This window comes from Orcinus orca, chromosome X (genome assembly GCF_937001465.1).
Source record: "Orcinus orca chromosome X, mOrcOrc1.1, whole genome shotgun sequence".
NCBI classification, from domain to species: domain Eukaryota; kingdom Metazoa; phylum Chordata; class Mammalia; order Artiodactyla; family Delphinidae; genus Orcinus; species Orcinus orca.
In genome coordinates, this window is record NC_064580.1 from 81,334,965 (window position 1) to 81,479,143 (window position 144,179).

The 144,179-nt window shown below is 36.7% G+C and overlaps 4 protein-coding genes and 1 long non-coding RNA gene across 6 annotated transcripts; 1 reads left to right on the forward strand and 4 right to left on the reverse strand.

Moving 5' to 3' along the window:
• Positions 1 to 3,134: 3,134 nt before the first annotated feature.
• Positions 3,135 to 5,120, reverse strand: LOC101282010 (heterogeneous nuclear ribonucleoprotein K). Its single transcript, XM_012536682.3, has one exon. It carries the CDS (start codon positions 5,029 to 5,031, stop codon positions 3,640 to 3,642), a length of 1,392 nt encoding a protein of 463 aa, XP_012392136.2. The 5' UTR covers positions 5,032 to 5,120; the 3' UTR covers positions 3,135 to 3,639.
• A 22,495-nt stretch (positions 5,121 to 27,615) lies between these two features.
• Positions 27,616 to 41,094, reverse strand: LOC117196548 (uncharacterized). Its single transcript, XR_004476780.2, has 3 exons — positions 40,793 to 41,094; positions 38,513 to 38,600; positions 27,616 to 30,348 (listed from the first exon to the last, which is right to left on the reverse strand). It is a non-coding gene; the product is annotated as an uncharacterized LOC117196548 (long non-coding RNA).
• Positions 41,095 to 43,622: 2,528 nt separating this feature from the next.
• NAP1L3 (nucleosome assembly protein 1 like 3) lies at positions 43,623 to 45,858 on the reverse strand. The gene has a single exon (XM_004279723.4). The coding sequence runs from the start codon at positions 45,488 to 45,490 to the stop codon at positions 44,048 to 44,050; it is 1,443 nt and encodes a 480-aa protein (XP_004279771.1). The 5' UTR covers positions 45,491 to 45,858; the 3' UTR covers positions 43,623 to 44,047.
• FAM133A (family with sequence similarity 133 member A) lies at positions 45,154 to 100,406 on the forward strand. Of its 2 annotated transcripts, none has more exons than XM_033405541.2 (5): positions 45,154 to 45,282; positions 46,857 to 46,926; positions 62,932 to 63,045; positions 70,200 to 70,280; positions 97,421 to 100,406. In XM_033405541.2, the coding sequence occupies exon 5, from the start codon at positions 97,524 to 97,526 to the stop codon at positions 98,271 to 98,273; it is 750 nt and encodes a 249-aa protein (XP_033261432.1). In that variant the 5' UTR covers positions 45,154 to 45,282; positions 46,857 to 46,926; positions 62,932 to 63,045; positions 70,200 to 70,280; positions 97,421 to 97,523; the 3' UTR covers positions 98,274 to 100,406. The 2 variants fall into 2 exon arrangements, with proteins under 2 accessions (XP_033261432.1, XP_049561110.1); XM_049705153.1 differs by lacking the exon at positions 45,154 to 45,282 and adding an exon at positions 45,955 to 46,065.
• On the reverse strand, positions 62,238 to 62,579 carry LOC101282506 (transmembrane protein 256-like). Its single transcript, XM_033405542.2, has one exon. It carries the CDS (start codon positions 62,577 to 62,579, stop codon positions 62,238 to 62,240), a length of 342 nt encoding a protein of 113 aa, XP_033261433.1.
• Positions 100,407 to 144,179: the final 43,773 nt, after the last annotated feature.

Here is a 144,179-nt window from a genome sequence, read left to right on the forward strand (position 1 = left end):
ATAAATAGGATGATTTGGGCCCCACAAAAAGATAATGGACTCCAAAATCTAGGGTCAAGATAAGTGGGCCTTTCTCTGTGACACACAATATAAATGTGATAAATGTACTATGGTGACTGTCGCAAATGAAAATTATCTTTTGTCTGATTGCATATGTTACTAGATATTAAGGTTAATCTGTAGATGTGTTATGAGTTTAAAGAAACTGAAATCTAATTAAGCCACCAGAGAGAAAGTTATCTTTGAACTCCATTGATGGGGAGGAATGTTTGAGTTAAGTTAAATTTTTGGAGCCAGTGAAACTTACCTGAGATTCAGAGCATGTTCTCAGATCACTGAGAAGGTATATTCCATATTAGAAATATTTAAATGGACATTTTGGATGTGTCAGATTCATGTGAGTTTGGTTAGCAATAATTCACTAGAACCTAATCACCTCTGAATAAAAAATGATACACTCAAGTCTCTATAATTACAAAACTCTGGATAACTGTTGGAAGCACTCAACAATGAGGTTTTTAAACTGTTCTGTATAGTATCAATACATTAACAGAATTGGAGGTGGGATGGGGAGAGCAGAGGAGTGAGAAAAAGTGAAGGAGCTAGAAAAAGACAGAGAGGGCCAGACAATAATGATGAAAGGTCGAGACCTGAACTGAGACAAATGGCCAAGGGGCTTCTCAAAAACTATGGAAATATGATATTCAATTTCAAATTATATATTTAGTATAGTATAACTCCTCTCAATAATAGCCCTGAATCTTTAATAAAAGTCCACAACACAGAATCATTTCATGTGAGTGTCATTTGGGGAGCCAATACCATATAAAATTAAAGTAAGATATAAAATAGAGAGTAAGAATTCAGCAGAAGTTGGAAATCAGAGTCAGAGTTGGCTGGGAGAAATATAAGCCACCAGGAATTTACAGAAATCTTTGCAAGAGCATTAGACTTTCCACAAGACGAGCAAAGGAGATTTGAGATTATCTTACCTAGGTTTAATGGGCAGAGTGATCCCAGCTGGTATCTGGGTTACAAAAATCCAAAAGAGTAGATTTAAGTGCAACTAATACTTATTGCATGCAAGTCCCTGTGCAGGAGCCTTCAAGTCACAAAGATGACCCTGTGCTGAGGGAACATAAAATGTTGTAGTAGTATATACTATTTTTTTTAATTATTGCACTATGGTGTGATGGGACTTGGCACAGGTAGCATTGAGAGGCTGCTAGAGGCCATAAGAAGAAAACATGTCTTGTTTGAAATCTGAGAGCCAGAATCAAAGGCAGCCAGTATTAGTCTAAAAACCAACCTTTCTTTCAATATAAACTATCCAAGTATAAACATCTCAGTCATTTACCACCTTAATCCTACTAGTTATCCCTCACTTTCAAACACAAGTTACAATAAGCCTTCCCTTCTATTTGCCTAATATTTGAGCTTCTCTACATAGAACAAAGTATAATTGTATATTATTTTTTAAAGGAACTATAGTAAACTCAGTTATCTGGGATACTTAAGAAATCCAGTCTTGTGGTTTATCAAATAATCCAAAGAAAATGAAGCTAGATTTAGGGACATTTAGCAGATGGGGTTGGATATTTGCATGTAAGATTCAAAATGCAAGTTCATCTCTTTTATTGCTCCAAGTTTTTTAAAGTGCCAGAAAAAGATTTTTTAAAAAGAATAAATCCCTGAGACCACTGGAAACAAGAGAGGGGACTACAAGGTGCTAGAAACAGAACTTTCTAAAAGTTAAGAGCTTATGGCATGGCATTTTTACTGAGAAACAGGAGAAGAACAATATCAACAGCTTAAAACATGATGAGGAAAGAGCATTTTGAAGGCAAGAGAAACTCCAAATGTAGTGAGAACACACAAAGTCAAGAAGGCAGTACCCTAGGAGAATTAGAGACAATTAATAATGGCAGATATGGAGAAGTTTAAGGAGTATATATATATATATATATATATATATATATATATATATATATATATTTCTATACCAATTAATTTAAAATTTTAGATTAAATCAATTGTTTTCCAGGGAAATTTAAATTAGGTCATTCACGAAGAAGTAGGCAATCTGAATATTGTAATAACTATAACAGAAGTGATCAAAGTATGAACTATCTACCTGTCAAAGCAACAGCAGACTCACATGAAACACAGGAAAAGATGGGAAGCTACCTAACTCATTTTATGAGGCTTGTGCACCCTAATGGCAAATTGGTCAGCAGAACACAAAAAGAACAGAAGGGAGGAGGGTGGAAGTAAAGAAAATAATAGTTGAACCTCATTTAGAAACACAGATGACAAAACTGAAAATATATAATGAGTAACACATTATGATTAAATCAGTTTATCATAGAATGTCAAGTGTGGTACAACATTAAGAAAATGAATTTTTTTTTCTAGCATTTTGGGAGTTTTATTTTGGAAGTGAACTTTTAACTATCAATACAAATGCCAAGATACTACACAAAACATCCACAGGAACTTTTTTCATCTTTTTTTGAATTGTTCACAAACATTTCCTACATAATCCAACATACAACAGAGAAATGGTACATCTTTTTCTTTCAATTTGCATACAATGGAAAAACAAGAATATATATATATATTTTACAAAGTTTAACTAATAGACGCTACCAAGCTGACAATTTAAGTCTATAGGTGAGAAATTATCTAATAAAAAATAATCAGAATTTATTTAGCATCAGTCACTTCCATAACCAAGTATTATTCTGATTAATAAAACTTTCTGCCATTAGGCTTTTGGTATATACTTATACCAACTACTCCATCTGTTGTATTGCTCCCCACCTTGGTTCTTCACAATTACAAACAGAAAATCGTTGCAAAGTAGGGGCAAGCATTTGCAAAAACAAACAAAAATCCCCAGCTTATTATAAGCATGAATGTGTGGTGGAATTTCCTCCCAAGCAATGGACTTTCAAATCACTTAAGAAATCACCAGAACTGAATGTGTCAAGATACTTTGCCTAAGTCCGAGATGCATTTATTTATATCCAACAGAGGACTGAAAATTAAACTTAGTGTTTAGTTTGGGAGCAGGTTGGGGGGAATTCAGTCATTTGAAAAATGACCGTCTTAAAAAAAATGACCACCAAAAATAGGTTCACTAAATTTATTTTAAAAATCATAAAACGTTTCTTACAAAAGAGCATTACATTCTGCACACTGCTCTGAATAGATGCCAGGGACATATGGACTATTGTTACTTTCCCTCCCTGTCCCACCCCCCCCCAAATGTTACAGTGATCACAAAGTAAAGTGTTCACAATAATTACATGGGGGGATTTTTTTTTAAACCACCAACAATGAACAAAAATTAAAATTTACTCACTCTGCTGCTGTTTCAAAATTTCAATGTTAGTTTTTGCACACCCTCCCCCACCCCCCACCCCTGTTTGTAAGGAACTAAAACATTACATCTGGTGAACAGCAAAGATTTCACTACACCTCAAATGCAGAACACCTATGAAGCAGAGGAATGTTGGCTTTTTAAACAGAAGCAAATAAAAAAAAATGATGCAGGACTCCTTCAGTTCTTCACTAGTCTTAGAAAAACTTTCCAGAATACTGCTTCACACTATAAAAAAGAAAAAATATCTTGCATTAGAATCCTTCAACATCTGCATACTGCTTCACACTGTTCTGCAGCAAGTACTGTGCATTTTGTATCTGGTCCTGTGTTCCTATAATGGTAATGATCTGGTCTTCGGACCCTTCTAAAGGCTCATCAATTTTGATCGACGCTCCTGACTCATGACGGATTTGTTTAATCTGCTGACCACCTTTGCCAATAATAGATCCAGCCAGATCTTTGGGAATAGTTACTTGTGTAGTAATAATAGGTCCACCAAGATCACCATATGAGCCACGACCCCCTGAATAGGAATAATCATATCCAGAGCCACCCTGTGGTTCATAAGCCATCTGCCACCCTGATGGGCTCCATGTATCTATTGCAGAGTCCCAGGTTTCATCAGCACTGAAACCAACCATGCCATCATAACGGTCTCCAGGTCTTCCTCTTCTGTCATAGGCCATTAGATCTCCCCCTCTAGGTGGTGGTGGAGGAAGAGGAAGATTCCGAGCTCTGCTACCACCCCGGCCACCTCGTCCGGGAGGAGGTGGAGGAGGTCCTCGACGAGGGCTCATATCATCATAATCTCTTCTGGATGGAGGCATGGGACGCCCACCCCGACCAGGAGGCATTCTGTCAAAACCACCTCTTCCCCGCATGGGAAATCCCACAGGACGTCCACGGCGGTCATCAAACATCATTGTAAAACCACCATAATCATAGGTTTCATCGTAAAAGTTGGGATCATAAGGCTGAGCACGTCCTTTAATGGGAGACTCTGATATAAGATCAAGGATGATCTTTATGCACTCTACAACCCTATCAGGTTTTCCTCCAATAAGAACGACTCTGTCAGTGGATTGAGGACGACGTTCCTGGAAAAGCTTGATTGTTGTCTGAGTGTTCTCTCCAAGTTCTCTGATTTTAGCACCTTTGACCCCAATAATTCCTCCTGCCAGACTCTGATGAATCAACAGTCTCAACTCGCAGTCAAAGTCGCTTCCTTTATAGTGTTGGTAATTTAAGCATTCCACAGCATCAGATTCGAGCGGGAGCTGGCTGGTTGCAGTGGGTGATGGCAACTGCAGGCCCTCTTCCAAGGTAGGGATGATTTTCTTCAGAATTTCTCCAATTGTCTCAATATCAGCACTGATACTCAATATGCGCTCGGGGCCACTGCTGTCTGGGACTGAAACACTGGCATTGTAGTCTGTACGGAGAGCCTTAATATTCTTGCCGCCTTTTCCAATCACTGACCCAGCATTCTTGCTCTGAAGCAGAATGTGTAATTCAACCATCTCATCTGTGTTTCTAGATCTTTTAAAAGCTTGTTCCTCTTCCATACCTTCAGCAGGGCGTTTACCAAATTTGCCATTGGTTTCGGTGTTGGGAAAGGTTTCCTCTGGCTGTTCAGTTTCCATTTTCTTGTATTAAAGGGACACACCAATCGGGCAAGGCTACCGTCCCTATGCCGCTGCGCCGCCTCAGCCAGTCACAGCTAGACAGAGAACTAAGAAAATGAATTTGAAGGTTAAAGCAAAACACTCGCATGAACATATCAATTGGTGCCACAATATTTAATAAAATACAACATTAATTCCTGATTTTAAAGAACCACATGAAAGAGAACAAGCAAACAACCAACAAAATATGAGTGAAAAATAAATGAACTTCCTAAATGTGATTAAAGGAATCGAAAACAATACTACAGCAATGATCATATATTAAAAGCATTCCCAGTAATATCACAAACAATACAATGATGTTTCTTGTGCTCAGTATATTCAGCATTGTAAAGGAGGTCATGGCTAATTCAATCAAAAAGAAAAAGGAAGTAATACTGTATAAACATTGGAAAGTAAGACACAAAACTATGATTATTTGCAGACATTATGATAATCTTCCAGGAAAATCCATGAAAATCAGTTGAAAAACTGAGCAGGAATTAAAACTATATAAAATTTTAAAAATATAATAAGTCAATAGCTTTCCTATATGCCAACAATAACCAAGTTGATAATATCAGGAAAACAGACTCTATTCTCAAAACCAACAAATCTAAATATAACTAGTAAAATAATCTTAAGAATAAGTATTCAATTAAAAAAATAAATGTGTAAGATGTATAAGAAAAAAACAATAGAACTTTTCTAACAAGTAAAAATAACTCCAGAGAAATGGAGGGATATTGCACATTCCTGAATGGGAAAATTTAGTACTATAAAGAAGTCAAGAGATATAGGGACATATGTATATGTATAACTGATTCACTTTGTTATAAAGCAGAAACTAACACACCATTGTAAAGCAATTATACTCCAATAAAGACATTAAAAAAAAAGATACTAATTGGGGGTCACAGTGGGGAAAAAATTCTAAGAGGAGCAATATAAGAGAGGGGAGAAAGAAATGAATTAGGAGAATCACTGTATTCATCACTAAAATCCTGAATTCTGAAAAAAAAAAGAAAAAGAAGTCAAATCTCCAAAATTATTCTATAAATTAAACCCCATTACAACCAAATGTCAATGTGAATCTTTTAACTTCACAGATTTATTCTAAAATTTATCTAGGAGAAAAAAATTAACAAAAAATACACAAGGAATTTTTTTAAAAATAAGAGGGCACTTTTGTCCTTTGTAGTGGGTTGAATGGTAGCCTCCCAAAAGATATGTCCACAGGCTAATCCCCAGAACCAGTGAAAGTTACCTTATTTGAAAAAAAAAGGGGGGGGGCTTTGCAGATATAATTAAGTTAAGGACTGTGAGACAAGATTATTCTGGATTAACTGGGTAGGCCCAAAGACAAGTGTACTTATAAGAGTGAAGCAGAGAGGGATTACGGAGATAGAAGAGGAGAAGGTCATTTGAAGATGGAAGTAGAGATTGGAGTGATGCAGATGGAAGATTCAGGCAACAAAATGTTCCATGTGGCTCTGCCAACACCTTGATTTTGGACTTCTGGTCTCCAGAACTGAGAGAATAAATTTCTGTTTTGAAGCCACCCATTTTGTTGGAATATGTTACAATAGCCACATGAAACTAATAAACCCTTCCAAAGATCAAAACATAATAAAGGTATTAGTAATTAAGGTACTATGATTCTGGCACAAAATAGACAAAAATAGTTCAATAGAAAATAGATCCATTTTTATATAGGAATTTAGTGGTTGATAAAAGTGGTTTATTCATATAAGCAGGGAAATTAGGGTATATTTGATAAACTGTTTTGGGACAGTTGGACAACTATTTTTTTAAAAATCAACCCTGAACTTAAACCAAACACAAAATAATTTCCTGATGGGGTTAAAGGCTTAAACATAAAAAACAAAAAGTATTAGAAGAAAATGAAGATATGTTTATAAACTTGATATAGGAAAGGACTTCTTATGAAGAAGCTGTAAAGGAAAAGAATGAGAGATTTTGTGGCACTTGACATGCTAAATCCAGAAAATATGTGGAAAAGCAAAGAATCAGGAAGAGTCAAGACAGTTCAGAAGAAGAATAAGTTGGAATGATGTACCCTACCAGATATCAACACTTATTTGAAAAAGTACAATTAGGCATTACATAGTAAGTTGGTTCTATGCATACCTTATAACTCAGCATTTTCCCTTGGAGGTATACCTTAAAAACTCTTTTACATATACATCAAGAGGCATGTAAAAAATGTCTATAGCTTTGCTCAAATAATAAATACATAAGACAACCTAAATGTTCATCAACAGTGAAATTTATAAATTGTGACATATTCAAAAAATTGAATTCAATAGGAAAATAAACTACCTCTACATGTGTTAATGTGGATGCATTGCAAATACATAATAGTAGACAAAAAAGCAAGCCACATAGGAATAAATAGATGTGACAGTTAATTTTATGTGTCAATTTGGCTGGGCCAAAGGGTGCCAAAATATGTGGCAGTAGTAAAAAAAATGTGAGGTAGATCTGTTTATTTGTATTAACACAGAAAAAATTGTTAAGCTGAAAAACTAAGTTGCAGAACACTTATGCACACAATGTTCCCATTTGTGGAAGAGACACACATACAGATATTTGTATGTGTTCATATGTGTGCATGTGAAAGAGAGAGAGAGAGAAAGGGATAAAGGGTAGGTAGGTGGGTGAGTGGGTGGGAAAACAGACAGATAGATGTTTGATTTGCACATATATGTTTGTGTATGTATATAGGGAACGATTTGGAAGGATACACACCAAACTTAACAATGGCTACCTCTTAGAAGAAAGAGGTATTTGGGAAAGAGGGTCAGGTAGAGAAAGCAATAAGGAAAGACCTTCCTACATTACTCTATAGACTTCGGAATATTTCACACTGAGGATAAGTTACATGAATAACTTGGTAATTTAGAAAAAATTGCTCTAAAAATTATGTTTATGAAGATGTATTAAACTATGACATAATAGTAAAAGAAAGAAGCAAGACAGTAGTGTAACAAGTTGGAGGCTTTTTTTTCACAATACACAATTTATTATATTATTTGTTTACACTGTCATGAATATTCTTCACGTTTGACATATTTTACGTTATATTATCATTTTTTAAACATTTCTTTACTACAAACTTTTGCTATGCTAATATGTGTTGTGAATGATCATAAGATACATTTAGCACACAGCGTTTCCCATACTTAGTACTTGTCTAACAAATTTTTAAATGAAAATAATAAAGAGGACATGGCTTTTTTAGAATTTGACATGGAATCAAAGTGCAACAAATGCCATGGGGCTTTAATAGTGTGAAATGGCTGTCAATGAAAGCACTTTAGATGTGATTTAAAATTAAATCCGAATGATCAATCATGCCTTCTCCTATAAGCAATGAAAGCAACAAGATTACATTTTTAAAAGTGAGTTCTACTTTCCTGTCATGATTCTCTAATTTGACAGTCATCTCCTTTTCAGCCAACACCATCATTAATGGCCAGACCAATACTCTTATCAATGAAACCAATTCATCTTACCTCACACAGCATGACTGCCTTTAAAATATTCATCCTGCATTTGGAACAAAGATTCACTGCTTTCTTTGTCTCTTCAACATGAAATCATCCTCTTATTAATTTCTTGTCTCAGCGTCCAATTCAGTTTAATAACAGACAAATGAAGTCACATAACATTAATTTTATTACCCCCAATTTTTATGTGAATCATAAATTCATAGCAAACCTTACTTAAGCAAATCTCAAAAGTAAATAATTAAAAAAAAGAAAAGTAAATAAGTTTCTCCTCCTTTTTGATTTTCTGTTCCTACTCTCTGCCAGGACCTGAGTTGCTGCTAGAGATACAAAGAGGAGTAAGATATGGTCCTTAAATATTCTGCTGGGTGAGGGATATAAGGCTTTTTAAAATATATTTTCCCTATTAAAAAAGTAAAACATGATGATTGTCTAAATTTTGGAAATGGGTAAAAGATTATAAAGAAAAATAAAATTACTCAATATCAAAATTACTCAAAATTACTGAACTATCCAGACATAATCTCCTGTAACATTCTAATGTATTTTGTCTGGTCTTCTTTATACAGTTAGTATATTATTGATACAATTCTGTATACAGCTTTTGTTGTTATTTAGCATTATAGTATAAGCAATTCTCATGTTATTATAATACTTAACAATCATAACTTTAAATAATTGCATAGTGTTCCACTATAAATATGGCAAGCAACCTGCAATAGGGGAAGGCTTTCTGGGGATGCTAGTATTTCTCCTGAATCCTAATGGAATATGTTCATGGGGTGGGATGGGTGATAGGATTCAAGAAAAGGGAAAGGCATCTGAAAAGTATTCCAGAACTATTGGAGGCAAGACAAACATAGCAGTTTCTCAGAAATCCAAAGTAGTTCAGAATTACTGGAAAACAGAGTTCAGGTGGGAGTGACAGAAAATAATACCAGAGTAATGGACAGGGGCCAGGTCATGAAGGGGAAAGGTAGCCTGTACTATGCAACTATGTGCTAAGCACTACGCACAATTTTGTATTATGTTGTGAAGGGCTTTATACTCTGTGCTGAAAGTTTGAAATTTACCATTGAGGCTATGAGTGGTGGGGATGGAGTGGAAATGAGAGATTTTAAGGTGAGAAGTTACATGAATAACTTAGTAATTTAGAAAAATTACTCCAAAAATTATGTTTATAAAGATGTATTAAACTATGATAAAATAGTAAAAGAAAGAAGGATGACAGTGTTGTAACAAGTTGGAGGCTTTTTTATTTCACAGTATACAATTTATTGTATTATTTGTGTTTACATTATCATAAATATTCTCCATGTTTGACATATTTTACATGTTACATTATTACCATTATTTCAAACATTTCTTTACTACAAACATTTACTATGCTAATATGTGTTGAAAATGATCATAAGATACATTTAACATATAGCGTTTCCCATACTTAGTTTTCCCCAGGGCTCTTCCTTTGGGAAGCATCTCCTGGAAGTACGGTTGTTCACAACACACTTTTGGAAAAGCAAAATTAATCTCGCTGTCAGGGCAGGTGTTTCAATTGATTGTTTTTACACAATGAAGGCTGTAGATTTTCCCCTGATGAGGCTATTTTGTTAGCCTTTACCAGCCTGCCATAATGATTTTTTTTTCTAAGTATATATGCCAATCCCAATCTCCCCATTCATCCCACCACCACCACCTGCCCCCACTTTCCCCCTTGGTGTCCATACGTTTGTTCTCTATATCTGTGTCTCTATTTCTGCCCTGCAAACTGGCTCATCTGTACCATTTTTCTAGATTCCACCTATATGCATTAATATATTTGTTTTTCTCCTTCTGACTTACTTCACTCTGTATGACAGTCTCTAGGTCCATCGAAATCTCTACAAACGACCCAATCTCGTTCCTTGTTATGGCCAAGTAACATTCCATTGTATATATGTACCACATCTTCTTTATCCATTTGTCTATCGATGGGCATTTAGGTTGCTTCCATAACCTGGCTATTGTAAATAGTGCTGCAATAAACATTGGGGTGCATGTGTCTTTTTGAATTATGGTTCTCTCTGGGTATAGGCCCAGGAGTGGGATTGCTGGGTCATAGGGTAATTCTATTTTTAGTTTTTTAACAAACCTCTATACTGTTCTCTATAGTGGCTGTTATCAATTTACAATCCCCTCAACAGTGTAAGAGGGTTCCCTTTTCTCCACACCCTCGCCAGCATTTATTGTTTGTAGATTTTCTCTTGATGCCCATTCTAGCTGGTGTGAGGTGATACCTCATTGTAGTTTTGATTTGCATTTCTCAAATAATTAGTGATGTTGAGCAGCTTTTCAGGTGCCTCTTGGCCATCTGAATGTCTTCTTGGGAGAGATGTCTATTTAGACCTTCTGCCCATTTTCTCATTGGGTTGTTTTTTTAATATTGAGCTGCATGAGCTGTTTATATATCTTGGAGATTAATCCTTTGTCCGATGACTTATTTGCAAATATTTTCTCCCATTCAGGGTGTTGTCTTTTCATCTTGTTTATGGTTCCCTTTGCTGTGCAAAAGTTTTTAAGTTTCATTAGGTCCCATTTGTTTATGCTTGTTTTTATTTCCATTTCTCTAGGAGGTGGGTCAAAAAGGATCTTGCTGTGATTTATATCATAGAGTGTTCTGCCTATGTTTTCCTCTAAGAGTATTATACTGCCTGGCCTTACATTTAGGTCTTTAATCCATTTTGAGTTTATTTTTGTGTATGGTGTCAGGGAGTGTTCTAATTTCATTCTTTAATATGTAGCTGTCCAGTTTTTCCAGCAGCATTTATTGAAGAGGCTGTCTTTTCTCCATTGTATATCCTTGCCTCCTTTGTCATAGATTAGTTGAGCATAGGTGTGTGGGTTTATCTCTGGGCTTTCTATATTATTCCATTGATCTATATTTCTGTTTTTGTGCCAGTACCATATTGTCTTGATTACTGTAGCTTTGTAGTATAGTCTGAAGTCCAGGAGCCTGATTCCTCCAGTTCTGTTTCTTTTTTACCTCAAGATTGCTTTGGTTATTCAGGGTCTTTTGTGTCTCCATACAAATTTTAAGATTTTTTGTTCTAGTTCTGTAAAAAATGCCATTGGTTATTTGATACGGATTGCATTGAATCTGTAGATTGCTTTGGATAGTATAGTCATTTTCACAATATTGGTTCTTCCAATCCAAGAACACGGTATATCTCTCCATCTGTTTGTGTCATCTTTGATTCCTTTCATCAGTGTCTTATAGTTTTCTGAGTACAGGTCTTTTACCTCCTTAGGTAGGTTTATTCCTTGGTATTTTATTCTTTTTTTGCAATAGTGAAAGGGATTGTTTCCTTAATTTCTCCTTCTCATCTTTCTTTGTTAGTGTATAGGAGTGCAATAGGTTTCTGTGCATTAATTTTGTATCCTGCAACTTTACCAAATTCATTGATTAGCTCTAGTAGTTTTCTGGTAGCATCTTTAGGATTATCTATATATTGTATCATGTCATCTGCAAACAGTGACAGCTTTATTTCTTCTTTTACAATTTATATTCTTTTTATTTCTTTTTCTTCTCTGATTGTCATGGCTAGGACTTCCAAAACTATGTTGAATAATAGTGGTGAAAGTGGACATCCTTCTCTTGTTCCTGATCTTAGAGGAAATACTTTCAGTTTTTCACCATTGAGAATGATGTTTGCTGTGGATTTGTCATATATGACCTTTATTATTTGGAGGTAGGTTCCCTCTATGCCCACATTATGGGAAGTTTTTATCATAAATGGGTGTTGAAGTTTGTCAAAAGCTTTTTCTGCATCTATTGAGATGATCATATGGTTTTTATTCTTCAATTTGTTAATATGGTGTATCACATTGATTGACTTGCGTATATTGAAGAATCCTTGCATTCCTGGGATAAATCCCACTTGATCATGGTGTATGATCCTTTTAACATGTTGTTAGATTCTGTTTGCTAGTATTTTATTGAGGATTTTTGCATCTATATTCATGATTGATATTGGTCTTTAATTTTCTTTTCTTGTAGTATCTTTGTCTGGTTTTGGTATCAGGGTGATGGTGGCCTTGTAGAATGTGTTTGGGAGTGTTCCTTTCTCTGCAATTCTTTGGAAGAGTTTGGGAAGGATGGGTGTTAGCTCTTCTCTAAATGTTTGATAGAATTCACCTGTGAAGCCATGTGGTCCTGGACTTTTGTTTGTTGGAAGATTTTTAATCACAGTTTCAATTTCATTACTTGTGATTGGTCTGTTCATATTTTCTATTTCTTCCTGGTTCAGTCTTGGAAGGTTATACCTTTCTAAGAATTTGTCCATTTCTTCCCAGTTGTCCATTTTATTGGCATAGAGTTGGCTGTAGCAGGCTCTTAGGATGCTTTGTATTTCTGTGGTGTCCATTGTAACTTCTCCTTTTTCATTTCTAATTTTACGCATTTGAGCCCTCTCCCTCTTTTTCTTGTTGAGTCTGGCTAAGGGTTATCAATTTTGTTTATCTTCTGAAAGTATCAACTTTTAGTTTTATTGATCTTTGATATTGTTTTATTTGTTTCTATTTCATTTATTTTTGCTCTGATCTTTATGACTTCTTTCCTTCTCCTAACTTTGTTTTCCTTGTTTTTTTTCTTCTTTCTCTAGTTCCTTTAGGTGTAAGGTTAGATTGTTTTTTGAGATTTTTTTGGTTTCTTGAGGTAGGATTGTATTGCTATATACTTCCCTCTTAGAATTGCTTTTGCTGCATCACATAGGTTTTGGATTGCCATGTTTTCTCTGTCATTTGTCTCTAGGTATTTTTTGATTTCCTTGTTGATTTCTTCAGTGATCTCATGGTTATTTAGTAACGTATTGTTTAGCCTCCATGTGTTTGGGTTTTTTACATTTTTTCCCCTATAATTTATTTCTAATCTCATAGCATTGTTCTCAGAAAAAAAATGCTTGATATGTTTTCAATCTTCTTAAACTTACCGAGGCTTGATTTGTGACCCAAGATACGGTCTATCCTAGAGAATATTCTGTGTGCATTTGAGAAGAAAGTGCATTCTGCTGCTTTCAGATGTAATGTCCTATAAATATCAATTAAGTACATCTGGTCTAATGTGTCATTTAAAGCTTGTGTTTCCTTATTGATTTTCATTTTAGATGATCTGTCCATTGGTGAAAGTGGGGTGTTAAAGTACCCTACTATGATTATGTTACTGTTGATTTCCCCTTTCATGGCTGTTAGTATTTGCCTTATGTATTGAGGTGCTCCTATGTTGGGTGCATAAATATTTACAATTGTTATATCTTCTTCTTGGATTGATCCCTTGATCACTATGTAGTGTCCTCTTTTGTCTCTTGTAAGAGTCTTTATTTTAAAGTCTATTTTGTCTGATATGAGAATTGCTACTCCAGCTTTCTTTTGATTTCCATTTGCATGGAATCTTTTTCCATTCCTTCACTTTCAGTCTGTATGTGCCCCTAGGTCTGAAGTGAGTCTCTTGTAGACAGCTTATATATGGGTCTTGTTTTTGTATCCATTCAGTGAGCCTGTATCTTTTGGTTGGAGCATTTAATCCATTCACATTCAAGGTGATTATTGATATGTATGATCCTATCACCATTTTCTTAATTGTTTTAGATTTGATTTTGTAGGTCCTTTTCTTTTCTTGTGTTTCCTGCCTAGAGAAGTTCCTTTAGCATTTGCTGTAAAGGTGGTCTGGTGGTACTGAATTCTCTTAGCTTTTGCTTGTCTGTAAAGCTTTTGATTTCTCCATCTTATCTTAATGAGATCCTTGCCGGGAAGAGTAATCTTAGTTGTAGGTTCTTCCCTTTCATCATTTTAAATATATCATGCCACTCCATTCTGGCTTGTAGAGTTTCTGCTGAGAAATCAGCTGTTAATTTTATGAGAGTTTCCTTGTATGTTATTTGTCATTTTTCCCTTGTTGCTTTTTACAATTTTTCTTTGTCTTTAATTTTTGTCAATTTGATTACTATGTGTCTCTGCTATGTTTCTCCTTGGGTTTATCCTGGCTGGGACTCTCTGTGCTTCCTGGACTTGGGAAGGGAATTTCCTTTCCATTGTTAGGGAATTTTTCGACTATATCTCTTCAAATATTTTCTAGGGTCCTTTCTCTCTTTCTTCTCCTTCTGGGACCCCTATAATGTGAATACTGTTGTGTTAAATGTTGTCCCAGAAGTCTCTTAAGCTGTCTTCATTTCTTTTCATTTTTTTTTCTTTATTCTGTTCTGTGGCAGTGAATTCCACCACTCTGTATTCCAGGTCCCTTATCCGTTCTTCTACCTCTGCTATTCTGCTATTGGTTCCTTCTAGTGTATTTTTGATTTCAGCGATCGTATTGTTCATCTCTGTTTATTTGTTCTTTAATTGTTCTAAATGCTTGTTCTTTAATTCTTCTAGGTCTTTGTTAAACATTTCTTGCTTCTTCTCGATCTTTGCCTCCTTTAATTTTCCGAGGTCCTGGATCCTCTTCGCTATCATTATTATAAATTCCTTTTCTGGAAGGTTGCCTATCTCCACTTTGTTTAATTGTTTTTCTGGGGTTTCATCTTGTTCTTTCATCTGGTACATAGTCCTCTGCCTTTTCATCTTGTCTGTCTTTCTGTGAATGTGGTTTTTGTTCCACAGGCTGCAGAACTGTAGTTCTTCTTGCTTCTGCCATCCTCCCTCTGGTGGATGAGGCTATCTAAAGGCTTGTGGAAGCTTCCTGATGGGAGGGACTGGTGGTGGGTAGAGCTAGGTGTGCTCTGGTGGGCAGAGCTCAGTAAAACTTTAATCCCCTTGTCTGCTGATGAGTCAGGCTGTGTTCCCTCCCTGTTGGTTGTTTGGCCTGAGGCAACCCAGCACTGGAGCCTACCTGGCTCTTTGGTGGGGCTAATGATGGACTACGGGAGGGCTCAAGCCAAGGAGTACTTCCCAGAACTTCTGTTGCTACTGTCCTTGTCCCCACAGTGAGCCACAGCCACCCCCCACCTCTGCAGGAGACCCTCTAACATTAGCAGCTACGTCTGGTTCAGTCTCCTATGGGGTCACTGCTCCTTCCCCTGGTACTGATGTGCACAGTACTTTGCGTGTGCTCTCCACGAATGGAGTCTCTGTTTCCCCCAGTCCTGTCGAAGTCCTGCAATCAAATCCCGCTAGCCTTCAAAGTCTGATTCTCTGGGAATTCCTCCTCCCATTGCTGGACACCCAGGTTGGGAAGCCTGACGGGGGCTCAGAACCTTCATTCCAGTGGGTGGCCTTCTGTGGTATAATTGTTCTCCAGTTTGTGAGTCACCCATGCAGCGGTTATGGGATTTGATTTTATTGTGATTGCGCCCCTCCTACCATCTCATTGCAGCTTCTCCTTTGTCTTTGGATGTGCAGTATCTCCCTGTCTCCCTGTCAATGATTGCTCAGCAGGCAGTTGTGATTCCGGTGCTCTCACAAGAGGGAGTGAGCATACATCCTTCTACTCCGCTATCTTGAACCAATCTCAAGTTAGAGGATTTTATTTCCAAAACTTGGGTGGCATGATGAGAGAATTACTTATTTCTCAAGAAAACAGAAAAACATTCCAGGAGTGAGTACTGTTTTGAGAGCCTTTGGACAAAGGGCCACTTGTGAGCTGCTTGGTTCCAAAGAGGAAGAAGGGAAGGGAGAACAGTGGAGGGCACTGAGAAGAGCTCTAAAGAGGAATTTCAGAAGTTGTGCTGTGGATTGGACTGTAACACTCTTGTGACACTCCTTGAAGAAAACCTACAAATACCTAATTTTAGAGTTGGATTATGTTCATGAATGTAACCCTGTACCAGAACTTCAAGGCAAATGCAAGCTAGCCAGCTTTATACTGATTAAAACAATATGTAAACAGTATGATTTAAAACTATGTAAAAACATAGTGACAAATAATTTTAAAAATAAAACACCAAAAAGTAACAGTGGTTATCTCTGATTGATGGGAGTATTCTATTTTTTCTCCTTTCTCTATTTCTGTATTTTCCAGATTTTTACAATGAACAAATATTTTTATAACCCTCATGAATACATAAATCTTTGAAGAAGTGTCTAGACTTGGAATCCTTAGCATTTAAGTTGCAGATTAAGGTAGATATATAGATGAGCTAGCCCAGAGAGTATATTAGATGAAAAGTGGCCTAATAACAATCTTGAGAAATAGTAATATTTAGGAGCAAAGGTGGAGAGAAAGCAAACCACAAAAAAAATTCTGATAACAAGCAGCCAGAGAGGTAGAATAAGTAGGAGTAATTCATTTTATCTAAACAAGGGAAGACATTTCAAGAAAGGAAGGATTAAGGGTTTCAATTTCCACAGACCAGCAGTCAACTAAAATAAACACAGGATATTGCCTAGGGGATTTGGTGCTTCTAGGGTTCTTGGGGACATTTCCAAGAGTAGCTTTAGCAGACTAATGTTGGAAAAGGCCAGGCTGTCATGGATTGAAGAATCAATAGGAAGTAAGGTTAAAATAGTAGAAGGTTCCTTTTTCAGGAAATGTGCCTGTGTTTCCACTAGAGAGAATTTGTCACTTAACAGCTACTTCCATGGAAAACTATCAGTATAAATTTCCTTCCTTCTACTTTAAATATACAATTAATTTTTAGAATGAAATAAATTTTTGTTCAGCGTGGAGATTATTAAAAGGATTACAACAATGAATCAAATAAAATATGAAAAGGCCTCACACAGGGCCTGGTACATAGGAGAGACCTAACCAGTATTAGTTTTCAGAAAGAACTAAATAAAAAAATAACAGTGGTCATGGTAGAGAAATGATAGGAAGGTGTGATTCTTTTCTGTAGCGTCTAATTTTTCTAAAATATAATTTGTTAATTTTATATTTTGATGTTTCCATTCCTAAGAAGCGTTGCCATGAAAAATCACCACAGTGTGAAATCTCAGTTTCCAGTGTGAAATCAGTGTCTGTAAAATCCAAACACAATATAACTCAGTAAGCATTGGAAACGGATAGCCTATATTCAAGTTACAAACATGAATACAACAGATTTCTGCATTGGAATACATACAAAAATAAATCTAGTATATAATACCTTGCCAGATACATAAAAAGTGATTAATACCTAAATGAACAAGTGAAGGGACTTCCCTGGTGGCGCAGTGGTTAAGAATCTGCCTGCCAATGCAGGGGACACAAGTTTGAGTCCTGGTCCAGGAAGATCCCACATGCCACGGAGCAGCTAAGCCCGTGCGCCACAACTACTGAAGCCTGTGAACCTAGAGCCTGTGCTCCACAACAACAGAAGCCACTCCAATGAGAAGCCCGCAAACTGCAACAAAGAGCAGCCCCCACTCACCGCAACTAGAGAAAGCCCATGCACAGCAACGAAGACCCAATGCAGCCAAAATAAATAAACAAATAAATAAATTTATTTTTTTAAGTGAAAATCTGTGGTGAATGAGTGAGTGAGACAGTGGGACACTGAAGGAATTACATAATTCATGAATTTGCATAAAAATATTACCCAGGATTCTGTTCCAACCCTGCCACTGAAAACATCATTCAATCTCTTTCACCTTCCAATACCTCATTTGTGAAATGGAAAAAAATAATAAATATCTTACATACCTCTCAGGGTGGTTTTAAGAATAAACTATTTAAGAAGCACCTACTCCATGCCTGGGGTAGACCCTGTGACTTGAACCCTGCCAGTGATCTGGAGTGGAGGAGTGCACAATTAAGTCAAGACCCATCAGAAAGAGCTGGAAAGGAACCCTTATTCCCAACGCCTTGTGGGTCCATAGGTGGCAGGAGGGAAACATAGAAAGCACACTCTTCACTCCCTTACTAACTCAGCCCAGAAGATGTGCAGCAACTCCCCTGATTGGTGAGTTAAAGATAAGGAACTGAGCATGCTTGGTGTTTTTCTGTGAAGGTGAGCATTGGTACACATTGTGAATACCCTCAACTGACCCTCTGTGCTAGTGCACGGGTCAGTTAAGTTTATATTCCTCAAGAGAAAAATATTAAGAATTCCATTATGACTGCATATTTAAGCCATGGCTTGTCTTTCAGTGTTTGTTCTTAATAGACACTTAGCTCTCCACGTCTCTCACTTGTTCCTGAACTCAGGTGCAGAAGACAGGAAGACATTTCTTCCCTCTAAAATGCCCAAAAGATTCATTCCCAGTCATCCCACACAAAGACAGTCACTTGGGGAAATGTAGCAGTGTAATAAGAACTTCTTTCACTTTTTTACCTATCGGAGAATGCACTCAAACCACCTCTCAAGACTCAGAGGAATAAAAGGGAGCCAGGCTTAACTACATAAGAGAACTAGTCTTTTATTTTTTTAACCTTCTCCACTTCTAGCTCATCTCCTGTGCTCATTAAGTTCTGGTCACCAAATGTCCTACCTCAGTTTAATATTAACTTCATTTTTCCTTATTGCCATCTCATGGATAACTAGCAGGGTCTCCAAGATACGGTGGGTCAAGTCTGGGTAATAAATCTTCTTAAAACATTCAGTTGAACCCTCTTTAATTGGATATTACTATCTATGTCTACTATTGACTATTTATTCTAGGTTTAACCCCAGTTCCCTGTATCCTCCCTTCACTACTTATACATTTTGCAGGTAGACATAAATACTTATTTTTACTTTATAGTTAGATATACACTTAATAGAATAATAGAATACCAGGCCAGTACTAAGTGAATTATTTAATTAGATGCTTGATCTCATTATCATTATTTTATAAATAAGGAAGTGGAGCTTCAAGGAAATCAACTCACTTCCTCAGTCATTCAGCTTGAAAGTGACAGACCAAGAATTGAATTCAGGTCTGGCTGACTCTTGAGCTCGTGTATTTAACCACTGCTTATGGTTTTTGGTTGTGAAATGGCTTTGGAGAATTTTATTTTGTTTTTAAGCTCTATTTTAGAAGCATTTTTCTTCGATGTTTTAACAGAAATTATCAAACATAAAGAAAAGTTTAATTTTCTAGTGAATACCAACACAGCCCCCACCTAGGTTCTACAATTAACATTTTACCATACTTACTTTAACCTATATCTGTCCACCAACCTATCCTTCTATAGATCCATCATTCCATCTTATTGTTATGTATTTTAAAGTTGCAGATATCAGTACACTTTCCCCAAATACTCCAACATGTAGATCATTAACTAGAGTTCAATATTTGTTTATAGTTTTTTTCTTTTGAGGTAAAATTTACATACAGTGAAATGCACAAATCCTACATGTACTATTCCATAATTCCCTCTGCTAAAAAATACACAAGAGAGAGAAAAAAATCCTTGAGGGGTAAGAAAGCTGGGACAGTGGTCTTCAAATCCAGTTAAGCTGTCATATGAAGAAAAGTGAATCAGGTTGATGTGCTGATTCAGTGCTCAGTCTCTGCTGTCCTACAATCTAATTGTAAAAACTTACCTTCTCTAAATATCAATTTTCTCATCTGTCAAATTGAGGTAATATTACTTTCCTTCCAGGATTGTTGTGAGCATCAAATGAGATAATGCATGTAATATGCTTCACCATTATTGTTATCATTTTCATTAAATTAGTTATTTTTACTTTAAAAGATACAGGAGAGGGACTTCCATAATGTTATGTTAGTGAACTAGCTTGATCTGGGATTGGTTATAAACTCCAAATTCCAGAGAACTTATATACAGTTATTAAGGAACTGCTTCGTGATTAAGTTCCGAGCTTTCTTAGTTTATCTAAAGTTCACTTTCATTTGTGACCACCACCTACATTCCAGGCTCTATTGTAGGATCTGGGAATGTTACAATGAGTAAGAAAAGAAACCACCTCAGCCCTCATGAACTTATGGGAATGATAGGGAACAAATACTTATAAATGGGCGGAGGTAATAAAAGTTGTATAGAGGGTACTTTAGAAAGCATGTATCTGGGTGACCTAATGCTCAAGTCTCTCAGAAGCATATTTTTGTTTAGAATAGCACCCCAAGGAGAACAAAAGGCTTTAATTATCTATAAAATATATTTCTTCCCATCTTCATTCCATCCCTCTTCTCTTAGCCATCCTTTCCCCATAATAATCTATTAGAGAAGTGTTAATATTTTGAATGGTTAGTAAAAGCATCTGAAAGCATGTGAATGACAAAGGATAGGACTCCTCATCATCTAACGATCCATTTATTAACAGCAGTTTACTCTTCTTTCTCTCCCTTCCCTCACTTTCAACAGCCAAAACTCAAGATATATGTTACAATAGGAAATAATAATAAATATGATTATATCTCAATTCACCTCAATGTTTAACAGTTCTTTGTCAAAGTAAATTGACTTTAACAACTAATAGTAACTTTTTTTTTTTTTTACCATTTAAGCCATCAATCAGCACATTAACATACTTAACATTAGTGTTTCTAATGACAAGATTACTGTCTTTGAAATAAACTGCCAGCAAGGTACTTAGTAGTAACTGACCTCACCACTCTGGTATTCTCTTCATATGGGAATATTGCTTTAGTGAGATTTGGTTTCGATTTAGAATGTGCAGTTGAGCTAACGTGTCTTACTGGCATGCCTCTAAGCATATGGCTTCTTTGAATATGCATTAAGAAACATGTATATTCAAAGAAGGGATGAAACATAATCTTACATATAACTCTCAGAAAAGAAAATAATCCCTGGCCTGTTTTTTTGTTTTCATTACTCAGAGAGGCAAGCGCCACCCCTGCCTCCACCGCATCTCTAACCCTTAGCCTTTTTACACAACTGCACAAGTACATCTTTCTTTAATGATTTAATATTTATAGCCTCTTTCTAGCCTTTGTAAAAACATACCAGAAAGATGTACACTATATCCATTCCTCGCTTATTGATTTTATTACAGATATTCATAATCTAGTCATATTACCCTGTTAACAACCACATATTTTGTTTCAAGCATGTTAATGGAGGATAATTTCTAGTAGCCTGGTCAATCTATTAGAATTCTTCTTAAAGACCAGAGGAGCTTTGGGGACTTCCCTGGCAGTCCAGTGGTTAAGACTTCGCCTTCCAATGCAGGGGGTGTGGGTTCGATCCCTGGTGGGGGAGCTAAGATCCCACATGCCTCACAGGCAAAAAAACAAAACATAAAACAGAAGCAATATTGTAACAAATTCAATAATGACTTTAAAAATGGTCCATATCAAAAACAAAAAAAAGCCAGAGGAGTTTCAAACTTGAAAATTTTATCATCAACCACGTGGGCCTGGATCAATCAGAAGGCAAATCAAACACTGAGGTAAGAAGATCAAGTAAGGGGGCTTCCCTGGTGGCACAGTGGTTGAGAATCTGCCTGCTAATGCAGGGGACACGGGTTCCAGCCCTGGTCTGGGAAGATCCCACATGCCGTGGAGCAACTAGGGCTGTGAGTCACAACTACTGAGCCTGCGAGTCTGGAGCCTGTGCTCCGCAACAAGAGAGGCCACCGTAGTGAGAGGCCCGCAGACCGTGATGAAGAGTGGCCCCCACTTGCCACAACTAGAGAAAGCACTTGCACAGAGAAAAAGACCCAACACAGCCAAAATAAAAATAAATTAATTAAAAAAAAAGAAGATCAAGTAATTTGTACCATCTTAAAAGCACTAATTTAAAGTAGTGTAAAAAAGGATCAGGGCCTTTAACTTATTTTCAATAGTACTTCCAGCTTGTTAGAGTCCTTCAAAGTCTTTGGTAAAATCAGACATGGTCTATTTTGTGGTCTCCAATCTTTTGAGGTGAGGTTACTTTATATTTCTTGGAATAGCTACCATTCTCTGAATACCACCTTTAACAGGCCTTTCATGTGTGTGCATTATCTCATATCCTTACAACATCCCTATGAAAGAGGAATTTTTTAAATCTACAATTTAAAGATGAGGATTCAGAGAGGTAAGATAACTCGCCCCAAGTCATACAGCCAGTAAATGGTGGAGATGGGAATTTGAACTTGAACCTTATCTGATTCTGGGGCCTGAGCATCTGGCTACTATATTATACTGAACAAATGAGATTCCTGGGTTCCTCTGAAGTTTGGCCATACACATACAAACCTAGGGGAAAAAAACCCTCAATGTCTGGAGGAGGAGAGAGAAAGATGCCTGAGGTACCCTGAGTTCTGCTTCCTATCAGCACTGTCAAAGAGGTAACACATCCTAGAGAAGAATGGTAACAAGTCCTGGAGAGGAATGGCTGTGGGGTGTGTGAGACCCTTGGCACAGAAAAATCAACCTTCAGCAAAGATTCCTGTGTCCAAACAAAATCAGCTGTTTGCCTCCATACCTGACAGTCACTGAGGCTAGGATAATGGGCATCTCAGTGGTATCTGTATGATCAAATATCTGAAGACCAGAGTCTCTCAGCTAAAATATTGGTACAGTTTAAGACCCTAAAAGTATGACATAAACTCTACAGGATATAGAACCTTAAACATAAGAGTTTACATTTCCACTATCTCTATGGAATGGGGACTAAGAAGCAGAGATCATGTTATTATAGAAAATGAAGTCATACTTCTGGCACCCTGAGTCCATCCATGCCTTGTATACTTATTTCCGCCTGTAGTGTCACAATATATCCCATTTAACTAACACAGCATGTGAAGTACTAAGCGGTGAAGTGCTAAGCACTTAGCACAGAACTTGGCACATAGGAAGTGCTCCATTGTTAGATGAGCACATATTAGACAATAATAAATACCTTTTGAGTAGAACTAAATGTATGGGTCATACTAGGCATTCATTATATCCCTCATATAATTCAGTTATTTCAGTATAATACTAAAATCTTATATACATTTTTTAAGACAAAACTTTAAAGCAATGAATCTTTAAATCTGATTTCAAAGTAGGTTTTTCTTTTCTAAATTCACAAATCGATGTCACATCTAGTCTAAATATATTACTTCCTATTATAAATAAGTTTATTAATATCTTACTCTCTTAGCAGTGGAATTTGGGCATGTGTGTGTGTGTAGTTTAAACATGCTAAATTCAACTTGGTCAACCTAAAATGCATATATATCTCAGGAAAATGTAAAGAAATCAAACAGTTTAATGTCATATAGTATTTAACAGGCTTGTGTTCTAGCGATATAAAAAGAATTATGGGCAACGATGTATGTGTGTGCTGTTAAGATGAGTCCAAATTATTTCAGCCCCATTCATGGTATTGGAGAAGTACTCTGCAAATGTTTTCCATATAAATAGCAAATAAAGCTCACTGCCTCTTTGGAAATGTACTTATACTCTGTGCTAAAAAATGGAATTTAACCATAAACTATATTTTATATGCCATATTTTAATACTAAATTTGATGATTTTACAGGAATTTCATTAAATATCAATAACAAACAGTACAGAAACAGTAATAACAATGTACGACAAAGCGTATCAACAGTAAACCCCTCCTTTCCTCACTTAAGTAATTACCACTAACAGTTTCTTATGTATCCTTCAGACATTTTTGTATTGCTATTTAACTTTTCATGCATATAGGATTTGTTTCCTGCCTCCCTAATTAGAGGCTGAACTCATTAAGTACAGGGACTGCAGCATACACTTCTTCCATATTCCACATAATGTCTAACTGTACTGGACACCTTGAAAGTATGCAATAAAAATAACTACAGCTGTGATGGTTCTGTTGACTCTGTTAAAAAAGAGAAAAAAATGCAAGCCACGTAGAATATTATACCAAATCAGGGTAACATTTAAGGCCAAGTAGTAAAAAATCCTTGTTCATTAATCCCCAGGTCATGGTACTAAATTAAGATGGTCCATTTTTTAAAATTTGGATAGAGAGGCACTCATTCATTGAATAAATTTGTGCAGAGTCAACACCTGGCTATATTCTGTGGGATATACAGAAGTGTGAGCATCTCATGAAGCAAGCATCATTATTAACTCCATTTTATAGACAAAGAAACTGAGATATAGAAAGGTTAATTATTTACCCAAGGTTATGCAATTAGTAAATGCCCAAGTTGGAATTCAAATTCAGGCAGTCAGCTTCTAAAGTCTATGTGCCTTGAAGGAAAGGAATAGACTTGAGAGTTGGTATAAAGGAAATATTAGAATGTGTTTAGCAATTCATTCATTGGTTTGGGGGGGTGGTTGTGAAAGAGAAGCAGGCAAAATGATTGTGAGGTTTCAAGCCTGGATTTCTCAGGAAATAATTTGAGACAACTTCCAGATGAGTATTCAGAAACACACATCAGTATTATATGTCCTCCCATGCAAATATGAAATCAACTGTTGTTAGTGATGACTTAAAGTTATAAAATATAATGATCACTCACTAAATAATATCACTTTATTTTCCCTGTATCATTCTACTACTCATACAAATATACTGGGATTTTCACATCAATAATAATGTAGATAACTAGGATATTCTAGACGAAATTTCACCTTCTTAGCAGACTCATGTGAAGCAGATTAATAAAGGATGATTCTCTGTGCTCAGAGGTTAAAATCTTGCCAAGCTAACATAATCATGGCAGGATCAAGTGTCTGCCAGTCAAGTACTCTTTCCTGTAGATTCTAGGCATTCAATTCCATGTTAACTGCTAGAGTAGATAAAAACAGCAGAAAACCTCAGCAGGAGTATGGAGAACAATTTTCTTGTACCAATATACATTATGGATCAGAGTAGGTACTCTCTATTTCCTCTTGATATTTAGGGAACCTTTATGTCTTATTAAACATTACCCAGTGTTCTTAAAAAAATTGCATGTGCAGATCCAAGGGTCAACAAGATTGAAAGAAATGTTTACAACAGAGAAATTATAAGAATACTATGACTTCCAGAGACATTGACAGATATAGAACACCATGCCAGAATGCCTGTGTATGTTCTCATAAATGTACTTGGTGACCCCTGCCATGTGAAAGAAGCCAGAACTTACTCAATTGGATAATAATTACTGCCTTGAAAGTCCTTTCCCTCCACACTAAGTATCTCCATGAATGTTTCTCTCTAAATATCAAACTTTTCCCTTTACAAAATGCTTGTCACTTGCAGAGAGCTGGTTAAAGGGGGAAAAAAAGGCAAAGTGATATTTGACAGGACTTGTTTTTTCTGACATGCTTCTAATCTGGAAATCTGCAACTTGAACACAAATTTCTGTGCAGATTTGTACTTCAGAGACTTTTTAAAAGATCCTAAGTCCCAGCTTCTAGGAGAAGATTCGTTTCCTGCAGTATATTCCATAAAATGTAACGCTTCCATGAAATATGCTCATCATGGAAGTATTAAAGGATTTAGAGAAGACATGTTGTTGTTAATATTATTAAGCTACATCTGCACAGAGATGCACACTGGATAGTAAGACAGGAATAATATATTCAGCCATCTTGATTTGCAATGGTAGAGCCCAAACCTGAGGATGGCAAGAATCCACAGATAAAAACCACAGTGCCACCACCCTCTTAGTGAGTCACAGAAAATAAGACCTGCTGGCCACATTCTTTAGTCAGAGTTGATAGTAGACGGTAGAAAATATATTTTGACACAGAACATATCTCTCATGAAATATTCATGAAAACGTTTTGTTCAACAGGTATGTTACTTGCCTGCAGAAGATCTCCTATAACAACATTTCTGTATTTTCACGTGGGTGGCCTAAATCATTGTTTGGGGCGGTTGTGGTCAAACTGATTTTTTTTTCAAATAACAACTGGAAATACATTTGAACCCAAAAGTCTAGAAATATTTGAGCTACTAATTCCTCATGAATACTCTAGTCTTTTTGCCAAAATGTAAATTCTCTGCCTCCAAACAAGTGCCCCACAATAGTTTCAATTTAATGATCTAAGTTATTTTCCTCTATGTATACATGTACAGTTTCACTGCAAAAGTGAATAAATAGTATAAAGAATATGGACAGAGACATGATCCATAATTCTATATATCCCCTAATTTTAAAAGTGATTCCCTTGCCCAAGGTAAAATAACTAAAAACTGGAGAAGCAGTACATAATTGAATCCCAGGTCTGAGTCAATCTGGAGTGAAGAATGTAAAAAAGGTATTAACATTTTGCAAAGAGTATACATCTGTGTATGCAAAGAAAAAAAATTAAAGCTTATCCATGCATGAATTTTGACTTTTGTAAAAATACAGGCAGTGATCTACTTGAGCAACTGGAATGTAAATATCATTAATAAGTTTCTCTTTGCTTAGAAGCTCCTCAAGGACAGGGGGCTGTTTTATAACAGGTAATGATAAAGCTGTCTACTTTGGAAAAGTGCATTCACAGTTCCCTCATTATTTGATCAGAATTTTCATGTAGAAAGTCTTTTAGGCATTTACTTTGGAATAATCAATATCATTGCTTCTTCTAACACCATAAATAATTCTTTTTTTTTTAACCTAGATTCACCACAGGTTCTAAAAGATTAACTTCATTTACTGAAACCATCCCAAACCTTGCCAATCTGTGTGCGTGTTCTCTGTAGAGGGAAACAAAATGAGCTAGTTTTCCGGAGAATCACTTCATATACAGGACTAAGAAAATATATCTTAGAGACTAGGCAGCAGCTGGAAAGAATAGGGGTAGAATTTCATTGATCTCCTTTTCCTACTGGATAGTAATACCATTAGTACTAATTATAGTTACAATTATAGTTACAATCCCCACACACATTGCCTCACACATCTTGGCCTTGAATTTACGTCTATTGAACTCCAAAACCAGTCTTCTCACATATAGGTGTAGCAGAGGCACTACCAGAGAAGAAAACATGGCAATGATGAAACTTGTGGTTTATTTATCCTTTTTCAGCAAGAAAAGCTGCCAGCTAAATTAGAGTTGACTTTCAACTGTGGTGCCAGGAGATACAAGAGGGGGCCAGAAATTGTTAAAGAGATTGGAATTGTCTGGAAAACACAAAATAAACAGTAAGTGCAGGGCTACTCCCTATGTAGTGGTACAAAGACTGGAGCCTTAATATATATATATATATATATATATATATATATATATATATATATATATATATATATATATATATATTTAGTAAAGCCTTCCTTAGAAGGGTGTGGAATGTGGGCCCTCCAAGACTCACTGAGATTAGCCTCTATCAGAAGGGTGGTTAAAAGTTGCATAAGAGTTATAAGAGAGGGGAAAAAAAAGTTCCCAAGGTGGAGGTAAGGAGAGTTACTGTGACGAAAAGTGAGGATACTACTTGTACTGGTCAGGGTTCTCCAGAGAAACAGAACCAATAGAAAGTTGTGTGTGTGTATGTGTGTGTGTGTGTGTGTGTGTGTGTTTACAGTTGACCCTTTAACAATGTGGGAGTTCAGGGTGCCAACCCTCCATGCCATCAAAACTCTACATATAACTTGTAGTTGGCCCTCTGTATCGGAGATTTTGCATCTGCAGATTCAGCCAACATCGGATCGTGTAGTACTGTAGTATTTACTACTGAAAAAAATCCACATATAAGTAGACCCCCACACAGGTCAAATCTGTATTGTTCAAGGTCAACTATATATATACAGAGAGAGAGAGAGAGAGAGAGAGAGAGAGAGAGAGAGATTGAGATTGAGTATAAGAAATTGACTTAATTTAGAGGCTGACAAGTCTCAAGATCTGTAGTCAGCAAGCTAGAGACCCTGAAAAGCCAGTGGTGTAGTTTCTGTCCAAGTCCAAAGGCCTGAGAACTGGAGAGCTGATGGTGCATTTCCAGCCCAAAGGCTAGCAGGCTTGACATCCAGGTAGAGCCAATGTTTTAGTTCTAGTTCAAAGGCAGGAAAAAACTGATGTCCCAGCTCCAAGGCAGTGAGGCAGGAGTTCCCTCTTACTTGCAGGATGGTCAGCCTTTTTGTTCTATTCAGGCCTTCAACTGATTGGATGAGGCCCACACACATAAGAGAGGATAGTCTGCTCTACTCAGTCTATAGATTCAAATGTGAATCTCATCCCCAAACATCTTTACTGACACAGCCAGAATAATCTTTGACCAAATATCTGGGCATCTCTTGACTTAGTCAAGTTGACATACAAAATTAATTTTGTATGTCAATTTGACTGGGCTGACTAGGTTAACTTAATGGTTATAAGTCATTAGAGTGGTGATTGCTAGAACTAATCCTCCTAACACAACACTTCTAGGGCAGTCAGGAAATGGTTGTTTAGAGAAATTGAGGGACTTCCCTGGCGGTCCAATGGTTAAGACTCCACACTTCCACTGCAGGGGGCACAAGTTCGATCCCTGGTTGGGGAGCTAAGATCCCACGTGCCATGCAGTGCAGCCAAAAAAAAAATTTTTTTTAAATAGAAAAATTGAAACAGTGGACTGATAGAACAGTAACATAATGGCTCAGGACATTAAGGCCCTGACATTAAATATTTCCCCACAAAGAACTGCTGCAACAGAGCTCCTTATAATAATCACCTGAGCAGCAGACCCAGTAGCGTTGCATGGGTAAATACTCCTTAAATATTGTTTCCAAGAATGAGTCTTCCCAATCCCACTCCTGGGCACATACCCAGAGAAAAACATGGTCCGAAAAAATACATACACCGTAATATTCATTGCAGTGCTGTTTACAGTAGCCAAGACATGGAAGTAATCTATATGCCCAATGACAGAAGAATGGATAAAGAAGATGCAGTACATATATACAATGGAATATTACTCAGCCATAGAAAGGAATGAAATTGGGTCATTTGCAGCAACATGGATGGCCCTAGAGATTGTCACACTGACTGAAGTAACTCAGACAGAGAAAGAGAAATATCATATGCAGAATCCATAAAAAAATTATACAAATGAACTTATTTACAAAACAGAAACAGACTCATAAACTTAGAGAATGAACTTATGGTTACCAGGATGGGCGGGGTAGAGGGATAGTTAGGGAGTTTGGGACTGACATGTACACACTGCTATATTTAAAATGGATAACCAACAAGGACCTAATATATAGCACAGGGAACTCTGCTCAATATTCTGTAACAACCTAATTGGGGAAAGAATTTGAAAAAGAATGGAAATGATTTTCCCCTAGACCCTCCAGAAAGGAACCCAGCACTACTGACACGTTGATTTTAGCCTAATGCAACCCATACTGGACTTCTGACCTACAGAACTATAAGATAATAATTTTGTGTTATTTTAAGCTGCTATATTTGTAGTAATTTGTTATGGCAGCAAGAAAAACCTGATGCACACAATTGGAGTATAGAAAGTAGAGGAAAAAAGGAGGGACATGTCATTCAGCTCCCTTCTGTCTAAGGAGATTTCCAAGCAGTAGATCCTTCAACTTAAGGAAAAATGCAAATGGTGTTCAGGAAAAGAAAATGAATGTTATTTGATTTGTCCTGAGTAAAGACTCTTATTTATGCCCAACTTTTAATTAGCCACATAAATAGTACTGAGGCAGGGATTTTAAAAATGCAGTGCAGATATATACAAACCATCTATATTTGGCTTTGGAACCGATGTTTATTATCATTAAAAGGAAGCAGATCTTTTACTCTTTCCTCTCCTTCACTCTTAAAAGTCAATTAATAATCAAGAATTATGTCTTCTTTTAGATCTGGCTCAACATCGTTAGTCATCAAGGATATTCAAATCAAAACCATATTAGACGGCTTCCCTGGTGGCGCAGTGTTTGGCAGTCCACCTGCCGATGCAGGGGACGCGGGTTCGTGCCCCGGTCTGGGAGGATCCCACATGCCGCGGAGCGGCTGGGCCCGTGGGCCATGGCCACTGAGCCTGTGCGTCCGGAGCCTGTGCTCCGCAACGGGAGAGGCCACAACAGTGAGAGGCCTGCGTATAGCAAAAAAAAAACATATTAGAGTCACAGATGTAGAAAACAAATTTATGGTTACCGGGGGGGAAAGGGAGGGGAAATAAATTAGGAGATTGGGATTGACATATACACACTACTATATATAAAATTGATAACTAATAAGGACCTACTGTATAGCACAGGGAACTCTACTCAATACTCTGTAATGGCCTATATGGGAAAATAAACTAAAAAAGAGTAGATATATGTATAACTGATTCACTTGGTTGTACACCTGAAACTAACACAACATTGTAAATCAACTATACTCCAATAAAAAATTTAAAAACTTTACACTCTCTAGAATGGCTGGAATCAAGAAGAGAGATAATAACAATTGTTGGTAAAGATATAGAGAAATGGATCCCTCATATATTGCTGGTAGGAATGTAAAATGATGCATTCATTTTTGAAAACAGTCTGGCAACTCCTCAAAAGGTTAAACAGAGTTATCACGTGACCCAGCAGTTCCACTTCTAGATATATACCCAAGAGAAATGAAAACATATGTCCACATAAATGTTAATAATAGCATTATTCATAATAGCCAAAAGTGGAAACACCCAAATGTCATCTCATTATACAACAAAATGTGATATACCTATACAATGGAATATTATTTGGCCATTAAAAGGAGTGAAATATTGACACATGATACAATATGGATGAACCTTGAAAACATTATGGTAAGTGAAAGAAGCCAGTCACAAAAGGCCACATTTTACATTATTCCATTTAAATGAAATATTCAGAATAGGTAAATTCATAAAAACAGAAAGAAGAACAGAATAGGAAAACCTATAGAGACAGGTAGTAGATTAGTGGTTGCCTAGGGCTGGAGGAAGGGAGAACTGGGGGAAATAAGAAGTGACCACTGGTAGGTACAGGATTTCTTTACGTGGTGATGAAAAATGTTGATTATGGTGATAGTTACACAACTCTGTAAATATATCAAAAACCACTAAATTGTATATCGTAAAAGTATATTGTAATGTTTGCAAATTATCTCTCAATAAAGTTATTATTTCCAAAAGAATAGAAGAGAAAATAGTAACTTCTGAGGGTTAGAGGAGGGAAAGACATTCTTGATTTTTCCTCTGTGATCTTGTATAGTGGAATAAGGGAGAGTAGAGAGGAAAAAAAGCTGGGTTCCTTTTACTTTAGTATAATTTAAAATAAAAGTCATAGACTTGTTTCACTTATTTAGCAACTATAGACAACATACCCTATCAATTACTAACAAGAGAACTTGAAGTCTTAAAGTAAAGAATGTAAAAGAAGGTATGAACTATGTTCAACATCAAAATATACTCTATTTTGATTTCTATACTGGGGATGTTTGAATTTTTTCAGGCATTGTCTGCCACTGAGGGTTCTACTGTTAGTTTATTTTGTATCTTTATGAGGACAGTTGATATCTGTTGGATAGTCACCTCCTCATCTGAGATTTTTAGAACCAGATTAATTAGTAAATTTATCATACCCAATTTAGAAGTAAAAAGAATCCCCCATCTGAGACTTCCAATTCATCTTTACAGATTATAGTATTCAATACATTAACCATAAAAAATGGGACAGAAAAGGAGCAGCCAAGCCAAAATTGACTGAATCATCTGTCTAGGAAGCCAAAAGCAAGAGAACATGTGAAAAGAGAAGAGAAGGAGGAGTGAAGATAGACGAAGTTATGGAGAAAGTAGAACACTAGAAAAAGTGAGAGACAAACTGAAATAGACAGAGAGGAAAAGAAGCAGCTGAAAAGATGGTTTAGGCCCTGCAATTAAAACTCCTTTGTTGGGTCACAGAAGGAAATTCACATACTCCACATACACATAAAGAATCCAGACTGAGAAATGTGCTATTAAAATTATTTTATCTGGAACATGGTGGCTAGACCAGTTGTGGCAAGGATGGAGTTTCTGCTGAGGGAAATGAGTTTTTCAACTTTCCCATTGGGAAAACAATAGTCCTTTGACTGGGAGAGAGGAAGATACTCCTTTTTTCTCAAATCTCCAAGAACAATGGGAACACTAGTCACCTGTAAAGAAGGAGGGGGTCAAGAGGCCCCAGTGCGGGAAAAAAGTTGGCGCTTGCAACATGTATGGTGTCAGGGAGGACTGTAATTCAGGGACCCTTGTGCAAAGGCACAGACAGTGGATCTCTGATGGCTGGTTTTAAAATTTCCTTTTTCTGTCTGATAATTTTCTTCTGCTAGTCCCAAACCGTCACTAAAGTTTTGTTAAGCATAAGAGTGAGATATGAACTGTGTTTTAAGGATTTACTTTTTACTGTGATGTCTTAATTCTTAGTGTAGTGTGGATTGGGGTAAGAGGCAGCAGCATGGAGAAGCAGTTGTAAGACAGCACAATCTGACCAGTGGAAAAGTCTGAAGCACTTGCCCTAAGAAAGAATTGATAAGTGACCAGCAGACATACTTTTGGAACATACAACCAAGCATTCTCTAGCGTTTCTTAGAAATACTTGGGAAAGGAAACTGGGCAGAGACTAGGTTACTTGGTTAGGTTAGTTAGGTGACATGAGAGAAGGAAGGCTGAGGCTAGGTTATTTGGGTATTTAAAGGGAAAAGCAGCCATTGAAGGTCAGAGAGTTTGGAAAAACTTGGTTTTATAGTAATAGTTAATTATCCAAAAAATGGAAAGGGAAAGCATCATGGTTTTGTGAACCTCCCATTACCTAGCTGTTGTGTGACCTTAGATAGTATTTAGATGCAATGAGCCCAAGATTTCTCACCTATGAAATGAGGAAGTAGATCATCTTTAACATTCTGTTAGTGTCAGCATAATTGGAATAAGTGTTTGCTCTTAAGGTGACCACTGTGAAGGAAACAACCCTTGTGCATATGCTTTTAATATATTATTTTAAAAGTTAGTTTCCAGTATTGCATAGCACAAATATGTGCCTATATAGCACCTTCACAATTCCTTATTTGTTTTCTGACTCTACAGCTCCACATAATTGTCTAAAATTCTAAAATGTTCCTGTTTCTCCTGCTCTATCTTTTCTGATCACAACAGTAAATTCTGATCATTATATAAAATTTAGAATACTAAAAATTATGAATACAAATTACCTAAAACTCCATTACATATAGATAACCAGTATCAATATTTTTGTGTACTACACATAATTTACATATATATGCATACATTTCCATAGTTTTGAGACATTTTTCATTAAACAATTTATCTTAGCTATGTTTCAATGTCAGCATAGATCTACATTATTACTTTAAATGCCTTTACATTATTCAGCTGTATGAATAAACAATAGCTTATAAATTGAATCCCCTCTTTCTGGACATTTAAATTGTTTCAAACATTTCAGTAGTATTGTAAGCAACACCGAAATGAACACTCTTATAAATGTTTTTGTTCACTATTATTTCCTTAAGATAAATTCCTTGAAGATTTGCTAGGTCAAAGAGTATGCACATTTTAAAGGCTTTTATTAAGTACTGCCAAATCACACTCCTGAAAAATGTGTACCATTATACCTTTCCACTTGCAGTACATGGTTGGGCCTTTTCTTCACATTATGAGAACAATGATGGGAATTTTTAAATTTTACTTTTGACAACAAAACAGGTAAATAGCGTATCTTGTTATTTTAATTTTCATCTTTTTTATTAGTAGCGTAGGCGAGCATTTTTCATATATATTAGCCAAAATACTAATATACATATAAAAGTATTTTTCTGAATTGCTTATTCATTTCCTTTACAAATAGTTTTCTCCTAAGTTTGTCACTCCTTTTATACGTTGTCTTATAAATGGTGTTAGTATGGTTTTAAATAGGAACTATCAAGACAGATCCTAAAATTGGATGACAAATGTCACCTAATATTCTCTCTCTTACCTTTCCTTAGGTACAAGGTACCCTTAGGAAAATTATCACAAATCAGGTTGCTGGATAAAGAAGAGAGGCCAAGAAAGGATCTTAAACATCAACAAATTCTAGTATTTCTTTAAATCACTTAATACTTTTTTGGTGGGTGAAAATTTGCTAATCTGCCCTGAGTAACAAAACTTTGACTCAACTGCACTTTACTATACACAAACGCTGTGTTTACTAAAGAAGATGATAATATTAGGATAATACAGAGATTTAAGCCATATTTAATATGAAATCAGTGTTTCTATGTGAAATGAAACAATATTCTTTTCACATATAAATATTATGGTAGTTGAGGTATGCCAATACAATTTGTGAGTTTTTGCTTCCTCATGAAATCACTAATAATTATACTAGTGGGAATATTTAATAACACAAGCTAAACAAACCTAAATATAACATCTGAAAAGACCTAACTTATTTCCAAAACAGTTGTTCAGAAAATCAACCAGGGATATTCCTAAGCTAGAGAAATTTCCTGATACTTTCCCTCGTGCTGCTTAGAGATTGTTCATTTAGTATAGATTCAATTGGAAAAAGTCAGGATTCACTTCTGTAAAGCCTCATCATCTATACAAATTTTTTTTAAATAACTACATTCTTTCTCTAGCCCTTCAGCATAATTAACTGCAGATGTCGTCTTCGTGCAAAAGAATTTCCAACAATTAATTGGCAACCTGCTGACACAGTTATTATGTTGTGAAAATCCAACTTTTCCAATATTTAAAAGTATATTACACTTGTTAAAATGTTTTCCTAGCACCCTGAACCTACCTAAAAATAATGAAAAATTTTTAAGTTATTTATTTGTTCTGGTGCATTATTTTTTACTTGTCTTTCAATCCAGAGACTGACAAACTCTGTTAAAACTTGAATTACACCTAAATAATTGTAAGTAATGCATCTTACTCCCATAATCCTTATTTTTATTGTATTTAAAGGGACATTTTCCCTTAAAGCAAGACAAGCTGGTGCGAGTTAATACCAATTTCAGCAGCTCTAACACTGGGATATTTTACCTGAAGTTGTAAATAGTGGTGACAGTTTAAGGTAAATATTACAAGAAAGATTTTCACTTTCTTCAAATTTCATTTCCTATGGGGTGCAGTGTAAATGTTTTAAGTAGATGCCATCTGCTATGCCATTCATTGCCTTTCACCTCTTGTGTTCTCTTAAACTTCTGCAAGCAATTCTTATAAATGAATTTCCTGACCAAAAGAACATTGTTAAAAACCATGGCAAAAAAACCCCACTGATCTGACTTGTATGTCCCCAGTTAATACCCTGGCCAAAACTAGAGGAGGTTGTGAGGAAAGCATTCCACACTGGAAATAGTGTGTAAATCACTATCTTACAAACTATTTTGTATGTCTGGGGTCTGGAAATGGTCCAGTTGTATTCAGCATTACTAAAGAAAAGAGTTTATGTCATAGACTTTTGGTCAGGCAACAAACTGGTAGAGTACTGACTCCTTGAAGGAATGGATAAAAATTCAAATTGACCTTCAAAGACTGAAGATATAGGGAGGATGCAGGCAGGTAGGTGTTTACCAGGAATCAGTTCAGAGCTATTGATTTAGGGAAGGAAAATCCAAGAAAGAACAGGAGCAGTTACATGAAATCCATGAAGGAAAGAGGATTTTCTTGCTTGAAGACAAACAAACCTGGATGAGTTAATACCAACTTCAACATCTTTAGTATCATGATACTTTACCTGGAATTACCAAGTAAAACTCAGTTATCCTAATTATATCAATAAATTATTATTTGAATTATCACTGCATGCCAAACACTCTGCTAAGTGCTTGATAAATAATATCTCATTTACGCCTTACAATAATTCTATCAAGTAGCCAGGTAACAGCCCCATTTTAGAGATAGGAAAAATGAGGATTAGAGGGGCAAAGCAACATGCATAAGGTCACACAGCCAATAAGTGACAGAAGTGGGAGTCAATACCAAGACTATTAGACTTCAAATCCGTGCATTCATCCTCCATATTGCCCGATTCCTGTAAATGTTCCTCTGGGTTCTGCTCAAGGATGCTTAGGAGTAAACCACTTTTTCATCTTCTTTTCCCTTGTTACACCTATTGATTTAAAGGCTCTTTATTGCTGCTAACTACAGGAAAACAGGGAATGATAAAAATATAAGAAGTTGGAAAGGTAAAAGAAATCTTTAATAGTAATGGATTGCCCTATATCTAATTGAAATAGAAATTTACTAAACCAGTTCTCATGATACCTCTGTGTATGATGGATATGACCTAGGGGCTCAACCTTACCCAGTGGTCTCACTAAGCTATAAAGTTTGATAAGGTTTCTCAGACATGAGCTACAAAGTGGATTCAGGGGCACCACTGCTAGGTAAGTGGAGAGTCTTAGTTTTCCTCTGTAGATAGGCATCTGCTTTTCTTCCAGGTTGTACTTATTTCTTCTCTGCTGCTTCCCTTGGGCCTTATCTAGTCTTGAGTATGGACAAAGACAGTGCTTCTCTAGGTGGTATAGCATGGTAGAAAGGTGGAATAATAGAGCAGTTAAGCACATGGACTAGAGCCAGATTGCCAACTATAAAGCCTGGCTTTGTCACTTACTGGTGTGTGAGCTTGGACAAGTTACTTAACCTCTCTGTACCTCAGTCTCACCATTTGTTAAATAGAGATAATAATTGTACCTAATTAATAATACAGTAGTAAGGACTACATGAATAATAATTTGTATAGTCCTAGTGCATAGTAAGCATTGCAAAAGCATTTTCTATTGATACTATTTCACTTTCAGATTTTAGGAAGAAGGACCTTGTAATTCCTTCTTCTGTCCCTATGGGAGATTCTGGCCACTGGCAGTCCTGTTTCCTTTCCACCTGTTTTTACTCTTCTATACAAGAGTCATAGATCAGTGACTAATACACTGGAATACTACTCGGCAATAAAAAGAACAACCTACTGATACAGGTACAACTTGGATGGATCGTAAGGTTATTTTGATGAGTGAAAACAGGTCATTCTCAAAAGGTTACATGCTATATAAATCCATTTATAAAGCAATCTGTATAATTTTTTCATTTCAAGTTTGAGAACAAATTAACAGTTGTCCAAATTTAGGGACAGAAGAAACAGTTTTGAATCTTGACTTTAGTGGTAGTTCCATGAATCTATATATGTGATAAAACGACATAGAACTACACACACACACACACACACACAGGAATGCATGTAAAATCTAGCAAAACCTGAATGATGTCTGTAGATTATACCAATGTTAATTTCCTGGCTTGGGTATTATACTATAGTCATGTAAGGTGTTAACATTAGGGGCAGCTGGATGGAGGGTACACAGGACCTTTCTGTACTATTTTTGCAACTTTCTGTACTATTTTTGCCACTTTATCTCAAAATAAATTTTTTGTACATGTTGATTAAGGATGCTTTCACCAATAGACAAAGTCGGGCTAATTTCCCTATTTGACCAAGGCCAAATTCACTAAACTGGTATTTCAGGAACACTATAAATTAGGAGAATTGTTAATAGCTGTGCTGCAGAAAGAGTTTTTCTGAGGTCAATACATTCAGAGCACACGACACAGCCCCTCCCCTCTTGGAGATTCCTCTCTACATTGCTCTGTGATTTTCAATCCTGCCCATGTACCAGAATTATCAGAATAAAAATTAAAGGCAGAAATAATCTTCAAGTCAAAGAAATAGCCACAATCCCAAGCCACACATTGGAAATAATTTCTTCCACTTACAATGAAATTTGAACAAACAAAAAAAAAAAGCAGGACTCTGAGCTAATGCTTGCTGTTCCCTTAAGTGTTCAAGCTCTGAACATCTGACTTAGAACTGTGGCAGACATCAGACGTCGAAAGCAGCAAGAAATGACCCCTTATGGAAACAGCTCCATAACACAGAACAAAAGGGGAGCTGGAGTTAAGGAGAAATTATACCAGCACATCATCTTCATTTTCTGAGAACCTTTAGAAACTGCTTCAGTATGAGGAGAGAGACAAGCAACAAGTAACTCTACAGATGTTGGCCAGTCCACTGAGCAGAAATTAACTACAAGACTGCCACAGAATACCTCTAACTCAAGGCATTTCACTGAGTCATGCTGACCTGCTCAATCCAAAGCTGGTGCTCGTGAGGGCTGAGAAAGGAGAGAATAGCCTAAACTGAAGACCAAAATGGTCTCCAGCAGAAAATATAGCAATTTGGAAACAATGATATGAGACAAACCTGAATTGAAGCTTCTGAGATGCTCAAGCTCATTTCCTCCTACCTCTTCACACATCACACTTCAGCAAACAGTTGCCCCCATTCAAAGCTGGAAAAAAAGGGACAACACCTAAGCACAGATGATTTAAAAATAAGTAGCAGAACAGCATAAGCAAAAGGTAGACAAAGGAAGAAGAAACTGAAGAACAGGTTCTGAATATTTTTAAAAAGCCTATTTTAATAGGTAAACTTTACAATTCTACTGAAAAATATTAAAAATACTTGATTAAATGGAAAGACACAGCTTGTCCTTGGATAAGAAGACTGAATAATACGAAATTCCTGATTCTCTGTAAATGAATCTATAAAATCAAACAAACCCTAATCAAAATATCCATAGGCTTTAGGGAGGGAGACTGAAAAAGAGTGATACTGCAGTTCATCTGGGAAAATGAATAGGTGAAAATATGCCCCCCAAAAATCTTAAAAACAAGTTTTATAAGGAACTTTTCTTATCAGATAATAAAATATATATGAGAAATTTCTGTTTTAGAAGATTTATACTGGCACAAGAATAACACTTCTGAACAGAACAGTCCAGAAATAGGCCCAAACACATAAGGGAATGGATTATATAATAAAGGCAGCAATTAATTACATTGGCTATTCAATATTCAATAAATGGTGTCAAAGTAATTGATTAGTTGTATTGAGAGGAAAAAAAGTGGTATAGCTACCTCAATCCTTACATAAAACTTATTCCAGAAAGATTAAAACTTTAAATGAAACTATAAGAGTACTCTAAGAAAATATGAGCAATTCCAAAAAAAAAAAAAAAAAGATCTTGGTGTGGAAAGCTCTTTCTAAACTAAATACCCAAAATCTGTAATGGGGAAAAAAAGATAAATGTGACTTTATTAACATTAAAACACTTCTACAGGAAATAAAGAAAAAACAACTGAACAAAATCCAAAGGTAAAATATTTCACTATATGCAACATTTTTCCTTAATTCATAGACGGTGGTTACAATTACCAATCAGTTGGAAAAAGATGCTCCTAACCTAAATGCCCATAAGAAACTGATGAAATACATTATGGTATATTATGTTAAACAGAATGAAGTTTACATGCACTGATACAGAAAGGGTTCCAAAATATATTAAGTGAAAAGTGAAAGGAGTAGAATAGTAGTTATGTTAATAAAGATAGATATAGACATTTTCTTTTCATACGAAATGTGGTTATCTTTGAAGGCAGAATTGTTTAAAATAATTTTATACTTTTCAGTATATTTTCCAAATTTTCTATAATGAACATATTTTATAATCAAAAGATGTAATAAAATAATAAAGTGATAACTTTCAGTGACACATACTGCAAAGAAAATATACTTAATCCCCTTAGTTTACATAACTTATGAGTAAAAGTTGAGAAGACCACTTGCAAACACTAATGTCTATTAGCAACACAGAAGGAAATAACAGCTCCATTATGTTTTTATAAATCCCTCTGTCACACAAAATTCAAAAACATAAGTAATCTAGGAGACTTGATATTAATGTTATTAAAAATTCTTAACTCTATGCTACTTTATGCAAATGATAAAATTTTGTAATGTACCACAGCATAATAAATAATTTATAGCACAGCAATAAGGTACACCTGGTCCAGGTTGGTTTAAACCCTTCCTACCTCTGAGGTGAGGCAAAACACACACGTGAATTGGCTCTTTAAAGTACTTTTTTCCCAAGTAAATATTAGCTTCAGTGAAGAGTTCTGATAATTTTACCAGTTACTCTCTAAAAGCTATATGATAAAAGGACATCATAAGGACTAAACTACACAGAGGCTTTAGAGAATGTGTTGTATTCCAGATCTCTTGAAAAGAAGTATATTTCTAAATGCCATGAGTTTTAATACTTAAATATTTCATTTTTAAATTTAAAAGATATACTCCACAAAAAACACAAAACATAAAATTTGAAGTAATGCATAAGTGTGTTGAAGTTATTATACTGCAGGTTGTCCTAATGCTTACGCTGGTGGGCACGAACATCTAATCAAGTGAGGATTTATCCTTTTTACAAGAGCGTGCAATTCCTTTTCAAATTCAGCTTCTATCTTATCACTTGACCCCTGAAGCCTTTTGAGGGCAAGGACACCTGTATCGTTAGACCCCGTCAGAATGGGGCATTGGCATCATTTGACTATCCGTGTGGTCCCTTTCTTCACTTAGCTCAAGTTTCTTTCCTGACCTCTTCAGCAGTCTCTGCTGTTGCTTAGGAAAACCGCTTCTTACCTGAGTTTGCCACCTTACAGGAAAAGAACAAACTTTTAGAGTGAAGACCCTGGACGCTCAGTGCCCCAATTCAGGATGGCAAAAATTCACAAAGGAGAAGGCGGGGACGACTGCAGCGCGGAGGAGGTGACGACCTCTTCGGTCGGGCTCGGGTCAGTGAAGGGAACGGCTGACCTCAGCCTTGAATCACAGCCAAAGGAAACAGCTCGCCGATTAGAAGGCACCGAGGAAGACCCCGTAAAACTCTTCTCACGCCCATGCACCCAGCCCAGGAGCTTCGCTCCCACCCAGCTCTTCTTTCTGGCATCATTCATTGGCTGAGCGAGTGTGATGGACAAACCTGCAGCCCAACGAACGTGCAAGCCCATCGGGTTTCCCGGCTCTTTTCACCTTTGACTTAGACTAGGTGGCTGAAGCACCCACCACCCACTGTTTGCATTTCCGGAATCCTAGCTTTTACTGATTCAAAAATCCGTGACACCTGCCCGTTCCCCACCCCTACCCCCGCCAGACTTAACCTGAAAAGGCAAAAATACCAATACAGGTAAACTGGGACGAAGTGAGGGAGTGGCATTGTAATGTACACACTACCAAATGTAAAATAGATAGCTAGGGGGAAGCAGCTGCATAGCACAGGGAGATCAGCTCGGTGCTTTGTGACCACCTAGAGGGGTGGGATAGGGAGGGTGGGAGGGAGACGCAAGAGGGAGGAGATATGGGGATATATGGGTATAGCTGATTCACTTTGTTATACAGCAGAAACTAACTCACCATTGTAAAGCAATTATACTCCAATAAAGATGTTAAAAAAATAAATAAGTTGTCTTTCGAATTAGCTTCTTACACCCACTCAACTTGATTTGAGACAAGAACTTGTGATAAAACCTAATCAAAGTGATGGACTGGGAGAAAATACACCAATCTATTATATATACAGGGCATATCTTCCTGTAGTATGCTTCTGACTGATTGTTATTATCTGCACTTCTCCTTCTATTTTGCAAATATTCTATAATGACATACGTTCCTTTAACATTGGAAAATACAGAGCAGGAAGGGGCTGACTACTTCGGCAAGTGTTCTAAGATGCAATAAGGATGTTGCATTCCACGTAGAAGTTTTAAGGGCTCTACTGTCTGTGATGTCTGGCAAGCACAGTATATATTCCATTTGAGAACCTCTGCATCAGTGAGCCAGGTACATGCTATTTACTATAGTCTTTGATTCGGCACAGACTTATAAGTAAATCTGCTACCACACCCCTCCTTGATGGTTGCAAAAATCTCAGAACTACAAAAAAGTGACTCTCAGAATATGACTGCTATTGCTAAAAGCAATAATTTACTTCCTGATTTTGTATAAATTGTAACCTAAATATCCAAACATGCATGATTGGTTAAATATCTATCTCATAGGTTGGAATATTTTGACATTTATAGACATGGGGGGTGACTATTGTTAAGCAGGGATAAATGCAAGATACTAAACTATATATATGGTGGGATCTGGGAAGACTAGTAGGTAATTTTATGCCTAGTGACCCAGAAATTCCCCAATCCTGTCTTCCTCTTGCCACAGCTCTTTCCTGTTAAGGTCCTGGAGGAAAGTACATGCAGTTGGGGAAATGGCAGATGTGAAATAGGATATTATTTGTTGTGCTTGTGACTTTGTGCCCAGTACAAAGCTCTTTGGTAAAGTGAGTTTAAGGGGCTTCCTCCTCACAATAAATTCAAACCAAAATCTCTGGATCAAATTACTCTGTAACCAACCACATGGTGCAGAATTGGTGAAAGCATAATGTCACCTATAAGGAAAAATAAACCACATAGGGGAATGAGACCTCTTCCCAAGTCACGGTGGGAGGTGGGCCTGGGTCACTTACCCAACCTACTCCTGGAAGTGAAGACAACAACTAATATGGATGTCCTTTCTGGGTGAGGCACTCCTGCCTATCTCCCCTCTTCTCCATCCCTACCTCCTCCCATCCTTTCCACTCCCCACCCTCCTCCCTTCCCTCCTCCCCTCTCCCTTCCTTCTCTCCCCTTTCCTTTCCTCCTCCCTCCCACCCTCTTCTCCTTCCACCCCCCTCCTCACTCTGGTACCCTCCCTCTCCCTTCTCCCTCCCCACTTTCTCTACTTCAACACTCCTCCCCATTCCTTCCTCCTCTTCTCTTCCTCTCTCCCCTATCTTAGTCCTTCTCCCCTGTCCCATTTCTCTCCAATCACTGGGATGTGTACCCACCAAAAAGAGCTAAGATCTGTGAAATGTATCAGAATGTTAATTATATTGATAATTATATATTTTTAAATGTTCCTTTTCCTAAGGATTCTCTACTTTTTCTATAATAAGCACCATATTTTTTATAATGAGGCAAAAATGGTAGATTTTTATAGCACGATACATTTTGACATTTATTTATTTTAGATTGTAATAGAAGAACATGAAAAAAATACCAATGATGTAAAGTGATCATTTCCAGTGAAAGGCAAAGTAGAACATATTACAAAGAAAATGTGGTTAGTACCTTTAGTTTACAGTTACACAGGATAAGATGAGCAAACTTTTTAAAAATGCTATGTTATATTAACACCTCAGTGGTAAACAATAACTTCATTATGCTTAAATTTATAAACCACTATGGCACATTAACAAGCTCACAGTCATATCATATATGGTCTTGATGGACATTATTAAATGTATGCTAATTTTTTTCAAGGGGTCAAATTTCACAATGCACTGTTTTAGTTAGTATAATACTGTATTTCTATAGCAAAGTAATGAAGGCACAGCTAGTACAAGCAGATTTAAACCCTTAGTCTTCTGGGCTGGAAAAAGAAAAAAAAATATTTGCATTGATGCTTCAGGAACTTTTTTTTTCAAGCAAATATTTGTCTCAGTTAAACAATTCTGACAGTTTTCACAGCTACATTCTAATAGGAATATGACAAAAGGACTTCACAAAAATCAAAACTTTGTAGCACCAAACTAACATGCTTTAGATAATTGACAACAGTTTACATATTTTGAAGAATATTACACTACAACAGGCTAGATAGAATAAACTGATACTTAGACACTTTAAGACAATATTTTAGGCTACCAGGAAAGTACGAAAACTCAAGACTGTTAGGAATACTAGTGCTGAGGTTACAGGGCAGGTTTTTTTTTTTTTTTTTTCCCCAAGACTATATAAACCTACTTCACTTCTGCTTGAAATTTGAGATTCTTGAAAATTCTTTCATGCAGCCTTTTTTTTATTTTCGATATTTCCTGTTTCTACAATCTTTACCAACATCATAGGTACCATTGACTTCTCCTGTATAGTAATAGATTGATTTCAGGATGACATTATCATGTAAAATTTGACCAATTTCAAAGTCCTCATCAAGGATAGCATCTTCTCGTGGTTCAAGCTTTCCAATTGTAGGAATCTCAGGAGGGCTAAAGAAATTGAAGAATGATGCATTAGGAACCACTCTTGGCTGGGTTTCAACTTCTCCAGTAGCAGTTGTGCGACTCTGGGTGGTTGTCACTGTAACATCCTTTGCTCTTCTCCAATCTATCTTACAGCCTTTGCAATCTTGGATTTCCCAGCCCCAAGAGAAGAAGGGATCGTTGTGATCTGGCTTTGACTTTATTATATATGTCTTGGTCAGCACCTCATTTTTGAAGTATGGATTGGGTAGAAAGCAAAATTCAAATGTGTAACTTATAGGCCGGCCAGGTTTTGAGAACTTCAGGCTAACATCGGACAGGAACTTCAGAATGGGCTCATCATACTTCTGAATCATGGGCCCCAGCTTGTCAACATTCTTTAAGACAGTCAGCCAATAGTCGGGAATGCCTTTAGGATCTTCTCTTTTAGGCTTTCCCTTGCGAGCTCTTTTAAGAGCTCTTTCCTTAGGCCTGACCTCAGGAACTCTTTTAGGAGCCTCTTTTCCTGGAGCCCTTGCCTTAGCCTCTGTTACTTTAGGCTGCTCTTTATCTTCTGCCTTTGCCTGGGGGGATTCTTTCGGATCTTCTTTTACTTCAGTCTTGGCCTCCAGAGCATCTTTAGACTCTTCTTCTTCTTCAGCCTTTGCCTCGGGATTTTCTTTCGGAGCTGCATTTTCTTCAGCCTTGACCTCAGGTTTTGTTTTCGGGTCATCCTCTTCTTCCTCACCCTCTAAGGCAGGCATCTCACTAGGGCCTTCTTCCTGCACCTCCTCATCACTGCTGAACACCTCATCCTCCGAATTCCATTCACATTCTTCTTCCGTAGGCTCATATTCTGCATTGATGATTCGAAATCGCCGATCATACAGAGGCCTATTGAGTTCGGCATATTTTCGTTCGAGATCGTGAATTGCCTTTAAGAACAGGGCGTCTACCTTGTCACATTCATCTTGAATATTTCTGAGCGCCTGCACACGATTTCTAACTGCCCGAGGCAGCTGATCCACGAAACTTCTACCCGACGGAGCACGCCGCGCACTTCTGGAAGGCCCAGGTACCCTCTTCTTTCTATAGAAGCGGCTGCAGCTACTGCTGCTGCTGCTGCTGCCACTACTACTGCTGCTGCTGCTGCAACTAGTGCTGCTGCTAGAGCTGCTGCTGTCAGATTCTTCCCCAGAATCGCTAGACGAGCTAGCCACCATCTCTTCATCCACCCCCTGGGCGGCAGGTTCCAAGACCCTGTTAGGATCCGCTTCTGCCATTTTGCAAGCCTGCACACCTCTTAGGGTGGTGACTACCGCGCGCCCACAGATGGGCAGAAAATGACTCACGGATGCTTGGCTGGCGGCGGTGGAGGCTCTGGCTGAGGTGTTGGCAGCGGTGAAGGCAGCAGGAGCGCGGGGCGGGGCGCGGCTGGGCCGAGGAGATCGCAACGGAGGTGGCAGCAGCAGCGGAGACCTGGACGAGAGCGGCGAAGGCAAGGCCTCTCTCAGCTACAGCTGCAGCGGACTGAGGCGTGCCGCAGCCGAATGGCGCAGTGCAAGACCCCGAGATCTCTTCACTGCTTACATCTCGAGCCCCCTCCCCTCGCAGTCAGACCTCCAGTTCATTTAGTTCCCAGTGTGCCCTCAGCTCGCACCTCATTTGCTGGGCAAGCTTGATTGACAACCTCTCAGCCCAATGAGTGACCAAACGCACCTCCCCGTCCAGGCTCCGCCCTCCTTCCCAGACGCTCCTTGGTTGCTGAGGCAGACACCCCTGGAAGACGTTTTTTCCCCCCTCAAAATTCTATCTTTATAGTTTTATAATTACAAAAAAAAAAAAGCTTAGATATGAGGTAAAAATACTAGTCATGATTCCTAACAAGGGAAGAGGGATATTCTTCTCCCATCCGCTCATCCTTAATTCCCGCTTGGTTTGTCAGGGGCCTCGTAACAAAAATCTGGTTTTTAAAAAATTGGATGAAAATGCTCCAAGTGGCATCATTGGGTAGTGTGATTATTGATGATTTTTAAAATTCTTTTTCTTTTATCTAATTGTTCTATGAGCATGTATTTTTACACTGGGGGAAAAAGGGGGAGTCGTTTATTGGTGGGGGGGGAGGGGCTAGAAAGCAGGCGTATTGCATTCCACGTAGCAGTTTTAATAAGTGCTGTCTGTGATGTTTGGCAAGCCTGGTTTATATCCATCTACAAGGTTTGCGAACCCATGTTGCCGTGAGTCAGTTACACCATTTTTACTATATTTCTCTTTTTAAGCTGGCATATAAGAGACCCCATCCTTGCTGCTGATTTGCCACGTAGTCCTTCTCAATGATTGTAACAACCTTATAGATAAAATAAAAGGGCATTCAAATGTTAAGTAGTATTATTTAAAAGCAGACGATTTGTTCTATACTTTCGTGCAGCAGTTTTCAATTCCACGAATAGCAGGACGGGAGGGGGAATCTGTGCTGATGAAACTGCATCCTCTGTCAGGGTGTTCTTTACATTGTCATCTTCCACCAGTTTCCTTCTAACACTGTAAAATTCTAGCCATACTAAAGTATGATTTACAAGTCCAGTAATATATGAATAAACTTTTGCAAAATGAAGTTTAAAAACAGGTATCTGTTATTTTTATTTACAGGATTCTTTTCTGCAACAGAACAACTCCCTTGGTACAACCAAAAAGACCAGTGTTTACTTTTCATTAAAAGGTAAGGAACATATTTAGCCCATTTTTATGAATGACAAGAATTACCTATCTGTGTTTGAATAAAAATTCACAAGATATAGTCTTTTAAAGACTTAATTGGAAGATATCTTAGTAGTTCTATGGAAGCGGAAAACTCCACAGAGGTGATTTGGAATGCTAATGTAGAAAATAACCTAATTAATCACATTCACTTTCTAAACCTGCTCATAGAATACAAGTAGCAAATTAAAATATAAAATATGATGAATTATTCATTTCAAGTGAGGAAAATATTAAAGTTAGATTAACCCTTATGTTACCTTTTTATTATAGGATTTGTGCTTAGTCATTTAGTCATATTTTTTAAAAGTTAGGAAACACTTTTATTTTCTATTCTGTAAATGAATTTACTTTTATTGTTTATTCCTGGTTGTCAAAGTATGTAAGCATTGTAAGGAAAAATACAATATAGAAAATTCCAATGATAATAAAAACACAATCTTAATCATTTGTTAACCATTGTTAGCATTTTGATGCATTTCCTTCCAGAATTTTCTTTGTACATATTCACACCTGCCTGTTTATATATGCTGTTTTATCTATGTGACATCGTATTCTCTTGTAATCTGCTCATTTATCAATTAATTGTGACTATACTTTCACAGTAAATGATCAACATCTTATTTTTAAATAGATGCATATTCCATGGAAATATTTGCCTTAATTTATTTAACCAGATTCCTATTGTAGGGCAGCTACTTCCCAAACCATCTCTCCACTAACATTCATATTTTCTCCTGTTATAAAAAAGTTACCCCTGTATACCTACTATATGCACTTGTAAAAATTAGTCATATGATGAATTCCTAGAAATGGGAGTGCTGGAATAAGTTGCATGCTTATTTTACTCTTTGATACATATTGCCAAACTTCTCTCCAGAAAAAAATTATCACAATTTACAGTGCCACCAACAATGCATGAGTTCATTTATTTAGTCATTCAACTAATATATTTTTGTGCCTGCCATGTGCCAGGCACATGTGGTAGAGGATGATGATATAATGCTGAATATAACTTACTGGGTGCATATCCTTTCATTTTATAATTTTAATTAAAACATATACTATGGAAACAATGATTTAAATCAATGAAGTTATGCTGTAAATATTGTTCTACAGATTATTATTTTCCTTTAAAATGATTGATGTATTTTGGTAATGAATGCACTTATATTTTATAGTACCTTAATGGTTTCATATACATGTTAAACTTTGTACCAACAATAATTAGTATTTTGGAGTTAGCAATGAGTTGGGGATTGAGACTTTATTAATGTATTTTTATTAGCTAGTTAATTTTCTTAGTACCACTTATTTGATAATCTTTCTGTCTCACACTTATTTGAAATACCACCTTTACTGTATTAACTAAATTGTTTGATTCTGTTTCTGAGTTCTGATTTCTGATGCATTGTCCATAATTTATCTGCAAATAACTGAGGCAGTTTTTTAATAACTTTATCTTTTCTGAAAATAATATAGGTTGAAAAAAGTCAGTACATTGAAATCCAAATAAGAAATTTAAAATAACTCAAAATACACTGAGATAATCACTATTCACATTTTAATAAACATCTCCAAATTAATTTCTTATTATTATGCATTTCTATTTCTTAGATTAGTGGTAAGATTGAATGTCTTTTCATATGTTTATTGTCCACTTGGGAATTGCTTATTCATATCCTTTGCTTGTTTTTCTACTGAATTGAGAAAGGAACTAATCAGTGGTGAAATCCTAAGGGTAAAATAATTTTGACCTTGATTTAAGACAACTGTGACTCCTTTAGAAAATAGCTCTCTTCTGATTTATGATATTGGACAAATGTGACTCAACTACAACTTTCATTCTAAAATTATCTACTTAGAGGCTTGTTTAGATGCTTTTCAAGAATTAATACTTAATCATTCACACCGATACAGAAAAGTTTGGAATGGAACAGGGAGAATAAAAAGAGAAAAAAAGCTTGTAAAAAAACCTCATACAAAGATAATATATTAATGAGCTATCCTGATTTTTGATTGGAAGTCTGTTGTCCCAAGCCATAGATTTTAGGTACCTTTTTCTAACAACAGTCTACTTTTGATGTGTATACAATACTTTAGGTATCTCATAATACACTTTTATTTTTGTAGCTTTTTTGGTCTGTTAGTTAACTTAATTTTATAATGGCAGGTCCCTAAAAGAAAATAAATTTTATGTTCATATAATGAATATAATTTATGTATAATGCCATATTTTTTCTATTTTTATAAGTGTGCAAGCATATAATATGCTATTTTTCTTAATAAGGCTATCTATAAATTACTTGCATAGTAATATGATCTCTGTTCCATTATTTTATAATATTCTTTTTGGAGGGTTAAATGTTCATAGTTCTACATGAGATGATGCTTAACACAGAATCTATTGGTATATTCCAAGCTGAACGTGGCTCTTGGACATCTGTTTACACCTTACCTGTTATGAACCTGTACACAATCCCACCCACCACCCCTGCCACACAAACACACATACATAATACACAATGAAAACTGCTGTAGCATTATCTTTTGTTGTAGATGTTTAAGAAGCCAAGCATTGCAAATTCATTTATTTTTGGACTTATTGTTTGTTGTTCTTTTTTTTTTTTTGGTTCATCTAGATAGATTTTATCTAAATATACAAGTTAATTCTTTTTTAAAACAATTTTATTGAAGTACAGTTGACCCTTGAACAACACAGGTTTGAACTGCATGGACCCACTTATACACAATTTTTTTTCAGTAAATACTACAGTACCACACAAGCTGCAGTTACTTGAATCCCTGAATGCAAAACCGTGGATACTGTGGCAGGCTATAAAGTTATACACAAGATTTTTGACTGTGCAGAGGATGGGTGCCCCTAACCCCCGAGTTGTTCAAGGGTCAACTGTGCAATAGATATAATCGTACATAAAGTGTACAATTTGCTAAGTTTTGATAAATCTATACAAGCTGCAGTTACTTGAATCCCTGAATGCAAAACCGTGGATACTGTGGCAGGCTATAAAGTTATACACAAGATTTTCGACTGTGCAGAGGATGGGTGCCCCTAACCCCCGAGTTGTTCAAGGGTCAACTGTGCAATAGATATAATCGTACATAAAGTGTACAATTTGCTAAGTTTTGATAAATCTATACACCTGTGAAGTCATCACCACAGTCAATATAATGAACATTTTCATCACCCCCAAATGTTTCATCATGCCCTACTCCGTCCCTAGGCAACCACTGATCATCTCTCTGTTTCTATAGATTGGCTTGCATTTCTAGAATGTTATATAAATGGAGTCATGCAATATATCCCTCTTTTTGCTTATCTTCTTTCACTTAGCATAATTATTTTTATATTTTTCCGTATCGTTATGTGCATAACGAGTCATTTTCCTATTGTGTTACTGAGTAGTTACACATTGCTTGGATATATCACAATTTGTTGATGGACATTTGAGTTTTGGGCTATTATGTATAAAGCTGCTATGTTCATTTGTGTATGTCTTTGTATGGACATATAGTTTCATTTCCTTTAGAAAAATACTTAGATGTGGAATGACTGGATCACATGGTATGTGTATGTTTAGCTTTTAAGAAATTAGCTATTTTCCAAAGTGATTGTACAATTTTGCATTCCCACTAGGAGTGCCAACACTTGGTATGGTCAGTCTTTTAAAATTTAACCATTCTAATAGGTATGTAAGAGTATCTCATTGTGGTTTTACTTTGCATTTCCCTAATGACTAATGATGTTGAACATCTTTTTGTTTACTGATTTACCATCTACTTATCTTCTTTGTAGAAGTATCTATTCATATTTTACCCATTTTTCTATTAGGTTGTTGTCTTACTATTGAGTTTTGAGAATTCATTTTCTACTCGATACAAGTCCTTTATCAAGTATAAGCTCTGCAAATATTTTCTCCCAATCCATGATTTTTTTTCATCCTCTTAAAAAAACAGGAAAAACTGAAAAAGTGCCTTTCACAGTTTTTCAAAGAGCAAAAATTTGTAATTTTGATAGAGTCCAATATATCATCTTTTTTTATTTTATGAGCCATGCTTTTTTTTTGAACATCTTTATCGGAGTATAATTGCTTTATAATGTTGTGTTACTTTCTGCTGTATAAAAAAGTGAATCAGCTATATGTATTTATGTATCCCCATATCCCCTCCCTCTTGCATCTCCCTCCCACCCTCCCTAACCGACCCCTCTAGGTGGTCACAAAGCACTGAGCTGATCTCCCTGTGTGACACGGCTGCTTCCCACTATCTATTTTACATTTGGTAGTGTATATATGTCATTGCTACTCTCTCACTTCATCCCAGCTTGCCCTTCCCCCTCCCCGTGTCCTCAAGTCCATTCTCTACGTCTGCGTCTGCATTCCTGTCCTGCCCCTAGGTTCCCATGCTTTTGGTATCACCTTTGCCTGGCCCAAGGTCACAAGGATATTCTTCTATCTTTTTTTAAAGTTTTATACTTTTAGGTTTTATATTTCAATCTGATCTATTTTTGTATGTGGTAGAAGATGTGGATTTAATTTTTTTTTCTTTTTTGCAAATGTGTAACCAACTGTTCCAGCATCATTTATTACAAAAGCTCCTTTCTCTACTGAACTACTTTTGCACCTTTATCAAAAATTTGTTGTCCATATATGTGTGGGTGTGTGTTGTACTCTCTGTTCTGTTCACTTGTGTACTGATTTTAATCACCTATTTGGTAAATATTTGTTAGGTCTATTTGAGAGGAAAATAGAACCAAATTGTAGGATAACAGAATTTCATTGCAGTGGAGACAGTTATAGAAGGTGGATCTTCATCCTTGGCCTTTCATTTCTGCTCTCAGAAGAGAGAGAAAGAGGCAAATAACAACAGTAATAACCTAGAAAACCAATCAACACAAGAAACATCAAATGCTCTTCTAGTTTCTGGAGTTGCCAGTGTGTAGCTGTCTATAATCCAGCCACAGGAATGGTAGATAGCATTATTCAGGAGTACAAATAATGCCTCTGTTTTTCTCGCCTTGGTTAGGAGAGACCTCTTTGGTAAAATTAAATAGACAGCTTTTTCAAGCTGTTAATAAATTGTGGTTTAAAAAGGAATAGTAATAAAAATTGGTTAGTATTTCACACTACTGTTTTTCAAATCAAAATTATATCATTCCATACTCATTCCTAAAATAAGGGTACACACAAATGAATAGAATATGGTATGTAGCTATAACATTTTATTTTTTTATTTTTAAGAAACTTGATTTAATAAACATATCAAACTTTGTACCAATAAACATGCATAACCTTTTTTGACACAAATGGAATATTCCCCCATAACATTTGATTTTTAAAAGGAAATATTTGTGAATTACATTTCTGGCATTATAACCTTAACTGCATGGAATTTAAGAGAACAGTTACAATTAATGCAATAGCAGAAAAGGAAAATTAGTTACTAATTTGGATATTTATTCTAATGCTAGTTTTCAACTTAAAAATAGCATACATTGTTCAAAAATGTAAATCCACATCACAGAGAAACACTTTTATAAGGACACTCAAGAATCTTTTGCCCACAGTACTCATTTGAAGAATTCTCACATAAAAACTTAAATAAAGCAAACCTTTTTAATTGCAAGTTTGGAAGCATTTTATTTCATTCGACTAAAAAGGGAGGAAAAATTCAAAGGATTTGAATGGTGAGCAATGTCCATGCATGTATGTATAACTACCATAACTATTTCTAAATTTTGTATTATATTTGGACAATGTAGAACAAGCCCAAATGATATTTTCTGCCATTTTTCATCCAGAATACCCAAATATATTTAATTAATTTGATTAAGTGCGTCCACTGAGAAAAAGTAAGTCTTATGGAATTGCAAATATTCCTGCTGGTGGGAACAAATACCTATTCCACAGCTCTTCAGAGGTGATGGTCATTTTTGTATCAAACAACATACACATAATTTTAAAAACCCTTTCTTAGAGTTTAAAAGAGTAGAATCTCAATAATAATCAAGTTTCAGCATTTGATTTCCTTAGTGAGACTTTATGACCTAAGTGATTTTATTACAGGTTCTGGAGTCAGAATTGCTGGGCTTGAATCCTGATTTTTCCTCTTACTGGTTGTATTAGATATTGGGCAAGCTAACTCACTTTTATTACCTCTATTCTTCCTCTCTAAATTGGGGCTATGGACTTTCCTGGTAGCATAGTGGTTAAGAATCCGCCTGCCAATTCAGGGGACACGGGTTTGATCCCTGGTCCGAGGAGATCCCACATGCTGTGGAGCATCTAAGCCCGTGTGCCACAACTACTGAGCCTGTGCTCTAGAGCCCGTGAGCCATAACTACTGAGCCTGTGCACCACAACTACTGAGGCCCGCATGCCCTAGAGCCCTGCAGCAACTGAATCCATGGGCTGCAACTACTGAAGCCATGCGCTCTATGGCCCGCGTGCTGCAACTACTGAGCAACTGCTGAAGCCCAAACACCTACAGCCCGTGCTCTACAAGGAGAAGCCACTACAATGAAGAGCCTATGCACCACAACGAAAAGTAGGCCCTGCTCGCCACAACTAGGGGTAGCCCGCATACAGCAGTGAAGACCCAATGCAGCCAAAAATAAAAATTAAAAATAAATTAATTAAAAATTAATTTTAAATAAATAAATAAAATAAAATGGGGCTAAAATGGCACATAGACCTCAAATTCAACATTGTTTACTATTTTTCGTAATATTATTGATCAAGATTATGTGTAAAGGAACCTTTCTTATTATATAGTCTCAAGCCACTCATAGCATTTCTTTGTGACTATAATGTGAATTCTATTTTGGAAGCAGCATGGGACTCTACAAATAGAGATTTTCCAACTCAGATATGCATGAGGGTGGAAATTTCATGGATGTTGGCAACTCCTTGATATTAATAATAATATTAGGTCCTGATAGTTCTAAAGTCAAATAACCACTCATCCTGCTTGGCATTGTCTGCCTACAGAATGTCTCCTGTTATTTCAAAGAAAAAAAATCAACACAATTTTAAATAAAATTCAAACCAAGTATTGTTTTAGTGTTTTACAGCACACACAGCCCCCTTTCTTTCTTGAGAACTTTCAAACTTCCTGATAGTCCTAAATTATACATCTTCATTATCTAAACCTCAAACTCATATCTCATGTTTATTTTTGATACCTTTTATTTTTTATTCCATTATAAAGGTTGAGTATAAAATTTGCATACAATTAATTACATACATCTTAAAATATAATAACTCCCAATGTGTTAAATAATGATTTCTGTCCTTGATATTAATAACATATTTTTTTAACTTTTTATGTGTTGGTTAATTGTAGAGTACTGTGCACTGTGACTTAATTTTAAATACCCACCTAATACCTTAGATTTTCCTGTCTCAGTTCTATTGCTTAGCGTATTGGTGTCAAGCCTAACTAACAACTGGTGAAAATATTGTCCTTGTTGGAGGTGAAAGGGATTTTAGAAATGATCTAGTCCAATCTCCTTATACAGACTGGGAAAACTGAGGCCTTCCTTATTAGATGGACATTCTAGGACTTTCCATGTATTCGTCACTACAAACAATTCTGCAGTTAACACACTTTTACGTATATTATTATGTATGCAAAAAGTCATTTTCACAAATGTTAATGTTTTTGGTTTAGGGGCAAATTAAGGAGTAAATAAAGATTGTTTAGGTCCTCTAATAATGGATGATTACCCTAAGCATAAGCATTGTGTAGTAAGTATACATAGTTGTCACTGAATAATAATAACTTTATTTATCACTTTCGTGTATCAGACACTGGACTAAGTGCTTTATTTTTAGTATTTTAATGAACCCATTGAGGGGTTCATTGTCATCCTTATACTATCCTTGTATGACAACTTCATCTCATCCTTAGTATTATATCCTCAATGAGGATACCGAGACTAAGTGAATAACTTGTCCAAGGTCACACAATTTATAATCAAAAAAGCCCAGATGTGAAACCAGATGGTTTGATTCCAGAAGTTGAGTTCTTAACCACTCTACTATACCATCTTTAATGAACAGAAGTGAATGAACTCTTGGACAGAGGTACTAGAACTGGAGTTAAGTGACAGCCCTGGCCACTTTTCCATTCCTCATGGTATTAGCACCTATAGGGGCATCAGTACTCAAGTTCCTCTGACTTACAAGAGACTTAGCTTGAACTGGCAAGGTATACTAGAACAAGCTAGTTTAATGAAAAAGATGGTTTTCATTAAATTTAACATGCCTAATGACTTTATTTGGTTAACAGCCAAATACTGGGAGGTCAGAGCTTAAAGTAAATGCCAATGTATTCAATCCACAGTTAAATGAAAAATATCCTAGGAATTTTTCCATTTAGTATCCCCAGCAGCAAAGGAACCTGTACTTCGAGGAGCCTGAAGATATGATCTGAAGCTACCCATTGAAAGCAGGAAACTCCCTTGAAATCTATACATTTTATCTGTACGTTTCCTTTCAATATTTGACTTGTGTTCCATAATTTATTGACATAGTTTTTATATAAGATTCCTGGTCCCTGAGTAAAACTGACACCCAGGATGATGCACTATGATGATCCGCTCCATTTTCCTGTGTTTCAGGCAACAGCACAGGCTCTGGGGTCAGACTGCCTGGATTTAAATCCTTCCACTTACTGTCTGTATAACCCTAGACAAGTCACACATCTCCAACTCTCAGTTTTCTTTTAAAAAGAGGATGATGATGGGAATAGCCCTATTGGGTTGTTACATAAGCATTAAGGGGCTAATCTGTGTAAATTTTTTATTCATATGCATAAAGGTTCTATAAGTGCTGTCTGTTATTATACCATTCACAAGGCTGCATAGGGATTCCTATCCCAGTTAAGTAAGTATGATCCAGGGCCAAGGCTAATAAGTTTAATCAGCTTGAGTTGCTGTGTTTTATATGCGAACCATACCTTTCAACTTAGAAGATAAGTTAAATTTGCCTTGTGACCCAAAGTCACGTTTTGTTGTTAAAGTGAGAACTAATATCCTTGGTTTATTGTCCACTGTGGCAGGCTTTTCAGTTAAATTACATGCTTATCATGTAGTAAAGACTAATGCTTCAGCAAATCTAGTTAGTATTAATACTTTCCAGGTGAAGATAGCTAACCTCACTCTTCTGTAACTCATCAATGAAAGAGAAGAGGCGAGGAAATGACATCATGACTAACTACAGTCAAGTAAATGAACAGGATGGCTAATGAACTCATTGTTTTAGTTATCAAAAAATCTATTTAATACAGAGAAAGAAACAAAAAATGCAACCATAAACTCTCCAGATTCATAACTGTGTTTTAGTGACTCTTTTAAAACAGTTGTAACCAAAATTTCAAAATTATGATATTGACCAGTTTTGTCTGTCTTGTTTTATAACCAATGTCTTTCTGTCTAAAAGACTAATTAAGTGTTGTTTGTTTAGAAGTAACCAAATGCTCTAATTAACACAATTTCATTATCTGTCATTGTGAGAATGTGTCTAGCCTTCTTTGGAAGAAAGGTTAAAAATGGCAGAGACAGAATTACATGAATTATTAGACTACATGACCAATTTGCTTACAGTGCTCTCCATGCTGCTTCTTAGCTTCTAATATATGCTATACATAGTGTTTTGAAAAGTCTTCCTGAAAATACTTATCCTATCCCTGTTCTAATCCCAAAGTTTTGGTGATACTCCACTGTCTGGAATCAGATCTGTGCATATAAGCATAAGCTGTATCTGGTGACCTTGGGCAAATTTTTCAACTCCCTTTGCCCCAGTATCCTCATCTGTGAAACGAGGGTACCTTCCTCATAGAACCATGGTGAGCTTTAAATAACATAATACATGTAAAAATGCTTTGAACACGGTTAGTGCTCTATCAGTGAATTCTAACTTCCTTACTAAACTTATGTTTTCTAGGAATGCTTGCCCAGTGGGATGTAGTTCTTCAACTCTTCATTTATTTCAGGGCTTATTTACTGAAGCTACATTAAAGTTTTGTATACTTCTTGATAAACATTATAACAGAACCACATAGCCACATTTCTTTTACAAACACACGTTCTTTCCCCAAGTATATTTTAAACTTCCCTAGGACGGGGACTGAGATATTTTCTTGTATGTAACTCTCCATCCTCACACAGAGTATTGCTCTGCACAAGAACAAACTTAGTACTAAAAAACCAACTTCTTGGGCTTCCCTGGTGGCGCAGTGGCTGGGAGTCCACCTGCCGATGCAGGGGACACGGGTTCGTGCCCCGGTCCGGGAAGATCCCACATGCCGCGGAGCGGCTGGGCCCGTGAGCCATGGCCGCTGAGCCTGCGCATCCGGAGCCTGTGCTCCGCAATGGGAGAGGCCACAACAGTGAGAGGCCCGTGTACTGCAAAAAAAAAAATAATAAAAAATAAATAAAAATAAATAAAAATAAAAAAAAAACCCAACTTCTTAAACTAATGAACTGGATTCCTGAGAGCAGGAGTGTTTTTACTTGCTGCTGAAGTAAAAAACATTTTTAACCTTTAATTACATCCTACTTTTATTTAACAATTGTCCCATCTCCTAAATATGCCAGATTTACTGGTGCATACCTGCCATGAAGCAAATTACATTAGTACATTTTCAGTATTTAAAAAATTAGTTTTTAGCAACCAACTTCTAAATAAGAGCACCTCACATACTTTATTAATAGCTAGGAGACTATGCAGAGTGTTTAGAAGAAAAATTCTGGAATTTAATGAGGATCTATAATATTAAATTAAAATGCCTCTTAACCCTCTGTTTCATTAGTATTTTCTTTCATAAGACAAGATTTATAGAAAATAATTATCTGAAAGTTTCTTTACAAATAATCGGCATTTAAAGGAAAATATATATCAAAATATCAGGGCATCTCCTTTTAATAAATTGTACTCTGGATATCATAAAAATAGCCACAAATTAAGTTTCAGCTAAGTAAGATGAATAAGCTCTAGAGATCTGTTGTATAATATCGTACATATAGTCAACAATAATGTATTGTACACTTAAAATTTGTTAAGAGGATAGATCTCATGTTAAGAGTTTTTATCACAATAAAATAATTTTTTGAAAAGGCTACTCTGAGAACCAGATATTGTTTGTTACCAGAGCCTTGCTGTTTGAATTAAGCATCTACATGTCACATTGAATTTTCCTTTCTTGTAGCATATTAAGAAACAAATTCCCCAATTTCTTTATTATTTAAAAGGTACTTTTCCTTGGGAAGTTTTTTTTTAACACAAAAAGCAGTTATTGAAGCATTTAAATGATTGGGAAAATGCCAGAAACTAGGGCTTGAGAACACATCTGCCTTGGTAACAGAACAAAAGAGCTGGTTCTCAATATGTGCAAAAGATGCCCACAGTAGAGTGTCAAATGAAAAAACCAAGTTGCAAAGCAATATCTGCAGTATGATCTCATCTATGTAAAAAATACATATAAAAAGGTACATATATGGAGTGTGCGTGTGTGTATGTTTTCATACTCATAGAAAAATGTCTGAAAATATACACACCAAACTGATGTAATTAGGTAGAAGAAAAAGCTTTAAACTTTTATTTTCTATTCTGAAGTACTTTTTGAATTTTAAAATAATGAGCATATATTATTTTTGTAACTAAAAAGGAAAAAGTTAAGGCAACAATGAATAACGTTGTTTGCGCAAAGTTTGGGTTGTTGTTTAGTCATGCAAGGTTTATATGGAGAGCTTGAGTACTGTCCCAATTATTGCTTTTGCAAAGTATGAAGTATCTTTTGCTTGAGCAGCATTTATATAACCTGATCTGTATACATTTCTTTCATTCAAATTGTTTCCTTTCCTCTTATTTCAAAACTCATATCATTTTTCCTATTGACTTGTACAGCCATTTTTAATGGAAGAAAATGACTCTTGCTTCTAGAGGCTCAGGTTGCCTGGAAAATGAAGGTCATTAGTAGAATAACCATTCTTCTGAGAAGTTTATTTTTATCTTTGTGGGGAAAACTTAGGCCAATTCTCATAAATAACTATTTGGATTTTGTGATATCCTTTCTTTCCTGTGGTTTTGTGATGGTTTGAAGAAATTTAAAGCCATAAAATATTGCTTGATCATGAAATCACTAGGCAAATTGCATTTTTCTGCAAATGGTGTACATATAATTTAGCTGTAAATGATGTACATTTATAATACGCTTACTAAGAGTTTCTGATTAACTCAGTAAAAGACATAGGCTTACTGGACTGAAATTTGAAATCACTGAACCGAAGTTATTATAAAATAGTAAAAATTAATGGGATGGACATTTCAGAGAGATAGCTATGACAACTGATATTCTAGTTACTGTTCCCGTCTATACTCTCTTGCATTCTAACTGTCATTTCACTATTTCAGACCACTGTCATTTTCCACCTGGATTATTTACCTCATCCTTGTCATCTATCTCCCTACATCAAGCTCTCTTGCTTCCCTTGCAGCCTATATTCTATTGTGAAATTAACCTTTCTAAAATGCCATTTTCATCATATCATACCCTTCTTGAAGATCTACAGTGAATTCTCATTGAAAGGCAGAGTGGTGTAGGGAAAAAAATACCAGTTTCGAAGTCAGACAAACTAGAGTTTGAGTCTTGGTCATGCCATGCAGCCTCTGGTAAGTAATTTTATAGAAATTAGATTCCAGAATCAAACATACCCACATTTGTCACTTGCTAGCTGTCTGGCATTGGGAAGTTACTCACTAACCCACAGTCTCTTTATCAGTGGAATGTGGGAAATAATATATAACTATATCAATTAGGACTTTTCAGTTGCAAGCACCATAAATCAACTCTGGCTATTTTATTCAAAGTTTAATTCATTGGAAAATAACAAGGTATCACAGAATCCATGGAAAGCTGGTGAGTCAGGTCTGGAAACAGGCAGGAACTGAAGTAGCTCTGAATACCTAGGAAGCAGAAAACACAAGGGCCTCATAACCAGAATAGTCTAAACATTATGTTGAGGATGAGATAAACTGAAACTTCAGTCACTTTCAATTTAATTGCTTGCCCCTTAACTACAATAGGGTAAGGCCTCTAGTTACAGTCCCACTGGATTCTTCTCAAAAGAAAATCAGTGCTGTGAGACTGAGGGAATGGATACCCAATATCCAACATACAACCAATGCCCACTATGCATATAAACCACAAATCACATAGTAAATGCTCAGTAAATGACTATTTTAACAGAATAAAGTCTGGACAACTTAATCAGGCCTTCATGGCCATTCAATTTCTGACCTCAATCCACTTTTCTAACTTAATTTTCTCCCAAATCCTCTACATAAACCCTGAATTCTCATCTCTGCCCTTCTCAGTCCATTTTCCCTGCCTGAAATCTTCTCAACCTCTCTCACTTTTTAATATCCAACTTATCTCTTCTAAGGCTCAGTTTAGCTCTTTTTCTGATCCTGGAATCACTGGTTTTGTTTCCTCATTTTTTCTTAATCATGGATTGCTTCTTGACATCCTTTTTGAATGGTAGTCTTGTATTTGCTAACTCTTTATGTGCCCAGCTTGATTATAAACTCCTTCAGAAGAGAGATCATGTATCATATATTTCTTTGCTTCCTTGATGGCACTGAATCCAGTGTTTTACACATAGTAGGCACTCATAAACTTATGATAAACAAATGCAAGAATTGCAAATTATTAATTTAAATCAGCATTCATTTAATGATCACCTTCTGTAGACTCAGCACTGTGTTGATTGTTTTGAAGGTACAGAAAAAAAAACTATGAAAGTTGCCTTTGATGTAGCTCACAGTCTAATTTAGGAGAGAAAAAAATAAAAGCATGCAGTATCCCAGGAGCAGTTATATTAATAAGTAAAACATATCATGTGAAAATGTTTTATATCAGTATTAAGGGTATGAGAAGATGTAAAAAGCAGGAATAACTAATAGTTATTACAAATGAGAAGGAAAGTTTATTGAGGTGGAAAAGTTAGTTAGCAGGGAGTAGTCTGAAACGTAACTGGATATATGAGGTTAGAACTGGGAAAAAGCTTCACAGTCAGGGCTGGAAATATAGGCTTGTGACTCATTGTTATGTAAGGAGTGTTAGCGTAAATGAAGAAATTATGAAAATATGGTAAGCCTGAGGAAAGCCATGTAGGTGCCATAAAGGAAGTCCACCAAATTATTCCATTTAAAATATCTCTGTGTTTTTTAAAACAGATTTATTGAAATGTAGTATACATACTATAAAATTCACTCTTATTAGTGTATAATTCAATGATTATAGTAAATTAATAGAATCGTGCAACAATCACTGCAATTCAATTTAAAAATTTTTACATCATCCAAAAATTCTGTGATACTCATTAGCAGTTAATCTCTTCTCCCATGCCCAGGCTTAAGCAAATACTCTTCTGTTTTCTTTCTCTGTAAATTTGCCTTTTCTATACATTTCATATAAATGGAATCATATAATGTGTGGTCCATTGTGTGTAGCTTCTTTCACTGAGTATGTTTTTAAGGTGTATTCATGTTGTAGCATGTATCAATAGCTTGTTCCTTTTAAGTGATTGATAGTATTCCATTGTGTAAATATATCACATTTTGTTCATCCATTTACTAGGTGATGGACATTTGGATTTTTTCCAGTTTTTTCTTATTATGGATAATGCTGCTATGAATAGTTACAACATGCCTCTGTGTGGACATATATTTTTGGACATATATCTTTATCTCTTACGGTTAAATTCCTAAAAGTAAAATGGCTATTATATGATAAATTTATGTTTAACTTGTTAAGAAACTGCAAAATATTTTCCAAAGTGTCTGTACCATATTATGTTCCCACTAACAATGCACAGGTGGTCTGCTTTCTCTGCATCCCCAACACTTAGTACCATTTGTATTTTTTATTATAGCCATTCTAGTGAATATGTAGTAGTTTCTAATTGGGATTTTGATTTACATTTCCCTAATGACTAATGATGTTGCATATCTTTTCATATCCTTTTCAGCTATTCATAACTTGTTTGATGAAATGTCTAATCAAATCATTTGCCTATTTTTAATTAGGTTTTTGTCTTCCTAATAATTATTGAGTTGTAAGAGTTATTCAAATATTCTATATACAAGCTTCTTAGTTTATTATTATTTTTTTAATTTGCCTTTCTCTTTTAATCCCATCCCTGCTCCAATTCTAAAAAATGTCCCCAGAAATTAAACACAAGGAAGCTCAAAGAGCCAAGGCAAGCCAGCCCAAGAGTAGCAGGCTCCTTCCCACAGGGGCCAAAGTATGGGCGCTGGGGTGTCCACTCAGAGCCTGGTAGTTAAAGCTGGTGCAGAAAAAGGTAGTTCCAGAAGCTAGCAGTAACCCTGCCCAGAGGGACTTTCTGCACAGGAGCACCCCTAGCAGGGCCAGGCTGTGTAAAAAGTGGTGTTTGTTGGTCTTGTGAAAGAGCTCCTTCCTGTAGGCATCCAGGAACTGGGCTAAGTGTGCCCCATAGGAGGCCAGGCCTAAGGCCCCCACTCCGGACAAGGCACCCAGACAGCAGAAAGCAGCCCCTGGACTGGCCATGGCTGTGGATCAACATGCTTTTTATTAGATCTATCATTTGCAAATGCTTTCTTTTAGTTTGTGGCTTGTACTTTTATTTTCTTATTGGTAACTTTTGAGGAGCGAAAGTTGATACATTCAAATTGATCAATTTTTTCTTCTATGTATCATGCTTTCGATATTGTATCTAAGAACTCTCTGCCCTACTCAAGGTCATGAATATTTTCTCCTATATTTTCTCCTAGAAGTTATATATTTTAGCTCTTAAATTTGGGTCTGTGATCCATTTTGAGTTAATTTCTTGTATATGGTACGAATTAAGGGTCTAATTTATTTCTCTAATTTTTTTTTTTTTTTTGGCCGCACCATGCAGCTTGAGGGATCTTGGTTCTCCAACCAGGGACTGAACCTGTGCCCTCAGCAGTGAAAGCACCGAGTCCTAACCACTGGATTGCCAAGGAATTCCCTCTCTATTTTTTTTTTAAATGTGGGTATCCAGTTGTCCCAACTCCTTTGTTGAAAAAACTATCCTTTCCCCCATTGAATTGTCTTGGTACCTTTGTTGGAAATCTACTGACCATAAATTTTAGAATTTATTTCTGAACTTTGAATTCTGTTCCACTTATCTATATGCCTATCTTTGGGCCAATACTACACTGTCTGATTAACTGTGGCTTTATCTTAAGTTTTGAAATTGGGAAATGTGAGTCCTCCAATTTTGTTCCACATTTTCAAGTTTGTTTTGGCTGTTCTGGTCCCTTGTATTTCCATATGAAATTTAAGATCAGCGCATCAATATCAGTTTCTGCAAAGAAGCCAGCTGGGACTTTGAGAGGGGTTGCATTTAGTCTATCCATCAATTGAGGATGAATTACTATCTTGATAACATTGAGTCTTCCTATATAAGAGCATGAAATATCTATTTATTCAGGTATTCTTTAATTTCTCTCAGCAATGTTTTGTGACTTTTAGTGTATAAGTCCTGACAGAAACTCTGTGCTGAATGAACTGGAGGGTGGAGGGTATGGGAGCAGCTCCAGATCCTAATGCCACAGATTCCCACAGTTTGTACTGCAAGGTCAGTGATGTTTCAGGAATAAACACTCCTCAGATGGATATATAGTTTTGGTCAATTTCCAGAGTGCTGAAATGGTTGCTTTTTTAATCTTCTCCAGGTTTATAGTGCTTTTTGGAAATATTTCCTAACCTCCTCACCTATCCATAGCTGGAAGTTCTAACATGTGTGTATTTTTATGAGAATTTGTGTTCCAAGCACTTCTAATTCCAAAAGCCCGGTGATAGAATATCTATTGAGTTATGCCAATTCATTCAAAAAACATGTTAAACTACCACTTGTCATGTAAAGACAAAACATATGGGTTACTGAATAATTTTTTTTGTATAGCATTGATTATGTGTTTAGAGTTGTGATGAAACAGTGACTGAAATTGACTACATAATTTAATTCAAATAAACAGATATATCGAGCATTTCTTATGTGTTTGATACCACAGGAAACAATAGATGAATTAATCATTATTGCTACCCTAAAGGAATTCTCCATGTAGCATCAGAGTCTGCAAGTATGCTTCAAGTCTATAAGTCTTCAGAGTCTGAAGTATCAATATCAGGTGGACAGCCAAGTGTGCATCCTTGGAGCCCCAGACTCATAATCAACTGCCTTTTCAGAATCTCCGTTTGGATGTCTAGCAGACATCTCAAAATTAGCATGTACAGAAATGAATTTGCTCACCCACATTTTACTACTAATCTTCTTTAGTGACCTCATCTCAATAAATGGCACCTCTGTCTAATGAGTTCCAGATACTTGGTAGTTATCCTTGATTTCTTTTTCTCCCTTACCCCATATCCAATCAGTCACCAAGTCCTCTTGCTTCTACCTCCAAAATAGTATCTCATATCTGCTCATTTGTCTCCTACTCTAGTGCCAACATCCTAGTCCAGACCATCTTCATCAACTGCCACCACCCCATCCAAATTATCATACCTGGTCTCCTGCATCCCTTCTTAAACCAAAATATCATTTATTCATACGTGGGGCAAAGTGATCTTTTAAAAATGAATATATGATAACGTCACTTCCCTGCTTAAAATTTTCAGTGGTTCCACATTTGATGTACAATATGTTGCCCAGTTAAGTATGTTATTCAAGAGCCATAGCATTCTAGCCCCAACCTAGTCCAACTAACCGTCATATCTCACCTAGACTAACATTCCTTCTGTATCCAATCTTATCTCCTATCTCTTTTCCACATAGTAGAGAGAATGATTTTTCTAAAATACAAATATGAGCATGTCTCTATTTCTCCTCTATTCAGAACTTTTCCCATGAGTTTTTGGACAAAGTTCAAAATCTTTAGTATTGTCAATAAGGTCCTTCATGATCATGCTCCTGCCCATTTCCTCAGCATTTTCCCATGCCACCATCACCATTAATCATTACCCTCCAGTCATATTAGCCTATTGTTTCTTGATGGAGCCAAGCTCACTCCTGTCTCAGTACCTTCATATATGTTTTTCCTTCTGCTTTGAATTGGCCCTCATCCTCTTTACCTGGCTCATGACTATTCATCTTTCAGGTCTTATTTTAAATCCCTCTTTCAAAGAAAGGTCTTCCCTGATCCCATTTACTAAGTACTAGCTATGTGCTGTTATCAAACCCTATGCATTTTCTTTATAGCACTATCACAGTTTTAATTATATAGTTATTTGTAGGTTATTTATTTAATATGAGTGGTCCTAAAATCTATGAGTTTAGGGACCGTGATTGTATTGTAATGTCACCAGCATTTTCCAGCACAGTGCTGGGCACAGAGTAAGCACTCAATAAATATTGGCTGAATGAATTAGTGAACATGCCATGGAAACATAAAGGAGAAAGAAATTGTTTCCTGCTAGGAGGATCTGGAAAGTTGGGGATTAAAAGAAAGGTATTTTAGGCAAAGGAAACAACATGTTTGTACAAAGTCAAAGAGTTAGGAAAGATACTGGAATATCTGAGGAATAGTGAGGTATTTTATGTGGCTGAAGCATAGGGATTTCAGTGATACATGGAGGAAGAAGAGAGAATAAGAGGAAGAAAGTTAAGGAGAAATGAGCTTGGAGAAGCTCAAGATCAGGGTCATTCTGCCAAAGTAAGGAATTCAAATTTAATTAAATAAACATTAGGGAGTGACCAACTTTAAAGAAAGGTGACTAGAGTTAGCAGTGTGGAGGATGGACTGGACACAAAAAAGAGTAAAGAATAATATGTATGCAAGTGGGGTATACGTGATGCACAACATTTGCATAGCAATCTGTATTTTTTATAGCACCCTCCTAAAACCTTACCATTGTGTGTGTGTGTGTGTGTGTGTGTGTGTGTGTGTGTAATGTCACTCAGATATACTTTGATTTCAAAATTTGTCATAGATCCTCCCTTTATGCCCTCATGATATCATGATAATTCTTAATACTAACAATTATAAGAATATGAAATTATATCAGCCTGTAACATTTACCTTTTTGAAGTATGTTCACATATATTACCTTATTTGATTTTCAACCAAACCCATAAAATAGACAGAGACAACTTTTCTTATTTTGTCAATGTGAAGACTGGGCTCACAGAGGCTAAAAGAATAGCCTAAGGTTATATAACTAGTATAGCTAAGATGCAGCATTAGAACCCTTTTCTAAATCTAAGGTCCTTCTCAATTTACCACATATCCATGCATTTTAATACTAATTTTATTGTTTTTGCTTTTCATAACTAATGCTTTTGAATAAAAGTTTCATAATGAGCTTCCATAACTTTGAAGTAACAACAAGGTTAGCTTTCCTCAAGTTGCTCTTTTGAAATACTTCCACAATCTATGAGGCCTAAACAAAGACTGAAAAAAGAATTTCCTAGATAAATGAATTATAAATACAGTCTTCATTAAAAAATAAATGTTGATTATCAGCCAGTGAAAAACACATATTTTAGACCTTTTAAAAAATCTTCAGATAAGAATGAGTGCCCACAGAGAAGAATTGCATTGGGTTGGCAGGAAAGGAATCATCTCATTTGTTTAGAAGGTTAAGATAAGATCAAAAAAAGCAAAAACAAAACCAGACAAAGTGGAGTAGAGATGTAAAAAGATAGAAATGCCAATATGGCTGAACATCTTTTGGGAAAGATGGTACAACATGCTTATCATTTATAGTAATTTCATTTGGAATGTCTTTTTTTAAGACTTTATTTTTTAGAGCAGTTTTAGGTTTACAGCAAAATTGAGAGAAAGGTACAGAGATTTCCTATATACTCTCTGCCCTCCACACATGCATAGCTTCCCCCGTTATCAACATCACTCACCAGAATGGTATTTTTTTTAACCAAAGATGAACCTACACTGACACATCATAATCACCCAAAGTCTACCTTAGGGTTCACTCTTGGTGTTGTACATTCTCTGGGTTTGGATAAATGTATGATGACATGTGTACACCATTATAGTATCATACAGAGTATTTTCACTGCCCTAAAAATCCTCTGTGCTCTGCCTATTCATCTCCCTCCCCCATAGCCCCATCCCTGGCAACCACTGATTTTTTTTTTATTGTCTCCATAGTTTTGCCTTTTTGCTGTGCAATGGGGTCAAAAACTCAAGGTGAAGTTGAGAAAAATTAAAAGCCATAGAAGATAAGCCACCTGCAAAATTAACCCAAGAGCCTGCTTGCGAGTAGATAATTCAATTTGGAAACACTCAAAGTTTTGGTTGAGCTTCAGGGAGGCATGAATAGAATGTGTTCATAAATTGAAAAGGTAAAATCTAATCAGTTAATGGAAGACTGAATTATTAGAAAGTAAATTACTACATTAGGGAAAATCATAGAACTACCTGTGAGTTTACAGAAATGGCTAGGAAAGAGAGTGCCCTGATTATCAGATTGGAATACTCTAGTCCCCAACCCAATGGTGGAGATTGGTAGGTAGATCAGATTAAATCTTGAGGCAGTAATCATTAAGAATATTTACTGACTCCTTTTTTAATGATTCCAGGCTCACCATGGTAATTTATGATTGTAATTTTGTTTTGTACATGTATTATCTAATAGATTTAGGATATGCTGGTTATCAAACTGAACATTCCTGTGTTTATAATATTTCCAATTATAAACTAGTGGATGGGCATCTGATTTATACATTGATATAGTGTGACTTTAGTTAGTGTGAATTAGCCTCCCTCATCCTGGTACTACTGGCGCACTGATAGAATCGTATAAAGTCTTACATAGATTAAAGCAAATATTATGCCTATATGGAAAAGCATGTGGGTGACATCATTTATCCATTTGTTATCAATTAAAGAACTAGGTGGTGATACAGAATATGCTTATGTTTCCTCTTATTTTTATTGTTTCTTGTTGAAATTTCCTCAGGGCAATGGTTTTTGTACTTTCTACCATAATAACCTGAGGAAATTATTAAAATTACAAATTCAGAGGTCTTACTCCCAGAGACTATGATAATACTTGGTCTGGGATGAAGCATAGGACTCTGCATGTTTAAAAAAATGACCTATATGATTCTGAGCTTGTGCTTCAGTGGACTATACCTTGAATAGCACTGGTCTACAGAAAATTTTTCTATATTTAAATAAGCCTGTGGTTCTTAAAGCGATTGTTCACTGCTGGGCAAAATTTCACAGATTTCTGTTAGGTTTCTGTTAACTGGGTAAACCAGTGACATCTGAAACCAGTTTCAGACCTCTGATTGTTCAGAACTGTGTATGCAAATCACAGTGAACATTGAGGAAGTGGATGACAGCTTTGTAAGGATAACCGACTTGGGGCAGGGCTAAGGAAAGACCAAATGGCTGCCATCTTCACTGTGCTATGTGCTCCAAGGTGAAAAATAGAAAATAAAATCCTCTGAGGTCTTCCCTGTTCAGCAGCAGAAGCAAATAGGTAAGTGATAATGCCGAGGTGTAGCCTAGGTGATATTACCCCCTCCAAAATCTTATCGTCTCCACATAGCTGCCCCAAATGAAACAATCTAAGTAAAAGCAATGTGCTTCCTATGGAAGTGCAACTTTTGAGTCCCTAACTTTCTCTAAGAATCAGATTGCTGCCCCTAAACACCTCTTACATAGAAATTTTCCATCTTACTCTGGAAATCAGGAACTATTTAACTGAGGATATGCAGTTGGAAGAGGATTCAGGAGATGGGGTGAGGGGAAAGTAAGAGCAGGAAATCGGTTGGTAGAGAGTGGTATAGGCTAGGGTGATAAACAGAAAGTGGCAGAATTAGAGTTTGAATCCATCAGACTCCAAAGTCTATATACTTCTTTATTAGATTTTTCTAACATTAGTGTGCATAAGAATCACCTGAAGGCCGTGGTAAAAATATAAGTTCATGACCCCAGAAGTTATGATTTAGTAGGTCTTATATGGAGTCCAGAAATCTATATTTTTATCAAGTATCCCAGATAGCTCTGATGCAGATGGTCAGTGGACATACATCAAGAAACATTTTTTCAGAGGAGTAGTTGTCAAACCATTTGGTTTAAGGATTCCTTTACACTATTAGAAATTACTGAAGACCCCAAGGAGTGTTTGTTTATGTGGGCAAGAATATCTGATATATAATAGTTATTTATATTTATGGTACTAAAATCTAAAACTGAGAAATTTTAAAAATATTTATTAATCCGTTTTAAAATACCAATAATAAGACCATTAAATTTTAACTAGATTACGTTTTGTGAAAAGTAATTATATTTTCAAAATTAAAAATATTTAATGAACAGACATGTATTAGTTTACGTTTTTAAATCTCTTTAATGCTGACTTAATTATTCTCATATCTGTTTCTACAATTTGTTTAGATATGATGTTTTGGTTGAAGTATATGAAAAAAAATTAGGCCTCACACAAATAACATAGTTGGAAAAAAGAGAAGCCTGCAGACAACTTGAAAGGTTGTTGGAGACTCCCATGGGTCCTGGGGCCACACTTTGAGTTAGTGTCTTAGAGTAATATCTATTATTGCTCTCAGAAAGGGTTATGTTGGTCAGTTTGTGTTGGTCATCAAAGTTTAGGGACACCAAAGAAAGTAGAAAATTAATTTATTCCTTAGACTGTTTTGGGTTGTTAAATTATTTCATAAAATTTACCCCAATATTGCTCTTTTATTAACTTACTTTGTAAATTTGAAAGCACTATAGAAATATAAAATAGGAGTCCAGGTGTTGGGGAAGAATTTTGTTTAAAGAAATTGGGTTTCAGAACAAAGATTCCTTTGAGGGTAGAGGAGTGTCAATTGGCAATGAGGAAGGAATACATTAGGTGACCAATTATAGGTAGGAAAAGGAAAAGTATAAAAGCAGGGAATAATCTGTAGTTACTTATAGTAGATATTTACAATTGAATAAATAACTGTAATGGTGAGAAAGTGCTAATCATAACCTTTTAAGGAGGGTTATTACTTTGCCTGAATAAAAGAACCTTTTCTTCTGGTCAGTGTACCTCTTCAAATTTGGTTACATTTTTTTTTTGTACTTTAAGTTTTAGTTCTATAACCTAAAACATACTGCAAACTTATGCAAGGACTTTAACAAATATTATCTCATTTCTTATCTTTGGTCAAAATGGAAGAAGCTGGAAAGCAGATTGGAAAGAAGCAGCTGGAAAAGTGAGAGGAAAACTGAATGTTTGTAATGTTGGAAGCCATTTGAGGTAAGTGTTTCCAGGAGGAGGGAGTGAGTGATCCAGTCTGTCAATTGATGCTGATTGATGAAGTTAAGATAAAAATGAGAATTCATCATTAGACTTAGTGGCATAGAGGTGATTAATGACCTGGACAACAAAAGTTCTGATGGAGTGGTTGAGGTGAAAGTCCCATGGGTGTGGGTTCAAGAAAGAATGGGAAGAGAAGAGTTGAAAACTGTATACAGTAAGTCCCCTACATATGAAACTTCAAGTTGCAAACTTTCAAAGATGCAAAAATGTGTTCACATGTACAATCACATAAGTTCACGTGTCTGGCGTACAATTGTCACATGCGTGCACCCTCTCCAAGTGGTTGTGCTTTTGTGTACTTTACTGTATAGTACTGTATAGAGTACAGTAGTACAGTATTTTTATTTCAAGCCACTATACTTTTCAAGGTACTATACTATAAGATTAAAGATGTTTTCTTTATTTTTTGTGTTTGTTTTTTTATGTACTATTTATGTGAAAAGTATTATAAACCTATTACAGTATGGTACTATATAGCCGATTGTGTTAGTTGGGTACCTAGGACTGACTTTGTTGGACTTACGAATGCGCTTTCAGAATGGAACTCGTTTGTAGGTAGGGGACTTACTGTAAACAGCTCTTTCCAGGAGTTGTAATAAAAAAGAACAACAGAGAAATGGAGCAGTAGATAAAAGGGGAAATAGGGTTAAGACAGGTGGTTTTTATTGGTTCAAATGAAACAGTAGCAGGTTTCTATGCTGTTTTTTTTTTAAGAGCTTCAGTAGTGAACACAATACACATAGATCTTTTCCTTATAGAACCCATAATCTAGTGAACAGAAATGGTATTAAACAAATGATTACACAGATAATTAGATAATATTCATTGCAATGAATATTAAAAGAAAAAGCACAAAGTTCTATAAGAGCATAATTGTCAGACTGAACTTTTTCCAGGACATCAGAAAAGACTTCGCTAAATAAATGTTATTCAAGTTGCACTTAGGGAGGGAGAATAGTACTTGCAGAGGCCCTGGGTAGAGTGAATATGGCACATCAGAGATACTGAAAGGCCATTGAATTTGAAGCACAGAGAGGGAGGAGGATGAGTGGGGCAGAAGATAAGGTTGAGGAAATAAGCAGTGACCAGGATTATTTAGGTTGGAGCCCATAGACTCATTTAGGATCTTTTTTATGCCAAGAGTATAGGGATCCTTGACTTTATGTGTTGGCCACAACAAAAGTAAACCAGTCAAAATTGAAATGTAAAAGGTGGATAGGAAGTAGAATGGAAAGGTGAGTTGCATGACCATTGTTTATACTGCTACAGACAGGACATTAGGCCAAGTCTATTTGTGATTTCATAATCAGTTATCTTCCAGTGCAGTCAATTTATTCAGCCTTCAGCTATTGAGAGATTTCTGTCTAACTGATCAAATCATACAGCAAGTAGGTCCAATTTGTTTGTTAAGATAGACAAAAACAACAGATCATTATCATTCCTTACTTCATATCTTCCAATGGCTCTCTCTTTTTCTCTCAAAAATTAATTTATTTTCCAACTTTTTATTATGAAATTTTCAGGCACATAGAAAACTTGAAAGACTTTTGCAGTGAACACCTATACACTCATAACCTAGAGCAAAAAACTTTAATCATTTTGCTGTATTTGCTTTCTTTGTTTTGCTGTACAATTTGAAATTAAGTTTCAGAACTCATGATGCTTCATATGCAATTTCTTCAGTTTGCATCTCCTAAAAATAAGGGAATTCTCTTCCATACTCTTAATATTATAATATTTAAGGTAATTAAAAATAATTCCCTGATGTCATCTAATACCTATCAATATTAGATATCTCTAGGTGTCCCTTCAAAATCATTTTTAACAGCTTTATTTAGGTATAGTTTTCACACCATGAAAATTATTCATTTTAAATGTAATATTCAATGACTTACTGCAAATTTACAAAAGTTGTGCAGCCATCACCACAATGTAATTTTGGAACATTTCCATCACTCTAAAAAGAAACCTCACATACCTGTTTTTTACTGAACTGGGATAAAATCAAGGTTCATGCATGGCATTTAATTATGTCTCTTTAAATCTTTTTTTCTAGAGCAGTCTTCATTTTTTCTCATGTAATTTTTAGAAAAGACCAGATGTTTGTTTTATAGAATGTCCCATATTCTGGATTTATCTGTGTTTATTTATTACATCATTTAACTTGTTCCTCTGTTTCCCCCATCCCCCAACCACCACCCAGTATTTTCTGTTAAAGTCTTGATTAGTTTCATTCTGACATATTTGGAATAAAGCCCAAATTTGTTAATTATCTCTCTCCTCTAACATGTAAACCCCATGAAGTCATGGACTTTATCTGTCTTGTTTAACACTAGTGCCTGACTCATAGTAGGTTCTCAGTAAACATATTTTGAGTGAATAAGTGAAACACCTACATTCAGATTTTATGTTTTCACCATACAGATTCAATCTTATTTTAACATATTTTTCCATTTTACATTGTATTATTGTCAAAATTAAGTTATGATTTATTTTCCAAGCCAGTAGTAATTCAGGCTGATGAAAAGCAAGTTTTCTTCCATTTCAGCATGCCATAAACATTTTAGGTATTTCTCTAATTTTTAGGATATCAAATTTATTTTCAAGATGAGGAATTTCATGTGCAAACATTTTGGAAGAGATAAGCCAAATAGATTATAAAGTTTTGATATGACTGCTTATCAGAAGATTTAAGGGATTGTATAAGTAATCTGTCTGCTCACATTCAGGGCTGTTGGGGGATTTGGGGGTAGAATTGACTTCTTCCATAGAGAAAAACAGTTATCTAGAGTTATACTGAGTTGGGAGTAAATCAAGAAAATGTACTGGGATCTTCAGTTTCCTTATTCAGGCAATAATATAGGCAGATTATTTCAGTGTCATTCAAAGGGTGAAAAAGATTCAGGGGAATCTGGGTAAAAATAGCTGACTTCCTAGTGTGGAACTTTCCTGTATTCCTGACTACTGCATGACAACTGCTGCTGGCAATGATATAACAAATAGGTAAAAATAACTGCTGTGACATGTTAAGTGTCAGGTTAGCAAATTCTGTGACTCGGAATATCTGTCAAAGCAGTGGATAGAGAGCATGGTAGTCTGGGCAATGCTATAGTCTTTACCCTTTAGAGATTTGCAATCCAGTGGTGGAAAAGGAAATTACAAGTGACACTCTACATATATAAATGGCAGGAACACATACAGCCATGTGAAGGAACAGAGATAGGTAGTAAGTAATCTGGAATATAAAGGGAAGAAACTCTTAGTAGTTTATAGATTATCCAGGCTGATTTGAATGGTTTCCATTTGCTTTTCGCTGATTCTAGTTAACACTGTTCCTTAAGCATCCCCATATTTGCAGATGTTAAGAGAGAAGGGAAAACTTGAATCAGTCCATTTTATCAGCTCTGGTAATCAGGTTGGGTAAGGAAAGAAACTGAAAATAATAAGTTACATGGTGTTTTTGAGTTTTCTGTATGTTTCCATTTTCCCAAGTTATCTTCATTATCATAAAAGTTAGTTGTATCCAGCCACATGGTTATGCAGAAAAATACATTGACTAGTTTAAGCTAGACTCCCATCTCCACTTCCACACCCGAGAGAGATTTATGCTTCATGTGTCTGAAAATTCTAGATTGATGTGATAAATTAATAGAACATCTGCTTCAGGTAGTCCCAATTTGTAGAAACTGATATTATCAACCAATTTAAATTTTGTTAACATTAGACACTTTTCTGCCCTTTCAGGGGAGCATTTGTCCTGTGACCTTCTGAACTTAAGGGATGGATGTAGAGCTACAAATAACCATCATATTTTCATTAGAGTCCTCTGCTAGAATTTGCAGCCACTTTTCATGCTATAACATTCTTTAATAATGCAGGCTTTAAATCATGCTGCTAGGGGTCCAATCTTGGCTCTACTACTATGAGACCTTGGAAAAATTACTTAAGCGTCCTGAAACTGTTTGCTCATCTGTCAAATGGGGAAAATTATAATACCTACTTCATGAAGTAGTGAGAATTAAATGAGATAATCCATGTAAACCACTTGGAATAGTACCTATTCATGGTGAATACTGAATAATTGTAATCATTATTACATGATAGATGAAAATAATCATAGGAATATTAAGTCTTTACATTTATATAGACTTAAACAGTTTTCAAACTATGGCCAAAGAATATTTCATTTGAACCTGAGGGCAGGAGATGGGATTGAAAACTGAGACAAAGAGAGGTTATATTATTTGTCTGAGAGCACTCAGCAAGTAAAAAGGGGAGCTGGTCCTTCACATCCATAATTATAATGAATTCTAATGATGATTGCTGCATCGGTGGGTGAAGTTAAACAGCCTGCCTAGTGAATTTACCTAAGATACTTTATCTGCCTTCATCAAGCCAACTCTTCCTCAGTGTCCTTCCTGGAATTTAAAACTAATTTTTCTCCCCCTGAGGATGAATACTGAGTTATCTCTTCCATATGGTTTTTCAAAACAGGCAAGTCATGGAAAGGTAGTCCCCTTTGATTCCAGCATACTAAAGTAATATTAATACAAATTTTCACACTTTATGAGGCTTCTCAGTGTACCTTATTATTGTTTCCAATAAGCATCTATATGTTAGTTATTATAACAAATAAGTCTATATGATCTGACCTTTGAATTTTTAGGAAATTTTCATATGTAGTCATTTGTGAGAAGAGAGGTGACTCATGTAAGTGTACCTAGCTTCAATAAATAGCTGTGATGCTTTCAGTTATTTCATAGCCAGTATATTTGTATATACACATCACATCAAATTCTCTGTTCTGTTTTTAGAAATACACTTTAAAAAATTCATGTCAGGGTGGCAGAGTACAGAAGGTAGTCATTGAAGTGTTGATTCATGAGAAACCAAGTAAGGCTGTTTAAAGCCATGCATAAATAGATGTGCTCTGAACTGTGTTCCCTGGCAAAATAATAAAGAGTTCCCCTGGTTTGCTTTCTATGCTTAGGGCCTTATCTTTTATAAGTTGCTGGAAGAGGTGACCAGTATATCCTGGCACAACTAGATCCAGGGAAAAGTTGACAGATTTTAGTCTACAAATCAGTTTGGATTCACAGTGCATTGCCTCAAGAAGCATCTCATGATTCTCTTATATAAAATATATCACTTTTTAACACAAAATGTAGATAATATTATAAAGAATAAACGGAAGGTACAGTTTTGTCTCACTTTGAAAGTCTAATGTATGAATGATATTACATTTGCACCCTGATCAAATGTGAATGAAATTGATTTTAGATGTTCAGTGCTAAAAAACACAAACAAGCTTTGTGACTTGAGGGATCTTGTCAGGGATTTATACAAAATTCATTTGTGAAATAGAAGTTGGGACAATGGGGAGAAGAGAGGTGGCAAACCTTATTTGGGGGGGTGTATTTTCATAGAAGTCATGTCACACAGATGGAAAGAAACTAGTATTCAGTTAGCATTAGTTCATGTAAGGTGACCCCTTGAATAGAGGAACTGGAATTTTCAGTGCTCCTAGAACATTTTAATTACATCCTATATAGCCATGACTTACCACATCTAAACACACATAATAGGGCAAAATCTGTTGTCAAGGAAGACTCAGGAAAGTTGCTAGTGAGTATCTAAAACTTATCAAATGCACTGACAAAATAAATAGCTCCTTGGCAACTGCTTAGTTGAATTTGGTACTCATGTATATAATGGTTTTCTACAGAGCGTTTCTTAAAACATTGACACTGACACTATAAACAATACTGTTTTGTTCATGGCTTCTTGAATAGGGCAAAATGCTAAAGAGGAAAAGCTAGTTCTTCTGAGGGCCTTTGCACTTTTCTGTATACTATACTCTTAGACTTTTCAAACAGTTTCAGAAATGTATGCAGGAGGGGAGATTGGTTCAAGATGGTGGAGTATAAGGACATGCTCTCACTCCCTCTTTGAGAACACCGGAATCACAACTAACCGCTGAACAATCACTGACAGGAAGACACTGGAACTCACCAAAAAAGATACCCCACATGCAAAGACAAAGGAGAAGCCTCGATGAGATGGTAGGAGGGGCGCTATCACAATAAAATCAAATCCCATAACTGCTGGGTGGGTGACTCACAAACTGGAGAACACTTATACCACAGAAGTCCACCCACTGGAGTAAAGGTTCTCAGCCACACGTCAGGCTTCCCAACCAGGGGGTCTGGCAACGGGAGGAGGAATTTCTAGAAAAACAGACTTTGAAGGCTAGCGGGATTTGATTACAGGACTTTGGCAGGACAGGGGGAAACAGAGACTCCACTCTTGGAGGGCACACACAAAGTAGTGTGCACATCAGGACCCAGGGGAAGGAGCAGTGACCCCATAGGAGACTGAACCAGACCTACCTGCTAGTGTTGGAGGGTCTCCTGCAGAGGCGGGGGGCAGCTGTGGATCTCCAAGGGACAAATACACTGGAAGCAGAAGTTCTGGGAAGTACTCCTTGGCATGAGCCCTCCCAGAGTCTGCCATTAGCCCCACCAAAGAGCCCAAGTAGGCTCCAGTGTTGAGTCGCCTCAGGCTGAACAACCAACAGGGAGGGAACCCAGCCCCACCCATCAGTAGACAAGCAGATTAAAGTTTGACTGAGCTCTGCCCATCAGAGCTCAGAAACAGCCAGCTCTACCCACCACCAGTCCCTCCCATTAAGAAACTTCCACAAGCCTCTTAGATAGCCTCATCCACCAGAGGGAAGACAGCAGAAGCAAGAAGAACAACAATCCTGCAGCCTATGGAACAAAAACCACATTCACAGAAAGATAGACAAGATGAAAAGGCAGAGGGCTATGTACCAGATGAAGGAACAAGACAAAACCCCAGAAAAACAACTAAATTAAATAGAGATAGGTGATCTTCCAGAAAAAGAATTCAGAATAATGATAGTGAAGATGATCCAGGACCTCGAAAAAAGAATGGAGGCAAAGATTGAGAAGATGCAAAAAATGTCTAACAAAGACCTAGAAGAATTAAAGAACAGACAAACAGAGATGAACAATACAATAACTGAAATAAAAAATACACGAGAAGGAGTCAATAGCAGAATAACTGAGGCATAAGAATGGATAAGTGACCGGGGAGACAAAACGGTGGAATTCACTGCTGCAGAACAGAATAAAGAAAAAAGAATGAAAAGAAATGAAGAGAGCCTAACACACCCCTGGGATAACATTAAACGTAACAACATTTGCATTATCGGGGTCCCAGAAGGAGAACAGAGAGAGAAAGGACCCGAGAAAATATTTGAAGAGGTTATAGTCGAAAACTTCCTTAACATGGGGAACGAAATAGCAACCCAAGTACAGGAAGCACACAGAGTCCCATACAGGATAAACCCAAGGAGGAACACGCTGAGACACACAGTAATCAAACTGGTAAAAATTAAAGACAAAGAAAAATTATTAAAAGCAGCAAGGGAAAAAAAACAAATAACATACAAGGGAACTCCCATAAGGTTAACAGCTGATTTCTCAGCAGAAACTCTACAAGTCAGAAGGGAGTGCATGATATACTTAAAATGATGAAAGGGAAGAACCTACAACCAAGACTACCCAGCAAGGATCTCATTTAGATTCGATGGAGAAATCAAAAGCTTTACAGACAAGCAAAAGCTAAGAGAATTCAGCACCACCAAACCAGCTCTACAACAAATGCTAAAGGAAACACAAGAGAAAGAAAGAACCTACAAAAACAAACCCAAAACAATTAAGAAAATGGACATAGGAACATATGTATCGATAATTACCTTAACGTGAATGCATTAAATGCTCCAACCAAAAGACACAGGCTTGCTGAATGGATACAGAAACAAGACCCATATATATGCTGTCTACAAGAGACCCACTTCAGACCTAGGGACACATAAAGACTGAAAGTGAGGGGATGGAAAAAGATATTCCATGCAAATGGAAATCAAAAGAAAGCTGGAGTAGCAATACTCATATCAGATAAAATAGACTTTAAAACAAAGACTGTTACAAGAGACAAGGAAGGACACTACATAATGATCAAGGGACCAATCCAAGAAGATGATATAACAATTGTAAATATATATGCACCCAGCATAGGAGCACCTCAATACATAAGGCAACTGCTAACAGCTCTAAAAGAGGAAATTGACAGTAACACAGTAATAGTGGGGGACTTTACCACCTCATTTACACCAATGGACAAATCATCCAAATAGAAAATTAATAAGAAAACACAAGCTTTAAATGACACAATAGACCAGATAGAGTTAATTGATATTTATAGGACATTCCATCCAAAAACAGAAGATTAAAATTACTTCTCAAGTGCACACGGAACATTCTCCAGGATGGATCACATTTTGGATCACAAATCAAGCCTTAGTAAATTTAAGAAAATTGAAATCACATCAAGCGTCTTTTCTGACAACAGTGCTATGAGATTAGAAATCAATTAGAGGAAAAAAACCTTAAAAAACACAAACACATGGGCGCTAAACAATACGTTACTAAATAACCAAGAGATCACTGAAGAAATCAAAGAGGAAATCAAAAAATACCTAGAGACAAATGACAATGAAAACATGACAATCCAAAGCCTATGGGATGCAGCAAAGGCAGTTCTAAGAGGGAAGTTTATAGCTATACAAGCCTACCTCAAGAAACAAGAAAGATAAACAATCTGACATTACACCTAAAGGAACTAGAGAAAGAAGAACAAACAAAACCCAAGGTTAGCAGAAGGAAAGAAATCATAAAGATCAGAGCAGAAATAAATGAAATAGAAACAAAGAAAACAATAACAAAGATCAATAAAACTAAAAGCTGGTTCTTTGAGAAGATAAACAAAATTGATAAACCATTAGCCAGACTCATCAAGAAAAAAAGGGAGAGGACTCAAATCAATAAACTTAGAAATGAAGAAGGAAAAGTTAAAATAGACACCTCAGAAATACAAAGCATCCTAAGAGACTACTACAAGGCAACTCTATGCCAATAAGTTGGACAACCTGGAAGAAATGGACAAATTCTTAGAAAGATATAAACTTCCAAGACTAAACCGGGAAGAAATAGAAAATATGAACAGACCAATCACAAGTAATGAAATTGAAATTGTGATTAAAACTCTTCCAACAAACAAAAGTCCAGGACCACATGGCTTCACAGGTGAATTCTATCAAACATTTAGAGAAGAGCTAACACCTATCCGTCTCAAACTCTTCCCAAAAATTGCAGAGGAAGCAACACTCCGAAACTCATTCTATGAGGCCACCATCACCCTGATACCAAAACCAGACAAAAATGCTACAAAAAAAGAAAATTACAGATCAACATCACTGATGAATATAGATGCAAAAATCCTCAACAAAATACTAGCAAACAGAATGCAACAACACAATAAAAGGATCATACACCATGATCAAATGGGATTTATCCGAATGATGCAAGGATTCTTCAATATACGCAAATCAATCAGTGTGATACACCATATTAACAAATTGAAGAATAAAAACCATATGATCATCTCAATAGATGCAGAAAAAGCTTTTGACAAAATTCAACACCGATTTATGATAAAAACTCTCTAGAAAGTGGGCATAGAGGGAACCTACTTTAACATAATAAAGGCCATATACAACAAACCCACAGCAAACATCATTCTCAATGGTGAAAAACTGAAAGCATTTCCTCTGAGATCAGGAACAAGACAAGGATATCCACTCTCACAACTGTTATTCAACATAGTTTTAGAAGTCCTAGCCACGGCAATCAGAGAAGAAAAAGAAATAAAGGAATACAAATTGGAAAAGAAGAAGGAAAGCCGTCACTGTCTGCAGATGACATGATACTATACATAGAGAACCCTACTGATGCCACCAGAAAACTACTAGAGCTAATCAATGGATTTGGTAAAGTTGCAGGATACAAAATTAATGCACAGAAATCTCTTGCATTCCTATACACTAATGATGAAAAATCTGAAAGAGAAATTAAGGAAATACTCCGATTTACCATTGCAACTAAAAGAATAAAATACCTAGGAATAAACCTACCTAGGGAGAGAAAAGACCTGTATGCAGAAAACTATAAGACACTGATGAAAGAAATTAAAGACGATACCAACAGATGGAGCGATATACCATGTTCTTTGATTGGAAGAATCAATATCATGAAAACGACTATACTACCCAAAGCAATCTACAGATTCAATGCAATCCCTATCAAATTACCACTGACATTTTTTATGGAACTGGAACAAAGAATCTTAAAATTTGTATGGAGGCACAAAAGACCATGAATAGCCAAAGCAGTCTTCAGGGAAAAAAAAACAGAGCTGGAGGAATCAGACTACCTGACTTCAGACTATACTACAAAGCTACATTAATCAAGACAATATGGTACTGGCAGAAAAACAGAAATATAGATCAATGGAACAGGATAGAAAGCCCAGAGGTAAACCCACGCACCTATGGTCAACTAATCTATGACAAAGGAGGCAAGGATATACAGTGGAGAAAAGACAGTCGCTTCAATAAGTGGTGCTGGGAAAACTGGACAGCTACATGTAAAAGAATGAAATTAGAACACTCCCTAACACCATACACCAAAATAAACTCAAAGTGGATTAGAGACCTAAATGTAAGACCAGACACTTTAAAACTCTTAGAGGAGAACATAGGAAGAACACTCTTTGACATAAATCACAGCAAGATATTTTTTGACCCACCTCCTAGAGAAATGGAAATAAAAACAAAAATAAACAAATGGGACCTAATGAAACTTCAAAGCTTTAGCACAGCAAAGGAAACCATAAACAAGACTAAAAGACAACCCCCAGAATGGGAGAAAATATTTGCAAATGAATCATCAGACAAAGCATTAATCTCCAAAATATATAAACAGCTCATGCAGCTCAATATTAAAAAAAACAAACAACCCAATCCAAAAATGGGCAGAAGACCTAAATAGACATTTCTCCAAAGAAGACATACAGATGGCCAAGAAGCACATGGAGAGCTGCTCAACGTCACTAGTTATTAGAGAAATGCAAATCAAAACTACAATGAGGTATCACCTCACACCAGTTAGAATGGGCATCATCAGAAAATATACAAACAACACATGCTGGAGAGGGTGTAGAGGAAAGGGAACTCTCTTGCACTTTTGGTGGGAATGTAAATTGATACAGATACTGTGGAGAACATTATTGAGGTTCCTTAAAGAACTAAAAATAGAATTACCATATGACCCAGCAATCCCACTACTGGGCATATACCCAGAAAAAAACCATAATTCAAAAAGATACATGCACCCCAATGTTAATTGCAGCACTATTTTTAATAGCCAGGTCATGGAAGCAGCCTAAATACCCACTGACAGATGAATGGATAAAGATGTGGTACATATATACAATGGAAAATACTCAGCCATAAAAGGGAACGAAATTGGTTCATTTGTAGAGATGTGGATGCATCTAGAGACTGTCATACAGAGTGAAGTAAGTCAGAAAGAGAAAAAAATATATTGTATATTAACACATATATGTGGAACCTAGAAAATGCTACAGATGAACCGGTTTGCAGAGCAGAAATTGAGACACAGAAGTGGAGAAAAAACCGTATGTACACCAAGTGGTGGAAGCGGCGGGGGTGGGGGTGGGGTGTGATTAATTGGGAGATTGGGATTGACATGTATACACTGATGTGTATAAAATGGATGACTAATGAGAAAATAAATAAACATTAAAAAAAGAAATGTATGCAGGAGAGATCCATTCCTACTAATTGAGAAATAACTATAACATGGACTCTATAGATGATGAGTCAGTCATGTCACCTAAATGCCACATTATAGACAACACAGTGTTCTGTATTCCATCTCTAAATAATTTATATTTGTCATCCAAGTGTCAGGTACTTAGTTCAAAATTAATATGTGATTGAATGAATTAAAATCATTTCATATACAGTAAGTCTACTACACTCGAACGAGTTCCATTCTGAGAGCATGTTCATTAAGTCCAGTGTGTTTGTACGTCCAACAAAGTTAGCCTAGGTACCCAACTAACACAATCGGCTATATAGTACTGTATTGTAATAAGTTTATAATATTTTTCACACAAATAATACATAAAAAAGCAAACACAAAAAATAAAGAAAACAATTTTAATCTTACAGTACAGTACCTTGAAAAGTATAGTAGTACCAGCTACATCGCTGCTGCTTTTACACATGATTCCAGACATCCTGGGCTTGAAATTAAGAATCTGTACTACTTTACTCTATACAGTAATGTACAGTAAAGTATGCAAAAGCACAACCACTTGGAGAGGGTGCACGCATGTGGCAATGTATGCCAGACACGTGAACTAACTTACGTGATTGGACATGCGAACACATATTCACATCTTTGAAAGTTCACAACTTGAAGGTTCGTATGTAGGGGACTTACTGTATTTCCTAGCTGTCTGATGAGAGAGTCTAGAAGCAGCAATACCCCAATATGATTCTAGGGCTAATGCAGAGGATATACAAGATGATGCTAGAGTGTCTTATAGAACCAGAAAGTAAGGAAGTACTTAAGAAACAAAATCATAAGGATATGTCAAAAAGATACAGGAGCCAACTAAAAGAGCTCCTGAAGGCCAACTTTGGAACAATTTCAACAACAAAATAAGTAGTATTTAAATATTGCCCAAAGTATAAAATTAATACTCATGATCCATACTGATGCAAAGGACAAATCTCCCATACACAGGAATTTCAAATATTTTATGTAGATATTCCACCATCAAGAAGATAGAGCATAAATCTCCAAGTGTGGATTGCACATAGTGACATTCTTCCAAAGAATACAGAATGGAAATGGAGGGTACTCTTGCAGTGGATACAACTGGCAAATACTAACTACCTCAGTCATGTGATCAAGGTTAACATCAATGATAAGTCACCTTAGTATGTACCTTGGATGTAATGTAATGAAAATGGTACTTTACTTGTGTTCTTCCTTCCAAGAACTTGCAGTCTAACTCTAACCATGAGAAAAACATCAGACAAACCCAAATGGAAAGGCTTTCTAAAAAATCAGTATCTGATCAGTACTCCTCAAAACCAAGGAGATTCTGAGAAACTGCCAGTCTAGAAGATCCTGGGAGACATGATGACTAAATGTAATGTGGTATCCCGAATGGATTCCTAGAATAGAAAAAGAACATTAGGTTAAAAACTAAGGAAATTTGAATAAAGAATGGACTTTAGTTAATATGAATGTGTCAGTATTGGCTCATTAGTTGTGGCAAATGTACATGTTAATTTAAGACATTATCTGTAATAAAACTGAATGCAGAAGATACTCTACTATACTTGCAATTTTTCTGTAAATCTAAAGATATCCTAAAGCAGAAAGTTTGTTTTTAAAAAAATTTCACTTCATCATCATAAAAGCTAAACAATAACAATGATTTGTTTTTCTGAATATAAAATCCTAAATGTATTACTATATTAAGAGAAATAAGAGGGTGAAGTACTCATTTCTTTAAAATAAACACTTAGCTAAAATTTATACTTAGAGCTTCTACCCTCTCATAACTATTCTTTTCTGTTTTATCTCTTGCATCTGCAATATTTTGTTGCTGCTATAAACTTTCTGGTATCATCCTTAAGATATTAGAGACTGATCCCTTGTCATTTGACAATTCTGTAGATGGAAGAAGAGGCAGTATTTCAAATTCTACACCTTTTCCCTAGAATGAGAAATGCTCCATGACACAACTATGCCAGAGGGAATTCACCAGAGATGAATGCTTTTAACCCGGCACAGCTTTCTATCATGTTGATCCCAGCTTTCTAACATGTTGATCAAAATAAGAGGGATAATTTCTCCCTCAAAACAGCCACGTTAACAGCTAGAATAGAATGTGTTATTGCTTGAGTTTTATTTAGAAGAAATGATATCATTTTATATACACTTGCTAGAGCTAGATATTTTCAGGAAATTTTCAAGTATCATTAAATGTGTTCATAAACCATCTTTGTCTCTTATTCAGCCTGTGAATTAGGTGATTCTGTGGCTGCCCTCTATATTATCAATCAATGTGAAATGGCAGAACATAGTGTGATAATTAAAGGTATTAGCAGTATATATGTACAGATTATTATTATATTATAATTTAACAGACTCATTACTATCTTAAAGCCTTTAAGTAGCTTTATAAGAGGCATTTATTTCAGTAGCATGGTACTTAAACTTACATTAGCTAGTGGGAACAAAGAACATTAAGGTTTTTTTTTTTCTTAATAGGGGCCTCATCCAAATGTCCAGACCTTTGCAGAAGAGTAGGGTGTTTCTGATTAAGTCACAGAGCTATTGCCAATTATTTGGAAAGAATTTTCAGCTGAAGTGCATATGTCTATGAGACAGTATGATGCCTACAGTTAGACATATCACTAAAAATTGAATGAAATGATTTGTAAAATAGAGTAAGTCCTTAAAATAACTAGCCTTGGTGATAGTTACAATTGAAATTAGACTGTGAAATGTTAAAATATGCTTTTAATTAATTTAAATTCATATTGACTTTTACCTGAGCATGTTCAATAAAAAATGCTATAGATACGATCACTTTTAAGAATGAGAAGCTGATATGATGACTGGTTTACAACAGTGTAATAATGTGAATATTTGCATTGTATTTGGCTTTTCCTTTTCACCTCGGGGACTTACCATCTGGTATTCCTTGTGCTTGGAACATGCAGTCAACTCTGGCTCTTTGATTACTCCTTTCCTGTTTAATCACTTCATCTGGCTAGCTCTGATTTATCCATCAGGTCTCAGATTACATGTTAATTATATGTTAGTATCTCAGAGTTGACCTTCCATTCTAAATTAGGTTACTCATTATACTTTTCATAGCATCCTGTGCTTTTCCTTCATCATTTTAATTACGATTATAATTATATACTCATTTTTTTGATATTTGTGTAATGACTTTTACCTTTACTAGACCATAATCTCCATGGCATATAACATAGTGTCTGGTGCATAATAGATGATCAAAAGGGAGCTGTAAGAATAAATGAACAAATAACTGTTATAACACTCAGATTACCAGCAGGGTTGTTACAATTTGTATCTAATCTTTATACAAAATTAGCATACTTCATACAAATGAATAGAGATAAAGAGAATAAAGTTTCTCTTCTAAGATAGAAACAGAAGGTAAGCCACAGCACTTTTAAAACAAAGAGTATTTGAGCAAGAGACTTTGTTGGTGTTACTTTTTCTTTTTTCTCAGTGTGCTTTATCTTCTGCAAAAAGAGCACACAGATTGTGCAGTTCTGAAGGCCTCCAACAACACTTGTCTGCTGTCAGCATTCTCTCGCATTCCCCTCTGCAGTTATTCCAAATTTTAATCATTTGTCTCAAGACTCCTATGCTACCTCAACCTGCCTTAATATTAGCAGCTGACCTTGGCTCCTAACACTGAGTGAAAATGAAGACTATTAGGTGAGAAATATTTCAACTTTCTCCCTTTCATCATCCCCCACACACACACACACAACTCTACACCCATACCCTTTATTCTTTGCCTCTGCTCTTTCAAGAGAGATCTTCTAATTATGACTCTGATACCTCTGTTTCTTCTATGGTTTTGCCCTAAAGAATTATTCCCTCTCTTGCATTTCTTCTTTTACTTTTTTTTTTAACATCTTTATTGGAGTATAATTGCTTTACAATGGTGTGTTAGTTTCTGCTTTATAACAAAGTGAATCAGTTATACATATACATATGTCCCCATATCTCTTCACTCTTGCATCTCCCTCCCTCCCACCCTCCCTATCCCACCCTTCTAGGTGGTCACAAAGCACCAAGCTGATCTCCCTGTGCTATGTGGCTGCTTACCACTACCTATCTATTTTACGTTTGCTAGTGTATATATGTCCATGCCACTCACTCACTTTGTCCCAGCTTACCCTTGCCCCTCCCTGTATCCTCAAGTCCATTCTGTAGTAGGTCTGCATCTTTATTGCTGTCTTGCCCCTAGGTTCTTCTGACCATTTTTTTTTTAGATTCCATATATATGTGTTAGCATATAGTATTTGCTTTTCTCTTTCTGACTTATTTCATTCTGTATAACAGTCTCTAGGTCCAACGACCTCACTAAAAATAACTCAGTTTCATTCCTTTTTATGGCTGACTAATATTCCATTATATATATGTGGCACATCTTCTTCATCCATTTATCTGTTGATGGACACTTCAGTTGCTTCCATGTCCTGACTATTGTAAATAGAGCTGCAGTGAACATTTTGGTACATGACTCTTTGAATTATGGTTTTCTCAGGGTATATGCCCAGTAGTGGGATTGCTGGGTCATATGGTAGTTCTATTTGTAGTTTTTTAAGGAACCTCCATACTGTTCTCCATAGTGGCTGTATCAATTTACATTCCCACCAACAGTGCAAAAAGATTCCCTTTTCACCACACCCTCTCCAGCATTTATTGTTTGTAGATTTTTTGATGATGGCCATTCTGACCGCTGTGAGATGATATCTCATTGTAGTTTTGATTTGCATTTCTCTAATAATTAATCATGCTGAGCATTCTTTCATGTATTTGTTGGCAATCTGTATATCTTATGTGGAGAAATGTCTATTTAGGTCTTCTGCCCACTTTTGGATTAGGTTGTTTGTTTTTTTGATATTGAGCTGCATGAGTTGCTTGTATGTTTTGGAGATTAATCCTTTGTCAGATGCTTCATTTGCAAATATTTTCTCCCATTCTGAAGGTTGTCTTTTCATCTTGTTTATGGTTTCCTTTGCTGTGCTAAAGCTTAGAAGTTTCATTAGGTCCCATTTGTTTATTTTTGTTTTTATTTCCATTTCTCTAGGAGGTGGGTCAAAAAGGATCTTGCTGTGATTTATGTCATAGAGTGTTCTGCCTATGTTTTCCTCTAAGAGTTTGATAAGTCTGGCCTTATATTTAGGTCTTTAATCCATTTTGAGTTTATTTTTGTGTATGGTATCAGGGAGTATTCTAATTTCATTCTTTTACATGTAGCTGTCCAGTTTTCCCAGCACCACTTATTGAAGAGGCTGTCATTTCTTCACTGTATATTCTTGCCTCCTTTATCAAAGATAAGGTGACCATAGGTGTGGGGCTTTATCCCTGGGCTTTCTATCCTGTTGCATTGATCTATATTTCTGTTTTTGTGTCAGTACAATACTGTGTTGATTACTGTAGCTTTGTAGTGTAGTGTGAAGTCAGGGAGCCTGATTCCTCCAACTCCGTATTTCTTTCTCAAGATTGCTTTGGCTATTCGGGGTCTTTTGTGTTTCCATACAAATTGTGAAATATTTGTTCTAGTTCTGTGAAAAATGTCAGTGGTAATTTGATAGGGATTGCATTGAATCTGTAGATTGCTTTGGGTAGTATAGTCATTTTCACAATGTTGATTCTTCCAATCCAAGAACACGGTATCTCTCTCCATCTATTTGTATCGTCTTTAATTTCTTTCATCAGTGTATTATAATTTTCTGTATACAGGGCCTTTGGCTCCTAAGGAAGGTTTATTCCTAGATATTTTGTTCTTTTTGTTGCAATGGTAAATGGAAGTGTTTTCTTAATTTCACTTTCAGATTTTCATCATTAGTGTATAGGAATGCAAGAGATTTCTGTGCATTAATTTTGTATCCTGCTACTTTACCAAATTCATTCATTAGCTCTAGTAGTTTTCTGGTCGCATCTTTAGGATTCTCTGTGTATAGAATCATGTCATCTGCAAACAGTAACAGCTTTACATCTTCTTTTCCAATTTAGATTCCTTTTATTTCTTTTTCTTCTCTGCTTGCTGTGGCTAAAACTTCCAAAACTATGTTGAATAATAGTGGTGAGAGTGGGCAACCTTGACTTGTTCCTGATCTTAGTGGAAATGGTTTCAGTTTTTGATCATTGAGGACGATGTTGGCTGTGGGTTTGTCATATATGGCCTTTATTATGTTGAGGACAGTTCCCTCTAGGCCTACTTTCTGGAGGTTTTTATCATAAATTGGTGTTGAGTTTTGTTGAAAGCTTTCTCTGCATCTATTGAGATGATCGTATGGTTTTTCTCCTTCAATTTGTTAATATGGTATATCACATTGATTGATTTGCATATATTGAAGAATCCTTGCATTCCTGTGATAAACCCCACTTGATCATAGCATATGATCCCTTTAACGTGCTGTTGGATTCCGTTTGCTAGTGTTTTGTTGAGGATTTTTGCATCTGTGTTCATCAGTGATATTGGCCTGTAGTTTTCTTCCTTTGTGACCTCTTTGGTTTTGGTATCAGAGTGATGGTGGCCTTGCAGAATGAGTTTGGGAGTGTTCCTCTCTCTGCCAAATTTTGGAAGAGTTTGAGAAGGATAGGTGTTAGCTCTTCTCTATGTTTGATAGATTTGCCTGTGAAGCCATTTGGTCCTGAGCTTTTGTTTGTTGGAAGATTGTTAATCACAGTTTCAATTTCAGTGCTTGTGATTGGTCTGCTTATATTGTCTATTTCTTCCTGGTTCAGTCTCAGAAGGTTGTGTTTTTCAAAGAATTTGTCCATTTCTTCCAGGTTGTCCATTTTATTGGCATATAGCTGCTTGTAGTAATCTCTTGTGATCCTTTGTATTTCTGCAGTGTCAGTTTTTACTTCTCCTTTTTCATTTCTAATTCTATTGATTTGAGTCGACTCCCTTTTTTTCTTGATAAGTCTGGCAAATGGTTTATCAATTTTATCTTCTCAAAGAACCAGCTTTTAATTTTATTGATCTTTGCTATTGTTTTCTTCATTTCTTTTTCAATTATTTCTGATCTGATCTTTATGATTCCTTTCCTTCTGCTAACTCTGGGTTTTTTTTTTGTTTTTCTTTCTCTAATTACTTTAGGTGTAAGGTTAGGTTGTTTATTTGAGATGTTTCTTGTTCCTTAAGGTAGGATTGTATTGCTATAAACTTCCCTCTTAGAACTGCTTTTGCTGCATCCCATAGGTTTTTGGTCACCGTGTTTTCATTGTCATTTGTTTCTAGATATTTTTTGATTTCCTCTTTGATTTCTTCAGTGACATCTTCGTCGTTAAGTAGTGTGTTGTTTAGACTCTATGTGTTTGAATTTCTTACAGATTTTTTCCTGTAATTGATATCTAGTCTCATAGCATTGTGGTCAGAAAACATACTTGATATGATTTCAATTTTCCTAAATTTACCAAGGCTTGACTTGTGACCCAAGATATGATCTATCCTGGAGAATGTTCCATGAAGACTTGAGAAGAATGTGTATTCTGTTGTTTTTTTATGGAACGTCCTATAAATATCAATTAAGTCCATCTTGTTTAATGTATCTTTTAAAGATTGTGTTCCTTATTTATTTTCATTTTTGATGAGTTGTCCATTGGTGAAAGGGGGGTGTTAAAGTCCCCTGCTATGATTGTGTTACTGTCAATTTCCTCTTTTATGGCTGTTAGCATCTGCCTTATATATTGAGGTGCTCCTATGTTGGCTGCATAAATATTTACAATTGTTATATCTTCTTCTTGGACTGATCCCTTGATCTTTATGTAGTGTCCTTCTTTGTCTCTTGTAATAGTCTTTGTTTTAAAGTCTATTTTGTCTGATATGAGAATTGCTACTCCAGCTTTCTTTTGATTTCCATTTGCATGGAATATCTTTTTCCATCCCCTCACTTTCAGTCTGTATGTGTCCCTAGGTCTGAAGTGGGTCTCTTGTAGACAGCATATATATGGGTCTTGTTTTTGTATCCATTCAGGCAGTCTATGTCTTTTTGGTGGAGCATTTAATCCATTTACATTTAAGGTAATTATCAATATGTATGTTCCTATTCCCATTTTCTCAATTGTTTTTGGTTTATTATTGTAGGTCTTTTCCTTCTCTTGTGTTTCCTGCCTAGAGAAGTTTTTTTAGCATTTGTTGTAAAGCTGGTTTGGTGGTGCTGAATTCTCTTAGCTTTTGTTTGTCTGTAAAGGTTTTAATTTCTCTGTTGAATCTGAATGAGATCCTTGCTGGGTAGAGTAATCTTGCTTATAGATTTTTCTCCTTCATCACTTTAAATATATCCAGCCACTCCCTTCTGGCTTGCAGAATTTATGCTGAAGGATCAGCTTTTAACTTTATGGGGATTCCCTTGTGTGTTATTTGTTGTTTTTCCCTTGCTGCTTTTAATATTTGTTCTTTGTATTTAATTTTTGATACTTTGGTTAATATGTGTCTTGGCGTATCTCTCCTTGGATTTATCCTCTATGGGACTCTGTGTGTTTCCTGGACTTGATTTACTATTTCCTTTCCCATATTAGGGAAGTTTTCAATTATAATCTCTTCAAATATTTTCTCAGTCCCTTTCTTTTTCTCTTCTTCTTCTGGGACCCCTATAATTCGAATGTTGGTGCATTTAATATTGTCCCAGAAGTCTCTGAGACTGTCCTCAATTCTTTTCTTTCATTTTTCTTTATTCTGCTCTGCAGTAGTGCTTTCCTCTATTTTATCTTCCAGGTCACTTATCCCTTCTTCTGCCTCAGTTATTCTGCTATTGATCCCTTCTAGAGAACTTTTAATTTCATATATTGTGTTGTTCATCACTGTTTGTTTGCTCTTTAGTTCTTCTAGGTCCTTGTTAAACTTTTCTTGTATTTTCTCCATTCTATTTCCAAGATTTTGGATCATCTTTACTATCATTACTCTGAATTGGTTTTCAGGTATACTGCCTATTTCCTCTTCATTTGTTAGGTCTGGTGGGTTTTTGCCTTGCTCCTTCATCTGCTGTGTGTTTCTTTGTCTTCTCATTTTGCTTAACTTACTGTGTTTGAGGTCTCCTTTTTGCAGGCTGCATGTTCATAGTTCTCATTGTTTTTGGTGCCTGTCCCCAGTGGCTAAGGTTGGTTCAGTAGGTTGTGTAGAGTTCCTGGTGGAGCGGACTAGTGCCTGTGTTCTGGTGGATGAGGCTGGATCTTGTCTTTCTAGTGGGCAGGTCCACTTCTGGTGGTGTGTTTTGGGGTGTCTGTGGCCTTACTATGATTTCAGGCACCCTCTCTGCTAATGGATGGGTTTTTGTTCCTGTCTTGCTAGTTGTTTGGCATAGCATTTCCAGCACTGTAGCTTGCTGGTCTTTGGGTGAAGCTGGGTCTTGGTGTTGAGATGGAGATCTCTGGGAGATTTTCACCTTTTGATATTTCGTGGAGCTGGGAGGTCTTTTCTGCACCAGTGTCCTGAACTTGGCTCTCCCACCTCAGTGGCACAGCCCTGACACCTGGCTGGAGCACCAAGAGCCTGTCCTCCACATGGCTCAGAATAAAAGGGAGAAAGAAAAGAAAGAAAGAAGATAAAATAAAATAAAATAAAATAAAATTTAAAGGTTATTAAAATAAAAGTTAAAAAATAATTATTAAGAAAACAATTTTTTAAGTAATAATTTAAAAAATGGACAGACAGAACCCTAGGACAAATGGTAAAAGCAATGCTGTACAGACAAAAATCACACAGAGCAGCATTCACATACACACTCACAAATAGAGAAAACGGAAAAAATATATATATATATCTTTGCTCCCAAAGTCCACCTCCTTAATTTGGGATGATTTGTTGTCTATTCAGGTATTCCACAGATGCAGGGTACATCAAGTTGATTGTGGAGCTTTAATCCGCTGCTCCTGAGGCTGCTGGGAGAAATTTCCCTTTCTCTTCTTTGTTCGCACAGCTCCCAGTGTTCAGCTTTGGATTTGGATCCACTTCTGTGTGTAGGTCACCTGAGGGCATCTGTTCTTCACTCAGACAGGCCGGGCTTAAAGGAGCCGCTGATTCGGGGTCTCTGTCTCTGTCAGGCCGGGGGGGAAGGAGGGGTACAGATGCGGGGCGAGCCTGCGGCAGCAGAGGCCAGCATGACGTTGCAGCAGCCTGAGGCACGCCGTGCGTTCTCCCGGGAAGTTGTCCCTGGATCACGGGACCATGGCAGTGGCGGGCTGCACAGGCTCCTGGGAGGGGAGGTGTGGAGAGTGACCTGTGCTCACACCCAAGCTTCTTGGTGGCGGCAGCAGCAGCCTTAGTGTCTCATGCCCGTCTCTGAGGTCTGCACTGATAGCCACGTCTCGCGCCCGTCTCTGGAGCTCCTGTAAGCGGCGCTCTTAATCCCCTCTCCTCGTTCACCAGGAAACAAAGAGGCAAGAAAAAGTCTCTTGTCTCTTCGGCTGCTCCAGACCTTTTCCCGGACTCCCTCCTGGCTAGCCGTGGTGCACTAACCCCCTGCAGGCTGTGTTCACGCCGCCAACCCCAGTCCTCTCCCTGCACTCCGACCGAAGCCCAAGCCTCAGCTCCCAGCCCCGCCTGCCCTGGCGGGTGAGCAGACAAGCCTCTCAGGCTGGTGAGTGCCGGTCAGCACCAATCCTCTGTGAGGGAATCTCTCCGCTTTGCCCTCCGCACCCCTGTGGCTGCACTCTCCTCCGTGGCTCTGAAGCTTCCCCCCTCCGCCACCCGCAGTCTCTGCCCGCGAAAGGGCTTCCTAATGTGTGGAAACCTTTCGTCCTTCACAGCTCCCTCCCACTGGTGCAGGTCCCGTCCCTATTCTTTTGTGTGTGTTTTTTCTTTTTTCTTTTTTTTTTTTTTGCCCTACCCAGGTACGTGGGGAGTTTCTTGCCTTTTGGGTGGTCTGCCGTCTTCTGCCAGCGTTCAGTAGGTGTTCTGTAGGAGTTGTTCCACCTGTAGATGTACTTCTGGTGTATCTGTGGGGAGGAAGGTGATCTCCGTGTCTTACTCTTCTACCATCTTGAAGCTCCTCCCTCTTTCCTGTCTTCTTAAAAGTCTTTCTATTTTACCTTGTCACCCTCTGAACATGTTCAAGTTTCTTCTTTGATAAAAACAAACAACAGTAAAAAATCATTTTTTTAAAATTCTTCATCCCTCATTATAGTTGCCCTCTTATCACTTTACTTTCCTTCTCAAGTGAGTCTATGTACCCTATGTCCCTACTTTCTCACCTCCCATTTAGTCTTTAACCCACTGTCATCTGGCTTCTGCCCTAATTAATTGAAATTGCATTAGCAATGGTTACTAATGATTTCTTTATAGCCAAATATAATAGACATTTTCAGATTTTATCTTACTTGACCTATCTGTTGCATTTAATATTGTTGTCCATAACACCTTTTATTCTGGACTTTTTTTTTTTTTTTTTTTTTTTGCAGTACGCAGGCTTCTCACTGTTGTGGCCTCTCCCGCCACGGAGCACAGGCTCTGGACATGCAGGCTCAGTGGCCATGGCTCACGGGCCCAGCCACTCCGTGGCATGTGGGGTCTTCCCGGACTGGGGCACGAACCTGTGTCCCCTGCATCGGCAGGCAGACTCTCAACCACTGCACCACCAGGGAAGCCCTATTCTGGATTTTTTAAAGTTAAAGATAATACCTGCTCATTGTAAAAAATATAAATAGTATAGGGAAACTTACAAAAGGAAATAATGCCTCTCCACATGCAGAGATAACAAATGTTTACATTTGGTGAACTTTTCACTCAACAGTATGTTGTGGATGTAGTATTCCATTGTATACGTATACTATAATTGATATAACTTGTTTTTTATTGATGGATATTTAGGATTTTTCCTCAAATTTTAATGTTTAAAAGTTGCTCACATGAAATTCATGACCATAGTCCTTTGAGGATTATTGCCCTCACCTTGAAACTTTACTCTCCCCACTGTGTTTCTGTGACTCTAACTTTATTTTCTGATACTGGTCTAGCTCTTACCACTCTGGCTAATTTTCTGAAGCTTTACTTTCTCTGCCAGCCCCTTGTGTGTTGTTATTAAATTGGATCCAGTGCTCAAACCTTTTTTCATTTGAAATCTTCCCCAAGGTGATTCAATTTTCTCTCATGACTTTAGCCATCACTCAGTGACTGCCAATCCTATATCTCTAACTCAGGTCACATTCCAGAGTGCTAACACCCATACATCCAATTTCCTACATGTGGATTCACTTCATTTCAAACTTTATGAATCCAATACTAAGCCCAGACCTTTTCTCAAAGTCTATGCCGTTTCCTATATTACCCAGTCACTGGCATTGCCTTGTATCTTGTCTCACAAGCCAGAACTTTAGCCTAGATTCCTTTATCTTCCTCACCCTTTGTATCTCACTGATCGTTAATTTTAGTAGCATCTCCTAAACATGTCTCTTGTATTTCCCCCTCTTTTCATTCATTATACCACTATTTTTAGTTCAGACTCATTTTATATCTGTATGAATACTTGAATGAATCTCATTGTCTTCAGCTGGTAAGAAATTGTCTCTTAAGCACTCAAGTGTGACCAAATCACTCTCTGGCTTAAAATAGTCCACACCTCCCCATTAGCTTCACTGTAAGTCCCATAGAATAAATCCCAACCTCAGCATCGCATCCAAATCCTTTGTGAATTGGTCTTTGCCTCTCTTTCTAGATGATGTCAGGACTAGGTCTCAAGGAACTGTAATTAGAATGGATTATGCTATTCTAAGTGTGCAGTAGCAGAAACAACCAGCAAGTTGAATATTAAATAAAGTCATTAAGGGCTTTTGATGATCAAGTCTGGGAAACAATGATATTTGACAACCTTTAGGGTAGCAGTAAGAATGAAAATGACAAAAATACCTAAGAGGAGCTGGGCAGAACTGAAGAGGAAGGAGAATAAGATAACACAACAAATCAAACCCAAGAAACTATTACCAAGAGTCACCGTAAAATCTGTGGCGTTGAGCTTATGATGGGTAGGTATGTTAGGGTGACTTAAAGGGTCAAAGTCAAGATGGAGACTGACAGAAAAATCTGTGATATGTCTGATTATCTTTCTCTTCAGACTTTGCTAGCTTCCTAACAAGTATAGGACAAAATCCAAGATGTTAAAATAACCTAAGAAAGGCTCTAGGATCAGGCTATTTACTTCCTATGCAGCCTTACCTCCTGCTGCTACCCTCTTGCACTTTAGGCTCCATCAACACTAAATACATGGTGCTCTTTCAGATTTCTCTGTTTTTTCACATATTGTTTCTTCTGCCTGGGGAATGTCTGTCATTTCCTCATTTCCCAGGTGAACTCCTATTTATCCTTCAAAATCCTATACTGACATCACCAACTACAGGAGGCTTCTGTGAATGCCCCTCTCTCACAGAGTTACCCCTGCATCAATCCATTCATTAGTTTGTTTATTATTGAGCAAATATTTATTGAGTACTTAGTGTGGGCCTGATGCCATGTTAGGTACTGGGAACACCATGGTGATAAGACAGATCAAACATGACCTTTACCCTTCTTAGCCTTATATTTAGCAATGAATACACACATGCATACACACACACACACAAACACAGACATCCAAATAGTCAAATAAAAAAAATAATCCTCAATTTTCTAAGTGCTACGAATAAAAGAAACAAGGAACTGTGATGCAGAATAATGACTATAAGGGATAGATACAGAGGCAACATAATATAAGGTTGAGCCATGTGAAATTACTGGTATTTGACTTTTTTTCTGTATAATTGGTGATTTTATATAGTTCCACCTAATAATTTCCTTTCTGAGGAATTGACCTCTAAACTGAGGCATGAAGATGAGGTGGAACTGGCCATGGTGGCTAAGCTTGGAGCTTAACATGTTCCAGAAACCAAGAGAAGATTGGAAAAGATAGAATTAAAAAAAGAAGTAAATAACTCTCAATGAAGTGTAAGAGCGATAAGCAAGACAGATCATGCAGGATCTTTATAGGAGTGTGGATCTAATTCTCATTAAAATGTAAAGCCATTGGAGTATTTTAAGATCCTTCTGATTTCAGTGTGGGACTGGAATGGAAGAGAGTAAGAGTAAATATAGGGCTGTCAATTAAGAGGTTGAGGGACTTCTCTGGTGGCTCAGTGGTTAAGAATCCGCCTGCCAATGCAGGGGACACAGGTTCGATCCCTGGTCCGGGAAGATCCCACATGCCGCAGAGCAACTAAGCCCATGCACCACAACTACTGAGCCTGCGCTCTAGAGCCCGCAAGCCACAACTACTGAAGCCCACACACATAGAGCCTATGCTGTGCAAGAAGAGAAGCCACCGCAATGAGAAGCCCGCACACTGCAGCGATGAGTAGCCCTCACTCTCCGCAACTAGAGAAAGCCTGCGCACAGCAACGAAGACCCAACACAGCCATAAATAAATAAATAAATAAATAAATAAGAGGTTGATATAAGGAGGCAATATAATGTTGTGTTAGGTGTGCAGGGTTTGGCGACAGGCTGCCTTGATTTAAATCCTGGTTTTGCCATTTGCCATTTTTTATGTTACTTTATGCAAGTACTCATTACTCAAATTCTCTAAGCCTCAGTTTCTTCATCTGTGTAACAGGGATAATAATAGGATCAACTTCGTAGGGTTAGTCTGGAGGCTGAACGAGATAATCCACTGCACAACACTAAGCAGTCCCTGGCACATAATAAACAATAGATACTAGAGATTAATAGTCCAAATGAAAAATGACAGTACCTGGACTATGTTGATGACAATATATTTGGAGAAAAGTGAATGGACATGAGACCTATTGTTGTGGGGGTTTAAACAGCAGGATTTAGTATGAATTGGATGTGATAATTGAGGGAGAAGGATTTTTCAGGTATGACTCCTAGGTTTCTATCAAAGAGTAGAGTGGATTGTGCTGCACTCTACTAAAATGGAGAAGGTCTGCCTGGTATAGAATTTAGCTATAGAAATTCCTCTCTCTCTTTATACCATATAAGGCAGAAAGAAAGAAAAAAAAGGTAATTATCATACAATATAAAAGGAAATAGTTATTAAAAAAATTTAGATAACAGAACCTTACATGAGATATAAAAAACACTTTATGTTATATTCATACCACAACATCTAAAACATGCAAAAATCTTGTGTGTATATTCTTTTTTCTCAAGGTCTAAGATTTTGGAAATTTTTCTACTGTACTATGTGATAGACAGTGACCAATTAAACTTATGTGCTTACTTTGTCTTATATTAAAGGTGTTTTGTAATCATTCCATCTGCTTCTCTCACAGAATGGAGCCCACTTGGTATACTAGCAGATGAAGAATTTAAGGAGGATGTCTATCTTTATTCTCTTTAGCAACTGAGAGTCGGCTCTGGGAACCATCAGGCACCATGGGGAAGCGGGACAATCGGGTGGCCTATATGAATCCTATAGCAATGGCCAGATGGAGGGGCCCATCTCAATCTGCAGGCCCCACAATACAAGATTATCTGAATCGACCAAGGCCCACCTGGGAAGAAGTGAAGAAACAATTAGAAAATAAAAAGAAAGGCTCCAAGGCATTAGCTGAATTTGAAGAAAAAATGAATGAGAATTGGAAGAAGGAACTAGAAAAAAGCAGAGAGAAATTATTAAGTGGAAATGAGAGCTCATCCAAAAAAAGAGAAAGAAAGAAAAAGAAAAAGAAGAAATCTTGTCAGTCTTCATCTTCTTCTACATCAAGCTCTGATTCTTCAAGCAGTTCTTCAGATTCTGAGGATGAGGAAAAGAAACAAGGAAAAAAGAGAAAGAAAAAGAAGAACCGTTCATACAAATCATCAGAAAGCTGTACATGTGAATCTGAATCAGAGAGCAAAGAATCTGTAAAAAAGAAAAAGAAATCAAAGGATGAAACAGGCAAAGAAAAGTATATTAGAAGTCTCAGCAAAAAAAGAAAGAAGACTTGTCCTGAGGGTAAACCTTTATCATCAGAGTCCTCATCAGAATCAGATTATGAAGAGGAGGTACAAGCAAAAAAGAAGAGAAGACGTGAAGAGCGAGAAAAAGCAATGGAAAAAGCAAAGAAGAAGAAGAAGAAACAGCACAAAAAACATAGTAAGAAGAAGAAAAAGAAGTCAGGTTCAGGTCACAAGTCCGGATAATATCAAGAAAAAAAGCAAGATTTCCCTATTGAAAAAAAGCAAGGTGTAAAGGAAATTCAGCTGTGAATGTTAGGGCATATTTACCAAAATGCATGAGTTTCCCTGTGTTAGTAGAATTATTCCTGGACTTTGAGTTGCCAGTCAAATGCTACTGTGCCAGAAAGGGCCATAATTGTTGCCTGCAGCTTATATGTAGGATTTTGGGTTTTTTTGTGTGTTCTTCCCTCCACTGGCTAATTCTTCTGAGAGCAAAACCGTGTTGTTATACTAGTGGTTAAAATGTTTGGAATTAAAGTAAAATGTTTTAGATGGTAAATAATTTTGACCAAACAGTGGATCTAATGTTAAAAGTATCGAATTTGGCTACATCTTTAAAATATAATCAGAAATATCCAGGTGACAATAGCTGACATTTTTGAAGCATGGACTTAACATTGTCTCAAAATACTTACTTTTGAAGATGAAAAGTTTAGTTTAGTTTTCTTTTCTCCTTAATGAAATTTTGTTTACATGGGGAAAGGGTTTGTGGGGGAAAAAGAGTTTGCTCTCACTTTGGCGAGCTGAATAGTGTGCCTTTGATCCTTATATATCCTATTTTTGCCAGTGCAGCAGCCATTCTTTTATTACTTAGTAATGTATGCTGTTTCACATGAACAAGAAAGACAGCAATTTACAGTATATGTAAGGCCCCAGTTTTATGAAATTTACCTCCATTTTGACAGTACTGAATAGTATTTAGTGTTAGAGTGTTACACGATTTGAATTAACTTTGATACCCTTTGGAGGGGAATAATTTTAAATAGACCCTGGTATTTTTTGATTAATAAAGATTCTGAAATATTTTGCATGCTATATACTATTAAGTTTTGATTATCCAGAGATATTCTATATAACCAGTAATTCTTTTTTATATGATTTATGCTTAGGATACAAGTTTCAAGTTTGTAATTTCTTAATCTTACTATCTTAATTTCATGACTGTGTTTAATTGCACACTTGCCAAAATATTTAGCATGTAAAAAGAAGGTTTTTAAAAAATATTTAATGCCTTCATATTGAAGCTGGTTTACTGTAAGCAAGTTGAGTGCCAGACCTTTAGTACGCTGTATGTCTTGTTACATAAAACTACTGCCAAAATCTTAGCAACTATGCTGTTTAAAAATTTCTTGTCTTAAGCATTAATATTGAATTAAAATAGGAGTTAAATTTAGGAGATTATAATCTTTCTGTTTCACATTTTACTAACATTTGGAGTTCGTTGCCTTGTGTTTGTTGTTGAATCACATTTGCCACTATGCTGAAATAAGTTGAAATTTATTTTTACTCTACATTTTTTATATCAGAGTAATAGGAATTATAAATTGATGTCTAACAAAAGCACCTGTTACAGAGGATGTGCTAATTGTAATGTCATATGTACAAAGTATTTTAGCATGAGGAGAGAATAAATAGCTATTTTTTTAAATAGCTGATTTCATGTCAGCTCCCTTGAATCACAAGTAAAATTATTATAAAGATAGAAAACATCTGGTAGATAAATAACATACTGGGTCCCCAAATTTTTGCAGTGCATACCCCGGAATCTCTCAGTAACATTCTTGGACCATTATAAATGTAATGCCTTGTTAGGTCACATTGAAGCTTCATAACTTTAGCTGTTTCCTAAAATATATGTCTATATGCTGATAAAAACTATTGCATTTAAGAGATATTTTCTATCCATATAGAGTTTTTCAAAAATTGTTTTTCATTAAAATATGAAAAAAAAGCTTATATTATTTGTAGAATGTGGCAAAGACATTAACAGCTATCAAATATCTATGTGCCCCCATTCACTTCCCAGCCCCTTGTAGTTAGGCAATGCCATTACTTCTAGCAGAGGGATTACAGAGAGATTGTAAACAGAAGTGATGTGTCGTTTCAATACTGGAGCAGTAAAAAGTCCTGCGTGACCCTCCAGCTCTCTTTACCTGCCATGAGGACCTGAAAGCAGTGTCCTCCAAATAGTGTACCTACAAGATGGATGCAACCTGTATCTCTAAGTCGCTATTTGTAAGGGACCTGCCCTGGAGAGCTGATGCACTTACAGTGAATGTTCTGAGTGTGAGAAATAAACTGTTATGTGTTAAGCTACTGAGATTTTGGGTCTTTTTTATTACCACAGCAATCACCTATCCTACTCTAAATAGTAACATAGAACTCTAGAATGTCTGTTTCATTATTTACATAAAATAATTCACATATTTTCTATCACATCTTTGTGTAGTCGGCAGAATGATTCAGAGGTGATCACTTATGCCATAGCAGAAGTAAATGTTATTTAATAAAATAACATTGGTTTTTATGTAATGACTGAAGAAGAGGGTGGTCTAGCATGTTTCATACTTATCAGCAATGCTGACTGTCTAGGAAGTAAAATTACTTCATTATTCCTCTGATTATGGCCAAAACAATCTTCCAGTAAAGGTTTTAGGAAGGCAATTTTAAAAGCACTCATGGGAACTCAATAAAGAACAGGGATGCTATTCTTTAGATGTAAGTATAGACGATGGTAGAGAAAAGTGATATGGAAATATGTAAAGGACAATAGACTAAGTAGATATAGGTGAACATTTAATATGTAGCCTCCAGACTGAAAGCAAAATAACTTATCCTTTATGTGAAAAGCACTAAAGTTGTTATTAGTGATGTGCTTTATGTGATTCATAAGAATAGCTTTAGCCATAATATTCAACTAACTGTGGGAAGGGAAGCAGTGGGAAAGTCAATAAGAAAGTAGACAGGAGAGGGGGAAAATCGGTACAATCTAGATTAGGAATGTAATTGCAAGCACAAAAAGAAGAGTTTGAAAGATCTCAGGCTGAAAATAAAGGATTAGATTGGAGATAAGGAGAATGACTAGAATTGGGGGTTCTGGTTTTATATCTTGTGATAGTTTCTTTGTCTATTATAAATTTATTTTGAGAAAGTTTCACCTTTGACATTGTGATTCTGTAGTCATTTTCTGTTTGACCATATTTATTTTACCAAAAAAATAAGTATTTAATTTGTGATATAGGTTTGAAGCTACTTCATGACTCATGAAAATTGTAGTCAAATATTCAAACATACCCATGTACTTTAGAGCTGCAAGTAAGATGTGTTCTTTCTAGTCCTTCCTGAGCCGCAAATAAGATGTGTTCTTTCTTCAGGTGACTCTATCACTTTTATTTGACTCTTTCATGACACACCTCAATCTACCTTGTATTATGTATTTTGTGTATCTATAGACTCAAGTTGTTAAGAGCGCTGGCTCTTGGCTAAGCACTACGTTAAAATTCTCACCCTGCCGTTTCTTGATGTGTGACCCTATGTAAGTTAATTCACCTTTTATGTGTCTGTTTCCTCAGGTAAAAATCAGAAAAATAACAGTATCTATCTCTATGGTTGCTATGAGAATAAAACAAAATAACATTTAAAGCATTTAACACAGTTCTTGGAACATAGCAAATACTCAGTGAATGCTAACCCTTCTTTTCCCTCCTCTTCCTATCATCATCATCATCATCATCATCATCATCATTATTATATCATCATTTCCCTTTCTGCACTGTAACCTCCTGAAAGGTAAAGGCGGTTTCATCTTTTATCTCTTGCAATGATGGTACACAGCATTTTGCACATGATAGGTGCCTTGTGATTTTCATTAAATTGAATTACTTGGTCAGGCCCTTGGAAAAAAGAGAATCTGAATAAATCCAATGTACCAATGCTATGTATAAGCTCCTTGACTCACTTTTTAAACAGTTTATTGAGATATAATTCACATGCCATACAGTTCATGTTTTAAAAATATGTGGTTCGGTTTTTTTAGTATACTCACAGATATATGTAAGTGTAACCACAATCAATGTTAGGACATTTTAATCACCTCAAAAAAGAAACTCCGTATCTTATCCTCCCCACCACCCCCCAGCCTCCACATACTTTCTGTCTCTATAGATTTTATATAAACGGAATTACACAATATGTGGTCTTTTGTGGCCAACTTCTTTAACTTAGCATAATACTTTCAAGGTTCATGTGTTTTGTAATATGTATCAAGGACATTTATACCAAGATAAAATGAAAGAAAATCTAGTGCATCTTACCAAATTTCTGCTAGAACCAGAAGAAACACCACTTTCCATACATAGATATGCTGGGCATCATTAATATGACTTGCACTTCTTTCTTTTTTTCTTTTTTATTCTTTTCCATTATGGCTTATCATAGGATATTGAATATAGTTCTCTGTGTTATACAGTAGGACCTTGTTGTTTATCCATTCTTTATATAAAAGCTTACATCTTCTAACCCCAACCTCCCACTCCATCTCTCCCCCAGCCCCCTCCCCCTTGGCAACCACAAGTCTGTTCTCTATGTCTGTGATTCTGTTTCTGTTTCATAGATGGGTTCGTTTGTATCATACTTTAGATTCCACATATAAGTGATATCATATGATATGTGCCTTTCTCTTTCTGACTTACTTCACTTGGTGTGATAATCTCCAGGTCCATCCATGTTGCTGCAAATGGCATTATTTCATTCTTTTTTTTATGGCTGAGTAATATTCCATGTATATATGTACCACATCTTTATCCATTCTTCTGTCGATGGACATTTAGGTTGTTTCCATGTCTTGGCTATTGTGAATAGTGATGATTTGCACTTCTTTAAAATCCTGATTATACAGCAAGCTACTTGAGGGATTGTATTTTCCAGATGTAAAAATGTTCAAGTAAGTATTCATAAGAAGAAATTGGATCAATTTTTATGATGGAGGCTGATAATATTGACACAACACAAGTATGATTTTGTGCTCAGAAACTTGCCAAGAGAATAACTGTTTTAAGGATAGCTTGGATATGCTAATATTCCCTCCAATAAGCTATTATGAATGGTATAATTCAGAACTCTATATATGGTATTTTCAGATGTCTTTTCTCAGAAGCTGTTTACAAAAATTAATAATATTGCCATGATAAATCATCTTATTGCTAGTTAGTTTTAACATCTTGTTTCCCATGTGGAGAAAATAAACCTTTTATTTTTTCCTTGAATTTAAGCTGAAATAAAGTTTATAGAATTATTTTATATGCTGAAAAATGATCACCCATTTTGCTATCTTACTGAGAACTCAAAATGCTATAGCTCTATGGAAACTAATGAAATATAAATAGAAACTAACTTATTAACCATTAAAATAACCAATTTGTATCACTTAAAAATGGTTATATTATCAAATATTTGTATGAACTTTATTTTTCAAAAAAATCTTGATCAAATGCTTTTAGCAATAATACTATCTAAGAATGAATGGTTAAAATATGATCTTGTAAAATCCAGGTTATTCTCCACACAAGAAGAAAAACCTGGGTGGTTTGAGAGTCTCTGCATTTGGTTTGTACATCCTGCTCTGTGACAGGCCTGCCGACTATGAGGTTAGTATTCCCACAATTCAGGCTATTCCCTGATGTTTTTAGACTCTGTGGAATTACATCAAAGAGCTTCAGATAATAATGCTGACAACTCAGGAAAGCATTCATTCATTCATTTATTATTTTACTTATGGAGTCTGACTATACGTAGTACTTTCATAAAAAGCCTGTTTCACAGAAATAATTAAAGGATATCTTCAAAAACCTTTAGTTGATAATAAAAATTAAAGATTTTGAATAAATAAAGGTTTTGAACCCTGTTCCCCATCTTGTTTCCTTTGATAGCATTGTATCAACCTCTTACAGGATTCAAATACATAGTGTGGCCAAAGGACCCCCCCACCCCACATTCTTTGAAAGACTACTGTAGACAATAAAGTCTCCCACCAAGGGAACTTGATTAACTCCTCCCCAACCTCATGGCAGGATTGTTGTTGCTTATGTTTAAAATAAGTACTTACGTACTTCTTTGTTTCTGGACTTGAAAACCCCTTTTCATATTAGTATTTCTAAGTCTTTTCTATACACAGACAATTGCAGCTGTCTGTTGATAGCCATGAGACTACCTTCCTCCCATCCCAGTTCAGAACCTAGGCCAGACCTCAACTGCCAATCATTTTACCTAAGCATAGTTATTATATAGTTGACATTAAATGCTATGAAACGGGGGCTTGGTATAAGTTATTTGGTTTGGATTAGTCCATGTTGCAGCTTTTATCATAGACTTTATTTGCAAATTTAGGTGCAAAAACTTAATGCCAAATTTAGAGGAGTACAGTGTGGAGATTAAGTGTGCAGGCCTTGGAGATAGACTGCTTCACAGAAGCCCTACAATTAAGTGAATTAATCCATGGAAATATTTAGGCTTTCAAACTCTCCAGCTTTTCAACCACTCCTATCATTTCCATTTCAAAAGCAAAAGATATCCCTTTGCATCCCAATATAGTACTCCGCTGCACCCCAAGTCTTAATACTCCCTTGCCTCACATGTGTGTGTATATATCTACATCAATACATCACCAAAGTGCAAATAGTAAAATAAATTCCCTGTAGTTTTTAAGATCTCATTTTTTCCTGTCTTCTCTTCATGAAACAGATTGTCTTCTTTCACAGACGTAATTGTCTTTCTGTCTTTAGTGCCCCCAAACAAAATAATTTATTTTGTTATCAGCATATCTCACTTTCAACCCATCTACCCCACATTTTAATCTTTATTCAATTAGTTTACCTAAAACTCTTTTAAAAGATGTATCCTATTTATTTCTTATACCAAACTTCACAAGATTAATTTATCTAGATCTTCTTCAGATATAATCCACAGGAAGATGTTTTGCTTTGTTATAGCCTCTTTACTCAGATAAAGATTTTACCAATACAACAAACAATAGAAAGTAAAGAACCATATGTTTTAATTCCATTACATCCATCACAAACGAACAGGAGGGAAACCAGTGAATAAAATCCATGACCTAGTATAACTCAAAACAATCTCAACAATATGTCAGTACGTAAAACAAGATAAAATAGAAAAATAAATAACAACCCGCCAAATTTGAAACTTTAAAAAGACATAGTTTTGCCATTAAGCAGTCACTTAATGACTGCTTGAGCCTCATGGCCATATATTTCTAGGCATAACGAAGAATCCCATATGAATAATTTCTATAAGCCCAATAGTCCTTTGTAATATTACATAAATCTTTAACAATCAAATTCTAAAAGACAATTGCAATTAACAGGACAAAAAATGATTGCCCCCAAAATATATATCCATGTATATACATAAAAATTTTAGAAACTGCCTATAGATATCTGGCACATACCCACCCAGCCATAAATTGTAGGTTGTACCAAGATCACTGCCTAGGGGATTGTATCAGAGATTCAATCATTTAACAGAATGCACACACAAATTAGGATAATTTAAAAGGGTTTATTTATAAAAAGGTTTTTTACAAGGGTGTTGGCAGAATGTAGGAGAACCATATGAGATAGTGCAGTAACCTGGGGCTAGTAATAATGAGCTGTTACAACTTATAGACCTGAAGAGGTAAAAGTTGTGTATAGAAGACCCCCTTGAGTTGAGCATGGTCACAGTCAGCCTGAGCTGACATTTCAGAGAACAAGTACCATGATCTCACTTCTCTCTTTCTTTCTGATCTACTGTCTTTGTTCCCCATTAGCTGTACTCGACTGTAAATCAGAAGTCATGGGATCTCGTCAATATAGTCCAACATAAGTCAGCCTCCTGGGGGTTGAAAAAGGGTGGAGAGAACAGCTGCGGGGGCAAATGAAAGATAACCAGCACTGTACACTCCTTTTGCACCTCAGCATCCGTTCTTGACCTTCATCTGAGTAAAAATTTCATGTCTCCACCCAGTGGGTTGCATGCAGTCACACAAGCTACCATATCATTGCAGGGTGATGTCATTTTGATCATACTCCATGTAAAATATTAGCCACTACTGAGAATATTCATTAAAACAGTGGTGGAGTGTAGGGGAGAAGATAAAAGAACAAAAAACAGTGCTGTATTTTTCTCCTCTGTGACTATTCATGAGGCTATATTGGTAACCACAGCTGCCTTTCCTTTCCCGTTCTCTGCTCCCCTTACCCTCTGTCAGCACCTGGATGAATGGGGTTCGTCACCTGGTTGGGTGTAACAGACCTTCATTCCTGAAGGATCTGAGTCCTGTGGTCCTGACTTTGTTGGGCTGTTGCAGTTTTCAGTTGATGAGGACAGTTGACAGTTGTGCCTCTTGTTACTCCCTTGCCCAGCTGTCAAGCCTCTAGATTCCAAACATAATCCTCTTTGTCCCATTGTGTAGCAACAACTCAATTTCCCCCTAAAATTAGAATCAATTACCTAATTCAATACAGTGAGTCCCTTCTTTGCATATTGGTTTAGGGGCATGAAGAGCTAAAAAAAAAAGCCCATGAAGTAGTGCCAGCTTCCCACCCATCAGACCCATGACATTGTTTCTTGGTGAAAATATTCCTCCCTTATACACTAGGATTTCCAAACCCACCAAGCCCAAGATTGTGGGAATGGAAGCAAAAATTCTTCAAGTAGGGGCGTCCCTGGTGGCGCAGTGATTGAGAGTCTGCCTGCCGATGCAGGAGATGCGGGTTCGTGCCCCGGTCCGGGAAGATCCCACATGCCACGGAGCGGCTAGGCCTGTGAGCCGTGGCTGCTGGGCCTGCGCGTCCGGACCCTGTGCTCCGCAGCGGGAGAGGCCATAACAGTGAGAGGCCTGCATACCACAAAAAAAATTCCTCAAGTATATTATGAGCTATAATTGTAGGAAGGACTACACCCACCCACCACTTAGTTCCTGGTTATGGGAGAAATTGCACTATTTACTGGCCACTGGTTTGAGGCATACACTGCATCCTTTAGGACAGCATCTTAAACTTGCATGTTGCTTTCTCCTATTTGTCATAAAAAAATTAATCTTCAGCAGATTACATAAGGCACATAATAAAACCAGTGAATTCTGTCAGTGTGAGTCCATAGCTCTAAAGTGTATCCCTCAGCTAGAGATAATATTGTATGGGATACCATGGTAATTGATAAAGGCATTCTATAAGTCCATGAACAGTGATGCTGGCACAGTCTTTCCAGGCAGAGAAGGGAAATCCATATCCAGAATATGTGTCTATCTCATCGAGGACAAAGTGTTGCCTCCTTCATAAGAAGAGTTGTCTACTGTAATCAATCGGACACCAGATAGCCTGCTGGTCCGTTGGAAGTGATACCATATTTGGAGCTCAACGTTAGCCTCCGCTGTGAGCAGGTTGGTCATTCAAAAGTGGTGGTAGCCAAATCAGCTCTGGCAATGGAAAGAACATATTGTTGAATCCATGCATAGCTTCTATCCCTGCCACCATGTACACTTTTACATGGGCCTATTGAATTAGCATCAAGGTGACTGCGGAAAGAGGTTGACTAACCAAAAGAGCCAGTCATCTTGTCCATTTGATTATTGAGAGCTTCCTTTGATATGGATGCCCTTTGGTCAGTATTTGCATAGGCTACAAACATCTTCACACTCTTAGCTCATTTGAAGAAGTCTATTCAAATACCTCTCTACCTACTGTGACTTCCTTATCACTGACTTCCTAATTCTGATCTTTCCAAATCCCTAACCAACCTATTAGCCTTTGCTTAGGAATTGATATAGATCCATATTTCAGGCCATCTCTCCTCCCACTGATGTGCAAAGTCATATACACTGCTGAATATTCTGACCACTGGAAGGATTTCGCTACACCAGTGACTTTCACAGCCATTCCTTCTAGGTAGTATTGGCATACCTTGCAGTTCCATCTGTAAATCAGGCCCAATGCTTTTTCCTCCTCATTAACTACTCATAAGGAACTCCTCAGAAAGTAATAGATGTGTTTGAGGGAGAGGTGGTAAAGCGGTATAACCGGATGTCGTGAGAATCTGAGATATCTGCTCATAAATTTTAATAAACTTTATTTGTAGAGCACTTTTAGGTTCATAGCAAAATTGACTAGAAAGAACAAAGAGTTCACATACACCCCCTTTCTCCACACACACATAGCCTCCCCCACTATCAACATTCAGCACCAGAGAGATACATTTGTTACAATTGATGAACCTACATTGATACATTATTATTACCCATACCCATTAGAGTATGCTCTTGGTGTTGTACAGTCTTTGGGTTTGGAAAAATGTATAACATGTATCCAACATTATAACATTATTCAGAGTAATTTTACTGCCTTAAAAATTATCTGTGCTCTGCCTATTTATTCCTTCTTGCCCCCAGCCCCTGGCAACCACTGATCCTTTTACTGTCTCCATAGTTTTACCTTTTCCAGAATGTCATATTGTTGGAATCAGACAATATGTAGACATTTCAGATTGGCTTCTTTCACTTAGTAATATGCATTTTAACTTTCCTCCCTGCCTTTTTATGGTTTGACAGCTCATTTCTTTATAGTGCTGAATAATATTCCATTATCTGGATATACCACAGTTTATCCATTCACCTACTGAAGGACATCTTGATTGCTTTCAAGTTGTGGCAATTATGAATAAAGCTGCTATAAGCATTAATGTGTAAGTTTTTGTGTGGACATAAGTTTTCAATTCATTTGGTTAAATACCAAGGAGCACAATTACTGGATCATCTGCTCATAGTCTTGACATTTCCTTCCAGATCTGTTTAGGCCAGGTATATACTACTTCCATTTTATAATGAAATGAGGCTGTGACATCCAAATTCATTGTTGTGTGAATCAGATAACACCAGTTCATGATGAACAATAGTCTCTTTTAGGGCCCATTCTTAACCCAGGATTTGTTTGGTTTGGTTTGGTTTTTAAATGGAAAATTGAGTAGAGTAAGACATTTCTCCTAAATCAAAGTGTACTGTGCTATTATCTTTCCATTGGGGTTTGCCAGAGGCTCCATATAACATGTCTTTCTGCCACAGAAACTCCGCTTATCTTTGGGACCCCTGGTTCATAAAGCCTTAGTAGTAAAACATGTTGCTCTACAGCCTGGAACTGATGGAGAGCCCATTCTTTCCTAGAACCCAGTTAAAATTAGAAGATTTACAGACTACCAATGGATCTGTCAGAGAAGCACAAATGTGTTTTATGTTGCCTCCCAGATCCAAAGAGGACCGCCAAGCATTATGCTTATTTTTGTGTGTGAGTGTTAAAAGGTGAGGTAACTTGTCTCTCATTATGGAAGGAAATATCCCAATATACTCAAGACCACTGGACTCAGAAGCTTCACTAATATGGCAGACCCTGAATTTTTGCATGGTTTATCTCCTCCTCTCGGGCATTCATATGTCTTACTAAAATATATCTATGGCAGTGCTACTGAAATTGTTATATGGACTCGTGTCAGTTCCTCAACTGTTCATCATTTGTCTGCAACAAGATGAATATAGAAATTGATAGAAATATTAAAAAACTTATATAGCAAGTTGAGATACTTGCAATATCCAATCACATAAAGTTTTCTAATAATTTATATTTATTGTATTTTGCAGAAGTATCAGTCTTTGATTAAATGAAAAAAATAAATTAATACAAACTTTTTTAAAAATTGGAAATTAAAAAAGAAATGATCCTTTACCAATGAAGTTTAATTAAAACTGATCTAGGGTGCTTGCTACTCCCTACTTGGTAGGTCCAATTAGCATAATGTCATCAATCTAATAGGCCAAAGTGATATTCTTCAGGATGTCAAGATGATCAAAGCTCCTCTGGACTATATTATGATTGAGAGCAGGAGAGTTCACAGCTCTGAAGCAATATAGTAAATAATATATCACTGTCCATGCCATGCAAATGTAAACTCTTTCTGATATTCCTTACTGATTAGAGGGTAAAGGAAAGCATTTTACAGGTCAGTAGCTGCATACTAGATTCCAGGGGCTGTGTTGATTTGCTCCAGTAAATATACCACATTTGAAACACAGCTGCAATTGGCAACACTCTCTGATTATTTGCAATAATCTACTGTCATTTTCCATGATCCATCTGGCTTTTTCATCAGCCAAAGTAGTGTGATAAATGGGAGTGTTATAGGAATCATTTCCCCTGCATCTCTAAAGTCTTTGATGGTGGCACTAATCTCTGCAAATTCTCCAAGGGCTTTTGGTTTGTTATCTTGGAAGAGGCCCCCACTTTACTTTTTCTAACATAATAGTCCTCCATGAAACTATTTTTCTACCATAATAGCCCTCCCACTTGACATATCACTTTACAACTCGATCAATTCTATAAAGTATTTCGACTTAACTCCATGAGACAAGGAGATATTGTGAAATTCTGCTAGTTACTTAATATATCTATTCCCACTATATACTCTGCAACAAGAGAAATAACAGAAAAGGTCTACATTCCAAATGGATGTATTGTGAACTGGATGTGAGCCAAGATTCCATCTCACCTGATTTCACTAAGTCTGTACGTTGACCAGTGGACTATGGTGGCATTTTTGTCTCTAGTAGTCATCAACCTAAATTCCAGGTAAATCGCTATTAATCCCCAGAAGGTCAGGATATTTTCCTTCCTCCAGTGAAGGAACTTGGGTTCAGGTCTCACTAGAGAAGGATTGAGGGAGGATTCATGGTGTGAGCTTGTGGCTACACTGCAGGGTCCCTCCTCAAAGGTTCAGAATTTGCACATCAGTTAAAGGGCTTTGACTCAATTATATTTGAGGATTTGGAGAAAAGGCCATGGAGTCCCATGATGGTGACACAAGTTAGGCTTCTAACTTGATTTGGAATTTTTCTAACCTTTATCATCAACTAGCAACTTAGTATCCTGCCAATATAGTTAATTCTAGGGACTCTGTGATCAACTGGTCATTGCCACAGTTTGCTTTAGGTGAAAATACTCTATCATTACATTCCTTGGTTTACTGAGAAATTGCACACGCCTTGTCTCTGATAGTTCAGTATTGTTATATAACCTCTAACACACCAGGACCCCATTGTTCCCATTGATATCAGGGAACCTAAATCCACCAAAACACCCCCTATTGTTATCTCTGACTTACAGAGTTCAGCTGTGACAAAGAACAAACCTGACTCCATATTGTATCTATTCCTTTATCTGTATGTAACCTTTGTGCTCTGTAGCCTGTGCCTGGTCATGCTGACTCTGCACCTTTATGAAGGAATGCTGCCTGTACCCTGAAATATACATAATATCCCTTTCTCAAGGCTCTGCCTCCCAGGCTTGACCTTTAAGTATAACACTTTTAATTCATATAGAGATAAAAAGTTGCAGAACAGAGAATAACATTTGTCTTGTTGGAGGTTTACAGGAACTTCGTGACCAGACCTACATGGACAGCTGCAAGAAGAAAGGATTATCACATCTCCTCCGGGGTCTGACCAGCACCAAAAAGTTTACAACAACCAGCCACACCCCCTCCCCTTTTAGTATAAATGAAGCCTGAATTCTAACTCTGGTAAGATGGTTCTTTTGGACACTACTTCACCACCTTCTCCATCTGCTGGCTTTTTGAATAAAGTCACTATTCCTTGCCCCAACACCACATTTCTTGATTTATTGGTCTGTTGTGTGGTGAGCAGTACAAGTTTGGACTTGGTAACACAGCCACTACAGAGTTGAGAAGATTCATATAATGATCCATTCCAACATTCCTATTTCCCTCGGCCTTTGGCCTCTTTCCTCTAGTGCAGTGGTTCTCAAACATCAGTGAGCATCAGAGTCACTTGGAGGGTTTGTTAAATCACACATTACTGGGTCCCATGCCAAGAGTTCCTGATTAAGAAATTCTGGGGTGGTCCCCAAGAATTTGCAATAAAACAAGTTCCCAGTTTAGGCTGATGAAGCTGGTCTAGGGACTACTTTTTGAGAACCACTGCTCCAGTGTATGCCAAGAAAATACTAGCATTTCAACCTCATTAACTGTAGGCCATTGTTTAGTCCAGAATTCAATTAGCCAATCTAGCAGACTGGTAGTGCTATTCCCAGGTTCTTGAGCAAACATACTGAATGCTGAATCCTAAGTGAATATACCCATGTCAATGCATTCAGTCTTTTATGTCATAAATCTCATCTTCCTTGGTTTAACATCCTTATAATCCACTCCCATACATGCCCTCTACACTCTTTTATGATCTTAAAGAAAGACACTGATAGATGGTGATTCATAAGGAAGAATAATTTCAGTTTGTGAGGCAACCATTCCTGGTGCTACTCCTGGAAGGGTTTTATTCAGAGATATTGCGTCTGCTGGAAAGAGAGATTAAGGGATACAGGAACCTGAACTGACCTCAAAGGGTGAGAGACAGGGGAATAAACACTAGGGACTCACTCAGCTCCCTCTCTGCTATCTCCTTCCGGGGCTCCCTTTAGGCCAAACCCACTGGGAGCTTATTGATGTAATCTGTAATGGTTAGACTCTCAGGACATAAGCAAAGGGTGGAGAAGCATGGAGAGCGGAGCTGGTAGGGCAAATAGATATTGAGCACAGGAATCCATCTGTTTATGATTAGTCTGCTCCCATGGAAATTTGAGCCCTAATTGGCCTTCTCTCCTGTCTGCTCTCAAATCTTTTATTGTCTTGTTGCCTAGGTCCTGAATCCTACTTGATATATCATCACTTCACAACTTGACTGATCCTATAAAGTATTTCAACCTACTAGTCATCTAATGGACTTTTCTTGGTGGTAGTCATTAGTGCTATTCAACAGATATTTATGGTTCTCCTCCCAAACACGTGATAATATTTCACTTGTTTAGCTCCTTGAAGTGCAGAGTCACTATGTCTACATACCAACACAGATGCTCCATTATGCTAAGCGTATTCAAAAATTTTCCATAAACAAAAACTAAAAATAATCTCAACTTTTACGTATAGAAAAATCATTTACATGTCTACTTTGAACACTCAATTGTCAAAAAGGCTTCATCTAAATTAGGATTAGAAAGAGCTAATAAAAACTGATTGTGACAATAGAGAGTTGGAAGAATTTACAGTTCTACACAATCAACAAACTTGAGCCTCTCAAGTTTGTCAAAAGGAAACTAGACAAATTAGGAGCATTAAAAAGACATTGGAGCTGGGAGGTTGAAATTGGAGAACTAAAAATTTTAAACTGAAATAAGAGACTGCAATATTAACAGGAAAAAGGTAAAATAAATTTTAGTATAGGCATACAATAAAATAGTATAAACAATTCCATGTTTTGTTTATGGGTAAATAGTGCTTATCCAAGTAATAAGCAAAGTAAAGCTTTTTTCAAGAGCTTTACTTGGAAAAAACTCTTTAAAAAATTAAAATCTGGTCATATTGGACTTTTGTTATGAATTATGGCTACAACTATCTTTTCATCTTGTGTATGACACACTGTAGTATCAACCAGTCAACTCATATTTATAGGTTTTTATAAAACATTCTTGTAAAACTAACTTGACATGACTGGATGATGGTTCATTTTGACAAAATCCATGTCAGAAATGAAAATTGCTGAAATAGTCATACCTAATATGTCCTTCAGGACATTCTTTATACATCATTAACCTATCCTTATCTCAAGCATTTCATTTAAGGAATTTTTTTTCAAAATGTTGTGCTCAGATTTCATGTGTCAGAATCACATGGGGTACATGTTAAAAATAGATTCCCGGGCTTCCCTGGTGGCGCAGTGGTTGAGAGTCCGCCTGCTGATGCAGGGGACACGGGTTCGTGCCCCGGTCCGAGAAGATCCCACATGCCGGGAGCGGCTGGGCCCGTGAGCCAATGGCCGCTGAGCCTGCGCGTCCGGAGCCTGTGCTCCACAACGGGAGAGGCCACAACAGTGAGAGGCCCGCGTACTGCAAAAAAAAAAAAAAAAAAAAAAAAAAAAAAGATTCCTGAGCCTCACGCTAGACCATCTGAATCAAACTTTCTAGGTGTTGACCTGAGATTCTTCATTTTTTTTCTTAACATCTTTATTGGAGTATAATTGCTTTACAATGGTGTGTTAGTTTCTGCTTTATAACAATGAGAGTCAGCTATGCATATACATATATCCCCATATCTCCTCCCTCTTGCATTTCCCTCCCACCCTCCCTATCCCACCCCTCTAGGTGGTCACAAAGCACTGAGCTGATCTCCCTGTGTGACGGGGCTGCTTCCCACTAGCTATCTATTTTACATTTGGTAGTGTATATATGTCCATGCCACTCTCTCACTTCATCCCAGCTTACACTTCCCCCTCCCGGTGTCCTCAAGTCCATTCTCTACGTCTGCGTCTTTATTCCTGTCCTGCCCCTCGGTTCTTCAGAACCATTTTTTTTTTTTAGATTCCATATATATGTGTTAGCATATGGTATTTTTTTAAACATCTTTATTGGTGTACAATTGCTTTACAATGGTGTGTTAGTTTCTGCTTTATAACAAAGTGAATCAGTTATACACATACATATGTTCCCATATCTCTTCCCTCTTGTGTCTCCCTCCCTCCCACCCTCCCTATCCCACCCCTCTAGGTGGTCACAAAGCACCGAGCTGATCTCCCTGTGCCATGCGGCTGCTTCCCACTAGCTATCTATTTTACGTTTGGTAGCGTATATATGTCCATGCCACTCTCTCACTTTGTCACAGCTTACCCTTCCCCCTCCCCATAACCTCAAGTCCATTCTCTAGTAGGTCTATGTCTTTATTCCTGTCTTACCCCTAGGTTCTTCATGACATTTTTTTCCCCTTAGATTCCATATATATGTGTTAGCATACGGTATTTGTCTTTCTCTTTCTGACTTACTTCACTCTGTATGACTCTAGGTCCATCCACCTAAGTGTTCATCGACAGATGAATGGATAAAGAAGATGTGGCACAGATTCTTCATTTTTGACAAAGGTCTAAGGCAAAACTTCAACACTAACTTCTGAGAAGTAGTTTATGAAATAAAAAGGAAATTAGTGGTAATGTTTGCTATATATGGTGTTTTTACATGAGAGTTAGTGAAGTGAAAACAATAAATTTGAACTTGACTAGGTAGAATATTCATTCAACACATATTTAAAGAGTACTGACTTTGTGTCAGACACTGCTAGGAGCTAGGGATAGAACATTTGTTATGACATGGTCTTAGCGGAGGAGATAGACATACAGGTAGATCATTATAATTAATTGTAGTTAGTGAATTTATAGTGATATGCACAGAAGAAGGATACCTAACCCAGACTGAGGAAGCCAACAGGGTCTTTTTGGAGGTGGTGACACCTGAGCTGAATCTTAAAGAATAGGTAGAAGATGACCCAGTGAAGGGAAAGATGTTTCAGGTACAATAACCCTTTTGTTATTCCAAACCAAAGGGATGGATGGAACATATTAGGAGGTATTTGACTTGTAGAAGAGTGAACCTGAAAGCCTTATAAGTTAGATAATTTTCCTACCACTTTTGCTCTCTAATCTCTCCTTCTTTGAAGCTGCCACTTTTTGCCCACCCTTTTCCTAGACTCAGTTTTTAAAAGCTAATATCTTAGGCATTCCCCATCTCTGGGGAGGGATTTGGCACTTCGCTCACAGTTTCCCATTTATTTATTCTCTTGTCATCCTGAGTAAATATGTTCTCAGCAAATTCAAAATCATAATAATGACCCATCTAACAACCTAGCTTCACAATGCTGATATCTATCTTTTAGTCCATCAAAGATTCTCACCAACATGCCTGTAATTCCCTCTCATGGCTATACCCTAGGACTTGTAAACATCTGCAAAAGTACAAGCTCTGAATTCTTGAATTCTGAAACTCTTCTCTCTTATCACATTCTCATATCTTTCCACTTCTTCCACTTTCTCATTTCCCACATTTCAAACTTCTATACAAGCCTTTGATACTTCCCAATTCTCCCAGTCTGTCAGGCTCCTCCAGGTTTCACTACCTGCCCATTCTAGCCTAGATATCTTGTCAACTACACCTTTAGGCATACAGCTCCTCAATTTCCATTTTTATTCACCTTCGAACTTATCTATTTTCAGAGTCTTGATTTTGTCCCTTCTCATTCTTTACTCTCTATCTGAGGAATCATATCTATTTATGAATATGACACAGTCTTTATGCTGAAGGAGCTCAGAGTCTAGTTTTAATAGACATATATAGAAAGAGATTGATTTAACATAGCAAGGTAAATTGCTTCAACTGTTAACTAGAGGCTGATGTTCCCCAGCTTTACAACGTCAGCCATAAGCTCTTGCTCCTAAGCCTCAGACTATATATCCAAACCTCTGCTAGATAACTTTACTTTTATATTCACAGGCACTTCTAACTTGAGATGCTCCAGCTGAACTTGTTATATCCCTATACAATTTTTTGGAGGTCTCAACTTGATGATTTTATCTGGACAGTCAATAGTTGCCTTATCCTCACTATAAAAGAAGCCTCTAAAGTCAATTAATTTACTTCTGAGTATTTTTTGCCTGTATAATTCCCTATAAAATGAGAATTGTTATAATAATAATAACTATACACACATATATCGCATAGAGTCATGGAGAGGAACAAAAAGGTTAGTATAGATGTAAAGATCTTGGAACAATGTCTCATATATAGTAAGGGCTACATACATATGTTCTAAATATTATTAAGATAATCAGATATTTTTAATATAGTATGTGACCAAATTGTTATTTAGGAGTGCACCATATTTGTTTCTAAGCATTTGGTCTCTTTTGATATTACTAATTTTAAGTTTTGTTATCAAAGTTTAGCCTGTGATGTTTCTGCACAATTGACTTTAAATTTTCTTGGTAGCTTAATATATGATAAATTTTTATATACAAAGAGGAGCATTTTGAAAAGAATGTATAATCTCAGTGAGTTATAGACTTCCTCAATTCTATTTAATTTGTTTTGTGTTACCTGTTGTAGATTGATTAATTGAATATATCACACTACAATTTTGTTTCCCTCAATTTCTCTTTGTTTCTAGTATTTTCTAACTTTTGCTTCATATATTTTAGCTTTTCTTTATCTTTGTGTTCAAAGCAGGTCTCTTGTAAGCAACATATTATTGAGTTTTATTTTTAACTCAGTCCGAGGTGTTATATGATTGGATGGATGAATCTAGGCCACTTACATTCCTTGTGATAATTAATATACTTTGCTGCCAGGTTAGATAACAGTTTGTTTGCTTATTTATTTGCATACAGACATCCAGTTGCTGTTGTAGTACTGAGGTCCTTGTTTTCTTGCTGACTGACAGCTGAGACAGATCTTTGCTCCTAAAGGATACCTGTGTTACTTCTCATGCTTTCCATGTGTTCCCCTTCTGCAACAGTGAGTTGAGTCCCTTTCATGCTTTAAATCTTTCTGACATTCCCTTATGCCACATTTCTGACTTCAGACGAAAAAAATTTGGTGCATTTAAGAGCCCATGTAATTACACTGGGTCTACTTAGGTAATCAAGGATACTCTCTGTATCTTAATGTTGGTGACATTAATTACATCTGCAAATTCCTTTTTGCCATATAATGTAACATATTAATAAATTCCTGGCATTAAGATTGTGGACAATTTGGGGGATATTCTGTCTACCCCAATACCTCTGGCCCACTAAGATTCATGTCCATCCCAAATGAAAAATATATTCACTTCATCTAAAGGTCCTAAAAGTTCTCATCCCATTGCAACATCAACTCCAAATCCAAAACCCTCACATAGATCTCAGCAGTTCAATAATCCCAAGTCTCATCATCTAAACCAGGTGTGGATGAGGCTCTGGCTATAATCCATTAAGTTCAACTCTTAGGGCACAGTTTCATTCCATCTGGGGACCTGTGAAACTAAAGAAACAAGTTATCTGCTCCCAACATACACTTCTGGCACAGGCGTATGATAGCAGATTATAGATATTCCATTTCCAAAAGGGGATATTGTATAGTAAAATAGAATCACCTGTCCAAATGAGTTTTGAAGTCCAGCCATTCAAGTTCCCTTATCGTTTGATACCTGGAAATAATTTTCTGTAGCTCTCAGCTTTGCCCTCTATGCTCTAAGCTCTTCTCTCTCATCTCTTGGCTCTGCCCTCTGAGTCATCTTTCGTTTTTCATGAGAGGAAGCGCATGTTTGCAGCTGAGTAGTTTTATCAGCCTGCTTACTGCCAGTAGCATTTTAGAGGTTCAGCAGCCTTCATTCATTCTGTACTCTCTCTGTCCTTTTCAATCCAAGCTGTCAGTGTTTGTGCTGATATAAAATTTTAAGAACGTTGTTGGTCTCCTGTGGATGTCACAAAGATTCAGCTCATTAGACAGAAGTTAGGTCTACAAATCTTTCTGAGACAATCCCTCCTCTATTTTTGGCTTCTGCTGAGATGTCTGAGAAAATACCCTTAAAATTTCTAGAGGCTCCCTGATTTGTTTGAGGGGATCTGAATCACACTCATTCTTTTCAAAGAGCATTTTGTCTGACTGAATACTCTGACCTTTTAGCACCTGAATACTCTTAAGAATTTCTCAAATCATTAAGTCCTGATTCCTTTTTGTTTCACAGTACGTCCCTTAATTTAAATCTCTCTTCTTGCATTCTACTATATACATCAAGAAAAAACCATCTTCAACAGTTTGCTTGGAAATGCCGTCTAAATGATCGGAGTTATTTACCAATTCTGCTTTCTGTATAACTGCAGGACACAATTCCACTGAACTGTCGCCAATCATGACAAGGGTCCCTTGTCTTTCAGTTTCTAAAAACATGTTCCTTATTTCTTTCTGAGCCTTCACCAGTAGTATCCTCCAAGTTCAGATTTCATGGTGATGTAGTCTTTCTCTAAAGTGTTTAGGATTTCTTTTAAATTTCCTCTCTTCCTTCTGAGCCCTTACAAACAGCATCCACATTTCTACGACAGGGTATTCAAGGCAATATAGACTTTTTCTATCATGTTCTTCAAAATTCTTCAAACCACCACTTACTACACAATTCCAAACCCACTTGCATATTTTTTTGGTATTTGTTGTATAACCGCTCCACTTCTGATACCAAGATATGTATTCTTTTTCCACTGCTGCCTTAACAAATTACCACAAATGTAACATCTTAAAACAATACTCATTTATTATCTCACAGTTCTGTAGGTCAGAAACCCAGGCACAACATGGCTCAGCTGGGTCCTCTGTGCAAGGCCTCATAAAACCCAAGTCAAGGTGTCAGCAGAACTGCATTGCTTACTGAAGGATCTGGGAAAGAATCTGCTTCCAAGCTTATGCAGGTGTTGGCCAAATACATTTCCTTGCTGGACCACTAAAGTCCCCATTTCCTTGCTGACTGTCAGCTGGAGCCAATCTTTGCTTCTAGAAGCAGCCCTCATTCCTTCTTATGCTTTCCATGTGTCTTCCTCCAGCAATGGCACGTTGAGTCCTTGCATACTTTAAATCTCTCTGACTTCTCTTTCCTCTGATTCTGACTTCAGCCATGACTTTAATTGCACACGCACTGTCCCTTTTGCCATGTAACATACCATATTCACAGGTTCCAAGGATTAGTGCATGGACATCTTTGGTGGCCATTCTACCTACCTCAATATTTTAAAGAAGTTAACAGGAGGAAAAATAGGCTATTATATTTGCCTTCTGGTAGTTGCTTTTTACAGTTTTCCCAGAGGTTTTAGTTGTAATCAGTGGAAGAGAGAGGCTATAGTTGACTTACTCTATCTTGACTGGCACCAGAAGTCCGAATCTTTGATTTTTAATTGATTAATTAAAGAACAAGTGTTTATTGAGTAACTTCTATGCACTTAGCACTGAGATACCAGGCATAAAAGATAGGGTGTTTTTCCTGACCCTAAAGAACTGGTAGTCTTTGTAGTGAAGAATAAAAGCTCATTATATTCTGAGATTCAGGAAATCTAAGCTCTATTCCTTTTTTAAACAGCAATTTTTCAGCAAGTTATTTGACTCTGTCCTCATATAGTTGTAATTCTTTAATAGACTTTCATTGGAATAAGAACAAGGCGGCTCTTGAAATATCAGCATAGTCATGAATAGCTAATTTAATTTTCTGATTGACCTTAAAAGGCTGTATCAGTTGTAAAAAGAAAAAAAATCAGTTATTTGAAAACTGCTGCTATAGAAACAGCCTTATTTCAGCACTTCCAAAAGGTTATTTGTGTGAGTTTGAGGGTGAAGTTTAGGGAGAGAATGAGAGCTAAAAAAGAAGCATGCACACATACAAAAGGGATTTTACAAATATATATTAGAGAAAAGAAATATGAGAGAAAGAATGAGATGGAAAGAAAAGAATGAGAAATTGAATGAACATGTGAGGAATTCTTCCAAGGCTGAGGTAGTGGCTTTAGTTGCAGAGTCAGTGCCATAAAGGAGACAGTGCTAGTTATTTGGTTAACAGTACACAGAAGGAATTAGCCATTCTATTCTCAACATTGTAAGAGGAAACTGCTACTGTTCATTATGAGTGCTTCAGGAAGATTTCTCTGGTACTGGGTTCTTAGGAAATGATCTCCTTGACATAACAAAGCAGCACCAGTGAATTGATTAAGTGCCCAGTTTCTGAAGATAGATGGTCTAGATTTGAATCCTGGTTCCAAACCATCTGTGAATACTTGGGCAAGTTACTTAACCTCCCTGTGCCTCTGTGTCCTGATCTGTAGGATGGGAACATTAAAAATAGCACCTGTCTTATTAGGTTATTGTGAGGATTAGATGAGTTTTACATGTAAAAACTTAGAATAGTACTTGGCAGAAAGTGAATACTGTGCTAGTTATTATTATTACTGCAGCCAGCAACAATAGCAAGCAAGAAGTTAGGTCTGATTTCCTCTCTTTAGGCTGTTGCAAAAGCAGACTTATCTGCTCAGGAGACAATGTACAGCCATCAGGACACATCTTCCACCTCAGTCATGACCTTTTGGAGCTTTGAAGGTAACTTAAAGGAAGACAAAGACACTTGGCAAACAGAACATTAAAATATTTTCTTGATTTCATAGTGTCTTCAATGCCGTAGGCTATGAGGCAAAGTCCTAGCTCAAGTCTGACTGATAGTGAAAGAGGAGACAAAAAGAAAGACATATTTTCACCAAGTTCCACTATAAAGTAAACTTTATGAAGGTAGGGATTTTGTTTTGTTTTGGTCATTGATGTATCACAAGCTCCTAGAACAGTGCCTGGTACACAGTAGTTACCCAGTAAATATCTGTTGAATGAATGAATGTTATAAGCAGTTCCAAGTACCCTCCGAGTTTCACGCCCTCCTCCAACATAATGCTAATCATCCATATGATGTTGGGGTAGAGAGCCAGTAGGGGGAACTTACTTCCATGAGTGAAGATAATCAATGAGTAAATTTCTCCCATCATCCTAAAAGTTGTAAAATCCTATTTTATCCAAAAGCTTCCTCTTGTCCTTTGATACTCCAGATAGGCCATGACCAGACATCTAGGGGTCACAAGCTAGCTGTTGAAAATCTTACATTTATCCACTTTTCCTAATATGTAGCCTTTTTTTTTAATAGGTGGAGGTCAATAGTGTTCTAACTTAATTAATTGTGAATTAAGGGAAAAAATAACAGTCATTATGCAGATGTCTGCCCATTCAAAGCCATCAAACTTAAATTCATTAGCTCCTTCTAATGCAGTGCTTTTCAAATTTTAGCATGGGTCAGAATCTCCTGGAAGGAATGTTAAAACACAGATTGTTGGCCTTCAATCACAGCATTTCTGATCAGTTGTTCTGGGATGGGGGCCCAATAATTTACATTAAAAGTATTTTTAATTGAAAAATAGTTGATTTACAATGTTTCAGGTGTATAGCAAAGTGATTCAGTTATATATATATTTTTTTCAGATTCTTTCCCACTCTAGGTTATTATAAGATATTGAATATAGTTCTCTGTGCTATACAGTAGGTCCTTGTTGTTTATTTTATATATAGTAGTGTGTATAGGTTAACCCCAAACTCCTAATTTATCCCTCCCCCCCACGTCTTCCCCTTTGACCATAAGTTTGTTTTTGCAGTCTGTGAGTCTGTTTCTGTTTTGTAAATAAGTTCGTCTGTATCATGTTTTTAGATTCCTGATATAAGTGATATCATATGATATTTGTCTTTCTCTGTCTGACTCGCTTCACTTAGTATGATAATCTCTAGGTCCATCCATGTTGCTGCAAATAGCATTATTTCATTCTTTTTTATGGCTGAGTAATAGTCCATTGTATATATGTACCACATCTTCTTTATCCATTCCTCTGTTGATGGACATTTAGGTTGCTCCCATGTCTTGACTATTGTAAGCAGTACTGCAATGAACATTGGGTTGCATGTATCCTTTCGAATTAGAGTTTTCTTTGGATATATGCCCTGGAGTGGGATTGCTGGATCATATGGTGGCTCTATTTTTAGTTTTTTAAGGAACCTGTGCACTGTTCTCCATAGTGGCTGCACCAGTTTACATTCCCACCAACAGTGTAGTAGGGTTCTCTTTTCTCCACACCCTCTCCAGCATTTATTTTTTGTAGACTATTTGATGATGGCCATTCTGACCGGAATTTGCATTTTTAACAAGTGCCAGGCTGATGCTGCTGAGGCTGATCCAGAGACCACACTTTGAATGACATTGATCTCACAAGAAAATTGAGCACCAGCTATATTTCAGGCACTATCCTGGATGTTGGGGATATGGTATGTACTATCACGAAGCTTAAAATGTAATGTGGGAAATAGACAAAAAATATAATATCAGGTATGAAAAGTGTCATGAAGAAAATAAAAGCCAGCATGCTAATGGGATAGAAAGTGATGGGATGCTTTTATAGACAGAGTAGTCAGGAAAGATCTCTGTGCTGAGTGGCATTTCAGAAGACATCTTAATGAATCTGAGCCAATGTGGGAGGAATGAAATTTCTTAAACCACTCTAGAATTAACATCAGTTCTTCTTTTGATTTTTAATATTGTATTTCATAAATTCTATTTTCAAGATAGAGTTTTGTTGACAATCCTTTAGAATCTTCTGAGATACTTAGCAGTTGGATAAAATATTTAATATTTCATCTGTTCAGAACAAAGAAAAACACATTTCCCCCCTGTCTTTAAGATCTCGGTTGTTCCCTGCCTCTCTAGGAGGCAGTGATAATGGTCCTCATTGTGTACAAAGGAATGGACTCTAAAAGGGTCAGACATGATCTTCATTATAAAAGAAAACCGGGCTATTTAGGCAAATCTTTAATATTTTGAAGGACTCAGAAATGGCAGCCTTCTTCACTGGGTTCCTCAGCATCCTTAACAAAGACAGATTCCCAGATTTCTCCTCAGGCAAAAATGGACTCTGGTCTGGTATGTTATGTTGAAATGTAGTTTTCCTCTTGTCTCAATGTGGATCTCTATCCCTCAGTTTTTCCTTTTTGTGCTTCAGTTTGTAACAAGGAAGAGCTAAATTTGACTCCATGTTGGATCTGTTTCTTTGACTTTAACCTTTGCTTTTCGTTGCTTTTGTTATTATAATCATACATAAAGCCCTGCCTCAGGGAGCCCTGCCCCTCTGCTGTTCAGCTCACAGGGAGACAATCTGACCCTACCCTCCTGTGAATGGCTGCAAGAAAAAAGAAGCTAACACATCCCCTCACAGAGGCTGGTCATTCCAGGAGATGTTTTGCAAGACTGACCCTTTTACTTTACTTCCTCACTGCCTCTCCCTCTCTGATTCTATAAAAGAAAGTGGCATCCAGACCCCAATAAGATGTTTTTTCAGAGACACTAGTCTGCCATCTTCTCGGTCTACTGGCTTTCTGAATAGTCGTACTCCTTGCCTCAACACCTCGTCTCTGATTCATTTTGCCTGTTGTGTGGTGAGCAGAGCGAGCTTGGAATCGGTAACAGGTTTTATCCCTTCTTTGAGTCAACCCTCAGTTATGGTTTCTCTGTTGCATACTGTACAATCCACTGCTTCAATTCTTCTTTCTTAAAATAAACATAGGAAAAAACATGAAATTTATTAAGTATGCCATTGAAAAAACGTTTCTGTACTTTCCAAGAGGCAATGATGTAAACTGGGCCAAGTATATCAACTTTGAGTCAGACCTGGTGGCATCCCTGTTGTTCTTTACAAATTATATTTTCCATCTGAGCTTATTTCTTGATTTCTGAAATGAGGATGAAGAACTATAAGACATTCTCTAAAAGTATACCTTTTCTTTTGGGTAAGAAATTCCATGTGTTTACTCATCCTCCTATTATATTGTGCTTTGCTTCTGAAGCTAAACTTCTGTATGCAGGAATAACTCACATCTACACCCAGAGCAGGTAAGAGGGGGGCATTCTGAATGATTATTTTCTCCCACATCCCTTACTCAGATATTACCTTCATCTTGATGAACAATAGGGGACTTAGTGGATTATCTAATCCAGGCTCTGTTTCCCGTGTCTCCCCTTTTGGCATGCTTCTCCTTGGAGCATTTCCTCTTAGCATCAACCTATAGGATTTTCTTTAGCTTTTCTTGCTCTTGACACTGTTCACACACACACACACACAATAAGCCTTTTGCTCTTTTGGACTCCAGGTTTTTCTAGATTTGTTTTACATACCCAGTTGCTAAGACATTTATTCTTTTGCTCATTATGCCATACAAATATAAAAAAAAATCACCATTTTAGTTATTTATCAGTTTTCTGCTTAGCTTACCTACTATTTTCATATTTTTCTGATTGATACTTTAGGATGCAACCATCTGGAGTGTTGAGACCTATAACAAGCAGAGTTTCTTAATTCTGTATCAACAGCAAATCCTGCTTCAAAATGTAATCATTTGAAAGAGGAAATCAGTTCTGCTGCTTATGCAGCTATGTGGTCATAAAGAAAAATGTGTTTTAAAAGCAACAAGTTATGAATGGTACTTGTTAGAATCAATTACTAGCTGCAATTGAACGAGGTTTACAATCATAATTTTTCTTACTAGACATTTATTATATCAGTTCCCTGAAAGAATGGAAGTGACACTATTTAACAATTTTCAAAGGAAAAAAAAAGTTCTAAAATTTTTCCTTAATTATCTGAATTTCAGGGTTTTATTTCTTGCCTGTCTTATTTGTTTTGCCTTTGTAATAACACATTTATCTAAATTTACTCAGTGCCAAGATTCTATGCAGTTCGACAATCATTTGGGCAAGGAGGACATTATGCAGGAAGATTCTGCTGAAATGAGAGGAGCAGTTGTCAAGGAAGTTCACATAATTAGACAGTGGCAAGGTGTGCGCCAAATATGCAGGCATAAGGAGATATAGGAGTAGCCAAAAACATTTGCATTCATGCTTTCTTCATGTTCCTCCATGTCAAGCTGCTAACTCTAAGTTGGAAAGACATTATACACAGAGATTAAATCAATTTACAGACACAAAGTGGATGACAAATGCATCTTAAAATGGTACCTGGGGAACAAATGAATATAGAAGAAAGAAAGACCTTAGTCAAGGAAGGTATTCTGCAACCTCTAATGGTGACTGATGCCAAGTTTACAGAACCCTTGGATCAAGCTCCTCTTTTTCTGAGACTGAGTTAAGGACATTATTGAAGTATGCCATGGATACTTAAAACACTGAGGCAGACGTTAGAGGGAGTGGGGTAGGATGTGGATGCAGAACTACTCTTTGATAAGAAGGTAGCTGATATCTTACCCAAAGATGGCTCAACACGACTTGATTAAAATTTCAGTATTAGCCACATCTTTGCAAGACATTGGAAACTCTTCTTAAAATACTTGAGCTAGATAGGAGTAGAAATCATTAATTCATATTAATTAATATTTATTGAGAGCCCACTATGCACTAGATGCCATGCCTGGTGTGGTTGGTACTACAATGAACAGAACTGGGTCTCTGACTTCAAGGAATTTCTAGTCTGATAGGGGAAGTGGACAAGTAAACGTGCCATTAAATACAAGTTGAATGGTATGGGTAGGGGTGATGGGCTAAGTATATGTGGCTAAAAGATCACAGAGGAGGGCCACATTACTCAAATGGAGGTTGGGTCAGGAATGGCTTCCGAGAGGAAGTAATGTCTGAGCTGAGACAAACAGCACAGATAAGGTTGAAATAGTGAGTAGGATGTCACTTACATAAAGGGATTAGAGATAGAGGGGAATTTTCCTTTTTTTAAAAGCTATTCTTTTTAATTAAAAAATAATTTTAATTGAAGTATAGTTGATTTACAATGTTGTGTTAGTTTCAGGTGTACAGCAAAGTGATTCAGTTATACATACATATATATATATATACACACATATATGTATGTACACATACATATATTCTTTTTCAGATTGTTTTCCATTATAGGTTATCACAAAATGTTGAGTATATTTCCCTGTGCTATACAGTAGATACTTGTTGGTTATGTATTTTATATATAGTGTGTATATGTTAATCCCAAACTCTTAATTTATCCCTCCCCCCGCAACCTTTCCCCTTTGGTAAACATAAGTTTGTTTTCTATGTCTGTGGGTCTATTTCTGTTTTGTAACTAACTTCATTTGTATCATTTTTTTTTTAGATTCTGCATATAATGATAGCATATGATATTTGTCTTTTTCTGGCTGGCTTAATTTACTTAGTATGCTCTCCAGGTCCATCCATGTTGCTGCAAATGGCATTATTTCATTCTTTTGTATGGCTGAGTAATTTTGTATTCTCTCTCTCTCTCTCTCTCTCTCTCTCTATATATATATATATATATATATACACATATATATACACCCCATATCGTCTTTATTTTCAATAGAAGATTTTACTAAATTAATATCTATTAGGTGGGTAAAGGAAGTAACAGACAAATAAATGGAGTGCAACGCATGAGGTGGTATGCATACACACATGTGCAAACAAAAGTCATTCAATATTTTGGTTCCTTGGCATGCCATTTAAGATCAACACCATTTTGACCCTCAGCTTCCATCCCAATTTCATTTTTTATAATCCTGCTAATCCTAAACCTTCTCAATTTAGATGATATTTTCATCATAAAACAGAATTATTGGGTTCTAATTTTGCTTTTCTGTTTTGTTATTGTGGTTTTGTTTTAATTTCTTGAGATTAAGTTTGTGATCTATTCCCTCTTACATGCTTAAACTTGTCAGATATTTAAAAAACAACAAACCTCAAATTCTGAAATAGCAGATTGAAGGCTTTAATTGTACTCCTGCAAGATATTTAAGATATAACATTGCAATGTTCAAAAAAAGATGTACTGAAAATCAACGAATCTTTAGGGCTTCAGAGCCTTGTATTATAAGGAGAGAGCAATTTGGAAGGATATTTTAGCAGTATGTTCTGTCGTCTGTCTTTCTCCTGAACTGGAATGATTTACATATGACAATTGTAGTGTATATGCTTAATTAATTTTCTTTCTCAGATATTATTATGAAAGGAAGACAAAAATCCCAATGATATAGAACTATGCACAACTAGAATGGCTAAAATTAAAAAGACTGGAAATGCCAAGTTTTGGCAGGGATGTGTAGCAATTAGAACCCTCATTCTTTGCTAGTGGGAATGAAAAATGGTACATCCCCTGTGATAAACACTTTGACAGTTCCTAAATTGTTAAACATCCACCTATCATATGATCCAGCCATTGCACTCCTAGGTAATTACACAAGAGAAAAAGAAACATATGTCTATACTGAGACCTTATATGAATGTTCATAGCAGCATTATTCATAAAAGCCACAAACTGGAAACAGTTCAGCTGTCCATCAATAGGTAATGGGTAATGGATTAAAAGAATTGAGTTATCTACATACAATGTACTACCTGTCAGCAATAACATGCAATGATATAAATGAATCTTGAAAGAATTATGCTAAGTAACAAAAGCCAGACATGAAAGACTGCATACTGTATGATTCCATATATATGAGTTTCTAGAAAAAGCAAAACTATAGGGACAAAAAAATAGATGAGTAGTTTCCAGAGCCTGGGGGTTTGTAGAGCAAATTTACTACAAAGGAACACAAGGAAACTTTCTGAGATGATGGAAATAGTCTATATCTTGAGTATGATGTTGATTACATGACTTGTATACATTTTTCAAAACCCATTGAAATGTGCATTTTTAAGGGGAAAATTTTATTTTATATAAATTATACCTCAAAAGTTAAAAAGATAGACAACAGCTGTGAATTGTGTATTTTCTTACTATCTAAGATAATCTGTAAAAAATTAACCATAGTCCCTAATAATGCTATAGAATGTGGGGTGGAGTAAACCTTATAATGAACAACCCGTCTTTTGTTCTTCTCATTCCCTATTAATAAGTCAGGTAGTTAAGGAGGCACCTCTAATTTCCAGTTAGGATATTTGGTAGGCAGTGAGCAGTTCTAGATTTCATGACTCAGTAAGAAAGAGAGCAAGGATATTTGTATGAGGTGGAATTACCTTATATCAGTAATAGTGTTGGTTTTTTTTAAATGTGGTTTGGGGTTACTAGTTGCTTATGAATCAGTTTAGTAGGTCATGACAATTTGTTTTTATTTTTTAAATAGAATAAAGGACAATTGAAGATATAAGATTACATCTCAAGTAATAAGTATTGCTTTGTTTAACTTTTGGTTTTTATGTGTGTGTATGTTTGTGTGTGTTTATACATGTGTGTATATATACACACACGTATATAATACATGTATATATGTAACTGAGCAGGACCCTAAGAGGCCTTCCCAGAATAGACCTCCACCCACATCCTCCGCCTGCCTTCGTCTGTAGAAAAACTTCAGTCAAAGAATAAATTTAATCAGAGAAATGAGAAAATGCAGAAAGAAATGAAAACAGTCAAGCAAGAAAAAATAATAATACTTTAGCCATGAAACAAAGTCAAGGACGTTTAGTTCTTCCTCAAGGACAATAGATAATATTCTGAGCCATGTCCTTTGAGCTGTTTTGCAGATACTGAAACCCCCACCTGGTAGAAGAAGTTAACTGTCTGCTGCCCACAAGCATGTAGACCCCAGACCGGTTGGAACCAGAAGGTTGGTGATGCTGAGTCCCAATTACTCACCACCAACCAATCAGGAGAATGTCCACGAGCTGATCATACCCTACACCTTGAACACTATAAGACTCCTCACTACCCCCTCCAGGGTGGGACACACAGTCTTGAGGGCATTAGCCCACTATGGTCCCCTTTGCCTGGCAAAGCAATAAAGCTATTTCTTTCTACTTTACCCAAAACTCTGTCTTGGAGATTTAATCTGGCATCAGTGTATAGAGGCCAAAATTCAGCAACATATATATTATATATTATATAATATATATTCCATGTATATACATACAATATACATTCCATATGTAGTGGAAATGCATACCTATATGTGTGTATGTGTGTGTGTAATGATTCAAGATATAAAATATATTTTTTTATAATAGATTTCAATTAAAAAAAAAACTTGAAAGCTTGAATGCCAGTGCCTTATATAGTAATAGATATTTGGGTGTTGATATGGTTTCTCCTAAACCTAATGGGATAAAAGGCAGAGTGTCTGTGTCTCAGACTCCTCTGACATGGCCAGGTCTGCATTCTGCATGACCATGAAATATATGGTGTGCCTCCATGAGGAACTAATAAGGCAAGGAGGACTTACATCCACCAACTCATTTGTATCTTAGTTGGGCCTAGCTAACTAGGAACCAGTATGCCTTTTTCAGCACTTCCTAAGTAGCCGTTGGTCAAAACCCAGAGCTAATGTGCTTACAAGGACTAACCTAAGGATGAATGGCCGACTGCATTATGTGGTATGAAAGGAACAGGCTAAACATTGTTCCCCCTCAAAAGTCTTCTTTTGAAATGGAATTATTTCTGAGGAGGCTACAAAAGAGTATTTGATATAGAGAACTTTATTGGTAATTATTAGTATATTTGATGCTTTCTTTTTCTGGAATGGAAGAGCAGTAAGTGTAGCAGGAAGGCACTTGATATCTAAGAGATAAGAGAAATTTTAAAATCTGGCAAATATTTTAAAAGATGGGATGTATCAAAGGTCACTATCACATAATTTATTTTTTTATACAGAACCAGTTCTAGAGGCTGTTCAATTTATTTTCCTGATGACCTAGTGATCTTTGCTGTGACTCATAGTCATACCAACCAGCTATCTTTAAACAAAAATATCTGTTTTTGATTACAAGGGGAATTGGGCAAGAGTAGCGTATCCATGTACCTCTATGCAACCTCTAACCCATTCATCCAACTGGAAATACTCTGAACCATCTATAATATCTATCTCTATCTCTATCTCTATCTATCTATCTACCTACCTGTGAAAATGAACACATTTCCATTACACGGGGAAAACAAGCTTCCTAATAATTAAACAGTGAGTTGGGTCAAAATTTTCTGATGACACCCTAATATGTATTATAACATCACTCTCTTTCACTCTTTATTTGAGATAAATGAAAATAACCATTACTGACATGGAATAAGAATTCTTTGAAATTCTAGTCAAACAAAAACTTTGACTGTTTCTGGCTTATCTTACTGTAACAATACTGATTCAATTTGTGAAAATTGTATGATATTATTGGATCGAGTTGGTGCTTATCTCCTGAATTAAAAGTAAAGCATTCTGATGTGTTCTTCTGGGTGTCCCTCTCTCTAAATGACTTCAAGATGACCAATTTCACTGATGCCATGGTATTAAGCTACCTAAGTAATGGCAACCCATTTTCCTGAAGTATAAACTCCTTCAGGGCAGGGAGTAGATCTGATCCCTCTCTGAATGCTCAGTGCTCAGTGCAGTGTCTGGCACAGTGGAAGGGAGCAAGAAATGTTTTTGAGTTAACTGCTTCAATTGCTTTATATGAGCTTACAGATGGAGAAAGGGATAAAAGGGAATGATCATATCTAAAAAATAAGTTATGGCCAGGGAAGTAGCTTTTACTGGAAAACTGTCAGGGAAAAGAGGACTATTTTAATTCTTAAGTGTTCCCCGCCCCCACAAAAGAAAAACAAAAACAAAAAAACAAAACAGAGAAGAAGTATGCATGGCTAATTTATTTCATCAGTACAAGCTGAAGTGCACTGTTTTCCAAGAGACTCTGGGACAAGATGTTGAAACGGAACATGCACTTATGGTAAAAAGCAAATGTCAGGGTCATTCAGCTGTGCTGCCTTCTCAGCAGGTGGCAGGCCAAGAGAGCACTTGGGTCCAGGGTTGCTGGCAGTGACGGAAGGGACACAGGCTGTACCATTATTTATTGTGTACACAGTCACAATGATGCTGGATGATTCACTCATGCTGTATGGACAGAGAGTGGGCTAGGAGGAGATTGTGTGTGTGTGTTTGCCATAAAACCAATACCACCCACACACACTGGGTTAACATGGATGTGTTTTACTTTTCCCCAAACATTCATAAAGGCAGTTTGGTTCCTCCTTTACCTTTCTCCCAAAAACAAATAGGTAAACAAAAAACTGCAACAATCCCTCTCCCTCATACCTACAAAATGAGTAACTATGTCTGGACCTGTGCCTTTCAAGTTGTGTTGCAAAGTGATTGCTCAAAAAGATGAGTTCTCACTGTGAGGCTGCAGGAGGATATGGTCTTGAATTCCTAATGAGAAAATACTGCAGTCCTTTTTCAGGCAAAACCTGCCTTGTATGCAAAATGAGGATCAGTACCATTTCTTGTTCAAGTTCCCTACAGAAAAGCAATTGAAGGTGAGGGAAGAAGAACAATCAATGTTAAGGCGTTTAGAAAGCAATTAACACTTTCAGGTCCCAGAAAGCCTTAAAGCCTAATGTCTGATGACAGTAGCTTTTGAAACTGAGCAGGACCCTGTGGGACTCCTGGGCACAAAAGCTCTTTTGTGTTCCCCATTTTTTGTTTGCAGGATATAGGTTTCATTCAGCCTCCATGACCTCCCCTGAGTTCCAAAGGGCAGGTTCAAATAGTTGCTAATTAGGGAAGGGAGGGGATTCAGAGAGAAGGGAGGAACAGTCTAGAAACCATAGTGCAGCCTTGGGATAGGGTCCTGGTTCCCCCTCAAGGGATATACATAACAATATCTTTGAGCTGTTTTGCAGATACTGAAGCCCCCACCAGGTGGAAGAAGTTAACTGTATGCTGCCCACAAGCACATAGACCCCAGACTGGTTGGAACCAGAAGGCTGATGATGCTGACGACCATTTACCTCACCACCAACCAATCAGAAGAATGTCCATGAGCTGATCACGCCCTGCTCCTTGAACACTATAAGACTCCTCACTCCCTCCTCCCGGGACACAGTCCTAAGGGCATTAGCCCACTGTGGCCCCCTTTGCCTGGCAAAGCAATAAAGCTCTTCTTTTCTACTTCACACAAAACTGTGTCTCTAAGATTCAATTCAGTACCAGTGTACAGAGGCTGAATTCAGCTACACTTTTGGTGTACTTAGCAAGTGTCAGGCACTTTTGTAACTGTTCAGCATAGATAGTTTCTCTTAATCATCATAACTCTTAGTGAGTTTCTTAATGGAGAACCAAATTTAGGGAATCTGATTCCAGAGCTCCAGGTCTAAAGCCATGTGTGGACTGCCAGATACATAAGCTTTGGGTTCAGACAGCTCTGGATTAAAATGCAACTTCCGTCAATCACCAGCCTTGTTACTTTAGGCAGATAACCTTATCGAGCTGCATTTCCTCATCTGGAAAACAGGGAAAACAATACCTGGATCACAGCATTGTCTAAGGCTTAAGTGAAATAAATCTCACACTTAAAACATTTTGCACAGTGTCTAACACCGAGTAATTCCTCTATACATGATAACAGTTATTATAAGCAACTGAATGCAGTCCTTTATATATTTATTACATACATCTTTACTAACATCAGCATGGAGAATAGTGATAAGCTTATATAGATAGGCAATGGCCAAATCAGAAAAGATCTTGTCCACTTTTCTCCCAAAAAGGAATCTTATGAATATATTTGCCTTTTAAAAAGATAAATTGACTTCCCTGGTGGTCCAGTGGTTAAGAGTCTATGCTTCCACTGCAGGGGACACAGGTTTGATCCCTGGTCAGGGAACTAAGATCTTGTATGCCACGTGGAACAGCAAAAAAAAAGAATTTTAAAAGATAATTCTGCAGCACAGTAAGTGGAGGCTGACCTTTGAGGCCAAGAAAATCAGTTAGGATACTACAACAATAGTCCAGGGGAGAAATAAAGACTTAAGGTAAGAGAGTAGCTGTAGACAGAGATAAGAAAATAGATATGAATTATTTTAACACAGTCATGTTGAAATGTCCTAAGGATTGCTTGGATATGTGGGATAAGGGAGGTGGGACTAACAAAGATATGACCCAGATTTCTGGCTTGGATAGATAGTAGGATAATTGTTTTCAATGGCTGAAATAGGAAACACAGGAAGAGGAGTAGGCTTGTAAAGGAATAGCTTTACTTGGATAAAAATGAGTTATATTTTGGATGTGTTGAAATGGAGTTATCTGTGGGACAATTGAAAATATATAGGTTGTTGCCTTGGAAAAAAATATGGTCGGAAGAAATAGATTTGGGGTTTGTCAGCACACAGGTTGAAATATTAAATGTGATTGGAATCAAACTAAGGACCACATTTTGAGACAGTTTGGCTGAGGGCAAAATCCTGGGGCACACCCACATGTATGAGGTAGGTAGGGAGAGGAAGAGAATGTGACAAAAAATTCAAGAAAGAGCAATCAGGAAAGTCAGAGAAATATTAAAGGGCAAAAATGCATAAATCATTGGAGTGGGTATGATGATCAGAGGGACCCAGAGTGTCAAATATTGCAGAGATCAAACAAGTTAAGAATTGCAAGGTAGTCATTGGCTCTGAGAAGATGGACATGCTGCCTATCTCCTGGAGGCCTCTCCAGATCCACTTTTCACCCTTCTCCACTATACTCTGCTCTGTGCCTAGGCAGTTGATGTGTATGAACTTCATCAATAGACTTTGATTCAGGCTCAAATGTTGGGGAACCCTTGTAGGTCTGTGTGAAGGAGGAAAGTGAGGTTTGGATATTTATTCACCTTGCTCCTGTTACCAAACCAAACTTGGTCATCTCTTCTATGCATGCGGTAAAGCCAATCTACAGACAGCAGGTTGTGGAGAAAGAAAGTGCAGCATTCATTGCAGAGTGCCAAGCAAGGAGTCTATCTCTTTCCTGCTGGTGTCCCTACTGATACTTGGGGATGGTTGGAAGAGTTTCAGTGTAGTAGTGGGGATAAAGTGTAACTTAGCAGGACCCTATGGGGCCTTCAGGGCAGGTCCTTCCCCCACATCCTCTGCTTTAGCTCCACCCTAAAGTACCTAGATAACAGAATCTGATGCACATTTCCTGAGTTGTTTTACAGATGTGAAATCTCCCATCAAATGGAAGACATTAACTACTTGATGACAATGACTGCATAGCCCCCAGGCCTACTGGAGCCTGAGGATTGATAATGTTAGCCTCTGTGACACCGCCCTGCTACCTCATCATCAACCAATCAGAGAACTGTGCAGGAGCTGATCACATACCCTGCAATCCCCCTCCCTCACCAGGCTTTTAAAAATGCTTTGCTGAAACCCTTCAGGGAGTTCAGGTTTTTGAGTAGGAGCCACCCGTTCTCCTTGCATGGCCCTGCAATAAACATTTCTGTGCTCCAAATTCCAACTTTTCGGTTTGTTTGGCATCACTGTGCATCAGGCACACAGACTTGTGGTCGCTAACAAAAGCTAGACTAGATGGAAATGTGGAGCAAATGGAAGATGAGGGAATGGAAATAGTCTAAGTACAGAAAACTCTTTTAAGGTTAATAGTTAAAGTGAAGAGAGGGACTAGTAGCTAGAAGGGGACGTAGAGGGATCAAGGGCTTACTATTTTTAATGTATGTGGGGTTTTAAAATATTTATAGACCAAAGTAAACCAGCCAGAAAATAGAGAAGGATAGATTGAAGATATAGTAAAGGGAAAAACTAGTGTTAGAGCAAGATTTCAGAGGAGACAGTAAAGGATGTAACCCAGAGCACAGGCAGAAACATTCATTTTAGAAAGAAAGAGACTGAACCAATAGAAATAAGGTTATATATAGATATAGATAAGTTTGCAGGTTGGGGACAGGAAATTGCAGTAGTTTTTGCTTGAAAACATCTATTCTCTGAGATGAGTAGAGAATTGTGAAGAATAGAGGATGTCAGAAATGGAAGAAGGATCTTCCCAGGGACACTTGAATAAATTACCTTGCTTTTCTGAGAGCTCAGCTGTGGTTGGAATCCATACATTTGTGGTTTTACCAATATTCATAATTATGGGGAGATGGCCAATCTCAGTGACCTAAGTTGGGAGTGAGGGAGTTAGTAGGTTGGCTTGGTCCATGTTTTGGAATTTGCAGGTCAATAACAGTGCAAGGGAGTGAAGGATACTAACACAAGAATAACTGCAGAGATTGGTCATAGGGTAAGAGTTGAATAAAGAGGAAAATGAGATTAGAAGTGGGCTGATGACTTGAGGAAAAAGGAAAAAGAATAAAGGAACTAAAGAGTGTGAATGAAAAATGTTGCCTGCCATATCAGCTAACAAAGGATTCTGCATCCATCAAGCCATCAGCAACTTCTGCCCCAACCGGTGAGCCCTGAGGGAATTCAGGATGATGACAAATGGGCTGCCTACTGCCAAGCCTTCAGCCACTGCAGCCACCCCCAAGGGTACAGCCTGAGGGGACTCAGAAGGGAAAAGAACAGGCTACTGGCCTCAGAGAGCTGAGGTGCATATCAAAGGAATGATTTCAGTGAGCCCAGATTCTTGCATTTTCCCATACATAGAAAACCACTAAATTCATTAACTTGAGATTATCTGGTTTTCTTTAATTAACAGCAATCTTTTGATGTTCTGACTACCTGGTTTTTGTTGCAAAACTACATATCCTGGCTCCTCCCTTACCTCTTTAGAGCAGTCCCCCAGAGCTATCTGAAAGGCTGTCTTCCAGGATTAAGTTCTCAGAAATTCCACTAAATAAAATACAATTCTCAACTTTTAGATTGTGCGTTTTTTTTTTTTTCAGTCGACAAGAGCTAGATAAGCTCAAAGAACAAGTATAGTGGAAATAAGGAAATAAGAACATGGAAAGTGACATTGGCAGGTTGGTTTCCAGTGAGGCAGTCCTGAACAACGATATGGTCTAAGGTATGGCAACCAATTGTTAAATAAACTTGACTTACAAAACATACAAGTTAGTATTATGTTACCTTAAACTTTCTTGGTTTCTTCATATTATTTAGAGACTCATATTTACCAACTCATGTATTTTTACTATTTTCTACCTGGATAAATATTTACATGATGCTGTTAATATGAATTTTTTTCTCAAATTCATAGCTATTTATAAAAGCTTACAAACTTGTTTTAGTAATGTTAATTAAAGATATTAAATGTCACTTTTAATAGTCCCTAAGTGTAAAAGACTTTACTAATAGATCTTCCTTTCTAAATTTTAAAATTGAGCAGATTATTTTATTATATATAACAGTAGACAAATTTCTTTTCTTGCTAGCATTTTGTACCCTGCCAGGATCAGTTATATCTCTTGATTGTTTATGATTAATGGCTGACTAATTAGTAGCAGAAAGGAGTGTGGCAGGTCCTTTTGGACATTCTCAAATATTTAATAAGATAGATGTATAATAAATGTTATTTATGTAATTTTTAGCTAGAGATTAAAAGCAGAATCTTATTTTGGGGAGAGAACATTTATTCTCTACCCCCTTTGCTTTCTTCCATGTGAAGAGAGCTCCATTAGTGACTTTTATGAATGATGAGTTTGGGAAAAGGAACTGAGCTTCTGTGGCTCAGTGATTAACTCATGCATCCTCTTTGGATTCTGTCTGCATCTGCTTTGCAGTAAAGGCCAAGTCCCTGGGTGCAAGGTCTAGCATTCTGTGGCTGCCTGTTACCTAGGCAGATAAGCCTACCTAATTCAGGGATTGTGTTAAGAACCATACTTTTCCTCTCATGGAAGCCATACTCTCCAACATCAATTTTATAAGTTATAGAGGGGATCTTTTGACGTCCATCTGCTGCACCTCTCTGCCTCTATTTCTTAATTAGTTCTGATGCTGACAGCAACCCTGCAAGGGCAACATGGCACAGTGGTTAAGAGTGGGCCATGGAATTAAACTGCTAGACTTTGAATGCCACATATACCACATACTAGCATTGTGATTTTGAGCATTTTCTTCACTTCTCTGTCCTTAAATTTCTTAATTTATAAAATGGAGATTATAGTAGTACCTACCACATACAGTTGTTTAGATGAAATGAGGTAATACATTTAAAACAGTTAGATATGTACCTGGAACCTAGAAGTACTCAGTAGCTATTATTATCTCCACTTTAGAGATAAAAATCAGAGGTTCAGAAAACATATGTGGCTTGCCCAAAGCCACCTGTCTAGTAACCAGAACTGGAATTATAAACCAGGTCCTCTGGGTTCCAAACCTCCCACACATTTTCCTATACCTGAATGTCCTCTTGGGAGGCCTTGGTTCATCCATCTTGTTTTAGATTGAATTTGAATCTAAATTCAAATTCAACTGAATTTGAATTAAATTAAATTAAATTGAATTTGAATTAAATTAAATTAAATTAAATTGAGATTGAATTTCATTAATCTCCTAGAAGAAAGGCATGAAACCAAAACATCCAATCCTCTTGGAAGCAAACCCACCTCTGTGTTATCTATGATGCAAAATATAGTGAGTATGTGGATCATTGGCTCACTTTTTGTCCAGATGTGTGATGGCCTATATTTGCCTTCACAACACTTGATAGTACCCATTAGTCCGTTATCAAAGTGTAGTCGGGATGAGCATCATCTGAATGACTTGGGAACTTGTTAGAAATGCAGAATCCCAGGCCCCACCCTGGACTGAAACAGAGTCTGCAATTTAACAAGATCCAGTTAATTCATATGTACATTACTGTATGACAAGTACTGCTATAGTTAGTAATTAATAGTGGAAATTAATTAAATGGGTGTTTGACATATTACACTTTCTGTATGTTTACAGTCAGATTTTAATAAGTCTATCTATGCTATTTATATATTTAGAATTTAGGCAAGATTTCATATTACCCAAGCATTTGAACATCTAACTACTAAACTAGATATTTATTTTTAAGAGAACAATAAAGAGTCAAAGGATTAGAATTTCTGCATAGCAATTCAACCCCAAATCACTACAGTTCTTAATTTTTCCTGAACATCTGTGAAGTATAATTATAATTAACCATGCTTTGCATATTAATTGTGTCTGTGTCATTAAAGTGTTAGGACAATGTGAATCAATAATATGCAAACTCTTATTTAAGAACTCTGCCAAATGTTTCAATCATTTATTTTAGATTTTTCAACTAAGGAAATCATTATTAATAATTGAGTGTCTCTTACATTCTCCAGCAAACAAGCAAATAATTCCATAATAGATGCTGAAATATAAAAGTAGTGATTTTGAGTTGTGGGGAGGTGCTATGTGCCGGTTACTTCCTACAGTAAAATAATTCCATAGCTCCTCCATATATTTCTTAAAATCTCTCTGAAATCCAAATTATATTAATAGATCTTTGTGGAATTACTTATCATGAGAATTTTATTCACTATATTAGAAATATATGGCAACATTTGCATAATTATTTCGCTAAAAACGAAAGACTGAAAACCAGTATTTCAGATTCCAGGTGTTTTTTTTTTTTAATTCATAGACAGTGATAGTAATGCTCATTGATTTACAAATAAAGCTTAGCAATTTATAAAGCGACATTAAAAATGAAATACACCTACAATTTAAATGAGGAGAATTGCCATAATAGATAAATATGGACTCATTAAACAAAGTGAAGTTGATTTTTGAACTCAACTTTTTGGAATTTTGCTTTTATCTGTTCTAATGACCTTTATTAAATTTTAAAATATTGGACAGAGAAATGAGAACTTATGTTCACAGAAAAAAATGTACAGAAATGTTTATAGCAGCTTTATTCTAATAGCCCAGACTGGAAACCACTCAGATGTACTTCAGTGGGGGAATGGTTAAACCAACTGTGGCACATCTATACCATTGAATAGTACTCAGCAAAAAAAAGGAAAAAAACACACAACTTGGATGTATCTCACAGACATTATGCTGAGTGAAAAAAGTCACTCAAAATGTAACATGATGTATGATTCCAATTTTATAAACTTCTTGAAATGTTAAAATTACAGAGATGGAGAACATATTAATGGCTTCCAAGGGTTAGGGATAGTGGAGGGAATGGAGGTAAGTGTGACTATAAAGGGGTAGTACAGGGAAATCTTTGTGGTGATGGAACAGTTCTGTATTTTGATTGTTGTGGTGATTACTGTGAAAACCTCCACATGTGATAAAGTGACATAGAACTATACACACATGTGATACCAATGTCAGTTTCTTGGTTTTGATATTGTATTATACTTACATAGATGTGCCCACTGGCGGAAGCAGCTAAAGCGTGCATAGGACCTCTCTGTACTATCTTTGCAATTTTCAGTGTATCTATAATTAATTTAAAAAAATTCTTAAGTATGTTAAAGTAGTAGAATTAATGAAATAATTTGCTAAGAGCAGCTGACCCAGCTGTATTTCAAAAATCATGCCATAAATATTAGCTCGTTGGATACTACTAGTGTCACCACTGAACACTGTATACTGGACGCTGCCCTTGGCCCTGCTACCAATGCTGTGCCTAGAAACTGGATTTTCTTGTGGTTCCTGCTCCCACCATCACAGATACGGCAATGAATTCCATCATTGAATCTTTGAATCACTCCTTTCAGATCAAGTGTTAGGTTGGAATTATGACTGTGCAGTAGAAGACTTGACTCCGCAGGTTAGGGGTGTTCAAACTCTGTGCATTCCGAAAAATGTCTGCACATTCCAAAGAAAGGTCCATCTCTTGACAAGATCCTGGGAGATAACCTCTAAGCCCTTGGCATATCATGCTTGATTAGAGTCTCTTTGTTCACCAGGGGCTTTGGGTCAACAGATGGTTTATATTAAGAGTATGGTTTATAGTGGAGCCTTGATCCTTGTGGCATTAGTTTGACCTCTGCACAGGCTGGAGACTGAGTAACTAAGGTTAGCCACCCAGGTGTACCATGCCTACATGACTGACCTCCAGTAAAATCCCAGGCGCCAAGGTTCAGGCGAGCTTGTCTGGTTATCACACATCTTGATGGGAGAATTAAGCACTGGTCATACAACTCCACTGAGAGAGGACAACTGGAAGCTCATCCTTGTTCTCTCCTGGACTTTGACTTATGCACCTTTTAGCTTTGTGGATTTAAATTGGTAGCCTTTCATTGTAATAAACCATAGCCATGAATGTAAAAAAAAAAAAAAGAAAAGAAATATTAGTAAGAGAAATATATCATAAATTCACTGTTGAACAGAGATATATTCAAATTTTTAACAGCTTCCACCTATATGGCATGATAATGATTTCACATACATTAGCTTGTGATCTCTCTTCTGAGAGAGGCTAGCTAGACACATTATATCATCTCCATTTTGCAGAGAGGTTAACAGATTTGTCCAGTCATAGGGTCAGTAAATGGCAGACTAAAGTCAAATTAAGATTATTTAAATCCCAGTGTAGTACTTATTTTCACTATACTATACCACATTTCTAAAGGCTATTTGATTGTGGATATAAGAAGGATAATGTCATCAAGGCTTTATTTTATTTGTTGTAGACCTGAAACCAGTATTGTTATGGCTCCAAAGGAGGGAGTAAGCATGTATTTTATCCTCCTTCTCTAAATTTGCATAAAAATAAAAAAGGTTTATATCTATGGATAATGACAGTTTGATGGCTTAGAAATGGGCCACAAACCTTGCTGGGTTATTGCAAACTGTAATTAAAAATCAACATATTTATAATGTTGCACTGAAAACTAATATTATTTTACATAGGAAGGAAAGGTGGAGAAGGATGGGAGATAATTTTTTTAAAAAAATTATTGAAGTATAGTTGATTTACAATGTTGTGTTAATTTCTGTTGCACAGTAAAGTGATTCAGTTATACATATATATTCTTTTTATTTCTTTTTTTTCATTTCTTTAGCTTTTTAATGACAAATAATATAGAACAGAGAAGTTAGCATAGGTGTACAACTCACTGCAAATTCATAAAATGAACAGTGTATATTCTTTTTCATATTCTTTTCCATTATGGTTTATCACAGGATATTGAATATATTTCCCTGCGCTATAAGGTAGGACCTTGTTGTTTATCCATCCTATATATGAGGAAGGAAGAGATTTTTAAGTGCCTATTGTGTGTCAGATACAATGCTGCCACATACGGATGCTAATGACTTGCCTAAGGTCATGTAGTGAGTGGAATCAGAACTGAAATCACAACCTGGGAACTCCCCATCCTGTATTCTTTCCAATATCTTTAAGATGAGACTTTTTTTTTTTTTAAGGAATTTTGCCTTTTTTCTTTTTTTTTCAAATTTTATTTATTTATTTATTTGTTTATTTATTTATTTATGGCTGTGTTGGCTCCTCGTTTCTGTGCGAGGGCTTTCTCTAGTTGTGGCAAGCGGGGGCCACTCTTCATCGCAGTGCGCGGGCCTCTCACTATCGCGGCCTCTCTTGTTGCGGAGCACACGCTCTAGACGCGCAGGCTCAGTAATTGTGGCTCACGGGGCTAGTTGCTCCGCGGCATGTGGGAACTTCCCAGACCAGGACTCGAACCCGTGTCCCCTGAATCGGCAGGCAGATTCTCAACCACTGCGCCACCAGGGAAGCCCCCTAAGATGAGACTTTTACTAGATTTTCTCATACAAAACTGTCAATGGCAAGTCACAAAGGAAAATCTAAGATGCCCAAGCATTTTGAAATGTTATGATATGCAGGCTGATAATGGAATAATTAGTATTGGTATTTAGTACAAGTGTTGGTGAAATATTGTATCTTAGAAAGTGAAACATTTCTAGTATGTTGGTGTTGGATTAATTCCTTCAACAAATAGGAATTGAGCTCCTACTGTTGCTAGGCCCTATTCCAGCCTCAGAGGATACATTAAGTCCCCTACATATGAACCTTCAAGTTGCAAACTTTCCAAGATGCAAACGTGCATTCGCATGTCCAATCTCATAAGTTAGTTCATGTGTTTGGCGTACATTGTCACGTGTGTGCCTCCTCTACAAGTGGTTGCGCTTTTGTGTACTTTACTGCACAGTACTTTATGGAGTACAGTAGTACAGTATCTTTATTTCAAGCCCAGGATGTCTGGAAGCAAGCGTAAAAGCAGCGATGATGTAGCTGGTACTGCTAAGAAGTGCCAGGAATTGGAGGCCCAAAGGACGAAGAGAGACAAGAGGAAGAAGAAGTAACTGGAGAACCGAAGAGATTCATGACGCAGGAAATGGCAATGGGATTTTCTATATTGAGGAGGCACTGTTAGTTTTTGAGGCACAGGACCTGAACGTAGAACGGTACACGAGGGTTGCAGCAGCTGTTCAGAATGCAGTCCAGTGCTACATGTCATCTATGACAAGAAAAAAAGAGCTACTACCCAGACATCACTGGATCATGTTTTCAAGAGGGTAGATAGAATTGAATTCAGCAAAGAACCAGAACCTGTGCCATCAACATCAGGCATGAGCGAAATTGCAGCTTGCCCTCCATCTCCTGTTGCTGACGATTCTACCATCTCCCACCCCCTCTCCCTCCTCCAGTCAGTAACTCTTCTTGCCTGTTCACTTGATGCCAGCCCCTGTATGTCAGCTGTTGTATTGTACTACTGTACTTTTCAAGGTACTGCACTGTAAGATTAAAAATGTTTTCTTTATTTTTTGTGTTTGTTTTTTATATATTGTTTGTGTGAAAAGTATTATAAACCTATTACGGTACAGTACTATATAGCTGATTGTGTTAGTTGGGTACCTAGGATAACTTTGTTGGACTTACGAGCAAATAGGACTTACGAATGCGCCCTCAGAACAGAACTCGTTTGTATGTAGGGGACTTACTGTACATTAGTGAACACAAGAAAGACCCTGCTTTCATGAAGGCTAGTCTGGGACATGGAGGGTGTTTGCAAACAGTAATCAAGCAAACAAAAAATAAACTAGATAATTAGCTTTTCACTTGTAGAGGGTGATAAAACTATTTAAAACTAGATAACTAAGAGATTTCTGAACAGTCAAGTCAATTCATATAGGGCACTTTTCAGAAGATGAAATTTTTAAAAACAGTTTACAATTTATAGAATTGTAAAGGAATAAAATTATACCATAAACAATATATTTTGATGCTCCTCTAATAGATGTTTCTTAAAATTGATCAAAAGGGAGCACTGAAATCAGATTCTGGGATAGTGGATATTCAAGACTTGCTTAGGTACCACTTTTTTATTACTCACAGGTGACTGGATTTCTAATTCTGTATGTTGAACTCACTCTTTTTGCATCTTATTATAGATTTATTTGTTGTTTATGAACTGTTTGCATCAAACCAATTGTGTGACTTCTTCCCTTACCACTTTATTAATAAATGTTTTTAATTAAAATTCAAGTACATGCCAGGATATTGCTCATGCATAGAAGATATATTATCCTAAGCCACTTCATGAAGCAAGCAGGGAAAACACAATGAAGCTAATTACAGATTATTTCTTTTATGGGAAAACATTTAAAAACAATCTCAGTTTTCCATATGAAAATTTTATGTAGTTAGATGAACACTTCCTTAGAAGACAGATTCTGAAATGTTTCAGATAAATGAATAAAATGATTGCTACCAACTGGAATTGAAAACATAGGAATTTTGAGTTTCTGTGCTATTTAGACACATGATCGTGTGAATAGGGTGAAACATCATGTAGTTTCAATAATTTACTGGTATACAGTAATCATCAGGTTATATAAATTATATCTAGCCCCACTTCTTTTCATTTCTATATTTTGTCAAT

Coding starts and splice junctions, on each gene's coding strand:
- NAP1L3 (XM_004279723.4), bottom strand. CDS start 45,490: ATGGCAGAAGCGGATCCTAACAGGGTCTTGGAACCTGCCGCCCAGGGG.
- LOC101282010 (XM_012536682.3), bottom strand. CDS start 5,031: ATGGAAACTGAACAGCCAGAGGAAACCTTTCCCAACACCGAAACCAAT.
- LOC101282506 (XM_033405542.2), bottom strand. CDS start 62,579: ATGGCCAGTCCAGGGGCTGCTTTCTGCTGTCTGGGTGCCTTGTCCGGA.
- FAM133A (XM_033405541.2), top strand. CDS start 97,524: ATGGGGAAGCGGGACAATCGGGTGGCCTATATGAATCCTATAGCAATG.